Below are 144,179 nucleotides of genomic sequence, written 5' to 3' on the forward strand. Positions count from 1 at the left end.
CGCATTGAGGACATCTTCCACATTGGTGTTTCGGAACAGAGATTTGTCGGAACCAATGTTCGTTGTGATAGCACTTGAATCATCCTTCTCATCTGCTTCATCTTCTTCATCTGTCACATTAGCATACTGTGGCCAGGAGGGCAGCTTTTCTTTGCTTCTCCTCTTCTGATACCATCCTGGGCTTCACCACGATCTGTGCCTGCTTCTCAATTAGGGTGGCAATGGCTTGTATTTCATCTTCTTTTTTCACTTTGGTGACAACATTCTGAGTTTCTGACCATCGTTCCACAATCTCCCTGCAAATACTGAGGAGGGAATCTTCTTCCAGAAGAGCAGAGAGCATACCCTGCAGAGCGTCCAGCTTTTCTTCTTCCTCCTCCTCCTGCAGGACACCCAGGATGTAGGCGCCGTACACGGCTCGATCCACTCCTAGCGCCTCCAACCGTCCGTCCAACCACGATGCAAAGCCGCTGCCCCCGCCATCGCCTTCACCCGAGGCTGCCGCGGGGCGCCGCCATCTTGGGGTCGGGGTCCTGCCAGTCCCTGAGGCGCCACCCGCAGTGCCTGACAGGCCGCGCGGCGGGCCCACGGTGCTGTGGCCGCGAGTGGGACCCACGCCCCGGGGCGCGGGGCGAAGCGCTCCAGCAGGTCCAGCCGAACGGTAGTGACTGACTGGGAGTTCAGTATCTTCTAAATAAAGCCTGTCTACGCGGACGCTCGGTCACGTGATCTCACAGGAAGTCTGGCAGCCAAATATCTACAATTTCACTTTTATGTCTAGTTTATTTTTAGTGTTTTTATCATGACAGGGACTGGGTTTTGTCAAATCATTTTTCTGTATTTACTGAGGTAATTATGTGGGTTTTTCTAGTCCTTCATTCTAATTCATGTGGTATACTACATAGATTTTCAGATGCCAAATTAACCATGCATTCCTACGATAAATTCCACTTGACAATGGCAGATAATTATTCTCATATTTGGTGGAGTTGATTTAGTAGATATGTTGTCAAGGATTGTTTCAATTACGTTTATGTTATATTGGTTTATAGTTTTCTTTTTTGTGATCACTTTGGCTTTCATATCAGGATAATACTGGCTTCATAAATACATTTGGAATTGCTGTCTCCTCTTTTATTATATGCAAAAGTTTTTAAAGTTTGGAATTAATTCATTTAAAAATATTTGGTGGATTCATCAGTGAAGCCATCTGGGCTTTTTGTGCTGAAAACTTTAATAAGTAATTCAACTCTTGATTTGCTATACTTATTTTTTAATTAAAGCAAAAAAGGCATGTTCAAATCCTAAGCCCTAGTCTTGTGGATGTGATCTCATTTAAATAACATCTTTGAAAATATTATGAGTTAACATAAGGCCAGGGTGAATTTCAGTGGACTACAAACCATTATGGAGGGTATCCTCATATATTTGGACACCGTGAGTAGGAGACAGGCAAGGAGAGAGATGGCCATGTAATGGAGGCAGAAATTGAGTTATGGAATGCCAGCCTTCCACCACCAAATCACTCATGACTTCATAAAAAGCATGACTTTGCTGGCATCTTGATTTTGGATTTCTAGCCTCCACAACTCCACATTCCTTTAAGCTAAACATCGTAATATTCATTATAATGTTCCTGGCAAACTAAGACCAAGTTCAATTCATATTATCTACTTCTTCTTGAGTAGGTTTTGAGTAAGTTCTTACTCAAAGGAGTAATGTCCATTTCATCAAAATTATCTACTTATTTGCCATGAAGTTTTTTTTTCTTTTTTTAGCATGGGCAGGCTCTGGGAATCAAATCCAGGTCTCCTGGCATGGCAGGTGAGAATTCTGCCACTGAGCCACTGTTGCACTGACCATTTGTCATACGTTTTTCAAAGTATTTCCATATATTCCGTTTCCTTTTATGTAGGGTCTATAATGCTGCCCTTTATCTCATTTCTGATTTTAATAATATGTATCTTCTTTTTCTCTTGGGAAGTACAGCTAAAGGTTTATCAATTTTGTTGATGCTTTCAAAGAATCAATTTTACTTCCATTAATATGCTCAGTTATTTTTCTATTCTCTCATTTCTGCCTCAATATTTCTATTTGTCTTCCTTCTTCTTGCTTTGGATTTTTTAGTGCCTAACTGTGGAAGGGTAGATTATTGATTTGAGATTTCTCTTTTTCAGTGCAGATATTTAGTTATTAATATATCTCTAAGCAATTTTTAGATTTATTATATTATTTTAGTATGCTATGTTTTTGTTTTTATTCATGTTGAAGTATTTTCTTAATGTCCTTAGATATTTTCCTTGATTTTTGTTATCTATAAATTTGTGTGTGTGTGCGCACTTTAATTTCCATACATTTGTGAAATTTCCAAATTTCCTTCAATTATTGATTTGCTGTTTAATTTCATTATGGTCATAGAAGATACTTAGTTTGATTTAAATCATTTTAATTTTATTGAGGCTTGTTTTGTGGCCTCTTGCATGGTCTCTCAGAGAAAGTTTAACGTCCCATAAGGAAAAAAAAATTCTGCTTTTATTTGGTGTAGTGTACTATAGATGTCTGTTAGCTCTATCTGGTTTATAGCTTTTCTCAGCTCTTTATTTCCTTGTTGATCCTCTGCATAGTTCTTCTATCCATTTTTAAAGTGGAGTATTAAGACTTCCAAACTCTATTGTTGAACTGCTTTTTTTTCCATTTAATTTCATCAGTTTCATTTAAAATAATTTGGGCCTCTTTGAAAGGTGTATGTGTTTTTATAATTATTATATATTCTGGATGGATCTATCCTCATTTCATTCTAAAACATACATATTTGACTTCAGTAAGTATTTTTGTCTTAAAGTTATTTTGTTCAATATTACTATAGTCACTTCTAATAATAGTATGGCCACTTCAGCTCTCTTTTTATCACTGTTGATATATTATATCTTTTCCAGTTCTTTTACTTTTGACTTAGTTCATTTTTATATGTAAGGTGTGTCACTTGTAGACAGTTTAACATTAGGCCATTTTAATGTATTCTGCCAATCTCTGCATTTTGATTAAGTTTTCATCCATTTACACTTATGTAATTGTTGATATGGTAGTATTTAAAGCTGCCATTTTTATATTTGTTTTCTAACTGTCATGACTTTTTTGTCCCTCTTTTCAGCACTGCTTCCTTCTTTAATATTAAAAATTGTAAAATTTATATTTAATAGAATTCTTGGTTAAGAGTATTTTTCTTTCAACACTCTGAGGATGTCTTCTAACAACTGTCTTTGGAGTGTATGGTTTTGATGAAAAGTCAGCTGTCAGTCTTGCTGGGGTAAGATTCTTGTAAATGTAGAGTCATCTTTATCTGGTTGCTTTCAATATTCTAACTTTGCCTTCTTTAGACATTTTGACAATGATGTGTCTAGCTAATAATTTCTGTGCTTATCATACTTGGCATGTAATTAGCATCTTGGATGTGTAAATATTTTCATCAAATTATTCAAGAGTTCAGCCACTGTTTTACACATGGTTTTTCTGCTTCTTTCTGTTACCCTTTTCCTTCCGGGACACTTATTTTGTGCATGTTATTATGTTTGTGTCCCACTGGTTTCTAGGGCCCTGATCACTACTCTTCATTCATTTTTTCTTTACTCCTCAAACTGGATAATCTCAATTTACTTATCTTCAAGTTCATTGATTCTTCTACCTTTTAGGTGTGTGGTTAAGGACTTCTAGAAAGTTTTGTTTTATTGCAGTTTTACTTTTCAATACCAGAATATCTATTAGAAGTTTTTTTGTAAATTTATTTCTCTAATAAAGTATATTCTACTTGGTAAAACATGACTTGTCATACTTTCCATTAATTTTTTTGTTGTTACATTTTCCTGTGGAATTGTCCTTTTTACCAATATGTAATGACCATCTCTGTCTCTTGTAACTGCTTTAGACTTTGAGGTATATTTTATCTGACATTTGTATATCCATCCAAGCTCTCTTTGGGGTACTACTTGCATGGTATATATTTTTTCCATCCTTTCATCCTCACACATTTTGAATCTTTTACTTTAAGATGAGTCTCTTAGTTGTGTTATGCTTTTTTTTTTTTTTATCCATTCCACACATCTCTGCCTTTTGGTTGAGAGTTTAACCCATTTATATCTAAAGTCACTATGATAATGCAGGAGTATCTTCTGTCATTTTGCTATCTAGCATTTGTCAATTTTATACCTTTTTTATGCCTCACTTCCATTAATGCCTATTTTTATATTTATTTGATTTTTTATGTTGTACCACATAAAGTACCTTCTCATTTCTATCTGGATAGATTTTTCATCTATTTTCCTTGTGGTTGCCAAAGGGTTAAATTTTAACATCCTAAATAATAGCAACCATACTTGGTTTGACACTAACTTAACTTGAATGGCAGGCACATTTATTTTTTTTGACCCCTCTGTACCCCAAGCATTTTGTATTTGTAACCACTTATATCTTTGTACATTGTGTTACAAGAAACAAAAATTTAGCAAAGTTTGTAGGGTAGGCTTACTGATGATGATGTCCCTCAGGCTTTATTTCCTTGAGACTGTCTTAATCTCTCCTTCATTTCTGAAAGTGAATCATTTTGAAAGATATAAAATTCTTGGTGGGTGTTGTTTTCTTTCAGCAATTTAAATGTTTCAACCCACCACCTATTTGCTGATGTGGTTTCTCTTGAGAAATTGGCACTCAATCTAATTAGGACTACTTTGTACAGAACACATTGCTTTTCTCTCGCAGCTTTCAAAAATCACTCTTTATTCCTTTGTATTTGATATTTTTTTCATTTTATTCTAGTAGTTATTCTCTGGCTTCTTGGATGTACATATTCATGTCTTTGGCTAAGTCTGGGAAGTTCTCTGCCATTATTTCTTTGAATATTCCCTTCTGCCCCTTTCTCTCTTTCTTCTCCTTCTGAGACCTCCATAATGTATATATATAATGTGTTTATGGTGTCTAGTAGCAGCTTTAGGCTATTTTTACTTTTAATGTTTCCTTTCTTTCTGCATCTCAGCCTGACTCATTTAAAATATCTTGTCTTTAAGTCTACTGAATTTTTCTTTTGCCAGCTCCAATCTGTTCTTGATTAACTTTTTTAATTTCAGTTATTGTGGTCTTCAACTCCAGTAGTTCTATTTGGCTCCTTTAGTTTTGTTTGTTTGGTTCTTTTTTAAAATTTCTCTTTACTTAGACTTTCATATTGCTTGTTCATTGTTTTTCTGATATCCTTTAGGTCTTTCTCTGTACTTTCCTTCATCTCCTTGAGCATTTTTAAGATCATTTCTTTAAAGGTTTGTTCATATGGCCACATTCTCATCTTTTTTGTTGATGTTTCCTGTATTTTTATCCTATTCCTTTGCATGGACCATTATTTCCTGTTTTTTTTTTTTGTTGTTTGTCTTGTACTCTTTTTTTGTAAATTGTACATTTTATTATTTTAAAATATTAACTCTAGAATTTGCATCCTGGGATGCCTGTTTCTTGGTTTTGTAACCAGCTGGTGATAAGACAGAGATTTTCCTGAGTTTCAGTCCTCCTATCAGGAATATCTGATCCAGGCAAATGCACTGTCCACCATTTTGCTTATCTTTCTTCCTCTGTCTTGTCCTGGGTTTTTGCTTGTAAGTTATTTTGGAGTTCCCCTGTTTATAGAAGTTTGATTGCTACTTCTGTTTTCCAGGAGACAGGCCTTCCTCTCTGGGGTATATGATGTCAACTGGCCTTTGCCCCAGACTTCCCACCAGTTTTTTACACTCCTTTAATTATTTCATGCTATTTTTGCTGCAGGGTAAGTTCTCAGAGTAGGCTCATGCAGAGAGGACTTCCCATGTCAGGGCCAGGGACCCACAATAGGGGAGCTAATCAACTACAAAGTTCCCTGGGGAGGGGATCAGGAAAGGCTGCAAAATCCTCTCCAATGGCTCCCTGAAATTGAGCCTGCCCTGCAAATAAAGCCCTTCAGCTAACTGTCCCCCCACTCCTGAGGAAGTGCAGCATCTCTAAGTCTCCACTGCCTCTGCCCCTGTCCAGGTAGGGTTGAAACAATAGCTGCCCTCAGAACCAGGAACTGGTGATCTGAAATTCACTTATCAAAGCCATGATCAGTGATCAGACATGCCTATCCCTGTTTGGGGGCAAGAGGATTTTTATATCCTTTTCTGCCAGCAGCCACCTATTCAGAATCTGGATCCCAAGGCAGCCAGTTATAAATAACAGGAATGGGCCCTAGTAGCTAAGAGCAGAGAGAGCAATTTATTGTTCTTTATCATAGTTTATCGGCCACTTCCTCCCCTCTCTTCCCTGGAAGAGAAGTGTTCATTTGGCCTCTAGAGTACAGTGTTCATTTGGCCTCTAGAGTTCCACCAATTGTTTCAGACAGTTCGTACCAGTGTAATAATAGTCTTGGTGGAAGAACTGAGTCCTGGGGTTCCCTATTCCACAATCTTCTCTGAAAATCCTTTTGTTTGAACTTTTAATTACATTTTTTATTATTGTAATTCTGCAATAGTTTGAGATTGGTCTAAAGTTTTACTTGGTTCTGTTTCTGGGACTATTTACATTTTGTTTATTAGTTTTGTTAAGATAGGAAATATTACAGTATATGTTTATGCTGATGGGAATTATCAAGTAGAGTTAAAATAAGTAATGGTGAAGGAATGAGAAACGGTAACTGATTAATGACATCTTTCAGTAACTGAGACTGAGAGGAGGTGGGATCCCAAGACAAAGTGAAGGCTTGTCCTTAGAAAGGTGCACAGTGTGCCCAAAGAAACTAATAGAAGGTAAGGTGCAAAGGTATTGATATACATAGATTTGTAAAACTGATAGTGTATGGCTGAAACCTGCCTTTCCTTTTCCTCCAACTCTTGCTGATCTTAGAGAGTTTCCATGAAGTTATGTTTAACATCCCTTTCACATATTTTCTGGTAGACTTTGTCTTCTCTTGTGGTGATCTTCATGTTGGTCAGACTTTTAGGTTATTTCCCTTGAAATTTCTGAAAATGATGGCCACAATATTTCATGACCATTAATTGGGATATTCACATTTTATTCATAAAATTTTATAGCTTTTCTAGAAGGGTGACATTTAATTATATGCATTTAAGTAACTATTTTCAACCAAATATTTTACTATATTGATCATTCATCCATGGGGCTGAGTGAACCTGAGCTTTAGTGCAGCACAGCAGAAAACACTTTGTCCAAGGAGATATGGGACCAATGGTTACTTTATGTTGGGGGAAGTTTATAATATTCCATTGACTGTTTAACTTTGGTTATTGAATTTCATGTCTTTGAGTCTTGATTTCTCCATCAGTAAAATGTAAAGGTTTTACCAGATGATCTTTAAAATCTATACTAGACATCACACTCAGGCAGGTAATTCTAGAGCTGGAATTCAAACCTGGATATATTTATCTCTCTGCCATGCTGCCATTATTTACAGAATTTGGAAAATAAGCCAACTGCAATCAAGTGGAATTTGTCAATGAATGAAGCTGAATTGTTTGTCAAATGTCAGAAGATTGTAGATTAAACTATATTGTTAATTGATCAAATGTTCTCTAGTTTACCTCAAAATGAGACCATCTGCTTAATAAATGGAAAAGGACAACCATAATCCATTCACTCTCATTATTCCTCAAATCTTGAGAAAGACAATTAAGACTCACAATTTATAAATTTCTGTAGTCTTGTTTTAGTTTCTTTTTTCTCATTTTCTCTTCTAATGTTCATGTAGCTGAATTCCATGAGTAAAAGGGATGATTCCAATTCCAAAAATTTTTAGTCCTTAAAAACCATTGAAGAGTTGCACATTTCTTAAAACACTCCTGTAATTGAAAATTTCCAACATTTTTGAAAGAGTAAAGAAGTATTTTGTGATTTTTTATTATTCCCTATGACTTTAGGATGAGAGCAAGTTTCCTATCTTACTTGATATTAATAGCATTTTAATGTTTCTCCAACAAGGAATAATTTCACTTCCAACATTTACGATAAAATATTCATTAGTCACATATTTTAGTTTGCAAAATAGGTTAGGGAAGGGGTTCCCATTTACTTATTTCAGGCTTTATTTAAACACAGTTTTATGAACAGAACAGTACTACAGAAGTTCTGCCCTATGGTGGCAAATAATAGCAAATCAAAGGCAATGTAATGCAGAAATTGTACAAACCGCATTCAGGAGAGGTGGGTGCTTGACCTGGCCACTCAGGCCAAAAAAACAAAATTTTTCTTCTATTCAGAAATTGTCCCACTGTGCAAGCTACACCAGAGTTTATTTGCCTTTGTTTTCTTAAATTTCAAATGTTTAAATGCATCAGGAATACCTCTTAAGTTTAGTTTTCAATATAGGTAGTTTCTCACAGGTATAGAAATCCAGGTGGTTACATAGGGTGGGCTCATCTGCCAGAAGCCTCAGTGACAACAAACAATTTTTCATTTATCATGCAAGGATGTTTCATTGTATCCCATACTGATGTTTCTCTCAGTATTTACCTGAAGTAATGCTTAAACTAAGAGCACAATATTGGATGAGATTTATTGTTTCGTAAGCAGAGGGGTACTGATATATCACCTTCCTTGAACTTCCATTCCCACACCTACCATTGTGAAAAGAAAGTAAATCTTTTCTTTAAACAGAAAGGTGGAAAGAGACTGGAGGAGGAGGTGGGTGGTGAGGAGGGCAATGCAGTTTTCATTGCAAGATCCAATTTATCCTTAGCTCTAGGGGTAAAGTTAATGTTCTATGGCTATAACTGATGAGGTTGGCTTCTCTCATTATTTTTTTAATGCCCAATATAGACACAGAGGCAAATGGCATAATAATCCTTAGAAAGTATTCTCTGGCAATGAAAGGTGATTATGAATAGGCGTGGTTCTTACATCCTCTTATACTGGAAAATTTAGCATATGAAAATTTTATTCTATTTCCAAATAATAATAAATCAATAAGTGGTTCTTTATTTTCTCCTCTGGCTTTTATAACTACTTTTTCCTCTTCATAAGAATAATAGTTCTGAAAATGTGCATAAAAGGAGTTTTTTAAATATTATGATTCAATTATATTAGAAAAGTTTGTAATATAAAGGAGTCTCTCTTTCAAAAAAAAATTCATTTTGAACAATCATCTTCTGTGTGTGCCTTTATGCTAAGATAAACTTAGGTCATTATGGATTAATGTTAGTAAAATTTGAATACATCATAGATTTTTTTCATCATAGATTTTTAAACATTTATTTTTCAGATTCAGACTGTTAACAATGAACTTTGGCTATGTACCCTTGTGCTATGAACTATAATTTACTAAAGTAATATAATTGCATGAGAGCCTTATGTACTATTCTTTAATATGGTCATCTGATGATACAAAATAATCCCTTACTCTCACCCCCAGAAAGAGGAAAACATGAAAAAAGGAAGAACATTGAATATCATTATATTTCAATAGATGGCAAGTTTATCTATCACCCTTTCTCTCCATTGAGCCTCTCATTCTCAATAAATCCTGAAATTATGCTGCCAGTTTTAAAGTTTTTAACTTCCTAAGTCAGGAAGCTACATTTCAGTGTTTCATAAAAGTCAGCAGTATATCTCAAAGTAAAACTCAAAATAATGGTTAGACATATAATCATCATGTAAAAAATTTTTCTCATATCAATTACCAGAAAATTACAACTGTTAGAAATGTAATTTTCAAAAAGCAAAACCATGATTATATGCAACTATAGCATGAATCCCTGTTAAAGATTTTTTTCAACTTATTAATTACTGATAAAACCAATTAATTCATTATGTTTACTAATGAATTGCTATGTTAAAAATAAGACTGGTAAATGCCCACCATTCCCATAAACTGTACTCTTTGTGGTTTTCCATTCCGATGGATGAACTTAGCTGCATTTCTATTGGACAGAAGTCTACAAATTAATCTCTGTACCTAAAGAAATGTAAAATAGCCTAGAAAACAGAAAGTCAAGCTGTATTAGTCAGGGTTCTTCAGGGAAACAGAACCAACAAGCTGCATGTATGTGTGTATGTGCATGTGTGAATATATTATGAGATTTATTATAGGAATTGGCCTGTATGACTATGGGGATTAGCAAGTCCAAATTCCGTAGGCCAGGCTGCAAGTTGGGAATTCTGATAAAGGTTTCCATGAATTTTTCAAGAGAAGCTGGCTGGCTGAAATAGAGATGGAAATTCCTCTTTCTGACTACTGCAATCATCAGTTCTTCCTTTAAGGGCTCCAACTGATTGGATGAGATTTCTCTCACTGCTAAAGGCAGTAGCTTTTCTTGATTGTAGATGTGATCATCCATGGATGCAATCAACTTCACTTAAGTCCATGAAATATCCTCACAATATCAATCAGGCCAGTGCTTGCTTGACCAAACAACTGGACACCATAACCTAGCCAAGTTGGCATGTGTAGTCATTACACAAACCCAGACATACATTGAAAGAATGCAAGTAATCTCTTAAAGAATTTTTTTTTCTGGCAGAAATTTGCTCCATACAATTTCTAAGACCTTCTAAGCATTGGCTATCCAGAAGGGAGAAAATAGAATTAGCATACTCAAACCTTATGCAATTTACTGCCACCCCAGAACAAACAAGTATTTAAATAGCATCTCCCTCCCCATATCATTATAACTCCAAATATGGAATTCTGATGCAAAGTGACATCTGAAATCCTGAAGATTCAGAATCATATCCTGAGCCAAGATTTTACTGCTTCTTTACTGTGGCTTTGCTTTCTTTAAACTCTTAAGCCTTGGTTTGAGAAAAAGGTAAAATTTTTGAGGAATAATTGAGAAACTGCATATAAAAAGTTAGCTTGGATATGCTAAACATCCAATAATAAATATTGGCTCTTTAATCATCTGACAGATTTTAGTCAAGATTCATTTGTTTTTATACCCATACTTTCAAATAGTTTTTATATTTTTGATAATCACTCAGAAGAAATGCCAAATATGGCATTTTTTTTGCCATCTCCCTGTGATGGTCAAGTTCATTTGTCAACTTGGCCAGGTGAAGATGCCCAGTTGTCTGATCAAGCAAGCACTGGCTTTCTATTTCTACAAGGACATTTTGTGACTGGTTAATAAACCAGAAAGCTGGTTTATTAAATCATCAGTCAGTTGTTTGCATCCATGCCTGATTACATCTGCAGTTGGCCAAGGCGAGCATCTCCCACCGTTAGAGAAGAGCAATCTAATCAGTTGATGGGTTCAAATGAGATGTCTGATGAAAGAATCTCTTTCTTCACTATAGCCAGCCAGTGTTTCCTGGGGGATTCATGGAGGACCTTCATCGGAGCTGTCAGCTCATGGCCTGCCCTTTAGAATGTCGACTCGTGGAACCTCACAGTTGCATGAAACACTGGAATAAAATCTCAAATTTACAGATACCTATGTTGATCCTGTTTCCCCAGAGAGCCCTGATAAGTACGCTACCCAAACTTCAATGCATTTCTTTTTTGTGCTTTTGCACCTGTAATTACTTTATGAAAAATCTGAATAAAATGTGGTACTGTAAGTAGGGTAACATTGACGTTCAAGATTGTGAATGTAGACAAGAGGCTTGCAAATTGTTTGTTATTTATTTTTAATGGGTACCAGCAGAGCACTTAAAATAACATTTCAGAGTCATTTTCTTTGTAACATATTCTTTTATAGCAGCCAACGGAATAACAAAATTTTATATTTTATAGCAAATTATTGGCAATAGATGATTAACAAGGGCTATGTTACTTAAAAACCAAGGATCTGTAGATTAGCAGATGTTAACATACTTATGTATCTGTGTATTATTCCATAGGGAAAAGGTTAGTAGACAAGTGTATAAGAATCTTGAATGTATACATATTTTTAAAATATATTTCATTTCATTTGAATGAGGCAGTACATCTGTACAGAAAAAAATGGTAGTCACCCAAACAATTCTGCCTGAGTTCAAATGCTGTTCTGCAACGACTTGCTCTGCCACTCTGGGTAAGTACTTAACTTCTCTGTGTCTCAGTATGTCCATTTTTCAAGTTGTAGGTACCTACCTCATATATTTGCTGTGGGTTTAAACGAATTAACTCATATACTGAATTTAGAAGAATACTTAGTTGATTGTGCAGGGTTAGAACTTAACAGTTCTCACATAGCATTAGCATTCATCTTACTTATTTTCTTCACATGACATATCACAGGCAAACCCGATGAATGTCAAATATAAGTTAAAGAGGAAACATGTATTAGTTTTCTTTCACAATATATGAATATATATAATTTTCCTCTTTTTGAGATAGTATACCTCAGCTGTGAACAAACAGAATCTGTTAAATCATTTATCATCAAGTTGAACTGCATAGGATCTGATTTTCCAGGAGCGATGAGAGCAGAGACTTTGAATTCTGTTAACCTGCACTTGAACAGGCTCAATACTTCAACTCAATTCTTCAGTTTTGAAGTATATATCATATAGGATTTGGAAAAAAAAACATATATTTCCCTCCCTTATATAGTTAATATTGAAACTAATATATTACATTTATTACAACGGGTTACTTAGAGAAAAATTATTGAATTTGAGGGTTTTTTTTTTCTGATGGTGGGCTTGCTTCAGTGCATTGAATTTAATATTCAACATTTCATGTAGAAGACTGGCAGGACGGACTTTATATAACTGTGAAAAAGGCATAGTTGGCAACTACTACATAGCAAAATGCTGAATTGTGAGTTTAAAATATTCAGATAAAAAAAATGAAATGCAACTCCAAGGCGGCCGCTGCGCAGATCTGGCTTCACGCGCGCCTGGTTCGGCTTCCTCCACAACAACAAACCCGATTTGGCTGAAATGGAGAAATCTGTAAGCCGAAACGCAGAAAGGCAAGAGAAACCAACTGCCTTCAAAAGAAACAAGCGAACAGCAGAAGCAAGCAGGCGAGTCATAATGAGGTACGCACTGCCAGTATGCACTGTGTATTCCATAGGCATAACCGTCTTATTTTACTTCGTTTGGCTGTTATCCTAGGAAGATGCAAAGAGGTTGGTTCAAGTTTAAATAACGGTGCTGCCCCCTTTTCACATCAAAGAATCAAGAACTACTTACAAGGGAGGCCATGCCTGTTTCTCCCATCTGCTTCTCTTCTGGCTGGCAGGGAAGGAAAAGAACTTGACTGGTGTTGCAGAAATAAATAGTGAATCTAGAGTGAAAATGAACACAGGTCCAGGGTATCCTCCAACGGTAAAATGCAGTTTAATCAGAGTGCCGTTTGTTTGTTCAAATGATTTTCATTATTTTAATGCATAATTTGTTAAAGAAATACGCAAATAAGTTTTAAAACCTGAAAAAGAACAGATGTTAATCCTGAAGTAGATCATTTAAAATCAAATATTATAGGCAGAATGTCCATCTGTCTACTTGCTATGTGAAGTACAGTATTGTACAGTGGATAGCATGATGTATCAGAGATGCCTTCCCATCTCTAACCCTGGGAGTCTATGGAAATTGTACCGGTCCAGATGTCATAAATACTCATGATGCCACTTCAGCGCACTTGAATCCAAGGCACTTGATCTGGGTTGGTCTTCATCTCTATTATGGTATGAGGTGTACAGGGTTCTTTTTTTCTATTTGACCCTAAATTGTGATGACAGCTTCCCATTTTGCATCAAATGGCTATTCTCACTGCCACTGGAGTTCACTTGAAAGGAAGAAAACAACCCTGTATTTGTTATAAGGAGAATTCAATTCTTCTAGCACTTTACAATACTATGTTTGAGATAGTTTTCTTTTTGCACAAAAGCCACCTTGATAATTCATATCTAAGAGTGGATGAAAGATTGCTGATGATCCTGAGAAGGGGCAGAGCCATGTTTCCTAGTTCCAGCTTATGGCCTTGATGTGACAAGTAAAACTAAAAGATAAGATTTACTGGTAGAAAAGAATAGCCATGAAATTCATGGGCTAAGAGAATTTGACTTATTTATTTCACTGAGTTTGAAATGAAATATATAGTATAGTGCAAGTAAGGGTCAGGGAGAAATTAAATAAAAGATTGGGGAGTGGAAATATTACTTGAGTTTGACTGAATATCAACTAAACACAATATATATTTATCCAGTTCTCTTGGGATTACTTTATTAAAGCAGCTTTCCTCCTTTTGTATTTTAAAAATATTGTTATTTTCCACTGGGAGGAAAAAAACATTGGCAGGACATCTTTATTAAGGCCTGAAGACGTATTGAATTTGTACCAGCAAATAGGAATTGAATGGATCTTCCTATTCAATGCATTTTGCTAATTGATAGCATTGCTAGGTAGATTAGATTTAGCTAGGCGTTCATGTTTCTGATAATTTATAAAAAGTATATCTGTACAGACATTGTGTGTATATTTGAAAAGCAAGAGTCTAATGTTTATTTATGAGAAAGAAGACAAAATGAACTGTTGAAATTATTCACAAGTGTCAGGAATATAAACCTTATATTAAACTGCATGCAAAGCAGACACATCTCTGAGATAGAAATTTAAATATCATCTCTAATTTTTCTTGTAATAGGTATAAATAAAAAACTCTTAAATCATGAAAAGGCAAGTCTTAGTTGTACCTCCAAGTCAATAACTGAAGATAATATTTTGACTTCTGCAATTTTAGCCATATCTGTCCTTATTATTGTATTTGGTTAGGAGGGAAGGAGGCAAAGAAACAACAACAAAAAAAAAACAATGTCATTGTACAAAGCTTATACATCTCTTACAGTAGATAAATTATTTTACTGTTTTAATTTTAATATGTCAACTTGAATATTGCTTTATGAATGGAAGACATTCTGCTCTTACTATGCTCTAAATTCTATACTTAGAGAAACTTGGCATTGATGCTTTTTAGAGGTATCAATGACACGCCTTCATTTACACCAATTTCATACTAATGTAGAGGACTAAGAATAGCTGGTTGACAATGATTGGATCATAATCCCTACCTATTTATTCTTTTCCTGTAATAGAATTATACACACCTGCCCTTTGTCAGGTGACGTGAGCTTGCATCTGAGGGAACAAACATATACTCAACTCTGTTAATGCTGACTTTTGGTTAGGTTTGGTCATGAAAAATGCTTATTAACACTGAGTTATAAGAGAATGTGACATTAACTGTTAAAAAAAGTTCAAAAAGTGATTGGACTTTGACTAAAGATATGAATGAAGCTGATCTGAACAGGACTAAGGCATATCAGAATACAGGGTAAAGGATGACATGGTCCATGTTTTGAAACTTCAACTTCTGTTAAAGACCAAAGGGAAAGATGCTTACTTGGTGCAAAATTTATATTTGGGTAGCGCAGTACCTAATTTAACTTGTATAGTCAGTTTAGTTGAAGTACATGGAATCTTGAGAACAGCATGAGATCTATTTTGTTTGTACAGGTTAGTGTGATGCCCTGATACATCCCAGAGTAATTTGGGTAGTGAATAAAAAAGTATTTGCAAAGTCCCCTTGGGGGCCTGGGGAGAAATGAGAAAATTTTCAATTTCATCATTCATGGAATTCCTGATATTCTCACAAGCAGTGGGGACAACAAATTTCATAGGCTGAGCCCTCCATATTGGGGATTGCCCCTATAGAACTTATCCTGCAAAGGAGAAGCTAAGCCTACTTATAATTATGCCTAAGAGTCACCCCAGAGAACCTCTTTTGTTGCTCAGAGGTAGCCTCTCTCTGTAAGTCAACTTGACAGGTGAACTCACTGCTCTCTCCACTATATGCGATAGGACTCCCAAAGGGTGTAAATTTCCCTGGTAACTTGGGACAGAACTCCCAGGATATGCCAGAACCTGGCATGGAATCGAGAAAGGCTTTGTGACCAAAAAGGAGAAGGGAGAAACGAGGCACAATAGAGTTTCACTGGCTGAAAGATTTCAAAAAAGTCGAGAAGTTATCCTGGAGGTTATTCTTGTACATTTTATAGAAATGCCTTTTTAGTTTATGGTATAATGGAGTGGCTGGAGGGAAGTACCTGAGACTGTTGAGCTGTGTTCCAGTAGCCTTGATTCGTGAAGATGACTGTATAATGACATAGCTTTTACAATGTGACTGTGTGATTGTGAAAACCTTGTGTCAGATGCTCCTTTTATCCAGGGTATGGGCAGATGAGTGAAAAAATAAGCATAAAAAATAAGTAAATACTAGGGGGGATAAAGTGTGAAAATCAGGTAGATTGAAATACTAGTGGTCATTGAGGAGGGTAAGGTGCATGGGATGTATGAATTTTTCTTTTTTCTTTTTATTTCTTTTTCTGGAGTGATGCAAATGTTCTAAAAATGATCATGGGGTGAATACACAACTATGGGATGATATTGTGAACCACTGATTGCATACTATTGTGGACTATATGTGTGTGAAGATTTCTCAACAAAAATATTTTTTAAAAGTCAGGCAAGGATATAACAATAAAAAAAGAGAACGTGATTTTAGCTTTAAATGGTTTCTATGGTTGTCTTCATCTTTTCTATGTTTTCATCCTCCAAATGAGAACACTTTGCAGGTAGGGGCTGGCTCTTCATCTTGGGCCCCAGAATAAGAAAACAAGTGAAACAGACCTGAACATAAATTATAACTAAAGCAGAGTCAAAACATCCAACATGCAAATGCGCGTGTAACGAACATTTGTTGTAAACCACCAAAATCTTGAAAATATTCATAATGGGAAACAAGAGTTCTCAGACTAGACTCTGAACCAGCCACATCATCATTATTTGGAAGTTTGTTAAACTGTAGATTCCACTTCCGGATACACTGAATTTGAAACTCTGAGAGCAGACCCTAGCAAATCTGTGATTCTTAGTGGTTCTGATGCATGTTAAGTTTTTAGAACATTTGATATAGCATAATTTAATGAAAGATGACTGTAATTTGCTGGGTGACAGCCAACCCTTTCTTCATAAGAACTTGTTAATTTATTAATGATATGGTATTCTCAGAAATGTAAGTTTCTGCATAGCCTCTCCTTCATATTGCAGAGGATGTTTAATGATTGAGAAGTGAAAATTCAACAAAGATAGACCATCATCAAAAGAGCAGACAATCATCATAAGAGTAGCATACTCACGTGCTCCTACTTTAACTTTGGGCCCCGCAACTTCACCAAATTTCTCACACTGGTTCTGTGAAAGAGAGCCTTAAAGATGAATGCTTCTCACCTTAAGCAGTTGCTCTCCAGCGAGTAGCCTGGTGCTAGAGATTTTTGCCTGAGAAGATTTACACTTGTATATAAATCTCTCACAAGGATATGAATGTCTCTAGGTTATAAACATCGTCAAAAAATGTTACCTACATCTTTCTCCCATCTATAAATAATACTGTTTATTGAGAAAAAATTTAAATATCTCATCTTGTTTTATATAAAAGTTCTTAGATTTTCTGATAAGTATTTTGTATGTTCATGTATATCTATGTACCTGTGGGTATAAAAAATTGCTTTAAAAATTGAAGATTTGAATATCCTATTTTTTAAAGCTTTAGTGACACTTTAAATATTTGGTATATATTCATAGATTTTAATGTATCTTTAGGATTTAGTAAATTAATGTAGATTTTAGAAAAGTTTTCTTGTAAAATGATTCTGACAAGATGGTGTTTGGACCAATGCAGTAGGTAGTTCACATTTACTTAGGGTGTGAATGAATGAAAAAGATGTTGAAATATGATCCTTTTAAAACAATTTCTAGATATGTTCAACAAGTTTGCATTTTCAATTTCAAACTTGTTATCCATTATATTATTATTTTAATGGGAAAATAATATTCTGACATCATTTAGGGAGAAAGTGTGACAGGAGATGAAAAGATTACCCAGGATGACCTACAAAGTATAAGAATATTTATGTTTTATTCTCAAAAGTTCTAGCTATAAAAGGGACATAAAAGTGAGGCATGGAATTTATGCACTGATAACTGAGGTGAAACCAAAGACCTAATTGTCAAATCTAGGAGGTCAATATCAGATCCAAAGTGGAAGGCAATACGATTGTCTGTGAAGAGTCAACAATCAGACCAAGACAGCACACACCAACCCACAGAAAACTAAAATCTCCAGGGCCACAGGGTAAAAAAAAAAAAAAAAAAGTCATGATTATGAATTTAAATAATGGTTTAATGCTTATAAAATAGAGGATGAGGAAACCAAAGTACAAGTTATCAGGGACAAGAATGGGGATGGGGAATGGGGGAGACAATGCTTAATTGATACAGAGCTTCTGTTTATGGTGACAGAAAAATTTTTGTAATGGATGATGGAAAATTTTTGTAAAGCATGACATCATGAATGTAATTAATGCCGCTGAATTATATATTTGAATGTGGTTAAAAGGGGAAGTTTTAGCTGGTATTTATGTAACTACAGTAAAAATTAAAAACAAAACAAAGCATAGGATTATATAATAAAAACAGTGATCCCTAATGTAAACGATGGTCTAGCCAATAGTATAATTATAAGAATACTGTTTCATCAATTTAACAAAGCTGCCTCATTGATGCAAATTGTTAATAATACAGAAAGCTGTATATGTGTATGTGTGTGGGATATTTTATGACTTTTCTGTAAATCCACAACTTCTTAAAAAAATTCCAAACCCTAACCCCTCCCCTCGAAGAAATAGAGGACAAAAAGGAAAGAGCAGAAATTTCTAGGTCATAAACACTTGAATTAGAAAAAATAGTGGAAAACAAACAGAGATAACACAAAGTTAACCCTAATGTTTTAAGTCTGGCTATTTAAAAAATACATATAATGGTATTACCAGCGATAACAACAACAAAAGACAAGCTGTAGGAAGGAGCTTATTGAGGATAGAGAATGATGAAGTTTGTTTAATATGATAAACTCATAATAACAACATGTTACATAAATTAGCAGGAAATCAGAAATGTCTGAAGTTCTGTCATCTCTGAAGGTGAGGCAAAGGATGAGGACAGAGGATATAGTAAGTCAGAACCTAAAGGACTGCATTTATGTAAGAGTTCAGAAGATGATGATGAGAAACTGTTAATAACAAGTAAATGGTCAACAATAGCAGTGAAATCTTGGAATAGAACTAACAGCAAAGACAGAACAATGACAATTTTTTTCCAAAAGAAAGAATTTATAAATCCAAGAATGAAAAAAAATGAGTAAATCACTCCTGGAAGTAGAGGGGGAACTTGACAGAAAAAATAACATTTATTCAACACCAATACATAAATAAACTCAGTATTACAAGTTAAGAAACCAATGTTCATACATCTTCACGAGCTTTGCCAATGTTGGAATGTTGTTAGGTTTTAAAGACATTATTTGAGCCCAGGTCTATTTCTGTAATCCCATACTGTCTATTGAAATAAACTAAGGTATTAATTTCATGTGTGGGGAAGACAATTTATATGAGATATTTCAGTAGTTAGAAATTACTCTCAAGAAATAATCCCGATTTGTTTCCATGATGCCTGTCATTTTCTCCCTCCTTCCTCCTCTATCTTTTCCTTCCCATGTCCCATCAATTGCAGGGGTGTGCATACATGTGCTTAGGTGCATGCTTGTGTGAGGAAGATTTTGTTCACTAGATTGGTCAGGATTGGCTTCATATGTGTATCTCTTATATAGCTATAAGAGAAACTGTTATAGTTATATTTATATTTTAATACAAATGTTATCATTCAGTTTTCACAATTAGCATATATACAAAGATACTGCAAGTCCTATATTTTAGGATTTGTGTCAAATTAATTAACTAAAGTAAATATCCTTAGCATTCCTAAAATGCAATTAATTTTAAGTTTGCATTTTATGGAAAGTTGGGGGTTTTTTTGGCATTTTATGGAAAGTTTGAGAAATGGTAAATAAAAGTAACTTTTCTCAGATATTTTGGCATCACTTCTAAGCACTATTTTCTTTTAATATAGTGAGGATTTTGTTTCAAATGATCTGAAATGCAAAAATATTGTTCCAAATATAGACATTGAATTTGAAAATATATAGTCTAAGCTTTCCAGGCTTCTAAATAATTTGCTTTCTTATGAGACGTTCTTCAAAGGGGAAAAGCACATTTGAGAACAACTCAGGCTGAGTATCTTGCTTTTTATCTACCTTTAAGGAGTCTCCAGATTTACTGCTTACTATTTGAGAGACCCCTGGCTTTTACAACCACATAAAGGTGATTGCTGAGAAAACAAAAAGAGAAAATTGTGTAAATAAAGGAAAATTACTATCACCTCAGAATGTGGTATCGCTGGGGGCTTGACAAATAGGTAGGGTTTGCCAAAGTAAGATATCTGCGTGATGTTACATGCGTAAAGATAGGATTCTTAGGTGTTTATATATGTTCTTAGAAAATTTTATTGTATTTATATAGGTAATACAGTAACAGTTCAAACATGTAAATGTAAACATGTTTAGTTTATTTTATGATATGAAGAAATTACATGAAAAATAAATTTTAAAAAATGTACGTACATTTTTTTTCCAGGATTTTTACCAGGTTTGTGTTAAGACTTTTCATACATTCTTGAAGGGTGCTTTTGTGAATGTCTTTAGGTGTGTTCTGAGTTGGAATGGAATAGTTTATTGTGTTTTATATACTGCTTTTCATGTAAACCTTTAGCAGAAACATCTTACACAGTTTTTAAAACAAGATTTGCAATAACTTAATAGGCTATAATATTTTGTGAAACCATTCTTCTGTTATTGAACACTTAGTCCAATTTTTGCAAAGACAATTAGCTTCATCTTACTAATATATATTTATTTTTGTAGCCATATCTGATTATTTCTGTAGAATAAACTCTTAAAGTGGAATTTCTGGTTCATTTGTTTTAAATATTTTCAATTTTCTTTATGCATATTACCAGATATCCTTCTGGGAAAAATGTGTGCATGTTGCAATACCCACAGGCAGTATATAGAATTGTCCTATTCACAAGATGCTTGCTCATGGTGGGAATTTAATTTTGGGAGTTGTGGTTTGTAGAGGAGGTAAATGTGATGCTGCCTTGATTTTCAGGACTGTGATTAATAGCCAGGTTTCATATTATTTTCCTTAAAGTACTAGAAACATCGTGGCAGAACCTACATCTGTTCAAAATCTTAGCTGGGAAAAGGACCAACCATAAGAGAGACTTTATTTGTTGTCCTTTTTTTGCACTAGGTGTGGTAATGTGAATATGTTCACAGAAATTAGATGCCAGCAGAGATCTCAATAAAAACAACTGGCACATGCGTGGCCATTCTCCTCAGGCCCTTCTCTTTCCTGCTGACCAAATGTGGCTGGGACACCTAACTGCAGGGGCCTCACGACTAGGACCAGGGTTTACCCTGAGGAGGAATGTCATATAGTGGAGCAAAAGACGTCTGAGGATTATTTAAAAACAAAGCATCATGCCAATTCAGCACTGCTTTCATCTACAATCTCTTTTCATAAATAAAATAAACTATTATATTTAAGCCACAATTCTTCTGGGGTTCTGCTGTGCACGCTCACCCATAATCCTAAACAATAACACAATAGGGCTGTTTCTTTTATTAATTCACATTTATATACGTAGTCCACTTTCCAATGGTTCTCATGCTTTGCAGACGTGTCTTTCTGTACATTAAGAATGTTAGCATGTTGTCTGAGGCATGTATGGGGCAAGTTTTATTTGTGATTTTTTAAACGTTTATTCAAAATCTTTCATTATGTCTGATTATGCTTTCTTTTCCTGCTGGTAAAAACCTTTTTTGTTCATAAATAACTTTTATTTCTGTTAGCTTAAAAATAATTTTATTACTCATATTTTACTCTTCAAATTTGCCCAGAATTTTTAAGGATACATATTGTGAGAAAGAGCTCTATGATTTTTTTCATCTCTGTGTTACAACATTAATTACTTACTAATTGCTTCATTACTGATCTGGAATTCTACATTTTTACAGAATGTGCTCTCATACATCACAGAGTTTATTTCAGAATTTTCTATGGTTGCTTGTCAGTCTGATGGTCTGTTCTTACAACCAAAACAAATACTAGTTTTGACAGTATTTTGGTATATATTACTTTATCTTAGGAGGAAAAGAAAACCTCTGACCTCTTTACTGTCCTTAAAATATATAATTTGCTGTTCTTTCTTGTTTACTTCTGCAGATATATGTTTCCACATTTTAAACCAATCTATTTCTCTGCCCATTTTTTTCATTAAGCTTGGGGAAAAACCATGGCGCTATGTCTCATTTTATGTTCATGACAGGTAATCTCAACAGCCACCAGGCTACACATTCCCAATCCATTCACCCTTCCATTCTCCTAGAGCGAAAGCTCATACCTTTCCCAAGCTTCTCAAACCCTAACATTTCTTTCCCCTCCCTCCTCTTACCAGTTGCCAAGTCTCAGCCTCCTTTGCTAATATGCGGTCTCGGTGGTCCTCTACATTTCTCTGTATTTGCTCCCTTGGGACTTAGTCTCACGTTTTTTAAAACACAAGTGTGTACCACAACTTCACATTTGTCTCTCCAGCCCAGATCTCTTAACCTCTAGACTTATGTATCTGTCTATGCAACTCCTGCATTTGAAAGTTTAATAGAGATCACTAACATTCCAATCCTTGTTTTAAACCTATTCCACCTCTAATTTTCCTATCTCAGTTGACAGCAATTCCATCCTCTTAGTTCCCATGTTAAAAAAAGTCAATCATGTCTGACAGCTCTACTTCTCTCTATTTCAAATCTATCAGGAAGCCCTGCAGGTTCTCCTTCTGAAATATACCCCAAATCCAACCACTTCTCACCCTTTTTCTACTATTTTATCTTCCATCCTCTTTCTCCTGGATTTTTTTTTTTTTTTTTTTTTTTTTAGTTTTTCTTTATTTCAATCATACAGAGTATGGTATCCCTTATCATCCCTCCTCCTGGGTTCCTGGATTATTTTTTAAAACCTTCTAGTTGAGTTCTGTGCTTTGGCCATTATGCCTGTACAATTTGTTCCCAAAACATCATGGGCATCCTTTTAAAATTTTGTCAAATTATGCATTGCACCTCTTTGTTATAATGTCCCCTGCCACAGGTCTATCAGATTTACTCTTAAATCCCAAGCTCTTAACATGGCCCTCAATTAACTATTTGAATTTGTTTCCCGTTGTTCTCCCATTATTCTTGCAACATCAGCCACAGGGACCACCTTGTGTGCACCAGCACATGCCTGCCCTAGGTTCTACTTGTAGCTGTTTCCTCTATTTCAAATGCTCTTAACCACAAATACTTTCATGTCTATCTCTGTAGTGTTTCCTCAAATGCCACGGTCACAGTGAGACATAACCAGACCACTCTCTCCAATACTGCAATGCTTCACTCACACCAGCATTCCAAAATCTATTCATATGTCATCATTTTATCCATTACACTTATCATCTTTAAAATTCTATGTAATTCTGCAATTATATAACTTTATTAAAGTGTCTAATTTTACTTCAAACAGCTAAATTGATGTCTCCACTCTGGGTTGGCTGGTTATTTTATGTAATTACATCTTTTTTTACCATCACATTTTGTGCTCTCTATGCTTTGATTTCTGTATGATTATTTCTTATTTTTTTAATTTTCTTCCTTCTCTTTCTTTTATTGATTTAATATTGATACATTTTATTTGTATTCTTTTAGTATTAACAAATGTTAAAGTTTATCTATACCAAATCAATAAAGTGACCATAAATCTGGATGAAATCACTCCGTTTCCATCTTGCATGTTATTTGCCAATATTCCTAGTTTAATTTATTGACACCTCCAAGTTAACCATTTGCTATTGTTTGTTTAGATTTAAGCACATTTATATCAATGTCTCACCGTTTCTTCTGAAATCCCACACCTTCTTCCTTTCTCTCCTTCTCAAATGCATATTGTAAAAGGCCCTTTATTGTTATACTTTCAACATTTTGAAGATATTATTCTACTCTTTTCTAGTTTCAGTTATTGAAATAAGGAAGTATCTTATCAATCTAATCTTTATTTATTTGTGAGTTAATATGTAACATCTTTAAGAACTTTTTATTTGCCATTCTGTAGATTAAATTACTTCTAGTATGCACTTATTTATCTTAATATTCTGCTTTAGAATTTATCAGAATTCTTGAATCTGAATTGCCATATCTTTCTTCTTTTCTGGAAAATCTCAAACATTGCCTCTTTCACATTTTACTATTATTTCTTTTGGCTACTTAGGAATTAGAATATTTTACAATTTTTCAATCTATCCTCTATGTTTCTTAATATTTCTTTCATATTTCCTATCTCTTCTTTAATGTTGCATTCTGAATCATTCATTTCTATTTTATAGCTATTTCTATATATTTCACTTAATTTTCTCTTCAACTATGTTTAAACTTGTGCTCAACCCATTCTATTATGCACTTAATTATGCTTAACACACAAACGTGTGTGTAATTTTATTTTATATTGAGAGGACCTATTGTTATATTTAAAAATACATTGTATTTTTGGAGAGTATTTTTTTCCAAACACTTTGATTTGTTGGTGAAACATAATAAAAATCTTGGTCATTGCAGGAATTTCAATTTCTTCTCTTCACTTTGTGTTTATGTTCCATTCCCTATACGGACATTAAAACTGAAGGCTCTATGTTGGTACAACTGGCACATGCCCCAGAGGGTCTTCACTCCAGCATCTGCCTATTTGCTTTTTTTTTGGCACCTGGATTTTCCACCCTCTCTCTCATAAGTTGAATTCCTTATTTAAAAATCTGTTTATTTGTTTTTATCCAGGATTTCTAAATGTTTTGCATCAGGACATTTTCAAGTTAGCTAAGGGGTCACATTGCTAGAGAAAGAAGTCTACCCCACTATTAGCAGGTGACTTTATGTATTATAAGAATATACTATCAGTTAAAAACATATTTGCTTTTCTTCCAATATCCAGGTAAAGCTGTAAACCTACCTTCACCTGAAACCGTACTTTAAATTTTTAAAAGTAATTGCTTCCTCCCATCTTTTAGTTTCCTAGGTTGCTCAAGCAAATATCATGAAATGGGTTGGCTTAAGCAATGGGAATTTATTAGCTTACTGTTTTGAGGCTAAAAGAAAGTCCAAATGAAGGCATCATCAAATAGTGCTTTCTCTCCAAAAACTGTGACATTTGAGGGCTGGCTGTCAGCAGTCGTTGGCTCTCTGTCACGTGGGACGGCACATGGCACTGTCTCCTGGACTCTCCCTTCTCTACCAGCTTCCATGGATTTCCAGTCTCTTGCTTCTCTCTCTCTCTCTCTCTGTCTGAATTTCATTCTCTAATGAAGGGCTCCAGTAATAGGATTAAGTTCAATCCTGACTGAGGTGAGCCACACCTCCTCAACTGAAGTAACCACATCAAAAGCTCCTACCTACAGGAATGGTAAAAGAACAAGTTTTTGTGGGATATATGCAGCTTCAAACCACCACATCCCCTAAAATGTTAATCTTTTCATATGTACTTTGTATCTCACCTTCCTTTTACCTGCTCAGAAAACTAGCTGAATAGGTTTCCCTCTCTTTCCTTTGCATCTTTATCATCTACTACTTAGCAGTATCTTTAACATTAGCTTTCAATCATACTCAAGAACATCATATTAAAAATTCATATCTACCCATATTTCTCCAACCACTGTCCTAGTTTTTTTCAAATTCCCTAAAGTAGCTAAGGTTTTGAATATCTCATTCACTCTTTGACCCTCTCTAATCAATAATCTTCAGATGCTAAACCTAGTAAATTAATTTCACACCTCATCTTACTTGACCTCTACAGTCAATATTTTGTTCACCCTCTAATTATTAAAGCACACCCTTTAAAATGGTGTTGTAATGCCTTATTCTTTTGGAAAATCTCCCATTTCCCTGAATGTTCCTTCATATATTCAAGGATCTTCTCAGTTTTTCACTTTAGTTGTTGGGAATATGAAACAGTTGCCTAAAATGATATTGCACGTTTCATTCTGCTGGGCTCCATTACTTCTTTGCATTTATCCCTCTTTATAAACCAGACAATTTTTAATTAATCACTTTTTAAAATAGCCATGTCAATTTCAACTAACAAAAGTCAAATTTCCTCCTAATATTTGATTTTTAAAACTCTTCCCATGAATCTAGAAATTGATAGGGTATTTTATCTGCATTGCAACTTATAACAGACAGAAGTTTTATCAAAGTGCTTCCACTGCATATTATGGATTTTCATCCTTTCATTCTCCCATATCAATTTCCTTTCCTCCTGGATTCTAAAACAATATAAAATAATTGAACTTCTAAAATGTAGTAACACCCCACTTCTAGGTGCCAATTTCTGCCTCTATCATTGTAGGCCAACTTGCACTGATCTGACACAGAATCATCTAAGCTCCAATTTCTTTCCCAATGTCAATGACTTGAAGTCTTAGTTTGTATTTCTTATTCATGCAATACACCCAATGAACGCCAGTAGAGTCTGTGACATCATTCTTACAACTTGACCGGCACAGTCATTGACTACATTTTGCAAATCTTTTTGGCAGAGAGAAAGAATCCCAGAGGGTCTTGAACTGGTATCTGGTCTGGAAGTAACACACATTACTTCCATTAACAACCCTATTCACATACCCTACCAAAAAATAAAGGGGACAAGGAAATGCAAGCATACCATGTGCTTAGATAGCCAAAAATCAGGGATGTATTAAGTAGCTTTACTGATAACTATAGTAGGCAGTTAGTTTTCTAAATTAAATTAAATTAGCACCTTGCAAAGGAATTGTTCTAGTTTGCTAGCTGCCAGAACGCAGCATACCAGAAATGAATGACTTTGAAAAGGAGAATTTAATAGGTTGCTGGTTTACAGTTCTAAGGCTGAGAAATTGTCCCAATTAAATCAAGGGTATAGAAATGTCCAATCTAAGGCATCCATTCAGGGAAAGATACCTTGGTTCAAGAAGGTTGATGAAGTTCAGGGTTTCTCTCACAAGTGAGAAGGCACATGGCGAACACAGTTAGGGCTCCTCTCTCAGCTGGAAGGGCACATGGCGAACACGGTGTCATCTGCTAGCTTTCTCTCCGGGCTTCCAGTTTCATGAAGCTCCCCGGGAGGCGTTTTCTTTCTTCATCTTCAAAGGTCACTGGCTGGTGGACTCTCTGCTCCATGGTGCTGCAGCATTCTCTGCTTTCTCTGAATCTGTCATGCTCCAAAATGTTTCCTCTTTTATAGGACTCCAGTAAACCAATTAAGACCCACCCAAATGGGTGGACACATGTCGTCACCTAATCCAGTTTAACAACCACTTTTGACTAAATCACATCATCCAGGGAGACCATCTGATTACAGTTTCAAACATACAGTATTAAATAGGGATTATTCTGCCTTTATGAAATGGGATTTTGATTAAAACATGGCTTTCCGAGGGGTCATACAACCTTCAAACCAGCACAGGAATGTTACACAGCTAGTTTAAAAGATGCTTTATATCATTTTATTTTGTTAGAATAAACTCAATTGTGAAATTCATATAAAAACAATGTATATTTTATGATACCGGTATTTAAAATTGCATGTTCTGTATGTTTAAGTTAAGAAGGAGAGAAAGAGAGTGCAATTATTTTTGTAAGGACAGTAACAAATGCACTTAGAATGATTTTTTAATGGGGGTGTGAGAGACTCAATCTACAAATCCCTCTTTTTCCTACCTGAGTTATGAAACCACTGAAAATTAAGGAATAAGAAAATACATGATTTTACTTTTATTAAAAATGGAAAGCTTATATTGGGAAATGTGCTCATCTGAAAGGTTTATGTACCCTAGACATAAACCATGTAAACATTTTATTAAAAATGGAAAGCTTATATTGGGAAATGTGCTCATCTGAAAGGTTTATGTACCCTAGACATAAACCATGTAAACATGAGTTTATGTCCCCATGTTTTAATCTTGATTTGATCTTGTGGAGGTGCCTGTTTCTTTCAATCCTTATTCAGCACTGTAGGTTGGAAACTTGATTAGATTATCGCCATAGAGATGTAGCTTTGCCCAGGTGAAGTCTTGATTAGTTTATTGGAATGCTTTTAAGAAGGAACCATTTTGGAAAACATTTCAGAGCCACAAGAACCATGAGAGTCCATGCAGCCAAAAGCCTTTAGAGATAAAGAAGTCAAATTCCCCTAGGGGTACTTTACGAACCAAGAAGCTTGGAGAGAAATCTAGCAGACATCGCCATGTTTGCCATGTGCCTTTCCAGTTGAGAGAGAAACCCTGAACTATATCGGCCTTTCTTGAATGAAGGTAATCTCTTGTTGGTACCTTAATTTGAACATTTTTATAGACTTTCTTTATTTGGATATTTTCGTGTTCTTAGAACTATAAACTTGCAACTTAATAAATTCCCCCTTTTAAAAGCCATTCTGTGTAAGGTATATGGCATACTGGCAGCTAGCAAACTAGAAAAGGAATCATGTTTTATAGATGAGGGTAAATGTGCTTCCAATATTGAACCCCAGAGTCAGCATCACTCTATATAGGTAGAATCTGACCTAAATAGATCTCATTCTTATTCATGAGGCTTTTGCTTCTAAAACCCTTAATGTGTGGACAAGCCTTTCAGAGCAGGCTTTCTGTGATCAACCAGCTCTCAAGGCAAAGAGGGAGCGCAATTTTAGCTATAAATGTTTAATTTCCCCCTGAAATTTATAAATCAAATTAAAAAGTAGACATGAGGAGTGGTAAAAGAAGCAATATCATGCTAACTGTTCCCAACTATTAAACCTGTGGTCATCTCCAGTCTGTGTTCTTTCCCCACGTTTAGCCACATTGTGATGAGCAGATCATCGGGAGGAGATCTGAAATAAAGCTCAATTAGAAAATTAAACTCTTCCAATAATAAAATTTCAAAAGCATGTGTCAAAGCTTAATCAAATAACCTCTATTTTAATCAAATTCTCAAGAAGAATTTCAAGTCCAAAATTTAAATTCCTCAAAAAATAAATATTCAAAAAAAGTAAAACATCCCACAAAATTTCAAGTCTTAAATAAAACTATCTTTCACCATGAATTAAAGGGCCAAGGATATTAAAGATCAGAATTAACATGTTATCCTTCCCAACTTCTTACACTTCTCAGTTGCAGCTGGATGGGTTTTCAATGTCTGTATATATTTGAATACCTTCGACAGTAATATTTTGGGCACTCTGAGGAACACAAGTGGTTACTTCAGGTTATCTCATGTGCCTTAAATTTTAAAACTCTTTTGTGGTTAACATGGCAGAGGAATTATCACAGCACTGTCCTTACATCCGCCACATTTGACATATAAACTAATCTATGTTCTCAGAGCAGTTACGTGGTCAAGATTACATTCCCAGAACTTTATACAAATGATTCTAAAGAACATAAGAGAAACAAAATGGTATGTGGAAAGGTGAGGTTTAGATGAAGAACTTTGTTTCAGCTTCATAGAAATGCTGGCCAGTCTCTGCAGATACTCTGATCCTATGACTAGAAAACTTTATTTGGAGGTTCAGTTTGGAGTTTGGTCTTTGAAATTATATCTGGGAAGATTTGCAAGAGAATTGTATTGTTGCCTTCTTGTAAAGTAAAACTGTTTTCAGTAATGGTAGCCCCACATACCAGGAATATTATAGGTGTTTCTTTCCATGTATCCAAGATATTCAGACACTCAATTTATATTTTGTGAACCCAAATTTCTGGTAATATTTTTCTGCTTCAACTTCTAGAGACATAACACACAATACTGATTCTAAGTGCGCTCTTTCAGTGATTTCTTCCACTGCCTCTTACTAAGGCATTTCTAAGTTTTCTGGATGTTGAATCTGGATGACATCTTAATTTTTATGTCCCTCTAGTATCTGGCGTAAATACACACACACATGTACATGCACACTTATCTGTATGCATATATATGTATATATTCTAACACATTTCTATAATCTGCATTTCCTGGTGCCTTCTATAGTGAAAAAAATAAACACTTACTGTTTCTATTCATTGTTAAAGCAAAGCATTCACTGTTAAAAGCAAATACTATGCATCTTCACCTTTCTGAATTGAATAATCTATTCCCAGAGATAATTTCTCTAATGAACCAACATCTAATCTATGCTTGAACTTGATCTATTATTACCCTTTGTCCATAGTCCGTTTTGCTCCAAGTTTTACATATGGTGTAAAGGCCTAATTTGTTTTCATATTCAGATGTTCAATAATTTCTCTATCATTTGTTGAAAAGATTATCATTTCCTACATTGATTTGACTGGATATCTTTATTGAGTATCAATTGACCATATATGTTTGGGTCTCTTTTAAACTCTTCTTTGTGTTATATTGATCTATATAGTCAAAGTTACATAAAGAAATGAACTGGCAGAAGCTTACCTACACTGCCTACCTAGGCCTGACACTAACAACTAAAGCTATATACCTGTTGATGCTATTTAAATATATGGAACACAGATACCTTGCAGTTTAAGCACTGCAAGTATTATTTTATCCATCATTGCCTAAAACAATCTAATCCTGTCTCCTCCACAAGTCCAGGTTAAACTGTGTCTGTCTAGTTTGAAGGTCAAGTTGCAATAGCCTAAAACCTGAGATTTTTCTGATTCCTCAAGGATTGCTTCATTGCTTAGACTGTCATGAACTTTGTGAAATGATAGCTCAACTCCTCATCAAAAGGCATGAAAATAGCCACTCATTTTTAGCAGGAATGGAGTGACCCATTGAGATAAAAACTGCATTTTCGAGTATTAAAAACTTTCCCTCAGAGACCATCAGATAATAGGCATCTGTAAGACTGTAACCGAACAGTAACAAACACAAATTAATTTCCATCTTCACAGTGAAATAGAGAATGCTAGTATAAAACCACTAGGTCAAAACCCCATATGACCTAACCAGAATGGCTTCACTGCCTAAGTATTAATTTGCTTTTCGACTCCACTGCTCTGCTCTGGCAGGAACTGCTGGTGCATCGCTGTTTAAGTTGGAAGGACCCAATCAATGGCATTGTTGTTTTTTTTTTTTATTCACGTGACAATCAAGTGAATTGAAAGAGAAAAAATTAAATCATATGGAGGATAAAATGTTCACTTTTGTTTTAACAAGTTGGCATCTGGCCTTATATATGTGGGAATCTGAGACTTATAAAACTGAATTCCAAATTTAGATAGATTTTATCAACTAACAGTTAATGATCAGATTTCTTTAATCCTTTTTCAACCTACTTCTCAGCATCTTCCTTTCTGTACAGTAATTTGTGTAGATCCCAACTATTCTACCAATGTTTTATATGCATTCCCATTTATAAGACCCTCACCTTATTATCTATCAAATTGTTACTTATCTTGCAAGACTCAGTTCACATCATATACTCCCCATGAAGTACTCCCTCTTAGACCGGTTCACATTAAGCTACAATTTACCTGAAAACCAAAGAGTTATAGCATCTATTACATTAGTTACACAGTCCTGTGGGTAAATATATTTATATATATGTATATTATTATGTTTTATAAGTATGTTTACCATATATTTATATTTCTATATATACTTTTATATATTCAAATTGCAAATGTAGCATTGATATATGAATTTTACCTTCAATCATTGCAATTTTACAATTCATTCTGCAACCCATGAAATAAATTGAATTATCAGTTATGTGTATCAAAATGATCTTTGAAAACAAGTTGCCATATGATAGAAAAGCTCAATTATCATGAAATCATGCCCTATTACATCTCATAACATGTATTTTGCATCTAATGAAGTGATATTTCCCTGAAATATACCCACTATCTTAATTTCCTCTAAGACAATGAATTAGGACTTTAAATTTGGAAATCCAGATAAATAAGAAGTACAATTTAGTGCACAGCTGGAGGGGGATTTCATCTGATAAAGTTCATCTTTTATTTGGTTATTATGCTGGTTTGAAAAGGTTTATGTACCCAATAAAAGTTTTAATCCCAATCAACCTTGTAGGACCAATGGTTTCCTCTAATCCCTATTCAGTACTGTATGCTGGAAACTTTAATTAGCTTATCTCCATGGAGATGTGACTCAATCAAATGTGGGTATTAAACTTGATTAGGTGAAGATGTGTCTCCACCCATTCCAGGTGGGTCTTGATTGGTTTTACTGGAATCTTTTAAAAGAAGCAGCACTTTGAAAAAAGGTAGAGAACAAGAAAAAATCCATGAGATTCTGAGAGAGCTGAGAACACCACAGAACCACAAAGCACAAAGTCCACCAGTCAGCAACCTTTGGAGATTCTGAGAGACCAGAGAAGGATGACAGAACATTGTAGAATCGAGAAGCAGAAAGTCCACCAGCCAGCGACTTTTGGAGGCGAAGGAAAACACCTCCGGGGAACTTAATGAAACAAGAAGCTGGAAGAGAAAGCTAGCAGACTTTGCCATGTGCCCTTCCAACCAAGAGAGAAACCCTGAACGTCATGTGCCTTCTTGAACCAAAGTATCTTTCCCTGATATTGTACATATCTGTAGACTTGTTTTAATTGGGACATTTTCTAAGCCTTAGAACTGAAAACAAGCAACTTGTTCAATTCCCGTTTTTAAAAGCCATCCATTTCTGGTATTTTGTATTCCAGAAGCTAGCAAACTAGAGAAGTTATAAATTTCAAAAGCAAATCTATGAACTGAGTGCTAGGGTAAAGAAAAGGGGTGGCAAGAAATATGTGGCACTTAATAAGATTAAGTAATTTACAGCAGCATTCACAGATGGCAGTTTAAAGCATCAGTATCAATATGTATTTAGAATTATTTAAAAATCAAGACAAAAGTCGATATTCTGCTTTACTAGTTTCATCGTTAAAAAATACATAATATTTATTAGGATATTAGAGAATTTATTAAAATAATGTTAACTATTAGCTATTTAAATCCTTAGAGTACTTCAGCATTTGCATAAATAATAACAGATAATACTTTGGAAAAATTTTTCATGAAAATTAAAAGGACATTGTCTGTGGTAGTTAGATTCAGTTGTCAACTTGGCCAGGTGAAGGCACCTAGTTTTGTTGCTGTGGATATGAACCAGTTGTTCCTGAACCTCATCTGTTGCTAATTGCATCTGCAGTCAGCTAGGAGGCGTGCCTACTGCAATGAATGACCTTTGACTTAATTTGGCTGGTGCTTAAATGAGAGAGCGCAACGCAGCACAGCCCAAGCAGCTCAGCATACCTCATCTCAGCACTCGCAGCTCAGCCCAGGCCTTTGGAGAAGCAGAAAGGAATCACCCCAGGGAAAGTTGTTGGAACCCAGAGGCCTGGAGAGAAGGCCAGCAGAGATCACCCTGAGCCTTCCCAGGTAGGAAAGAACCTCAGTTGAAAGTTAGCTGCCTTTCCTCTGAAGAACTAATGAAATAAATCCCCTTTTATTAAAAGCCAGTCCATCTCTAGTGTGTTGCATTCCGGCAGCTAGCAAACTAGAACATCTTCTAAGAATTGAAATAAGCTTTGCAAGTTAAAATACAGCCTACTGATGATGTAAGGGGATGTTATTTCCTTTGATAAACACAACAACTGAGATGTAGTAGGTTAAGTACAATTTTTGCTTTTACAGTCTGATGAATAAATTCCTAAAATTCACAATTATATTTATTACACACCAAATCCAGAGGTAGAATTCAATCTCTCTGACTGGTAAGTAAGTAGATGCTCTTTTTTGTGAAAACACAAGGAATAAATAGATATACTCTTCACATTTTCCAATTTTTCTTGTCTTGTTTTGTTTTATCTTTCCAATTCAACCCATAAAAAATTATAGAGACATATCTATAAACTGGCATAAGAGTTTATTGAAATAATACAGACCACTTTTTAATTTCTGAGTAGCTACACTATCAGTGTCTTAGTTCTCTTCCTTTTCCAAGTTCCACATCTTTACTATTTCATACCTTAGGAGATCCAGGTCCCTTGTTTTGCTGATATATTTGGATTGCTACTCTTGGATTGATACTCTTATACCACTTTTAATTTTACCTTCTATAGTTGTTCTCTGGCACACGCACCATTATATATGTAAATAAATATTCCAGTTTTCTTGGACCACCCAGAGTGTCTCACACATAAGATAGTCACATTTTCTTTCTCATTTGAATTTTTGAAAGATACATGCACACACACGTGCAATTTGTTATAAAGATCGTGGGCATCTTAGTATGCCTATTTTATACCTTAATGCCTGAAAAATAATAATCATCTCTCTCCTTTATAGTTCCACAACATTATTTCATTCAATACTTAAGCATAATATTAAATGATAAAGGAAAAGATGAAAGAAAGGGAAAGAGTAATACTGAAAAGTTAAAACATTTAAAATTATGTATTTCATTTAAAAAATTTATTTATTAATTAAAAATAAAGAAACAAAATAAAACAATATACATAATCAGTAATTCACAATATCATCACTTAGTTGCATATTCATCATTTCTTAGAACATTTGCATTAATTCAGAAAAAAGAAATAAAAAGACAATAGAAAAAGAAATAAAACGAACACAGGAAAGAAAAAAAAAAAAGATTATACCTACCATACCCTTACCCCTTGCTTTCATTGATCACTAGCATTTCAAACTAAATTTATTTTAGCACTAGTCCCCCTATTATTTATTTTTATTCCATATGTTCTACTCCTTTGTTGACAAGGTAGATAAAAGGAACATCAGACACAAGATTTTCACAATCACACAGTCACATTGTGACAGCTGTATCATTATTCAATCATCCTCAAGAAACATGGCTACTGGAACACAGTGTATTTCATTTTTGATAATAATAAATTTTGTTTAGAATTATATTTGGAAACATTTTTAAGAAAAATCAGGTTTTCTGATTAACTCTTTTTTCCTAAATATTTAAAATTAAAATCACAAAGAACATCTACAAATAAAAATGAAAATATCTTATATTTATATGCTTAAATTCCCTTCATAACTATAACTTAATTAGCTTAAACTTAACTTCATAACTTAGCTTACCCTATGATTTCAGGTAGGCTTGTATTTTCTACACAAGCTATAAAAGAAGAAAATTGAGGTCCAGAGGAGTTGCATGCGTTTCCCAATTATTATTTTCTAATCAGGACCAAAAGCAAATATTTTGATTTCAATAAAACTATAGAAAACAAAAAATGAAAATAAGTCAATTTCTGAATTGTCATGACTTCCCTGATTATTAAGTAGGGTTATTAAATAATTTAGGGAGTTCTGTATATATTTGTCTGTATAAATGTCCCATGTCTTTCATCTAAAATAAGACAGATTGCCTTATTTTAAAAAATGAAGTATAAAATATATACATACAAATGCGCAATCATAAGAATACACAGCTGAATACATTCTCAAACATTCAGGTATTCTCCACTCCTATCAATAAACAAAAGATTTCCAGCAGTCAGAAAGATGCCTTATGCCTTCTTCTAGTTCCTACTTCTTCCTTTCTATTGAAGGCAGAACATCAAAATCATAGATTTCCTTTGGAGGTTTTTACATATTATATGAATAGAATTAGACAGTATGGATTATTTGGATATGGCTGCTTTCTCTCAAAATAAATCCTGTTGTGTGAAGCAATAATTTTCTCATTTTCACCACTGTGTAAAATTCAATTGCATAGGGCGGGCCACCGTGGCTCAGCAGGCAGAGTTCTCACCTGCCATGCCTGAGACCTGGGTTCAATTCCCATGCCTGCCCATGCCAAAAAAAAAAAAAAAAAGGAAAATTCAATTGCATATGAAACTTGTAACACTTTATCCGTTTTACTTGGTTAAAAGGAACTGGATAAGTGCAGTTTATTGTACCTGGTTTATTTTGCTCAACATCATGTCCATGTGATTAATTTATAATGTTGCATGTTGTTATGGGTTGTTAATTCTCATTGCTAATAATTTTTCGTTGTGTTTATTAATCTGCATTTATCTATTCCAAGGCTTCAATTTTGTGGTGAATGTGTGTTGTGCCTTCTTTAAAAAATCTTAGCCTAATTCAAGGTCTTGAATCTGTTATCCTATATTTTATCCCAGAAGCATTATTTTGTTTTAGTTTTCAGTTATACAGAATATGTTCTATTTAGTATGACTCATAAGCAATATCTAGTTGCTTCATCATGCAATCTGAAAATCTGAGACCATTACTTACAGTATTTACTCCATTTATATTAATGTAATTAGCAAAATATTTGGGTTTGTCATTGTCATGGTCAGGTTCATGTGTCAACTTGGCCACGTGGTGGAGTCTGTCTGATTGGGCAAGGGCTGGCCTGTCTGTTGTTATAAGGACATTTCATAGAATTAAGTCATGATCATGTCAACTACATGCACAGCTGATTGCATTTGTAATCAGCCAAGGGGAGTGTCTTCTGCAATGTGTGATGCTTAATCTAATCACTTGAAGGCTTTTAAGGAGGTTCCCATGGATACCTGAGACACTTTTACAAATTTTCTATCTACGGATATTTCCTGCTGATTCTGTTTCTGTAGAGAGCCCTAGCTAATACAGTTATCTTCCATGTTCCTGTATTGTTTTATCTTTGGTCCATCTGTTTTATGAGACTTTTTGCATTTTTCTTGCCATTTTGTGGATAAATCAATAAGATCTATTCTCATTTTTCCTTCTATTAACTTGTTTGCATACTTCTAACTATACGTTAAGAGGCTAACTTGGAGATTATAAAATAAATCCTCGACTATTATTGTATAATACAAATATACTTTTTAATACTTTCTTAATATTGCTAAAAAATTTTAAACTTTAAATTTCATTTACCCCATTCATCAATTTCTGAATTACTGTTTTCATATTTGTTATCAAACTGCATTTTAAATTCCATAGGATGTTAAAATTGTTATATACTTTCTATACTGTCAATGATAATTTATATTTACCCTCTTAGAAACCCCATTTACAAAGCTTTTTCTTGCTTCACTCCTTGTCATATTTCAATTTGGAATAACTTTCTTGATGTCTGAGGAAGTCCTTTTAGCAGTACTTTAAGAGTAGACACTATATGTAGTGATTCCCTCAGTTTTTGTTCACATTATGGGGTTCTTATTTTTATTTTAAAATTTTCATTGTGTGAAAAATTTTTGGTTGGAGTTATTTTCTTGAGCAAATTAAAGATGCCATTCCATTGTCTCCTGATTTCCATTATTTCTGTCAAAAAATTACTGCCATTTTTATTATTGTCTTTTGAAATCCATGTTCTTTATTTCTATGGTTGCTTTTATTAAATTGCAAAATTTCTACTATAAGTGCCTAAATATTGTTTTCTTAGGTTTTATCATGCTTTGTATCTGCTTGTTGTTTTCAAAATTTTCAGCAATTTTCTTATTAAATATTTCCTTATTCGTTATTATAAATAAGGGAATACCTTCTTGGGTACCAATGGTATGCATGTTAGTGCACATACACTCTTATATGTTTATGCTCTATTCTGTTTTTCTCTCTCTGATTTGATACTATACTTTCTACTGATTTGTTTCCTATTTCACTAACTCTGTGTTCTAATTTGGCTACTCCCCCTCATTACACCTTGAAAAACTATGGGAGGGTTATTTTGCCCTTCAGGGATTTTCAGCCATCTCTCTAGCTTTCCACTACACTTAGCTTTAAATATGGCAAATGTTTTGATTGGAGAACCAGCTCTATGTTGAGGCAAGGCCCCCTACATACAATAATCATTTTTACTCCTATTCTATATGATTATGAAAGATTCTACTATGGTTTGCATTAGTTTTAGCCTAGCTTTACAGCCTTTTTGCATCCTTGTGAGTTACCATGTGTCCTGACATAAAAACAGGCCTTTCTTTTGACTCCAACTTCAGGTTTCAGATTTGTTTCTTCTCCCTCATCATCAATAAAAGAATTCGTGGTCTATTCCTCCCTTTGCAAAAGATTATTTGCATCAGCCAAATATGATCCTTAGCCAACATCCAGAATTAGAAAATTCCCCAGAGAACTTAAGCTCCCTCAAAAAGGTTCTCTTTCTCAATTTTTTCTTCATTGCTCTCAGAACTCTCTGATCACTTAAAATTTTATTTGTAATTTTCATGGAATTTTTCTAACTGTTGCAAAGGAAGCTTTGGAATTTCATAAACTACTATATCTCTTTCAGATTAGAATTCACCTGCTTTTATTTAATTTCATTGAATTTCATTTCAATCTACTGGGTATAGATTTTGATGTTGGTAGTAAGTTTTATTCAGTGCTTTAAAGATGTTATTGCATTGCTTTCTGGCTTCCATAATTGCAATTGTAAAAGACAGCTATCAGTTCTAATGTTGTACCATTACAATAGTATCTCTTTTCTCTTTCTGCTTTTAAGTTTTACTCTCTGTCTTTGGATTCAGCAACTGTACTTTGATGCATATATGTGCTATTCTTTGTGTGTATCCTACTTGGGGTTTACAGTGCTTACTGATTTTGTGACTTTATGCCACTTATTAGTTTGGGGATATTCTTTTCCTTACCTCTTTAAATATTCCTTCTGCCTCATTTTCTGTATCCCCACATTTTATCACGTTAGCTCTGCATGTATGTTAAACTATTCTCAGTTTTCATCATTATTTTTCTCCCTATGCTCTTCTTTGTCAGTAATCTATTATCCTTTTATATCTTCACTAATTATATTCTCAACTGTTCTAATGTGCTTATTTTGGTTTGCTAAACTTGCCGTTATACAATATACCAGAAATGGAATGATTTTTGAAAAGGAAATGTATTAAATTGTAAATTTATAGTTCTAAGGCCATAAAAATGTCCAAACTAAGGCATCCAGATAAATCTTGACTCAAGGAAGGCTGATGTCTGTCACCTGAGAAGGCATGGGGCTGGCATCTGCTGGTCCTTGTTTCTGTTCTGCTGCTTCTGGTTTCTCATTCTGGTGGTTTCCTCTCTAAGTTCCTGTGGACTTGTACTTTGCTCCTCCAGGATGCAGCTCTGGGTTGGGGGTTGCTTAGCGTCTTGTTGGAAGGGACGTGGCAGTGTCTGATGGGCTCTGCATCTCCAAATGTGCCTGATCTCTCTGTTGGCATGCATAGCCTCTTCAAAAGCTTCAAAAAAAAGGACTCTGCCTCTCTCTCAACTCTGAAGCAATTGTCCTCCATGCTTTTGCATCTGAGGTTTCTCCAAAATCCTTTGAAGGGACACCAGTAAACTAATCAAGCCCCACCTTGCGTGGGAAGAGGAACATTCCCATCTAATCAAAAGAGACACCCACAACTGAGTGTGTCATATCTCCATGGAATTAATCTAACCAAAATGTCACACCTCTCCCCAATGAGTGGGTCAATTTCTATGGCAACAATCTAATTAAAGATTTCCATCCTAAACAATAGGTTTGGCCCCACAAGACTAGATCAGGATTAAAACATGGCTTTTCTGGGGTACATAATAGTTTCAAACTGGCACAGTGTTGTTTTATTCATCTATTATGTTCTTAATTGCAATGACTATACTTTTTTAATTATAGAATTTATATTTAATTGTTTTTATAGGTTTGAATTCTCTAAAAACTTACCTATATTTCCATTTATTTATTTGAACATATTTAACAAAGGATTTTTTTTAAGTTGTCTTATGCACATCTGTCTTTCTAGAGAGTATCTTTTTACCATCTGTTTGTTTGGTTTTACTTTTCAATTTGCTGTATGCTAAGTAATTTTTATTAAATACTGAACATTATTCATAAAAGCTGTGGTGGTAATGTTAAGTTCTAGATCAGGAGTCGACAAACTATGGCCTATAAGCTGTCACCTGATTCTGTAAATAAGCTTTTATTGAAATACAGCTAATTTGTTTACATGTATCTATGGATGCTGTTTTACTATATGAAAGAGTTAAATAGTTTCAACAAAGACTAGCCCACGGGCATAAAATCTTTATTTCCTGGCTCTCTACAGAAAGTTTGCTGACTCTTGTTCTAGATAAATATATATTCTTCCAACAATGATTTTACTTTTGCTTCTGTCAAGCCATTCTATTCCTTACTCCTACAGTGAGATGTAAGTTTCTGGAGTTCCAACTTTATTTTTGTGATAAAGCCCCTCTTCCTGGGAGGTCACTAAGCTCCAATTTTTGTTTCTCAACCCTGAAACTGTACCTGACTTGGTTTTTTTCCTACAAGGCTAAAGCTTTCTTCTTGGGATCTCTGTTGCTCAGAAATTGTAGTTTTTTATTTGTTTGTTCATTTAATATATATATATTTTCATTTTACTAATATATTGCATGATAAAATCATAAAGAACAAAACCTGGACTTATTTCTCTATGTCAAGATCCTGACAGTGTCTGTAGCACATAGCAGGTATTTAATAAATATACTTTAATGTACTATAAAACTAATTAACAAAAAGTTCTGGAAATTAATTATGTACATTGCAATATACCTTGTTCCCAGGCTGAAAAAAATCATATATCTATTCTGTTGCCTAAAAGATACGATAGATTTTGAAGCCTTAAAGGCTTGAGAATTTTAATTGTGTGCTCCTAAGGTAGCAAAATTTGTAGATGGCTGTAAATCATTTTGCTGTTGAAACTTAAGTCTTCAGCTGTGTAACTTTGGTTGATTACCATTTTTTCCAGATGAATGCTTTTAGAAGTTCTGATATTGATAAGGAGAAGAATATTGAATGTTTTTCAAACATTTCTAAGACAGTAAAAATCATGGTAAAGAAGTATCATATATATGGTTGTCTTCTCTGGTACTCACAGCATTGTGAGTTTGTTGAATAATCAAGTCTCATAGATGCTTAGTTCTATTTTTGGTCTACTGAATTTAATTTACCATTTATTCAACAATGCATTCACAATGTATGATATAAGAAAGTAGAAGAAGTAAGAAAAATTAAGGTGGAATAAGAAGCAGGAAGGAAATTGAGCGATTTAAGTATCTAAAAGTGAATACATTTCCCATTAATCTGGAAGCTAAATTGCACTGCAAGATAAATTAAAAAAAAAAATGGTCCCAATTAAGAAAATGCAAAGTACATTAAGCACAAATGCAATGATTATCCAACTCATGTTAAAAATATTTTAAATTAATATGGATGTGTACATACACCCCCCCCAAAAAAAAAACAAAAAACAAAACAGCCTCAAAATATGTTTTGAGCTAAGGGAAGAAAATAACACAGATTAGGGAGAAGAATGAAACAGATAATAAAAGAAATAGAGAAAATCAAAGAAAATAAAAGTTCAATAAAATAAATCAACAAACCTTTAGCTAGACTGAGAAAAAAGAGAAAAGACTAAAATAAGATCAGAAATACTACTGAACTCACAGGAATTAAAAAAAAGGATATTCAGAACATTGTATGCCAAAAAATTAGACAACTTAAATGAAATGGACAAATTCTTAGAAACATACAATCTACTTACACTGACTCAAGAAAAGCTGGAAGATCTCAAAAGACCAATAAAAAGTAAAGCTATTGAATCAATAATCAGAAACCTCCCAAGAGAGAAAAGTCCAGGGCCAGATAGCTTCACTGATAAATTTTATCAAATATTCTGAGAAGAATGAACACAAATCCTGCTTAAATTCCTACCAAAAAAAAATAATAATAATAATAAATAAAAAAATAGGGAATATCTCCTAACTAATTCTATGATGCCAACAACATCCAAATACCAAAACCAGATAAAGAAAAAGAAAGGAAAGTATAGGCCAATACCTCACATGAATATAGTTGCAAAAGTCAACAAAACATTAGCACACCTAATCTAACAGGACATTAAAAACTATATACATGATCTAGTGGGATTTATCCCTGGTATGTAAGGATGGTTCAAGAAAAGAAAATCAATTAATATAATGCTCCACATTAATAAAATGAAAGAAAAGAAACACATGATCATCTGAAGTGATGCAAAAAAGGCATTTGACAAAATTCAGCACTGTCTCTTGATAAAAATGTTCAGAAAACTAAGAATAGAAGGTAACTTCCTTAATATCATAAAGAGTTTGTAAGAAAAACTCACAGCTGACATTGTACTCAATGGTGAAAGGCAGAGAGCTCTCCCATTAAGATCACGAAGAAGGAAAGGGGGCAGGCCATGGTGGGTCAGCAGGCAGAGTTCTCGCCTGCCATGCTGGAGACCCAGGTTCGATTCCTGGTGCCTGCCCATGCAAAAAAAAAAAGAAAAAAAGAAAAGGATGCACAATGTCACCAGTTATTCGATGTTGTACTGAAAGCTCTAGCTAGAGCACACACAGAAGAGAAATAAATAAGAGACTTCCAAATCGAAAAGGAAGAAGTGAAAATTCTCCTATTTGCAAATAACATGATTTCATATACTGAAAATCCTCAAAATTCTACTGTGAAGCTACCAGAACTGATAAATGAATTCAGCAAAGTGGCAGGTAAAAGATCAATACCTCAAAATCAGTTCTTCCATTATACACAAGTAATGAACAAGTTGATATTCTATAAAGAAGATCTACAAATGGCCAAAAAACAAGTGAAAAGATACTCAACATCATGAGCCATTAGGTAAATGCAAATAACAACAACAACCAGTTAACATTTCACACCCTCTGGAATGGCTATTATTCAAAGGCAGAAAATAATTAAGTGCTAGAAAATATGTGAAGAAACAGGAACACTTGCTCATCATTGGTGGGCATATAAAGTGGTACAGCTTCTGTGGAAACAAGTATTGGATTGCCATATGTCCCAGCAATTCCACTTCTGCTATATACCCCTAAAATTTTAAAGCAGAGACTCAAACAGATATTTATTTGTACGCCAATGTTCTTAACACCATCGTTCACAATTGTCTAAAGAAGAAAGCAACCCAATTGTCCTCAACCGATGAATATTTAAACAAAACCTGGTGTAGATATACAACAGTATATTATTCAACTGTAAAAAGGAGTGAAGTTCTGATACATACAGCAATGTGAATGAGCCATGAAGGCATCCTGTTGAGTGAAATAGGCCAAGCACAAAAAGACAAATAGTTTGTGATATCACCTATTTGAAATAAACAAAATATGCAAATTCATAGAGTCAGAAACGGACAGGGAAGGGAAAAGGGAAAAAATGTTTAATCAGCACAGAATTTCTGTTTGGGATGCTTTAAAAATTTTAGTATTTAGCTGGTGGTGTTGGTAGCACAACATTGAATTTAATTAACATGACTGAATTGTGTCTTTGAATGTGATTAAAAGAAGTGTGTGTGTGTGTGTGTGTGTGTGTGTGTGTGTATATATATATATATATATAAAACCAGAAGGAAAAACTTAAAAAGAAAACAAAAAACACAGAACTGTATGATACAGTGAAACCTAATGCAAATTGCAGACTATAGTTGATACGTTTTTTTAACTTAAAAAAAACACTTTAAAGTAAGCACCTTAAACTAGGTTTTATATATTTAAGACTCAGCACTGAAGCCAAGATATTTTGCACTTGAAATCCTTAAGTGATTACTCTGTGAGGAAAATAATTAAGCAAAGCTGTATTAACTTTTAACACTGTTCTATGTTGTTATTAGTATGCATGCCTTCCATAAGCCTTCTACAGTCCTTTGGGATCTCGGCCACATTTACACTCTCTAAAAATATCCACGAGGAATATGCTATTTCCAATATTTTGGATGAACTGAGAAAACTAAGGTGTGAAGAAAGGAAAGAGATTTAGCTTCTTTCTTACATTTCTAAAACAAAAGACATACACTGTCCATAGGCATCTATGAAAGACTATTGTGATATCCTGAGAGTAGATCATTTTTCCTCTTCTTCCTGAGAGCTAATCCCTTAATCACCTACAGTCATAATGATAGAGACAATTTGTCACAATTTAGAATTTATTCACCCAGTATGTGAATCATAGGTGTCTTCTGCCTTCTTACTTTACTCTCACATCTGACATTGGGTAAGGAGAAGGAGGATATCCCTTTACCTACCGGTAAGAATTGTTACAAATAACCAATGCAATCGGGGTCATTTGGGATTCTGAATTTCCCTATCCATGTTATTAATTCTCCAACCATTATGCAAGGAATTTTTATGAAATATTTTGGTGCAGAACTTAACTTTTCTTCACCTTTTGGTGACCTCACTTGGATAATTATAGCATATGGCACCAGCGAATATGAAAAGTGAACATGAAAGTTAACTGTTTTAAAACACACCAAAAGCAAATATAATAAGATCTCTTCCCAGTGTTTTCTAATGAACAAAATGATAATTTACCAGATGTTTCAGAGTTGCAATATTTAGAACCATAAAATCTTTCTTTGAGCATGAATATAAATAATTACATTTCATGTATTTGAACTATGATTTCTGAGTCCAAGCTAATTTGTCAGATTCTTTGTCAAAATATACAAAACTACATATCTCTGATTTTGGTTCTGAAGTTTATTTTAAAGTTTCAATATTTAAAATCTATCAAAATCATACTGTTACAGCATTCATATCCTTCAGAAGTCAAAAGAGGAATAATTTATCATTTTAAGAGAGAGTAGCTATACTTAGTGAGTTACATAATTGTTTGAAGAGCCACATACTCAGAATTTTATATAAAGGCTATCAGAACATGACATATATTATTCATACATATTTAGCATGAGTTTACTTGATGCCAGATTTGCAATAGTAATACTGAGTTAATTCAATTAACTCATGTACCTATGTGCCGTTTAATATCTAACATACTTTTAAATTAATATTCTGGATGATTTCCAGTGAAGATTATCAGTTAAGAGTAAAATAAAATCTTATACTGCTCCTCTGTTAATATCACATTTTTGGAAAGCTAATTGTAAACTCAACATTATTTTTTAAATATCTTTCTGCTTGAAAAGAATAATGGCTATGCTTCAAACTTCTTACTAACTATAGAGATAAATTCCAGAACTAAATTTTGATCAAAAACAGAAGATCTCAGCAATAATAAAAAATTAAAATACAAAACCTGGATTTAAGATAGCCTAACAAAGTATAATCAGCATTAAGATAACGTAAATTTAAAGTGAAAAGGATTTTCATAAGGAATGAGAAAGGAAAGTGAAATGATAAAATATGAGAATTAGTTAATACAAATGGATGACTTGAAACCCTATACACTTTCTTATAAGTGGTCCATAAATTTGGCACTAATATGTTTAGTATTAAATCTATCTTGAATTTGTCCCATAACTTTCTTTAGTTTTATTTTATTGTAATTGAAAATATTATTTTTATTACTTTTTATAAAATACATTTTTATCAGGCTCATAATAATTTGTGTATTCGGGAGAAGTAAACTAATGAAAGAAAAAAGTGAACTGAGAGTTTGACACGGGACTGAAAGGAAGGCTCTTTATTCTTATCAAATCTTTCTTTCCTTGAAGCATGAACCATGGCCAAATTCAGAAGACTGGAGGGCTGGGTAGGTGCTTCTTTTGCAGAACTTTCATTGTAGGCTATCATATCTGTCCATCTTGGCCCATTAGTGTGTCCAAATAAATAGCTAGAAAAATAAAAAAGAGGAAGTGAATGTCATGGAATACTATTTTGGGCTCAAACAACCACAGAAAAACGAAAACATTATTATTAAAAGACACAATGAAATCTAGTAAGGCTAATCTTAGGGTTCAAAGTTTTAGTGATGAAATCTGTTTAATTTGGGATTAGGAGGAAAGGAAAACATAAGGAGGTACGTGTTAGGTCATGATGTGACCAATCCTTAACATATATTCCAAGAAGCTTCCCCTACCCATGATTTCCAGGAAACCCACTGAGCCTACTGAAGCCCATGTAACAATCACATGACTCCTCTTGCCCTCCAGCAATTACAGCTCCCATAGCTGTAATCTTGGGATAAGCCCCCCCTTACCCAATATCTGCCCTCTGGCAGTTACTACCCTGCATGTCTACAGCAGCACTTAAAATTTAAACCCTAACAACGAAGAGCTACCAACTCCCCACTTTGCCCCCTTTTCTAAACTGACCAGTGAAAACCCACCAGTTTCCTGTGCCCAAGCTAGAAAATGAAGATTCACCACCTCCCTTTCCCTACTTCCTGCCAACCATTCTATATAAGCTGTGCCCCTTCCCCTGCTAGGGCTGTTGGCCTCTTAGTCTTTAGCCTGCCTGCACATAGCCTCATAATAAAACTCCTTTGATCAAGTTTTGGTTTCTTCTCCTCTGTCCTGGTTGAAAAAACTTTTATTTTGTGCCAAAAACCAGGACCAGGAACAGAGATGAAACCTCCATAGGAAGAGAAAGGACCCACTTGTCTGACTCCAGCACCAACCCCTACAAATCATCTCAGGGTAAGGAGAAAATACCTTCCTGTTCTCTCTCCAGCACTCTCTTTCTCCATTGTCCAGGACAACACATCTCTAAATCCAAGCACTGAGGGAAACCTGTCTCTGCCAGGTCTAGGACCCTAGGAATGAGTGAGACAGTGGGACACCTCCATCCACTTCTCCACATACTCACTGGGGCTTAGAGACTCCTGAAGGGGGATGCCTTCTTGATTGCTTCTAAGTCATCTAAGAACAAGAGTTTCTCCTTGCCCTATCCACTATCATGGGACATAGACAGTTCCGAATTCCCTGTGATACCCCTTTGGATTGCTTGCTTCAAAATCTTAAATTCCTTGGTCTTGCTGCTGATTTAAGACCTAAGAGATTAATTATCTATTGCAATGCCACCTGGGCACATTACAAATTAGATCACAGGTCAGGTTTGGTCAAAAAATAGTACCCTTGACCCACAAATTCTTTTAAATCTTGACAATTACTGTCAGTGTCTCAGCAAATAGAGTGAAGTCAATATATTTAGGCCTTCTTTGGCTTGCACCTGATTTATTAGAATTTCAGTACCTTGCTGCATCCTACAATCTCTCCTGGTGAGATGTCTATGTTATTCTCTCTACCTGCCTCATGCCTGATGAAGCAATGAATATGACTAGCAGTTCAAACTCATGCAGATACGTTAAATAGACAGGACCCTACTAACAGCCCCATGGGAGCCACCACAGTGCCCCAACAGGAACCCAATTGGAGTTATCAGGATGGGAAACCTGGGCAACAGTCTCGCAACATTATGATAACTTGCCTCATTGCAGGACTACAGGCAACCACACATAAAGCAGTTAGTTGTGAAAAATTAAAAGAAATGTCTCAAAACATGAAAAAATCTGGCAGCCTTACTAGCTAGACTTAGAGTAGCCCTTAAATGTTATTTAATCTCAGCCCAGACTCCCCTGAAAGCACTTTACTTTTTCATAAGCATTTTATTTTCCAATCAGCCCCCAACATTCATCAGAAACTCCAAATGTCAGAAGCTGTGCGCCAAACTACCCAAAGCAACCTAGTTAATCTAGCCTTTTCAAAGTTCTTAATAATAGAGACCTGGAAAAACCCCAGCAGGATAAACTTAAGGAGGGAGCCAAAGGTAAATCCCTCACTGAGGCTTACCAACTCCTTGCTTCTACACTGAGAGAAACCTGAGGCTCTCCTAAACTAAGAGAAGTCCACAGAGAACTTGTTTCAAACACAGGCAGCCCAGACACTGGGCCAGACAATGCCCAAATCTCCTACCCCTTTCCCAAGGCTGTGCCTGCTCTGCAGTCAAGAAGGTCATTGGAAGTCTGAGTGTACCTGGGCCCCTCCAGGCGCATCAGCTACCCACTTGAGTAAGAACCCCGGCTTTGAGCTCCAAGAACTCTTGGGACTGGTGGCAGAGGACTGAAAGTTCCTGGGAACCCCACAAAGCCCCACATCAATCACTCATGTGGAATCTTGGGTACTCTCTCAGTATCGGATAAGCCAATTTCATTTCTTATAGATACAGGGGCCACTTAGTCTATTCTCCCTGAGGATGAAGAAGTAACTAACAAATCTTTGGTCTCAATAATTGGCGTTAATGGCATCATTCCACAGCCTTTAGCTACTCTTCTCCTACCCTGTTCACTCAATAACCACATATTTGCTCACTCATTCCTTATTCTCCCACACTGCCCTACACCAATCTTAGGAAGGGATATCTTAGGTGGATTAAAAGCCCAAATACTCATTCCTTCTCCTGAGACCACATCAGGTATCTTCCTTCTGTCTTCAGTCAGTACAACCTCTTCAATAGACCCTACCAAACCCTCTTCTCTCCCTCTCTTGTTGACCCTAAAGAATGGAACACCTAAGCTTCCATTGTCACAGCCCACCATGAACCAATTACTATTTGATGTAAGGGCCCCTCCTCTTTTCTTGCTTATCCCCCAAACCCCATTATTAAATGCTTTGTACAAGTGGGACTCTTAAACCAACTAATTCTCCTTATACCATCCCCATTTTAGCAGTTAAAAAGCCAAATGGGACATATCAGCTAGTTCAGGACTTAGGCATTGTTAATCAGGCCATCATGCCTCTCTACCCCATTGTCTCAAACCCCCATACACTCCTGTTGCTAATTCCACTTCTAACGTCCTTTCCCATAATTATACTACTCCTCATTTTTGGGCCCTGTCTCTCACAGCTCTTAACCAGCTTTATTTGCATAACTATCTAAGCAATGAGAAATCAGGCTGTCAGCGAAATGCTGCTCCTCCAGCAAAAACACCAGTACCAATCACTGCCCTGTTACAAAAAATAGGAACAGCTCTATGCCCTCCACTATTGGAAGCAGGTACAGAAAACAGGCCTTCGCCCTTCAGCATCCCAAGGAAACTACAGGAAAAGGCTGGAGTGGCAGGCAGAACCTTCCCCCATGATGTGGCCATACTCTAGCAAATATTCCAAGAAGCTCCCCCCACCCATGATTTCCAGGAAACCCACCGAGCCCACCCCAGCCCATGCAACAGTCACATGAGTCTTCTCGCCTTCCAGCAGTTACAACTATAATCTTGAGATAAGCTCCCCTTACCCAACATCCGCCCTCTGTCAATTACAAACCTGCATGACCTAAACTTTAAGCTCTGCCAATGAAGTGCTACCAACTCCCTGCTTAGTCCCCGGCCCCATGCTCCTAAAGCCACCAGTAACAACTTGCCAATTTCCTGCGCCCAAGCTAGACTATGAAAATCCACCATTTCCCTTTTCCTACTTCCCACCAACCATCCTATATAAGCTGTGCCCCTTCCCCTGCTCTGGGTTGACACCCTCTTTGTCTTCAGCCCACCTGCACAGAGACTCACAATAAAGCTCCTTTGATCGAGTTTCGGTTTCTTCTCCTCCCTCCTGGTCCAAAAACGTTATCAGTAGAGTGTGTGACAATGGAATGATTAATGACTATATTAATCATCTTGACTTGCTAGAATGTCTGCTTTATCAAGGGGACTATGAAGAAGAGAAGGAGGCTAGATGAGTTGACATACCAATGATCCTTTGGGGTGGCAACAGAGACTGTCCCTGTGAGAAAAACAAGTCAAATCTGGCGACTGAGAGTCTGCTGACATTCACCAGAAGGCCTGGATTTTGCCCAGATGTCCTGCTCCTGGGCTCTGTTAATTGACCAACTGTTTTGCCCAAAGACAATTCTGCCCCATATACCCATCCATCACCTCTTCTCTCTCTCTTGAGTCACAGTTATAAGTCATCCCCAAACTGCAAATTTCTGAGCAGGCCTCCTCTCTGAGATGTCTCCAAATGCACGCTGCTTTTGTTCAATAAAACCACTCTTTTGGGCGGTCAATGGTGGCTCAGTGGCAGAGTTCTCACCTGCCATGCTAGAGACCTGGGTTCGATTCCCAGAGCCTGCCCATGTCAAAAAAAAAAAAAAAAAGAAAAAAAGAAAAGCACATCTTTCTTGTCTTTACAACAAATTCCCTGGTTATTTCTTTCATCAACATCTACAGACACTGTACATTATTTTTCAAATTTTCTGCGGTTTTCAAAATTGCAATTGTCTTTGATGGATTATTTGTTTTTTAGTGTGTAGATTAATCTAGAGATATACCAAGTGAATTGAGAAAAGTGATAGTTTTCAATAGTTACTGTGCACACAGACCTCCTTAGTGTGGGTAGATTTATACATCTACTGCTCCCTGGCCGCTTTGTACTCCTTAAGTCTTTGAATCAACAAGCTACTCCTACAAAATGGAAGTATAGAGAATTATGTCAGGAATTCAGGAGATCCCTTAAGGCATTTCTTATTACTACCATGCCCTGTGATTGAAGGTAATGGAAAACCTCAACAACCCAATTCACACAGAGCTGCTAACAGCCTAGAGACCCAGGACCAACTCTGGTGTTTGTAAGGGCAAAGGGAAAATGGGATAGGTAATTGGAAGACAATAGTTATAAATACCAGCTAAGACCAAGTGACACTGTAGAAGCTAGTTCCTTATCATTTATACACATGCATAATTATTTTTGTTTTCTTCCCTCTCTCATTTGATTATCATATAACATAAGATGTATTCAAGTTACAGAATGTCTAAGAGTGAACATCACCAAAGGGCTTCCCATCCTTTTCTGGAGAAAGGGTATATAATCAGTTGTATGCCTGATTGTTGTATTCTTGCTGGGCTTGGGCATCTAAGGTTTTGATCATGCCAGAGAAAGAATTTAAGGGCACAGCACAGATTAAGCAAGCAGGTAGAAAATGTATTTAGTACACACATGAAAAGAATGTGCAGACACTTTCACAAGAGGAGAGAAGCAAGAGATGTGCAATACTGTGGGAAGGATTTGTCTTTATACTTTTTACTTTCCTTTTACTAATCACTTTTTTTTTTTTTCACTTTTCACTTCTTCCTTTGCTAAAGCCTGATCCTAGCTAACTCTCTGTGGTGCACAGTGCTGTTTATTGCTGCCAGGGGGTGTTTATAGCCATCAAGGGTTGTTTACTGCCATTTCCTCAGGAATATCTTTCTCTTTGCTTCCTTATGGCCTGACTGCTCTCTGGAATTTGCCCTTTGTTCATTAGCCAGCCATCACCCTAATTCTAACCCTGCCTTAGTATTATGTGAGGTCTGATTTTGTTATTGTCTTTGTTTAAGGAGATGTGTATAGGGGCCAAGTTGATAAGGGGTTAATTTTATGTGTCAATTTAGCTGAGATGTAGTACCCAGTTATTTAATGAAACATTCATTTAGATGTGAATGTGAAAGTATTAAGTAGCTGTGCTTAATATCTACGGGTTGAATTTGAATAAAGGGGGTTATCCTCGAAATGTGGGTAGGCCTTATCCAATAAGTTGAAAGCCTTACGAGAAAACCTGATGTTACCAGAGAAGAAGAAATTCTATCTCGAAATAGCATCTACTGCTGCCTGAGTTTCCAGCTTGCCAGTCCTCCCAACAGATTCCAGATTGCCAGCCTACCCCTCCTCCAACACTTAACCACTTGGGCCAATTTCCTAAAACAGAACTCTCTCTTTCTCTCTCTCAATATTTAGGATATATTTTGGCCATTTATAATAAATAATTCCCTATCGCTTCTATTTCTCTGAAGAGTTTTGACTGATACAAATGTCCACCTAATTCAGTTTATAGTGCACAGTTTTTTGAAGATTATGTAGATTGCATCAATAAGAATATATTCAACCTAGTTTTCTTATTTCTTTTATATGCAAATGAATTTTTATAATACATTCAACCCAATATTGCATGATATTAAATAACATTGAGTTTTTTGACATTTCAGAAGTATTTGAAGAATAGCAAATTAGAACTAAACTTTGTAAAGTTATAAAATCTACTTTTATTTCTAAGGTAATAACACTTTCTATTAAATCAAAGTTAAGTTCTGCATAGATGAGTGATTTTTATTTAAAAATGCTTTTCAAAATCTTCAATATTCAATCATATTTTTAAATTATTGGAATAATTTAAAAGCAAGTTTTCTAAAATTTTCACATTTTAGAATGCCTTTAAAAGAATGATCATGTGACTATATTTTGCCTAACATTTCATCTAAATACAGACAAAATTCAAGGAAACATTTTTTAGGCAATAATCCATCTCATGAGTTTCACATTTAACCAATCCAATATGTTTTTTTCTGAATGACTCAATAAATTACTCACCCAATCTCAGGAATTGGTCCTAAAGCTTTGACAATGGACCCTAAGAAACTCTGATATATATACATGCACTTGTTCATTTATTGATTTATTCAATTAGCAGAGATTTATTGTCTCTACTTTATACTATAGAATGTGATAGATACTAAATTTTAAAAGCTGAATAAGAAATGTAGGATCATTGGCCTGAGAGCTATAGCCATAAAATGGATTACAGACAATTATATAGGAATCATCTTAGAATGTGGTCAGTGCTCTACTAGATAGCACACAGGTCTCCCTAAACCAACCAAAAAGAGATTACTAACACAGGTCTATTGTTAATTTCATTGGTGTTTGACCTGGGCATTCAAACAAGGTCCTGCATTAGAAGGGGCCCATGTTTGGTGTAATGCTTTGTTTTCAGTGTCCTTAAAGTTTTAATGGTTTTTAAAGAAGCTTTTCCATATTTTCATTATCACACAAAGCATGTAGCTGATGCCACTTTTATTCAGTGATTTTCTTAAATGTGTACTTTTTATTGCACTCTGCAATTTTACTTTCTTGCAAGGAAAAATAAAATTAGGACAAGAAGATTAAAGAAGTTCTACTCTATTTCTTCATTTTCCTACACTTTTTCAATACTTTTCTGCTCAAAATGGAAATGTTCACATATTTTCACACCAAATACCTGGAACAATATTTTTGAAAGTTTGGAAAAATATTAATGAAAAAATATTGAAAGAGAGAGAAAATAATCTTACTTCAAAGTTATAAGAGCAGCCACATGAGTTTTAGGTACTCAAGCAAATAGCAGTCTCTGCATTATTACCCCAAATGTTTTTCTGGAAACAGAACTTTCAGGTCTCTATTTCCATAGGTTTAGAGCATAAATTTACACTATAAGTTTCACCATAGTCTGTCAAATGTTGGTTGAAAATTAAATAATTTTTAATGAATGAAAAACTAGGCATCTTCATTGTTCTGAAAATTCAATGACGGTGGTCTTACAAAGCTCAACAGATAATTTAAAGACACATATTTTTAAGGTAAAATTCATCTTCAAAATATAAGTAAAACAAACATTTCAAGCAAAAAGTGATTTTCACAGGCATATTTTAGGAAACAGTCATTAACGGCTAGAAATATCATTCAAAGCATGTTTGAAAGGGCAGAAGTTAAAACACACACACACAATTAACCAGATGTGTTTTGAATCAAATGACTCCACTTATAAATCATACAATTAGTATCTGAGCGTATTAAGTAGGTACATGAAGCTACATGCTGGTTGTTAAATTGCTTTGTTTGTCAAGTGGATATATTGCTTTTCTCTGAAATAAAATTTATAAAACTTTAGGAAAACGTGCAAAAGTACTTCAAAGACTTGTTACTCAGAGTCAAAGTATGCGACTAATTTAAAAAGGTATTCAAATGAATTTCAAGACCTACACGAAATGAAAAATTTCCTTAGAAAATAGTTTAAAAATTGATTACAGTATGGAGGTAAGGGTTTTAGGAAAAGAGATGAAGAAACGGAAACACACAGACACACACCTTGTCATAGAGATGATTCAAGACAAAAATGTCTTATTCCTGAAAAGCATAATTCTCCAAGTTGAAAGGGCCCACTCTGTGCCCAGCATGGTGGATTAAAAAAATCCACAGTAAGTCACCACTTCTGTTACATACACATATACACCACATACATAATAAACATATATGTATTTGTATATAATGGTGTGTGTATGATATATGTCATATATATAGATATAAAATGATATGATCAAGAATTGAGTAGCTGAATTAGAATGAAGGAAAGCATATTTTCCATGACGAACAGATTAAGTATAATGAGGGATCTATGGATTTTTTAAGTCACTGAAAATGGCATCAGGTCAGGGTAGTAGGTTGCATGGAGAGAAACCTATATTACTATTGCTAGTTTTCAAATTGAATTGAAAGAGATTGACAAAGAAGGCAGAATACCCTTGACATCAATAAATAGGAGAAGACTGTGGTATGCTGCAATTGACATCACATTGATACTTGAAATCAGCCATGGAAGGAGTATTTTCAATACAGAAATGGGCAGAAACTACAAATAAAGTCTTTTATTTTATTTTTTCCAGAGAGAAGACTATTACCCATTTAGCTGCTCACCTCTTATTAACAAATTGCCATGGAGTTACAAACAGAAATTTCTTCAAAAGCCTTAATGAAGTATATTGTGTTTTATCAACTTGTTTAAGGCTGGAAATTCGGTTTCCCAGAATCTCCTTCCCTGAATGGTTCTAGATTTATCAACCCAAAGAAGAACTTGCACAAGATTTGGAAGGCAGATGTGAAGCATGCAAACTTAACTCTTGAAAAGCCACTGTAGTCAGAGATCCTGAAGGCCATATTCAGAGGCACCCAATGAGTCAAATTGTCCTCATTCTTCTCCATTTGATATCCAGTTCATCTTCCTGACTCCTGTCTATGCTGACCAACAGTAGCCTCAGATCCATAGAGGTGGTAAGTGTAGAAAGATTAGAGTTTCCTATAGATGAGCTTTCCCTTTGCACTGAAAGTGTGGGGCTCTTCAGACTTTTCTACATGCTTTGACTTGTCCAAATGCATCACTGCTTCAGGTTAACTGACTAGGGATTTTCTCTGATCTTCTGATTGCTCCTTCTAGAAAGTTTCTTCTTCCACCATTCCCACATTTGTATAAGGTCTGATGCCTATAATAAATCTTAGCAATCATGATAGTTATGCCTCCCAGACTAAACTTTGACTGGTAGACAGTGGGTCATTTTCTAGAAATAGCATCAAGGAAAAAGGATGCTAACGTCACTTCTGATTCCTAAACTATGTGGGTTAGGAAATTTAGAACAACTTTGCAGCAGTGGTTATTGTAAATAGGCCTGCGAAAATAGATGAATTTAATTGTGATAGTCACATAAAGAAGTGCAGCATTTCTTTACAGTGTTGTGGTTCCTAGTGCTTTACTCAGCAGTAAGAGAACTTTCCAGAACCCCCAGCCTCTCTGATGTCAGTGGTGGCATGGCCTGCCATCATGATATATTTACTGCTTCTTCAGGATACATGTGGTAGCGTGAAGGACAATTAAGAGCATTGCTCACTCAGTCTATACGTGAGTGAATAAGATTGTATATCAGATTGGTTATAATTATCTGACACTGGCACAGAGTGAAGATGTAGCAACATATGCTATACTTTAACAGTCCTTACACTGTTACACTTACAGTATAAGGACTGTTAAAGTATAGCATATAAGCAGTGATGATAAGGATTGTGTTTGTGAAAGATTGCTATGACATATCATGTACTGGTCATGGAAGAAACTGGAGGGAGGGAGATGGGTTATTTTTGCATTATTCCAGAAAATATTTGATGATTACTTGACATATAGACAGTAGTCATGGAGATGGATGAGAGCAAATAGGATAAAAATAAAGATAGTTGGTAAGATATAATGATGGTGGTGAAAAATTGCCAGTGTTTCCTTAAGGAAATTTCATACCAAGCAATAACTTTTTTTCTGAGCTATACATTGAATAAAGTATAATGAGGTTCAAGGTCTGGACACTTCTGAACACTCTGTGATGTTCTTAAGTGATAATTGGTAACATTTGATCATTTGTGACCTTGGATTGGAGTATGTTTAATCTACAAATGTCTAGACACTTGAGTGATTGTAAAACATAAATTTCATGGACAGTCTATCTGAAAATTAATTTTACATTAATAAATTCATTATATTACTGGGTTTTTTGTTTTGTTTTGTATGAGCAGACACCGGGAATCGAACCCAGGTCTCCAGTATGGCAGGTAAGAATTCTGCCACTGAGCCACTGAGCCACTGTTGCACCACCCTTTATTGCTATTTTTTAAATTCAATTCAACAAGCAATAAATATGTGCATGGGACCAAGCTGAGCATTACAGATCCATTGTTAAGAAAATGACAACTTCTGGCCTCAATGAAAGCATAAAGTATTTATAGGAATACCTATAATTTACTGATCACATTTTTTGCAAAGACAGAGTAAATCCAAACTATGAGGGACCTGGAAGCCTTGGTCAGGACTTATTTAGTATACAACAAAGACTAATACTCCACAGACTTGGAGCAAACAAGGCAGATATGACCTAAATTGTTCATTTGGGATCTTGAAATTATGTCCATATATGAAACTAAATTGAGTAGAGAAGGAATAAGAGCAGAAGCATGAGTTAGGAAAATATGTGAATAGATGATTTAAAACACATAAGAAAAGGTAATAATTAGAATAGAATGGAAGGTATAGGTTTAAAATATTTCATTTATAAAATATTCAAGATTGGCAAATGGTTGGATATGGCAAGGGAGTGGGAGGTAAGAATTTAAAATGTGCAGGAAAGTGATGGGAAGAATGAGGCATTTGCATTGGGTCGTTCTTTTAGTCACAAACAGATTAATTAACCATGAAGCTAGTGAAGATTAAGCTTCAGAAGCCTCACTTGAAAGGTTCCTTTCAAAGCCTGAGGGGTGGGCCCAGAATTATGTCCATGAGGGAAAAATATATATTTTTTAATTCACAAAAATAAGCTATTTTAATCACTATTAGTAAAACTACCACGTCTTTTCACTCTGATTTCCATTTCCTCACATGCAGTACTGCCCTTTCTGTTAGATGGCTTGGAGTGGTTTCAGGCACTTTTATGATCCAACTAAGGGAAAATTCATTTGCTTATATATTTAGTTTAATTTTTGTAGAATATGCTCATTTACTTCAGAGTCAGTTTTCTGTACAATTAAGTTATTACTACTCGTCTTGGTATTAGGATAACTTCTAGGAATACAAGTACTCTTTTTTCTTTTTAATGAGGACTTGACCCATTGCTTTGGTTGTCCCCACTGCTGGTGAGAATATCAGGAATTCTCCCCATTCGGAAGTTGAATTTTGCCCCTTTCTCGCCATTCCCTCAAGGGGACTTTGCAAGTACTTTTGCCACAGTTTGCCAGGCTGCTATGCCAAACACCAGACACCAGATGGCTTAACTAATAGGAATGTGTTGGCTCAGGTTACAGAGGTTAGAAGCCCAAGATCAAGGTGGTGGCAAGACCATGCTTTCGAACCAGAATCTGCAGCGTTTGGGTGCTGGCTTGGTACAGTCCTTGGGGTACCTCAGCTTGCATCTCTGCTTCCCTTCACATGGCAATCTCGGAGTCTGCTCTTCTGGTTTTCATTGACTTCCAGCTTGTGGCTACTCTGTGTGGTTTTCTCTGACTGAATGTGTCTAAATTTATTCTGCTTATAAAATACTCCAGTAATATGGATCAAGGCTCACCCTTATTCAGTTGGGCAATACCTTAACTAAAAATAAGATCTTCAAAAGGCCCTACTTACACGCGAGTTCACGCCCACAGGAATGTGGGTTAAGATTAAACGTCTTTTGAGGAGGTTCAGAATTCATTCTACTATACCTCTCATTGTGCTGATTGAATCGGCATCAGAATGCACAGATATTCAGATGTTCTAAATGAGGAAAGTTGAATATAACAAGTGAGAAATTATTGATTCCTGGTTTGGAAGATGAAGAATTTTTTCGTACTTTCATTTATTGTGCAAAGTTATACATAGTAAATATTTATTAAGTAATTAGCTAAATAGAGAGAAAATTCAGGTAAATTAAATGGATTATGAAAAAAAGGATAAAGATGAGTTAATAAAACAATAGAAATATGTTGCTATCATGTTATAAATTTTTACCAAAATAACAGGTCATACATAATTCAGTAGCATGTAAAGAGAAAGAGATACATTTTGAATGGATGAATAAATTCTAGTATTGTTTGATATCCAATTAATTAACAGGATTAGAGCATATGGGCCATTTGGAAATATTTTCATTCTACTGATCATATGAAAAAAAAGAACACTGATTTTAGGCAAGACCTAAAACTAAAATATGCCAGTGCAATGAGAACACTGACAACCAACTGGTTAATGCATATCTACTACTAAATATTTAAGCAAATACATAAGACAACTGGAATATTCTAAAATCTTACAGTTTATACACAAGGCACACTCTATAGAATGTCCCCCAAATGACATTCTTGTATATGCAATTGATAATCTCAATAAGTTACAAAGAAAGAAGAAAAATCTCTATTAGTAAGCCACTAGTAATTAAAAAACAATCTAATCCACAATATTAGAGGTAAGAATTATCTTTATTTTTTTCCCACAACAAATATCACAATAGTTTTGGAAAAGTGTATACAGATGAAAATCTAGGAAAATATATATTATGGAGGTGTGTCAGGTAATTAATTAAAATTTTTTATTCAGATATGTGATGTTTTGGTATTTTTAATATTTTAAAATTTTATAATTTATTATAATCTCCCATCTCATTATAAATAAATATGGACTATAAATAATTGTGTTTTCATTAATGTATTCATTTTATTTTATTAACTTTATTAACTCCAACTCCCAAAATCTGGATTTGTCTCTGCATATAATAGATAGTCAATGAACATTTGAATATTAACCTAAATTATTACAAGGGCTCTTTTCCAAGTTGGATTAGAGTACCTTGCTCTCTGCTTCTGTGTGCAGCTGAGGTAAAGGAATGAAAGTGAGATAAATTGATGGGCATAATTTCCTTCAGCATGTTTTGATAGCAGGATCATTCTTGGGTATGCTTTCATTTTGAGATTTTAATGCACTATACCTAGCTCTTTCTATGTCAACTTTTTTTTTTTAAATGGCTTTACTACAATGATTTTCCATTAAAAGAAATGACAAAACATAATTTTCAAGAAAATCAAAGGGCTTAAGAGGAATGTGTAGGTTACCTGGATATTGGAAATTAATATGTGATAGCAAACCTACCCTGCGTATCTATTTTTTTAACTTTAAAATGTTACTTGAAAAATAGTTTACATACAGAAAGCACACGCGTCTTAAGTGGAAAACTTGAGGAATTTACACAGACAAACACACATTCAGACACCACCAAAGCAAAAATATCCCACACCTCCAACATTCAAAAGGCCTTATCTCCCTTCCTAGTCAGTTTTCACACAAATCCCTCAAACCCCAGAGGTAGCTGCTGTTCTAACTTCTATCATGGATCAGTTCTGAGTGTTACCCTAAATTAGCCCTTTGCTACTAAAGGATATTTCCATTATTCCCATGCTGGAATGCAAGTTCTTTCACGGACATATTTGCATGTCTCTTTCACTAGTTTTCCAGGACCCCCAAAACTACAACTACAAGTTGAATTAATTTATTAATGACATATTTTGCACATGCAACAGTTAATTATAGTTGTTTTTAAAACAAACGAAAAACAAAAACCTAACTTGTGTAATCAAGCAGGTTACTTCTCCCTAGCTGGTGTCTGAGGTGTGTGTGTGTGTGTGAGTCTGTATGCATGTACTGGTACCCAGGTATTCAAATTTCCTCAATTTGAGGGGCCTACTGAAAAGAGAAAGACTAAATATATACATCATATCTATTGGCCCAATTTATACATTTGGTGTAACCCTTCAGTAGAATAGGTATAAAAGTTATTAAACTTAATTCCTTCAGAACAATCCAGGAAGACTTTCTTGAAAAGGTAAGCTCCCAGTTATATATTGAGAAGAACAGGAGAGTTGGGGGGTTGTAAATAAGGGGAGTGAAGATTCGTACCTAAAAAAAGAAAATATTCAACAACCATGAAATGCAGTGAACAAATGATGTAAACTGAGCATGCATTTAATGTCCATGTGGGGGGGGGGGAATGTGAGGCAGGTGAGGAAAAAAGAGGACAAAGAGGATCAATAAAGGAGATAAAAGACAGAGATAAATTGAAGGCTAATTAAACATGATTTCAGTGAGAGCAACAAGCAGATAATGGAGGTCTTTCACTTTTAGGATAAGACATTTTCTTTCATCCAGTTGGTGAGAGAGAACATAAGCTTTTGATCTATATTTTCATTGCCAGGTGACTCTATTTTGTGGTGCTTCTTGTCATGCTTTAAATAAATACTTAATAAGTGCCTCCCTGTGGCAAACCTCCCCCTCTTTTTTTCTTTGTTTTTGCTTGTGTCAGATAAAGCTCTGAAGAATCTTTTATCTTTTATTCCTGGTACAGAATAGTCAACCTCTTATTTTGTGTTTTAACCTTGGGGGGTGGGTAGCTTAATGGTTAAGGTTAATCCATTAATTCAGACTCTAACTTTATAAATCGTTAATTCTGTTACTTGGACACATTACTTTACCACGTCAACAGCCACGTTTGTAAAATGGAGATAGTAGTGACATCTATTTCAGAACTGGAGTGATTCTTAATTGAGGCAGTAAAACTGTTGACAACTTAGCTTTCAGGTCATTTCTATCAGTTGTCCTGATTCCATTTAGTATCATAATGCTTTTCCTGTTCTGTTTCCTGAAAGTTTTCTCTTCATTTCCTTTTTTGAGCCATAGATTCTAAGATTACTTAAAACTGATTACAAGAATCCAGTCATTGCCCGGGTTCGACTCCTGGTGCCTGTCCATGAAAAAAAAAAAAAAAAAAGAATCCAGTCATTGGAAAATGTAGATATATCCATCCTACATCATGTAAGCAAAGCTCATAAATTTGTGCTCTGCTGTTGAGTTTTGCATTCACGCTGGCTTCCTAGACAAACCTTCACTTTCTTTAACTTTCTTGGTGCCCAGAAAAGTACTATAGTTTGTTTCAACTCAGAGATCTATGATTTCTTTGGTGTCAATTTGAATAAATTTGCGCCAATGCTGCCGAGGCTACTGTTCAGATCATTCACTAAAATGACTAGTTTATCACAGTTAACTTCAAGCAGCCTTAGAACTGGATGAATAATAGCAAAATTTAAGTTTTACTCTTCAGATATTTAGACCTTGGGCAGACATATTATCCACAAAGTTTATGGACTGTGCCTTGATGGAGAGGAGAGGCAATTGGTGTCATTATTGCGACTCCTGGGAAGGCTCCAGGAAAGCTCCAGAAATGTAATAAATCCACTCACTTCTTCAAATTATGCAAATATACTTTTTGTCTAGTCCAAGGGCATTCAAATTTTTGAAGATTTTTTTGAGAACTAATATTACTTTATTTACTTTTTATTAAGTGTATTTGCACAAACGGTAAACATATGGATTTACATAATATTATGTGTAATGACTTACTTCTTTCCACATCCACTGCCTCCTATTACAAGCTACCAGCATCTCTTGCCTACTCTGTGGGAAATGGCAAATGAAAGAATTGTAATTAAAGGGTTTACTATCCACTTAAAACTCTTCAATAATTTTTCACTGTTCTTATGAAAAGGCCAATATCCTTAAAAATTCCCCCAAGTCCCTGCAGAAATGGACCCAGCCTCCCTTTGAACACACACTCTCTCTCTAGCTTCAGACATGGAAGTTCATCCTTCTTTTACTTCCCCCACCACAGGACTTTTGCTCATGCTTTCTGTTGGGACAGAACCATCCCCACCTCCCTCACCACCATCACTTCACCTAGTTACTTACCAACATAGAGAGATCAGTTTGTCAGTTTCTTTCTTAGATTCTTCCTGGGAAAAACTAATGCTTTTCTTTGGAACACTTTTTTCAATCTCTATTTATATACTAATTTATTTGTTTACTGTCTTTCTTCTCTGACTAGGCTATAAACTTCATGAAAATGGGCACATTGTGTTTGCTCTTTATTGTATTCCCTGCTCTGGGGTCGGGCTTGGGATATAGATGTCAGGGTGACGTTGATGCCATACAGTTCAGTTGAGTCCTGCTAATGTAGTACGAGTGACCTGTTGGAGCTGATGATAGAATTAAGGATATCCAGGGATCTCTGACTTAGGGTGGGGGTGCAATGTACCTTTTAAATTAACTTCTCCTTATATAGTTCCATGTTAGATAATAAAAGTGTTAATTTTACTTGGTCTATTAATTATTTTGCATATTAATTCTTTACAAATGTGTGATTTAAGCAACTGATTTGAATTCCAATGTTGAAGATATTACTTAATCATTTGGATTCATAATCTCACATTTTAATTACCTTAGGCTTTTAAAAAACTTAATACAAGATTCCTGAGTATCTATTGGTGGTGGTTTTCTTATCTTTTTTTACTTATCAATTTCTGAAATAATGACAATGATAATAGCCAATTCTATATAAGGAAAACTTTTATTTGGTCACGGACCATCTTGCAGTAATTTACTGATACTTCATTTTATTTAACCCTTTGAAAGCATCTTATCGGTAGCATTCAACATACTATTAGCAGTAATTAGGTTTCTTAGGAGTATTCTTTGTATAATAAACGTGAAGATTAGCATTTTAATTCTAGCCCAGCTGTAACTTGTATGCTCACTCTCTTTTATAGATAGTATCATAAAAATTATACAACCATGAAAGTTATTCTCATCTTCAAAATGAAGGAGTTAGTCTGTAGACTTACTTTTTATTCTAAACTTCTAATCTAGTAACTATAAAATGTAGAGAAATCTGTTTGTGTGTAATCTTAAATTTTAAAAAAGTAAATTCTGATATGATGACAAATCTATTTCAGAAAGCTTTTTTTTTTTTCTATTTCTTCCCCTTGGAAATCGGCTGCTCTATTATTTATCATGTCACTCCACGTGTTTCCCACAATATCTAACATACTGAAAGCAATTAGTAATCATTCTCTCAATGAATCAGGTTTTGAATAACCAAATTCATGTCCAGGTTCAGTTCCTGCAAACATCTCGTGATAGCTTTTATGTCTCCCTCTTCTCCCCATAAATAATACCTCCCCTAGTTTAAATATATCTATTTACTTAATCATCCATATATTAAGTGAGATTTGGTATAATAGTCCCCGGAAAAAAATATTTTAACTTAGCAACTTACTGTATAACCTAGAGCAAATTATTAAACATTTCTCAAAGTATTAAGAGTGTTTATAAACTAGAAAGTTTTATAAAATGCATTAACAACATGCACACTTTACATCTGGTAATAAATTTACTCCTTATATTATTCTTGTTAATTGGTTATTGCTATTAATTTGCAATATTATGTTGCTAAGTTTCCAAATCCATCATTCTAAATGTGCATTTGACTTTACTTTTTTTCTATTGTAAATTTGGTGCTGAGACATGGATCTAAGGATTTAAGAATTTCTTTACATTGTAGAATATTGTGGGTTTATGTGAGAGTTACTTCTATTAATGAAGGCTCAGTGGATACACATTATCTATTAATTTGCCACATCTATCAGCCTAGGGATCAAAATAGAAATTGAGAATATAGTGGTATGATATTATTTCTAAACTAGATAAAAGAATCCCATTGATAACTTTCTTTTGTAATCAATCAAAACGTACTGTTATTTTATTTTTCTCCTCAGATTACACTGGGCATCAATATCAGGTTTATCAATCTATAATTATCAGTATCATATATACCCAATTCAAAAAACTGGGACATCTTTTGACTGCAGTATTTTCCGAACAATTCATACACCGCTGACAAATTTTATTACTGTCTGGAAATTTAATAGGTTGGCTTGCAAAAATTTGAATTAATTTAAGGGTGTAATTGATGTTTTATGACTTTGGGCTTCAGTTCTCTCATTCATGTTTTCCTTATGTCTTTACTACAATATTTTAAAAAAAGAAGTTATTATAGAGAAAAATTGATTTTTTGGTATTTCAGCTCTATGAATTTTAGTACACACATAGATTAACATAACTTCCACCACAATCAGAATTCAGAAAAGTTCCATCTTCCCACAAATCCCTAATGCTATATTTCCTTTTAATCAAACATGACCCTAACCCTTAAGCCTAGCAATCACTGATCAATAGTTGAATTCTGATCTTTTTCCTGAATCCACCTGATTCTTTTGTTTTTCCAGAGCCCTCAAATAGTCTCTCCATCTTACCTGGAATCAGAGCTCCACTTTAATTTGAACATTTTTCTCTTAAAAAATGATTCAGCTGAAAAATTAGAATACAACATTTTTATATAAATGAAGGTACTCTGTCCCTGAGAGAGTTTGATAGGAGATAATAAAGCAGAGAGAATGAGTACATGAGCAAAACAGTAAATCAGGAGTCTCAAAATGGGCCAGTAATATAATATAATGCAAAAAGCATGATGTTCTAGAAGTCACAAAGCCCACGTTCTCATCCTATAATTGAGGAGATTTTAACTTAATGATCTTTATGTTTTTGGTTAAAATTGCTATCCTCCCACTCTAGGTTATCTCGGTTCACTGGTTACTATTTGTATCTTTCACATGACTATTGATTACTACATAACAAGACTGCCTATATTCTCAGAACTAGATGACCATAATTAATTATTTGATAGATTATAGTAGGCATCAGAGATTAAAACACTTGTTCCAAATGGAGCTTGAATTAAAATATGAAAGAGATCATTTCATCTCGAAGGATTTTACTAACTGATTTCCCTCCCATTCAGCTTTGATTTAAAAAGTGCATTGAACAATGTTTTCTTTCTTCATCTTATATTTAGATTTAAAAATGTCATATAAATAGGTTTTGTTCTTGCAGCAAATTTAATTATTTCTATATGTATTTGTATATTAGCTATTTTAAAAATAAACCTCTTCTATAACTTAATTATCGCATTTGAAATGTCTAAAATAATAATGGTAATGCATAACTTGGCTCTTTGAGTAAAAAAGCCTTTTATTTTTGGTGTTGTTAAATTAATCTCTAACAAGCCCTGAGGATTTCCTCAAGCATTTTCTTAATATCAAAAGAGAGCCGCCAAAGTTTCCAGAACTGAAACAGTTGAGGTGAATGGGTTTTATTCTAGTGTAAGGAAGACAAATCATAGTAGAACCAAAATTATTGAAATTTGGTTGATAGCATTTCAATTTACACAAAGCTTTTAGCCTGCTGTTATCTTTGATTTTACCAATTTAAATGCATTAACTCCTGGGCTGGTTTTAAATTGAACATTTAAATTAATGCATTCTCAATTTGTTGTTATGGTGAAGGAAAATATTAAGTTAGAAACATGGAGGTGGAAAAATGATGACATACACTTGAGTTGCTTTTTAATCCAAATATACTCTTCCATTTTCCATGTTACCATTATCCATGTAAACCTAATGACATCCGAAAGCAGTATTGGCAAAGCCCATTTACAATATGTTCTTTTTCAAAGCTGGAGTAAATTGTTGTTCAAAAACAAATGACATTACTGTGTCTAACTAACTTGGTACGCACCAAGCACCTCTCAACACTTTAGCTAAAAGAAAAACGAAGGAAATATAATGATGCTAATTAGCATCAAGCCCACACTGAAGTGCTTTGCTTTTTGATATTCAACTTCAACTTAAATGAAATATGGTGTAAGTTGTTGACAAAGTATTTAAACATGAAATGAGCTGCAAATAAATTGGTTCCTCAAAGGACGTTTTTTTCTGCATAGCATTTAGATGATATATAAATAACATAGAGCAAGCCCAATTACTTCGTTCCTTGGGCTTAGATTTCCTTAGACAAGAGAATTGTGGTAGTTAGAGTCAGTTGTCAACTTGGCCAGGTGAAAGCACCTAGTTCTGTTGCTGTGGACATGAGCCAATTGTAGGTGAATCTCATCTGTTGCTAATTACATCCGCAGTCGGCTAGGAGGCGTGTCTGCTGCAATGAGTGACGTTTAACTTAATTGGCTTGTGCTTAAATGAGAGAATGCAATGTAGCACAGTCTAGCAGCTTGGCGTTCCTCATCTCAGCGCTTGCAGCTCCGCCCGGGCCCTTGGAGATGGAGAAAGAAATCACCCTGGGGAAAGTTGTTAGAACCCAGGGGCCTGGAGTGAAGACCAGCAGAGACCATCCTGTGCCTTCCACGTAGGAAAGAACCTCAGTGGAAAGTAAGCTGCCTTTCCTCTGAAGAACCAACAAAATAAATCCCCTTTTATTAAAAGCCAATCCGTCTCTGGTGTGTTGCATTCCGGCAGCTAGCAAACTAGAACAGGAATGAAAATAGTTTTTTTTTTTTTTTTCTTTTCTCCAATCCTGCCCCTGAATCTAAAGCTGGAGTTAGAAAAACACAGGGTCTTCTGGATAGCCTTGAAGTGCTGTGCATCACCTAATCTGAGATAGGTTTGTTTCTAAAAGTGTCTAAATGCATAGGCTGATATTTTTGAGTATTCAAATATTTCACTTGATGCCAGAGCAGCAGGGACAAGCACACCGGTGTTTGTGGCTAGTACTTTCTTCTCTTTCCTCTTTCAGTGCATTGAAATTGGCCTCTCTTTTTTATTGGATTTAAATCAGATGTCAAGACCTTTCGTGGATGCATGAATGTTTGTGAAAAAGGCTGAGACTAAGGCATCAATTCTATCACATTAAATGACATTTCAGAGAAGAGGATGATATTAAATCTCAGTGTTCCTATCAAAATCCCTACAGAATTCCTTTTTCTACAATTAGTCCTGTCCCCCATACATTATACTTCCTCTCTGTTTATAGAACAAGAGTCTTTCTCTTCATTTCTTTTTGACATGTTCACTTTTTAATTGATGTTAAAAAAAAAAAAGTGCGTCTAGGATGGATTCCTATTTATCCCCTTTGGAAAAAATCACTTACTGTTCTGAATTTTCTTCTTAAATCTGAACCACACTCTCAATACAGATTTTCTGTGTGCCTTATCTCTCTTTCTTTTATTTTAAAGACTACAAGGCAAGCCTCATGCTCTGTCATGTCTTATAACTTTGTTTTGTATACCACAACTCTCTTTATGCAGAGTGGTGCTTACCTAGATAGTCAGTACATATAATTTGAATAAATTTACCAGAAAAAATTTTCTATAAAGATGAGGCAGAGTAATTAAAATATGCAAAAATTCTTATTGCCCCATGAGGTAGTGCACACCATTTACTCCTAGATATCAAATACAGTGAAGAGATGCCCTGGAAGACAAGAACTGGGAAATGGGAGGGAATTTCATAAAGAACCTGCTTTGAGATTGACAAGGACTAGCCAGAGACTCTACATCCTTACTCTCTATAAAATCCGACCCTTTATCTCATGAATATTACTAAATGGTTTTCTTTCTGCTATTCTGACCTTTTTCTCTCCTAAAATATATCTTCCATATTACTCCCAGAGGAATTTTGTAAACCCCCACATGTGATATATTCACTCTTGCTTAACATTCTTCAGATTCCCCATAATATTTTAAATAATATTCAAACTCATTAACATTACATATAGTTCCCTTTAAGATATTTCTCATGCCTATTGCTGCACTTTTTTCCATGATAAATTCCACTCAATGAGTCCTGTGCTGGGAATTAACTTTTCCTTTAATTACTTAACTTCTTATCTTTCAAAACCCAAATTATATCATCTCTTTCAACAAACTTTCTTTTGCACCTTAGTTTGATTTGTGTTTCCATACCAACTCCTCAAGCCTCTCCACTGTTAGGCTGGCTGTAAGCTGCTTAAAGGTAATGACTGCTTCAAACACAGTACAAGAGAACATTATTTAACTATATATGCCTTACATATTCAGTAATCAAAAAGTAAGACTTGTTTTGGGACAGAGAATGGACACAACTGAGGCAGGTCAGCAAACCACAAGGTGAAGGAAAAAAATGATATAGGAAAAAAAAAAAAAGCAGAAAACAAACAAACAAAAAAGGCAGGCCACAGTGGCTCAGTGGCAGAGTTCTCCCAGATTTGACTCTTGGTGCACCTGCCCAAGCAAAAAACAAAAAACAAAAGCAAAACAACAACAACAAAAATTGATATGGTTTCCTTCCATCCCAGTTTTTAGTTAAATTTTCAGTCCATGCAGTTGGGCTGAATTCTAAGCTCAAAATGCTATAAATGGCCTATTTGCCCTCAGCTCAATCTTGCTTCTGTTTGCCATTTGAAATGGGTTGCTAGCAGGGAGTTGTATATTAATAACATTCATTATAGAATTAGATAACAAGCTATACTTGCAATACTAATGGGAAAGGGAATTCATGAGTGTGTGTGTGTGCAGAAACAGCAAACAAAAAATAATAGATTTTAACTAGGGGGCAATGTTTGATATGTGGAGGGTATTGTAGAAAATTGGGTATCTTGTTAGGCACTAAAATGAGCAAAAAAGATGACTAACTCCTTAACTTCACATCAAAGGTTAGTCCTGTCTTTATAATGAGAAACTAATGTGTACTGGGCATTCTGGAGAGCAGCTTAAATATCACATCTCAGCTGATACATCTGAATCAGAAATTACATTCTTCACTATCAACAGGCATCTCTGGAGTTACTGCACTCTTGGAAGAATGTATCGAACACATTCTGTAGTTTTTAAATGTAAATATGATTGTTTCCTTAGGAATGAGGAGGAGATAGTCTTTCCATATTTGGTATTTGTGCCATTTTGAAGCTATTATGTATCCCAGAAAAGCCATGTCCTTTAGTCCTCATTCAATACTGCTGGGTGGAATCCTTTTTATTGTTCCCATGAAGATGTGACCCATTCAGTTGTGGGTGGTGCTTTTGATGTGTCTCTGCCCATTCAAGGTAGGGTTGCTTACTGGAGCCCTTTGAGAGGGAACCACTTTGGAAAAAGCATTAAAACCAACAGAGACCACACAGCCAGAGACCTTTGGAAATGCATTAAGAAAACGCTCCTGGGGAAGCCTGGAGAGAAGGCTAGCAGACATTGTCATTTGCCTTTCCTGCCAAGAGAGAAATCCTGAATGTCATCAGCCTTCTTGAGTAAAGGTATCTTTCCCTAGATGCCTTAGTTTGAACATTTTTGTAGCTTTGTCTTAATTTGGACATTTTCATGGCCCTAAAACTGTGAACCTGCAACTTAATAAATTCTCCAGAAAAGCCATTCCATTTCTTGTATATCACGTTCTGGCAGCTTTTACAAGCTAAAATAATCTTTAATATATGTAAAAGAGATTCTATGCAATGCATGATATGCAGTCAATCAGCCATGTCCTCTGATGTTTATAGTGAATGGAAACCAGGATATCACAAAGCTCTTGTTTCTGAATTTGACCATTCTTGCAGAATATTATTGTGAATCAGTTGAGTAACATCAAATGGATAGTTAAGAGTATGATCTAAGGAAGTTTATAAAACAAAAAGTTACTCACATTAAAAGTGAAAAGTAGTTATTAGCAAAATATGTTTGGGCTTTAGCACTCTAATGTTGAGTATTCAATTTTCAACTTGTGTCTTTTTCTCAGCTTCTCTCCCATATAAACTGCTATATTATCAAACAGTTCTGACATTGAGACCCAAAGCAGTTATATGCCGCATGCTTTGAAATGACTCAACATGAAACTGCAAAACAACATAGATATTACTTAAACTTGTGAACTATGATACAATAATAATTTTCCTTTTAATACCTTATTGCTTCCTTTATACAGCTTAGTTTCTAGAGATTTTGTAGAAGCCAAGATTCATTCTTATCAATAGAGTGTAATTGGTTTTCAATTTATAATCCTACAGTATTATACTTAATAAGATTACAATAACTAAAATGACTTCAGAAACCACTATATCAGTATTGTTCAATGAACATTTCTTGATGATGATGATGATGAATTATTGCTTATCAAAACAGGGTGCCTGCACAATTTAACATGAAGTAAATTTAGAGAAACTGTAGATATTGCAAGAAGAAAAATCATAGCACTAGAGTAAAGCAATATTTTCATGATTTTTCTAAACTCAATTATCTGTAAAATTGAAATAGTAATTATTTGGCATAGTCAGGAAGCAACAGGAAATTTAGATGATGCTTTTTATAGGTCCATTTTATTAGCATCATTAACAATTTTAAAAGGTCTGCTCTTCAGACTCCTTGTCAAAATAATCGATCATCCATAAGTATAATGCAAATTAATAAACATTGATCTTCCTTTTCTTCTATTTGGGTGAAAGCAATGTGTGTATTCAGATGCAAAAGAGCATAGAACATTGCCAGCGATATATCTGGTCAAACTTTGCCATTTCAGAATTGCTCAGAAATTTTGACTGAAAGAATAAGTGAAAGGATGGATGACCAGGAACTCCACATATCTGTCACTCAGCACAGATTGTGGACCAACTAAAAACAATGTTTCTTGGTATAGGGTGGATTTTCAAATTCCTTCATTTCTCTTCCTAAATTATAATCTTATAAATGCAGGAAGTGAATGAAATTGGTGTGGTTAAACTGATGGAAGCATAGTAGCAAATTTGGAAAAAGAAGCTTGGCTATGGTGTCTGTAATTTCTAGGAAACAGTTTAGAGAGTATGCACTTACTGACGCAGAACTAATCTTTTCTCTGGAAATAATCTGGGAAGTTTATTGGGGAAAGAGTTTGCATCTATACTCTGTGAAGTCCTTTTCCTTACAAAAGAAAAAACATGGCACATTCAGAAATAGCGGGAGGCGGGATGAGGGGGGTGTCTTGAATTTCTCAAAACAATATTGTTAATCGTTTCAAATAAAGGAAAGAGGTAAGCTAGGCAAAAATCAATTTCCTTAATAAATGTGACAATTATTTTCTTAATATAAATAGTGGAGGATTACATATTCTATTAAAAATATTTGATAAATAGGGATCTGAATATTATTCACTATGCATTTTTAATTTTACATGAATTTCTTTTTTCTTTCACACTCCCCATGTATAGTTTGAAACAATTCCAAAAAAATACAAAAGTTACTGTTTTATGTGTCAAAGATGAATTAAAAAAAAACAATAACATATTGGTACTTGCGTTTCCAGAAGTAACTTATTTGGTTGACTGGATGCATGCTATTTTATTAGTCAGAAGATGATATGATATTTGAAACAGAAGAATAGCTGAAAATGGGCAAATGTGAGGCTGAGCAGGTAGGCCAGTATCAGCTTGGGTTCTATCTAAGTGCAATGAGATGCCACAAAATAATGTAAAGGAGAGATTTTTCATTATACCATTTGTGTCTTCAGAAAATTACCCTGGTAGACTTCATTGGTGGATGTAGGGGATGATTTATGAGGCTGTTGCCAGTAAGTAATTATGGTGGCTTAAATCAATAAAATATGTTTATAGGTTCAAAATATATCTCAGAATCAGAATTATTAAAATCTAATGGTTGTGTGTTTGAGTGTGTGTGTGTTCGTGTGTGTTAGTGTGTTGTGTCTGAAGAGGGTGGAGGAGACAAAGAGAGAAATGATGCCAACTGACTTTCTGGTGCACAAATGAATAGATTATCCTACTTTTAGGTAATGGCACTGAAGCGTGGAACACCAGGGAAAGATCAGGTATTTACTGGTGAGAAGAAAATCAATAGTTGCATTTTGAACATCTCAGACTTCAGACATCTGTGAGATTTCCAGGTGAAAGTGTTGAAAAGGCAATTATAGAATATGAATCAGATACTCGGAGGAGAGGTCTGGGTGGGAGATTTATAGGTGGGAGTCATCAACATATAGATTTTATTTTCCTAGGGGAAATCATACAGGGAGAATAAAAAGATGGCAAGACCTGCTGAAGTCCAATATTTAAAAGTTCAAATAGAGGGGAAAAAATAGTAAACTAGGCAAAGAGCTGACGTCCAACAACCTAGAATAATAAAAGAAAAAGTTTGTAGTAGTAAATGCAAGGAAAAAGTGTATGATTAGCAATAATAAACAAGGTAGGCATTCATTTCAGAAACAAAAATAGAATTTTACTAACATTGTAGATCTCTTTCAACAGTATATTTTTATTTCTGAGTACAAATAAATTTTAACCTTTAAGTAGAGTTTTTTTTTTTTTTTTAAGATTTCAATAGCGCAGCGCTGATCTACTAACCTCCTTTGGGGACTGGAATTGCCAAGTTCCTGACATTAACTGGCATTTTAAAAACCTCACTATTTTGAAGAATGATCCTTTATTCATACAATGGAGCATATCTTTATATCTTTATATATAACAAGAAACAAATATACATCAGGTGATCTAGGCTTAATTTGTGAAGAAACAACCAGAAAATATAACATAACTTGTCATGATCCCCAATATATTCAGCCACAAGGAAAATATTTGTCTATTTCTATAACAATAGAACTTTGGTTCAGTTACATAAATTTATTTTATACTTGCAAAATGGATAAAAGGGCCTAAGCATGAATTACCCAAAGCATTAGTTTAGAATTCTATCACATCCATGTGAGCTAATTTTCAACATCAATCTATAAAAGCTATTAAACATTGACAACACATAGTTGAATTTCTTATGTATTCCTTTATTTATCCTTTCTAAGACGGTACTCAAATTTTAAGGGGACTTAAATAACCTGAGGACCTTAATATCCAGATTTGGATTTGGTTCTTCTGGGATATCGTCACAGATTCTGCATTCCTAACAAGCTCCAAAGGGAACCAATGTTCTGGTTTATAAACCACACTGTGGGTAGAAAAGTTCTCAAGAACTGGCTAGAACTGAGCAGCTCATGGGGAGGAAGGCTGACATATTTTCTTATAAACAAAGGGGGAGGAGGAAGACTTGCCAAATTTCCACAGTGGAATATGCAGTTTACTTGACTTCAATAATCATAATACTCATAAGAAAGCTTAATTATGTCCTTGTTATCTACTTCCACATAAGAAATTATCCCAAACACCCATGGTTTAAAAATAAGAACTCATCATCTCATGGATTCTGTTATTCAGATATTCAGAAGTGGCATAATTGAGTAGTCCTGGCTTGAGGCATCTGTAGGTTGTAGTTAAAATGGCTAGGATGCAGAGTCATCCCAAGGCTTGACTGGGCTTGAACTATCTGCATGCAAGGGGCATCACTCCTATGAATAATTCTCATCGTGTGGATCTGCACACATAGCAATGTATCGTCACCACACAGCTAGCTTTCCTCAGAATGAGCAAGCCAAAGAGAAAAGACAGAAGCCACATTATCATCTATGATGTAGTGTCAGAAGTCATATACGTGATTCAGCTTGATTCAGATGCTGGTTTCACCACCTTTATCAGGTTCTGGCATAACTATGTGACATTCTAACCACTAGCTTTCCCAGTGATGATTTATTTAAATTATGAAAAATCAAGAGGGTGAGATAATTAATTACTCCTTCCTCCTCTGATGCTTGTTTGAATCCAAATAATGATTATTTTTCTAAAACATATATGATATCCTTGGTGTTCCTATACTCTACTCTTGTTCCACAATAATATGAGAACCGTCTTTTTGGATTGGGTTTTTTTTTTTTTTTTTTTTTGTACCAAATCAAGAAATGGATTTTCAGAACTATAAAAAAAGAAGTCATATACGATCAATTCTGCAATATCTATTGGTTGCAAATGCCATCCATATTCAATGTTGAAAGGGACATAGCACTTTCCAGTTTAAATGCCATTGATGTTTTGATACGGATAATTCTTTATTTCTGGAGACTGTCTTATCATCATTGGCCTCTACAAAGTGTTCCAGCCCCTCTCATAGGTGAAGCAAAAATGTTGCCAGACATTGCCAAATGCCCCCTGGGGGACAAAATCACCTCCAGTTGGGAATTCAACTTAGCTGAGTTTCAGTTTCTTTATCTAAATAATGATAATAAAATGAATTGTCCTACAGAGATGGCAAAAAGAAAATATGGATAAATATATGTAACATGCTTAAAAAATGTCCTCAAACATAGTCATCCTTCAATGAATATTAGATTTGGACACAAACACAGATAAGTTTTTTGTCAAAAAAACTTTTCAATGAAAATTATCCCAACTTTTTCTGTGTTCATAATTAAGCAATATAATAAAATAAAAGGATATTCCTATTTCTACCCAGAATCTCATATTAGAATACATTAATTTATTCTGTTAGTGGATCTATCAAACACATATAAAAAAGAAAGCATCCTAGAATGATATAGATCCACTCATTTTGTGAGTCCTTAGATAGCCTCACAAGCTTCTTTCAAGCAGGGATCATTTCACCGCTGAACTGAAGCCATTTCCAGGGCTGACAGCAGCGGCCAAGTAGACATTCTGCACAGAACATATAGTACAGCAGGAAGGAGAGAAATGATTTTGGAAAAAAAACAGAACAAGCCTTATTCTTGTGAAATATGCCTTTTACTCCTTTAAGACTTATTCATAACCAAAAGAACTTAAACACCCAGGCATACCTAGCCAGATCAATAAACAACACAGCTTGGAGTAGGGATGCAGCATTGATGAACACCAGCATCTTGTATTGAAATAATTGAAGGTCTCTGAAGGTTTTATAATTTCAAGATGGATTTATTCAAACAGGAGTCCTGTATGTTTACTTCCAGAAGTAGAGGAGGCTGGCTTCAAAGCCAGGCGAAGTCCTCCATATAATGTGAAGCAAAAAAATTATTTTCATTGGTCCCCATACAGTGTACTAAAATATTACTTGCCAGTGTGTGCATCTCATTGGTGCAAAATGACAAAAGAAAATATCTTTCAAATCATGTCAGGACATCAGTGTGGTAATGGTACAACTTGAAGGTAATTTCATTCAACTTGAAGGATATTATGCAGCGTACTATAGCACAGCACATTCTCATAGGAAAACTCATTTATTTTGAAGTGAATCAAGGTGGTTTTTTCTCCTCCCCATAAATTTATGTGTAGATGCGAATCAGTAATCTTGCTGGCATCCTCACTATGCATTTGTTATAGGAATTTTCAATGTCATGCATTATATGATTTGTATCTTCAAATAGTTTCAAATAAAAGTTGTCTGCTGCATTCTGGTGGAGTGCCAAGTGAATGAAAACTCATTTGATTTGCTATATGTACATATATTTTTACAACTTCTATAATTAACCTGTCAATCTAATATCTTCTGAAAAACTGCTGCCAGGTATTCTGGAGTGTATTAAAAGCTAAGAATTCAGGCAGTGATACTGGTATTTTTTTTCATTCCCATACCCTAGTTTTCCTTAATATTCTTAAACCAATTTAATTTTTAATGTTATGTGTCTTGTTTGATTTTCCAGCTGGGCTATCATCTCACATCCTAGAAAAGTAAAATAAAACCAATTCTATTGCACTGTTAAGAAAATTAAGCAATCAGACTTTACTAGATGAGGGGTGGAGGACAAAAGAGAGAGATGGTGGTAATATATTAAAATAAAATATGGTATAGATTTCTATTATCTCAGGCACCCAGAATTTATAAATTATTCTATTAAAAATGATAGGATCATTAAATTATCAAATATGATGTTTAGCTGAGGTTACTGTATCCATTTAAGATTTCTGTTATAAATTATGATATTCATCAAACGAAATTAATTCAAAGTTTGAGTTTCTTAGCAAAAGTAACATAAGTCACTAAAACCTTTATTATAATTGATTATTAGAAAATCTACTTTGAATAAGTTGCATGTGGAAGGACTGAGTTTGAGTGATTACTTTGTGACTTTGGTAAATGTAACTTCTCTGAGACTTAGTTTTTGGAGGAAAACAAACTTTTTCCTAATTATTAGTTGTGATAAATACTATATAGCTGGAGTTACAGAAGTGAAATCTAAAGGAAATAGGAGGGCGGGCCGCGGTGGCTCAGCGGGCAAAGTGCTTGCCTGCTATGCCGGAGGACCTCGGTTCGATTCCCGGCCCCAGCCCATGTAACGAAAACGGAGAAACAAAATACAATAAAACAAGAAAATCTTTAAAAGATGTTTCCCTTTCTTCCTCTCTTCCTTCCTTCTATCCTTCCTTCCTTCTCTCTGTCTTTCCTTTAAAAAAAAAAAAAAATAAATAAAGGAAATAGGAGACTAGAAACTTTGTCTGGCTCTTAAAATTTTATGTGTTTCTTAAATTTGGTAGGAAATGATGGACATGAGAAGGAAATTAAAAGCTCATTTACATCCTTAATAAAAATAAAGCAAAATTTGGCATCAGTGCTCATAGAGTTTTCGAAGGGTAAAACATAACCTATTATAAATCTAAAATAGTATGCATATGAGGACTGATACCTATCTGATTTTTCTGACTAAAGTTAATTTAAATGAATTTATGGATAAAAATATGCAGCACAAAGTTCGCCAAAAGTAGAATAGGCTGTAGAACATTCTCTATCCACTTTAGTTGCAGGAAATACTTAGAATAACCAGTTAGTTGATGCAAAAATTTCACATAATGTAACTTAAGAACTCACAAAACCCCACAAATAATAGTCATGTGAGATTCAAGTAAAGGTGAAGAATAAGTACAGTAAGAGAAAGAAAATGCAGGAAAGCACTTGGGGCCCGTAAGACCTCCAGGCACAGTTCCCAAGTCTCACAGGATGTGCTTTATTACTGGGTTATGAACTATGAAGACATGCGTGAAGATCTTTGCTCCAGGAGCGCTTCAGCAAAAATTTGCAGTGTTTTTAGTTTGTCTGATTGCTCATTTAATACACTGTTGATTGTGTAGTCAAGCCAGGTTGCAAGATGTAAGCTTTCTATCTATATGTCCAACCAATGGCCCTGGGTCCTGCCAGAGAAGATTCAAACTTTTAAAAAGCATTTTGTATATTATTATCTAGCCCATCTCATCTTTATCAAGGACAAGAGTCAGGACCAGATTTTCAAGGAAGGGCAGATACAATAATCAGAGAGCAGCCCCAGTTCAGCTGGGACTACCTTACACAGTTGATGAATGGGATTTTCCTGTTGGCTTTGTGGATATAGTCTAAAACTTCAGCTGTGCAATTCTTAGTCTAGGTAAAAAAAAAAAAAAAAAAAAAAAAAGAGCTTCATCTAATTGTGATTTTACTAGGGCAAAACTCATTGGTATTTACTTTAAAATTATAATTAAACCAGACCGAAAACTGGTATTTATAAAAGTTGCTTTTGTGATAATATGGTGCTTCAGAATCAAAATTATGTACTTTGGACATACGATCATGTTTAGCAAGTTATAGATAAGCAAATGTTTCATCTAAAATTTAAACAGATTCAGCTGTCAACGAATTTCAGTCCTAGAGTGGGTTATCCTCTAGCAGACTGTTACAGGAAGAAAATTATCATGTTTTCCCTCTCAGCTTGTCATCAAGGAATGATCATGAACTTTTAGGCTATTCATAGAATATAGAAAACTGTGCAGCCAGGTTGTATTCATTGGTTTTATCTCGTGCCCTTGAGCTTTTCTGGAATCCCCACAGGTAAATCCATACCAGAAGTCTTTAAAGACAACTGCCAGTTATTTGCAGAATTGTTTCAGTATCTTCTGAGATCAACAACTGTATTTGTTGATTTATTCTGTATAACAAGGCATACAGTGATCTCAAGTCTTTAATTTTTAGAGAGGTGACTTCAATTTTTTTATTATTACTATAAAGTCACAAATTTTGCACTTGCCAGCAAAGGATAGTAAGATTGTCCAAGAATATGTGACACTGAAGATAATAAAATTGTAGGAGATCAGTGGTTCTTTAATTGCTCCTGAAAATGAATTGCCTTTACCAAACGTTTAAGTTATAAGATATGACAACTATCATAATATGAAGTTTTGGTTAATATTACCTCTTTATATAGTGTTTTTATTTTCCAAACAAATTCCTATTTTAATTAAAAGGAAAACTTTAAAATGCACAAACAATATCAGCTGAGTTGCCAAAGGGTTACTTAGGAACATATTAGCATAATATAATCTCTATAAGCACCTCCAAAACTATTTACAATAAAAATATAACTAAAATAATGCAGCTTTAAGACAACACTTCTTCTCAACTAGGTTGTTGTTCCCAAGAAACTACAAATAGAAAGCCTGAAAACTCCACCGAGAGCTTGTTTTTCTTATTGAGGGTGAAAATGCTTCATTCAATAAATATTATTGAGTTTTTCCTAAATGTGAGGCTTTAAGTTGTGTTCTTGAAGAGATACAAGTGATAAGCAAAGCAGGGTGTCTAACTCTAAGAGGTAACAGTTTAGCAAGGAAGATAAGTTACAAAATAATAGATGTTAGAATGAGATAGCCGCTTTGTTGCAGGTTCTAATAAATTGTGGCAATGGCTCAAACTTGACAGACAGAACTCGACTTTTATCAGTCAAGTCATGAGAATGTGGCAATATGAACAGCCAACAGAAATGCATAAGGAGCCATTTTTACATTTAAAAATTAATATTTTACATTTGTCCTGTTTATATAATTAACAATAATGAAATCAGGCAAATGGATCCAGCAAAAATTTTTGCATGAGTTATCTTTCATTATAAAATAAAATCAGGTAGTCATTACCTCATTCAATTTTCTGAATTATATTTTACTTTTTTCTGAAAAAATAAGTTTCTATGCTCTTTTCTCATGAAATTATGAATTGACTATCCCTGGAACATAATACTGTTATGTCTTAAGGGAATCTTGTCTAGAATTTTTCTCATATTTAAATATATTCAGCTTTAAAGGAGAGGAGTTAATGAGGACTGTATGTACATAATGACATATGAATTCGAAGAATATTTGAAATCACAGCTACAGGAAAGTTCATTTCACTTTAAATTTTTGTATTAATGTATAATAGATACAAGATGATGCACATATTACAGTATTTCATCTCAATTAATTTTCACAAAGTAAACATTGCCCTGTAACCTGTCTCCAATCAAGATCTAAAACAATATCACCCTTTCAGAAACCCTTTTGCATCCCTTCCAATTGCTATTTCTTATACTCCAAAGATAAACACTATTCTGACATCTGTGACATTAATTTTCTAAACTTTATATGCATGGCATTATTCAGTATTCATTTTTTGCATTTAGTTTCCTTTCATTAATGCTTTATTTATAAAATTCAATAATATTTTCCCATGTATTTTAGTACATTCATTTTCATTTAGATGCTCAGTGCCCTTATGTGGGTATACCACAAATGTTTATATCTATTTTACAGTTAATGAGCATTTAAGAAGTTTCCAATTTTGGCTATTGCAAACAGAATTATTGTCCTTTAGTGAATGTATATGCAAATTTTTATTAGATAATCCTAGGACTAGCTAAGCCACATAGTTTGCATATTTTCAGTTTTAGTAGCTATTATAAACCATTTGAAATTGTTCATGTCAGCTCACACCCCCAGAGGAAGTCCTAGGAAGCTAATACAGGCAGTAATCTAGTAATCTATTTTTCCTTTGAATTTTCATAAAGCTTTTATGTCATTATGAAGAAAATACATGATTGAAACATTTTTGTGAAACAAAATGTTATAAAAAAATTCCACAGTCTCATTACTTATTCTAACTGTTGTGTGTTTCCTCATAGTTTTTCTGATATTTCATGCTTATAAAGAAAAGTTTTAAAAATTTCAGAAAATTATAAGAAGTAAATGTTAATGAAGTCATATTACTGACTTTTAATGACTTGGAATTTTATTATTCAGAAATATGAAGTAGAATTACCACTAAGGGTTTTATTGTTCTTATACAATATATTTTTAAATAACATGGATTATTAGAGTTATATTCATATTTATTCATGTTTAAATAGATTTTGGAAAGTGGATTTTTGTTAGAGACAGTGAAAGTGTGGGACATGAAATCAATCCTGTTGCCAAGTAGGCAATAAATTTGCTTTAGTCTATCAACTGAAATTTCAGTCAGTTTTTTTCTGTTATATAGTTAATTTTTTCAACTTTTTTACCATTTATATAATTTTCAATATCTTTATATTAACTTCTTTCCTCTTGTGCATATTCCTTATTGATCACCACCTCTTTTGAGGACTATTCTAAGTATTTGCCACCTTATTAGAGAAAACCTTTATTTGCTTTTTATATCCTTTATTATTTTGGCTTTTTGATTACTAGCTTGCACTTGTGAATTTTTTGTCTTAATCAAATATATATTGAGTTTCCTATCATACTGTGATTTACTTTGAACATATATAATTAGTATATAATCCTAAACTACAACATTGTATGGTTCTTTGACAATGTTAAATATTCACAAATATGAACTACATAAATGCAGATGACAAAAAATGTATTATTTGGGAGAGTTTATCTTTTTATAAAGCTATCTGAAGGTATAAAGTCTCACTTTACTGCTCTTTGATTTATTTTGAAAATTAAAAACATCTTTTATTAGAGAAGTTGTGGATTTACACAAGAGTCACACATAAAATACAGGAGTCCCAAACACCACTCCACAACCAACACATGCGTTGGGGTGGAAAGTTTATTACAATTGATTTTAAAAAAAAGTAAAATCGCAAAAAAGTATTAAAAGTAGTTACATTTGTTATAATTGATGAAAGATCAATAAAGTAGTACTATAACTATTATCCATAGTTCATGTAGGGATATTTCATCACCACCCTACCTATTACTTTTTTCATGTATATCTTTATTTTATTACTCATCTTTCCACACTCTGGATAAAGGGAGTATCAGTCACAAGGTTTTTACAATCACACAGTCACATGATAAAAGCTATATAGTTACACAATCATCATCAAAGATCAAGGTTACTGGATTACAGTCCAACAATTTCAGGTATTTCCTTCTGACTATTCTAATGCTCTAGAAACTAAAATGAAATATCTACATAATGAGTCAGTAGTCATAACCATTTGTTAAATCCTAATCTCTCAGTTACACTTTCTCCCTTTCACTTGATAACTCTCAGTCTTCAGGGATATCTGAGCAATGATCATTTTAACTTCTTTGTGCTGCAAAGGGGTGTAGACTTTATGGGTAGTGGAATGAAACTGGTTGATGTTCTTGGAGAGACTGGTACTTCTGTGTTTCAGGGCTCATCTGCATAGGATCAATCTGAGGGCCTTACATTCTGAAAAAAATAAACTTACTAGGTATTCTAGTTTTCTAGCTGCTGGAATAAAATATACCAGAAACAGAAGTGCTTTAAAAACGGGAATTAATAAATTGCTAGTTTACAGTTCTAAGGCCAAGAACATGTCTCAATTAAAGCAAGTCTACAGAAATGTCTAATCTAAGGCATCCAGGGAAAGAGACCTTGGTTCAAGAAGACCGATGAAGTTCAGGGTTTCTCTCCCAAGTGGAAAGGCACATGGTGAACATGGTCAGGATTTCTCTCTTGGCTGGAAGGGCACATGGTGAGCACAGCATCATCTGCTAGCTTTCTCTCTTGGCTTCCTGTTTCATGGAACTTCCCAGGAGGCATTTTTCATCTTCATCTCCAAAGGTCACTGGCTAATGGACTCTCTGCTTCTTGCGATATGTCATTCTCTCATAATCTCCTGCTTTCTCCAAAATGTTTCCTCTTTTATAGGATTCCAGTAAAGTAATCAAGACCCACCTAGAATGGGTGGAGTCATGTCACCGCCTAATCCAGTTTAACAACCAATCTTGATTGAGTCACATCTCTAGGGAGATGATCTAATTAAAATTTCAAACCATAGTACTGAATCCCTATTAGTAGATTAGAAGGATTAGAAGAAACAGTTGCCTTTAGAAAATGGGATTAGGATTAAAACATGGCTTTTCTAGGGTACATACATCTTTTCAAACTGGCACACTAGGTAAAACATTTATATATTCTTAGATAGACCCCAGGGTATGCAAAGAGTTCTCAGGTCTACTGTTGGTTGGGCATGACATACTGTGGCAATTTGCAATATCTGCTTGAAGCTTGCATAAAAATAACCTCCAGAATGACCTGTAGACTTTATTTATATCTCCTAGCAACTGAAACTTAATTTTGTTTAATTTCTCTTCCATTTCTGGTCAATAATGCATTCTTAAATTCACAAAGCCAGGGTCAGGCACATCCCTGAAAGTTGTGTTCCATTTTGCCAGGGAGACTTACAACCTTGTATGCCTTGTCCCACATAGGGTGAGGGATAATGAATTTATTTGCAGAGTTGGCTTAGAGAGAGAGACCACATCTGATCACCAAAAGAAGTTCTGTGGGGGTGACTCTTATGAATAATTATAAGGAGGCTTAACTTTGCCATTGCATAAACACGTTTCATAAGGGCAAGCCTCAAAATCAAGGGCTTGGCTTATTAGTTAAGGGGTCCCAAATTGCTTGAGAGAATATCAGAAAATTTTCAAGTTGAGAAGTTTAATAGTTCCACATTTCCCCCAAGTTCCTCAGGTGACTTTGCAATTCTTTTAATTTTATTTCCAAAAATACTCTGGAATGTATCAGGGTATTCCATTAACCTGTACAGAATAACAAAATCTAATTCCTGATTCTAGGTTCCATGAATTAGATTGTTTAAATGGAATAGAAGTATGCTACTGAAAATTAAAATTTTAGACCAAATAAACATCTCTTCCTTTGGTCGCACACAAAAGTTAAAGTTTTAAAATACAATCAATACCATTCTTAATCTTGTGTTCTGATTTATTTTAGTCCAAGTCATACAAATTATCCATATTTCCAATTGAATCTTATCTCTTTTTCAGCTTATTTAACAGTTGTTCTATGGAGTAATGCTGACTTTCAGAGCAGCAAAACTCCAATTCTGATTTTCAGGCATCAAACAGATACATAAAGCTCAAGAAAACTACCAAGTTATATACAATGAGCATAGCATCTCAGAGTTTAAGAAGAATAGTTAAAACACAGGAATAAATGTTCTAAGAGCTTACAATCTAGAAACCTTTACAGTGTGCTTTACTGAACATTTGTACTCCTTAATCATCAATTGCCCAATATCTGCCTACTTTCTACCCCTTGATAACATATGTTCTCAAGTGCAATTCTCAGAGTTTGGTCATTATAGTTTATATTAGTGAGACCATATAATATTTTCCCCCTAGCTTCTGGCTCATTTCACTGAACCTAATGTCCTCAAGGTTTATTCACCTAGTTGTATGCCTCATGCCTTCATTCCTTTCTGCAGCTATTCAATATTCTATCGTATGTATATACCACAGTTCACCCTTCATTTCATCAGCCAATGTACCCTTATGCCACCTCCATCCATTGGCAATCATGAATAATGCTGCCATAAATGTAAGTGTACAAATGACTATTTGTGTCCCTGCTTTCAATCTTCTGAGTATATTCCTAATAAGAGGGTTGTAGGCTCAAATAGCAACCCTATACTTAGCCTTCTCTGGAAGGCTACAGAGAGATTCCACCAGTCTACATTCCTGCCAATAGTGAATAGGCACATCTCTTACTCTACTCTTGTATCTTTCTATTTATCTATCTATTTATTTATTTATTTAATTTTTACATGGGCAGGCACCAGGAAATGAACTTGGGCTCTGGCATGCCAAGAAGAATTCTGCTACTGAGCCACCATTGCCCACCCTCTATTTATTTTTAAAACAGTTTTATTCACACATCTACAATCCAATTTAAGAGTACAATCAATGGCTCCTGATATAATCACATAGCTAGGCATTCATCCCCACAATCTATAAGAGAACATTTCAATTTCTTCTGCAAAGAAAGAAGAAGAGAAAAAAAAAAGAAAGAGAAAAGAAAAAAAAAAAAGGAGAAACAACAACAAAAAATCCCATAACCCTCCCTTATATCCACCTTTTATTGACATTTACCTTTGGTATATAGCCTTTGTTACAATTAATTAAAGAATATTACAATGTTACTGTTAACTATAGACCCTAGTTTGCATTAATTGTACTTTTTCCATATACCATCCCATTTTTAACACCTTGCATGGTAATATTCATTTGTTCTCCTTCATGTAAAAACTCTTATACATTCAATCACCATCCTTGTCCACTCTAGGTTCTGCTAATTTATAAAGCCCCAGTTTTTATCCCCTATCTTTCCTTCTAGTGTCATACATGTCCCTAGCTTTCCTCTTGTAACCATACTCATACTCAGCTTTGTTCATTATATTTACAATACTGTGCTATCTTCTCAAAGTGCTATCCATTTCTGAATATTTACAATCAATCCTGTTAAACATTCTGTAATACTTCAGCATCAAATGCTCAATCTCTACCCTCTTTCAATCTCCTGAAAACTTGTGCTCTTAACTTTAATTCTCACAGTCTGCTCATTAATGTTAGTTCTTATTAGTGAGACCATACAGTATTTGTCCTTCTATTTCTGGCTTTATTGTTCAATATAATGCTTCAGGATTCATCCACATTGTTGCATCTATCATGAATTTATTCCATCTTAAACTACATAATATTCCATCATATGTATATACCACAGCTTGTTTATCCACTCACCAATTGATGGATATTTAGGCTGTTCTCACATCTTGGCAATGGTGAATAATGCCACTGTAAGCACTGGTGGGCAAATGTGTGTTCATGCTTTCAGTTCTTTTGAGTACATACCTAGTAATGTGATTGCTGGATCATACAGCAATTCTATAATTACCTTCCTGAAGAACTCCTTGGTGGCTGTACCATTTTACATTCCCACCAACAGTAAATAAATGTACTTATTTAACCACATCCGTTCCAAAACTTGTACTTTTGTTTCTTTCTTGTAGTGACCATTCTTGTACTGTGAAATGATATCTCATTGTGGTTTTGATTCACAGTTACTTAAAAGTTAGTGAAGCTGAGCAGTTTTCATATGCTTTTGAGCTATTTGTATTTCCTCTTTGGAAAAGTGTCTATCTATTTTTAATTAGATTGTGTGTCTTTTTGTGGTTGAGTTGTAAGGTGTTTATATATTCTGCATATTAAACCCTTCTCTGATATATGGTTTCCAAATTGTCTTCTGTTGCATAGGTTACCTATTTAGTTTCCTGACAAAGTATTTTGATTTGCAAATGTATTCAATTTTGAGGTGATCCCATTTATCTGTTTCTTCTTTCATTGCTCATGCTTTGAGTATAAGTTCTAGGAAACTACCTCCTATCATAAAATCTTTAAGACATTCTGTTCTAAAATTTTTATGGTCTTACCTCTAATGTTTAGGTTTTTTATCCATTTTGAGTTCATTTATGTATAAGGTGTGAAATAGAGGTGCTCTTTCATTCTTTTGGACATGAATATCCAGTTCTTCAAGCTCCGTTTGCTGATAGAAGATGCTCTGTGCCAACTGAGGTGACTTGGCCAACTTCCCCAAAAATAAATTGTTTGTGGATGAGAGGTCTATATCTGAACACTCGATTTGATTCCATTGGTCAAAATATCTATTTTTAACGCTAGTATCATGCTTTTTTGATCACTGTAGCTTTGTAATATGCTATAAAGTTACGTAGTATGAGATCTCCCACTTCATTTTTCTTTCTCAGAATATTTTTATCTATTTGGGGCATGCTGCCCTTCCAAATAAATTTGATTATTGTTTTTTCTACTTCTGCAAAGTATGTTGTTGGGGTTTTAATTGGTATTGCATTGAATCTATAAATCAATTTGGGTAGAACTGACTTAACTATATTTAGTCTTTAAATCCATGAACATGGTATGTCTTTCCATTTACTCAGGTCTCCCTTAATTTATTTTAATGGTTTCTTATAGTTTTCTGTGTATAGGTCTTTTCAATACTTAGTTAATTCTATTCCTAAATATTTGATAATTTTGGTGGCTCTTGTAAGTGGACTTATTTTCTTAATTTCCTCCTCAGATTGCTCATTGCTAGTGTATAGCAACACAAGCAACTTTTGCATGTTGACCTTGTATCCTGCCATCTTGCTGATCTTGTTTATTAGCTCTAGTAGCTTTGTTGCAGATTTTTTCAGCAATTTCTACGTATATGATCATTTCATAAGTAAACAGTGAAAGTTTCATTTCTTTCTTTCCAATTTGGAAGTCTTTTATTTCTTGTTCTTGCCTAATTCCTCTAGCTAGAACTTCCAGCACAATGTTGAATAACAATGGTGACATGGGCGTCCTTCTAGAGGGAAAGCTTTCACTTCTTCCCCATTGAGTATGAGCTTAGCTGTCGGTCTTTAATAAATTCCCTTTATCGTGTTAAGGAATTTCCTTTCTATTCCTGTTTTTGAAGGGTTCTCATCAAGAAAGGATGCTGAATTTTGTCAAACACATTTTCTGCATCAATCAAGATGATCTTATAGTTTTCCCCTTTGATTTATTGATGTGGTGTATTACATCAATTGATTTTCTTATGTTGAATCACCCTTGCATGCCTGGAATAAAACTCACTTGTTCATGAGATATAATTCTTTTAATGTGCTACTGGATTTGATTTAAAAATATTGTGTTGAGGATTTTTGCTTCTATATTCATTAAAAAGATTGTTCTGTAATTTTCTTTTCTTGGAGTATCTTTGTCTGGCTTTGATATTAGAGTGATGTTGGCTTTATAGAAAGATCAGGTAGCTGATTTAGTTTGCTAAGTCTGCCAGAATGCAATATACCAAAAATGGAACAGCTTTAAAAAAAGGTATTTATTAAGCTGCAGGTATACAGTTCTAAGGCTATAAAAAAGTCCAAACTAAGGCATCCAGAGAAAGAAACCATTCTGGTTTGTTAACTGCCAGTATGCAATATACCAAAAACAGAACAGCTTTTAAAAAGTAGAATTTAATAAGTTGCAAGTTTACTGCCCTAAGCCAGTGAAATTGTCCCAATTAAAGCAAGTCTATTAAAATGTCCAAATTTAGGCACCAAGACGAGGTTATCTTTACTCAAGAAAGGCTGATGGCATTCAGTTTCCCTCTCTCAACTAGAAAGGCACATGGTGAACCTAACAAAGTCTGCTAGCTTTCTCTCCAGGCTTCTTGCTTCATGAAGCTCCCCTGGGCATGTATTTTTTCTTCTTCATCTCCCAAGATCTCTGGCTGCATGGGTTCTTGTGGTTCTCACGGCTCTAAACAGGAACTCTCTACAAAATGTTCCCTCTTTTAAAGGATTCCAATAAACTAAGCAATATCCCCCTGGAATGGGTAGAGTCATATTTTCCTCTGATGAAAGGTTAATACCCACAATTGGGTGAGTCACATCTCTGTGGAGGTAATCTAATCAAGTTTCCAACCTATGTAATTGAATAGGGATTAAAAAGAAATGTTGCTTCCACAAGATTGGATCAGGATTAAAAGTGGTTTTTCGAGGGTATATCATCCTTTCAAACTAGCAGATACTTTGGCTCAGGGAAGGCGATGTGTCTGGAATATCTCTGTCAGCTGGGAAGACACATGGCAAAGTCTGCTGTTTTCTCTTCAGGCCTCTCATTTCAAAAATCTTCCTCAGGGGGTGTTTTCTTTCTTCATCTCCAACAGTTTCTGGCTGTGTCAGCTGTAAAGCTTTTTCCAAAATGGTTCCTTCTTAAAGGACTCCATCCAGCTTGATTTGGCAGAGATACATCTCCATGGAAATAACCTAGTCAACATGTCTCACTCACAAGTGAGTGGGTCACATCTCCATGGAAACTACTTAATCAAAAGGATACTACCAAGCAATATTGAATAAGGATTAAATAACATGTTTTTTCTATGGTACAAAACTGTTTCAAACCAGCACAATCACTTTCCTTCCTTTTCAATTTTTAGAAAAATTTGAGTAGGGATTGGTACTAACTTTTTCTTGAATGCTTGGAGAACTCACTGGTGAAGCCATCTATTCCTGGGTTTTTCTTTTGGGGCTGATTCAATTGGTTTACTTGTGATTGGTTTGTTGAGGTCTTCTGTTTCTTCTCTAGTCAATGTTTGTTGTTCATGATTTTCTAGGATGTTGTCTATTTTATCTATTTTGGCTTGTTCATTAGCATATAGCTGCTCATAGTATCCTCTCATTATCTCCTTTATTCTGTGGGTTTGGTAATTATATCCTTCCTCCCATTTCTAATTTTATATATTTGCATCCTCTCTTTTTATTCTTTTTAAATCTAGCTAAGAGTCCAATGATTTCACTGATTTTCTCAAAGAACCAATATCTGGTTTTGTTGATTCTCTCTATTGTTTCCATGTTCTGAATTTCTTTTCTTCTGCCACTTTTATCTGCTGCTGCATGTCTCCATTGTGTTTTCTTTCTCTCTTCTACTGTGCCTTTCATTCCCATATGTTCTTCCATTTGTTTTTGCAATCTTTCAAGTTCTTTATGGTCATCTAGTTTCTTCTTTATAGCCTTCATCTCTTTTGTCTCATTTTCCTTCAACTCGTTGAATTGATTTAGATGATTTGTTTGAAAGCCTTTAATTAGTTGTTTCAATTCCTGTATCTCATATAAAGTGTCTTTTACTGGGCCATATCTTTGTCTTCCTAGTATGTCTCATGATTTTTTGCTAGTGTCCAGGCATCTGCTTTTTTTTATTTCTTTATTCTGGAAGATATTTACTCTCTATTACCTAGTGTATTCTTGTTCTTTGGCTTTGTTCTCTAACTGTTGTCTGATATTTGGTCCAATTTTTTCTAGACCTCTAGCATTACTTCTGTTTAGCGGATCAGAATTTTTCAAAGCACATGTTTTTCTTGTTCTTGCCCTGCATATATGGAAATATCTTGAGATTGCCCTTTATTGGGTGTACAGTTGTTTCACCCCAAGAAAATGCTCCTTCTTCCCTCTTCCTCCTAAGGGAATGTTGATTTGCTATTTGTTTTGTTGTGTTTGTCTCTCCATATTTTTAACATTCCTTTCACTACCTCTAGCAACTTTTACTATGAGGTGTGGCTCTCAGATGAGGGTCTCCCCAGATAAGACTGATGCTAGTCAGATTTTCCCAGACATGACAGGCCCAGGGTGTAATTGGTATCAGAGTTCCATAGGGATGTGACCCAGCAGGGTGCCTATCTTTCTGGTTAAGTTTCTTAATTCTGTGCTCTTCATGTCCTGCCAAGCACATGGCACTTGTCAGTCCACTACTCCCCACTGGCTTAAAGTAGGGTGCCTTTAATTCTCAGCAGACCCTGTCACTCCCAGGGGCTGAGGCTATAAGTGGGCTTAGACTGTTTCTGTTTTTCAGCCCCTGGGGTTTGAATTCTCTAAATAACTGTCACTGCAAGTGCTGGGCTGTGCCCCTATCTTTTTTTTTTTTTTTTTTCTGGTGGCGGGGGGAGGAATCACTCTTCATCCTTCTGCTCTCTTCAGGCTGGGAATGCTACAGACATCTCAAAGAGCCCCTATTCTCCCCACCTGCCAGAGCATGTTTGAGGCAGGTTGGTGCTTTTTATATATTGAAATTTTTGTATGTTTGAGATAGGATGGACTTTTGTATGCTGAAATTGCTTCCACTATCCCAGCTAATGGGGTCTAAATTATTTGAGTGAGAGCTGCCACTTGCACTGATCCCTGCCATCCCTATTCTTGGGGAAGATACACCCTTTAGGGAACTATCTACTTCACCAGATTAGTTACCGTGTTTCTGTCATTTCTTAATTCCACAGGGGGCAGGGCTGAAAAATGGGAATGACTGTTGTTTTCTTTAATGGGCTAGAAAGAAAAGAGAAAAAAACCCTTCTCAGACCCAGTCCTCAACCCCTGGATTCGCCAATCAGGAGCCAGAGTTGGTACCCAGCTTTATGTGTCCTTTTCTTTGGGGCACAGCACTTTTCCAGTATTCTGTGCTCAGCCAACTCCAGAAACCTCTGTTGTGTTTTTGTTTTGTTTTGTTTTGTTTTGTTTGTCATCGGTCCTACCACCTCTCTACTGGGGTTGGGGCTGCTACAGATACCCCAGTTTCTTTCTTTCTTGTGTTATAGACTTATCTGTTCTCTGAAATGGTATTCAGCAGTCCAGATGTGTTAAACAAATTTGCAATTTGAGCTTGGCTGTGCTCTCCTTCCCTTGCTCCTAGTAGAGAAGGATTCAGTTTCCCACCAATTAGAGATGCTGAGTCATCCTTTCATGCCAGTGGGGTAAGGACACCTACCAGCCTCCACAGGTGGAAGACTTGGCTTACAGTTTCTGTGCTATGATCTCGGCCCTTCCACATGTTCTAGGCTGGTGTACAAAGTGTGTCTGGTCACATAAGTCCCCAAACAGTGGTTCCAGACAGTTTCTGGCTATTTACTAGCTGCCCTAGAGGATGAACTAAATCTCACACCTCCTTACACTGCTGTCTGTTTGAATTTTATAACATTTCATTTTGAGAAAAATCCACCTCTATATGTCAAAATTACGATTATGAAGTTGCTAGAAATAAATTGCATAGTTAGGAGATATAAAGGATAGATAGATAGATGATAGAGATAGATTAGATAGAAAAGCAATGCCTGCTTGCCTAGATCATAAAAACAAATTACTTGAAAAATATCTAAAATGGGAATCGTTCAACAAAAAATTATATATATTCTCAATGATTCAGAGTAAACTATGTTTAAAGTATCCCCTCACCTCCTAAAAAGGATTTATTACCACTGCAGACATAAAAACATGAAAGTAAAACAAAGCAAAAAGTATGCCACACTTCTTCTTCTTCTATTATTTTGCAACCCCAAAAAAGGAAATTTCAAAAATCATTATGGGGTCACATTCTCAGGAGCCTACCATCTCCACTTAATGAACCACCTGATCAGATTTCAGGGCATGGAGAAGATAGAGAGAGTTTTAAATGAAAGCAAAGATTATGTAATATGAAAAAAAATAGTTTTCAAAGTTTGGGGTATTATTTCTGGAAGTAGTCTCTTCCATCAAATGTTTAATTTCAACATTTGTTTTTGGAGTTATATTTCTAAGAACAAAGTGATCAAGTATTAATCATTGATTAGGTTCATGTTTTATCATCATAAAAGATTAACATACTTATTGTATTTTAAGTTAGCAATCAATTGTTTTACAGATTTCACTATAATAAAATCAATCAAACAGTATTGAGTATTTTACTGTCTTATAGCAATGTCTAAAAGCCCATGGACTTATAAAATGTATAGAAGCATGGATAAGGAAATGCATGCTTTCCTCATCTGTACCAACTTCTTATCCTAAGCCAGCATGTTCTCATTTTTGTGTTTCTAGCTCAAATATAGTTTCTTCAGGGAGCCCTCTCTAGCCTGCTCTTAAGTCAAATTTATCTGTTAACAATTCATACTGTTTTATCTTTTCTTATAGTTTTCCACAATTACACATTTATAATCATATGTATAAATTACTGATTAATGTTTAATTTCCTCATCAAATGGTTAGTTCTATGATGAGATAGAAAGCTTATACTCTCTAGTATACCCTAAGTGCTGAACATAGCAAATGCATATAGAAAATAATCAATATGTATTTGTTGAATAAATATTTCCCTATTTATTTCTTACAATGAAAATATAAGACAGAGTTTATAAAATATATTATAAAATATCCAGGACTGGAAACTACACATCTGCAATACCTTTCATTTAAAGCAGCACCTTCACATTTCCCTTAGATGAGAGGACTCCTGAAAAGACTGGAGTGGGGACTCGATGCAATGAAAGCTTCTCAGATTAACTAAATCCTCAAATTCTTGGTCAAGATTGTGACACAAAGAAAATGTATTCATCAAATTCAGATTTGTAAGAGCAAAATTATCAGAACTTTGGCCATTAGAAAAAATTGAGGTCAAGTAATGTGGAATACTAGAGAAAACTGTACGAAAGATGAGTTCAGCCTTAAAACATAGATAAGGTTTATTCAAGGAAAGCTACATGTTTATATATCAATAAAAATGGGAGGGAGTCTATAGGCAGTGCATTTATTTTGACAAGATGGGCCTACTAATACAATTCTTGAGAAATAACAATGATCTGACAGAATTAGAGTTCATTCATTTTTTTCTCTTTCACACACTGTGTTTATACAAATAGTCTGGCAAGGAGATCATATATTGCTTTGGAAAATGTAAAAAGATAATATGCAGCAAAATAAACTATTTACAAATAATTGAAAGTTTTTATGTACTAGCATTCTGGTGAATATAATCTAAATGCTTTTAATAAAACCATAACAGTATAATCTAATTTACTATAATTCTGTAGTAACAGTTTTCAACGTATAATCTTCCCCATGACTACAAAAATCAGCATTTCTCTTTTATTTCTGGAAGAAACTTACAAAGCAACAGGAAATAGAAACACTTAATTTGTGATGAAAATAAAGAATAGCTAAACCCAAGGCATAAAAAATAGAAAAAAAGGCAAATATGTGCTGTGGAATCCAGCTCACACCCTGGCTGAAGTAAATTGTGATTGTAAACCTTTTGTTGAGGCCACAACAATACACACTTCTTTAAGATGAGGGCCACAGGTTTTTGTGCCCATCCTAAACAGTGAAAAGAAAGATATGAATGTAATATTAAAGAAGTGGGAATAAATAAGGAATCACATGCAAAATCACCATTTGCAGGAAACCTTCTGAATATGTGGCAGTGGAAGGAATTAAAATCATTTACATGTGAAAATAAAGGCCAAGTTTTGTTTCCTTATTTTCAAACTAGGAATGACTGCTAATCACACGCAGAAATCCTGGGGTCCTAGGAATAGTTCAAGCTTCTTGAAATAGTCCTCAGCAAATCCCTGAAAGAGCTTCTGGTGGTCTTGTAAACTATCACTGCCCACTATGGTAAATATTTATTAAAAAGAAGTAGCTCATAATCTAAACAATGAAGTCATTTGAATGAAAAATAAATAGTAAAAATGATAAGCAAGAACTAGGCTTGCCTGGGAGCAAACAGAACTGGAAAATGATGACAACATAAAAGTGAATTTCTGTGGCACAAATATATCTAGAGAAAAACGGGGCTGAGATGACAAATATTCTACCTCTGTATCCTTGAATCCATAGAAAGCTAAAAGTGAGAATCAGAGCAAATATTTGGAGATATAATTATTTTTAAAAATTCAAATAAAGAATATTTGAATGTACAAGGATCAAGAAGAGTTAACTCCAAGCCATGTACTAGGACCGTTAATTGGCTTCAAAGATGCGTTGTTGTTTTTTTTTTTTTTAAGCCACTGGGAAGCAGATCAAGAGATATTAGAAGAAAACATAAAAGTGCTAGTGCTGAGTAGTGAATCTTTTTGACTGATGGAGCAAGACAAAAACATGGTGAAATTGGATGCAGGAAAAAAAACTAGTAAGTTACATTTCTAGACAAAATCAAGATGCTATAATTCAGAAAATTGGGAGGGGAAAAGGGAATAATATTGGAGATAGAGAAAGAACTCTCATTTTCACATTCTCGCATTGGGTTCTCTGTTTTTCGGATCTGTGATTTATGGTACCTCATTAATTTGGGAAAGTCTCAATTATTAGTTCTTCAAACTTTTTACTTTTTTTGGTCTCATCTTTCTCTTCATCTTCTGGAGTTTGTATTACACATGTTAGTCAATTTGATATTTTACCTGGTGCCAATATTTTGGCAGGGGCTCATAATGTCTTGGTTCCCCTTTTCCAGACTGTCATAAGCAGGTCCTGTGTGCCCAGGTCTCAGGAGGAAGGCTGTCTCAGTGCTCCAGCTGTGACCCCTGCCTTGATCTCAGTGCAGTGTCTAAGGTAGAGTGAGTTCCCTGCCACAGCCCCTGTCCATGTAGTAGCTGAACTTGGCTTGTATGGGGAGGCGGTGGGGTTGGTCCTATATTGAACCAATTTCTGGCTCCCTCATGAGAGGCAGAATACCTGTTTTTTATTTGTGCAGGATCCTGGGCAGAAAAGGGTTTCTTGGCCCTCTGCTACCATTACTTGGCTTTTGCCAAGCTTCACTGCTGAGTGTGAAGGGTTGGGTTATCTATACATCTTCCAGTGGCAGTCATCCTTTGCGTTGGTATCATGTGAGGGATGGAATATGGATGGGTTTTCTTCCTCCCTCCAGTGGCAGTCAACATTCATGTCAAATGACAGCAGGGTCTGATCTAGGGCATAGCAATTTTTTAAGTTTTGAAAAAAAATTTTTTTTTACATGGGCAGGCAAAGGGAATTGAACTCAGGTCCTCTGTCATGGCAGGCAAGCATTGTTGCCTGATAAGCCACCATGGCCCACCCTAAGTTTTGAAAAATTTTTAACATACATTTCATATCTACCTAACATACAGTCCACCTCTATGGCAGGAGCAGAAGATGTCTTTCATTTCTTATAAAAGAAGGATTTAGCACAACAGCATTTTATGCCTTTCTTTCACTCTTGCAGGGTCCAGGACAGGCACAGTCTTCTATGGGAACGTGGGCTCTATACTCAGATCTTGATGAGCCCTGCAGCACCACTGAAGGTAGCTCTTTCAGGTCTTTGGACTTCTCTACAGTCTTTTTCATGAGCACCCTGAAGAGCCTGTGGCAAAAAGCTAGTGCAAACTCCCTTCATGCTTGAGGCTCTCAGGGATGCTAAACTGTCAACCCAGCCTACATGTGTATTTAAGAATTTATTAAAATTGTGTTTTATTCATTTTTAAAAATATCTGCACCAGAATACATCTGTTTTCTTTACTAATGTCTCTAATAAAATGAAAAACTAAATAATATTAGAGGCAACCTAGTGACCTACTGAATATTTAAAAATAGTTTTTCTTAAGCTTTTTATTTTGAAAATGTTTTAGAATTTCAAAAGAAGTGCAAATATAGTCCAAAGTGTTCTCAAATAACTTTAGCTACCTTCTTCTAATGTTGATTAATATCTTATATAACCATGACATGATCATCAAAGCAACAAAAAAATTAACATCAGAATACTATTCCATAAACTACAGATTTTATTCACATTTCCCCACTTTTTCCACTAATGCCTTTTTTTCATATCTGGGATTCAATCCAGGGTACAACAAAAATGTCCTCTAATCTGTGACAGTCATTTGATTTTTCCTTGCCATTCATGCCTTTTGTACTTCTGAGTATTGGTCAGGAATGTTTTATAATATCCCTCAATTTTTTTGATGTATTGCCATTATTAGGATGAAAGTATGGATTTAGGAAAAATGCAATGAAAGAAGAAATAGATAAATGGGATCTCCTCAAAATGGGGTATATTTTCATATCAAAATACTTTGTCAGGAAAGTAAAAAGGCAGCCTACGCAATGGAAAACGATATTTGGAAACCACATATTAGAGAAGGGTTTAATAGGCAGAATACATAGAGATCTTGCTACTCAACCACAAAAAGACAAACAACCCAATTAAAAATGGATAGACACTTTTCCAAAGAGGAAATACAGTTGACTCAAAAGTGTATGAAAACTGGGCGGGCCACGGTGGCTCAGCAGGCAAGAATGCTTGCCTGCCAGGCCAGAGGACCCGGGTTTGATTCCCGGTGCCTGCCCATGTTAAAAAAAAAAAAAAAAAAAAAAAGTATATGAAAACATGCTCCCCTTCACTAACTAACTAGGGAACTGATAATCAAAACCACGATGAGATATTGTCTCACAGTACTAGAATGGTCATTATAAAAAAAAAAAAAAGGAAAAAAATCCCCAAACTATAACTTCTGGAATGGATATGGATAAATCCACTGTTGGTGGAATGTAAAATGGTACAGCCACTGTGGAGTATGGTTTGGTAGTTCTTCAGGAAGGTAAGTATAGAATTACCATATGATCCAGCACTCCTCTTACTAGGTATACACTTGAAAGAACTGAAAGCATGAACAGATATTTGCCCACCAATGCTTATAGTGGCATTTTTCATGATTGCCAAGATGTGAGAACAGCACAAATATCTATCAATGGATGAGTGGATAAACAAACTGTGGTATGCACATACAATGGAATGTTATGCAGCTTAAGATGGAATAAAGTCATGATGCTTTATTCATGTAACAATGTGGATAAACCTTAAGGATGTTATATTGAGCAAAATAAGCCAGAAATGAAAGCACAAATACTGTATGGTCTCTCACTAATATGAACAAACATTAATTAGCAAACTCAGAGAATTAAATTTGAGAACATAGGTTTTCAGGAGATAGAAAGAGGGTAGAGATTGGGCCTTTGATGCTGAAGGATCATAGGATGATTACCAAGATTGATTGTATATAGTCAGAAATGGATAGCACAGTACTGTGTGAAGGTAGCACAATATTTTAAATATAATGAACAAAGCTGAATGTGAGTATAGTTACAAGGGGAAGGCTAAGGGCATGCATGACACTAGAAGGAAAGGTAGTGAATAAAAATTGTGACCATATAATTTAGCAAAACCTGGAGTGCACAATGATGATCCAAAATATGGTATATACATATAATGGCTATTATTCAGCAGTATGAAATAATGAAGTCCAGATGCATGTGACAACTTAGACGAACCTTGAGGACATTATGTTGAGTGGAATAAGCCAGACACAAAAGGAAAAAAATATTGTAGGATCTCACCAAAAATAACTATTGGTAATAAGCAAGCTCATAGAGTTAAAATCTAGACTATAGGTTGCCAGGAGATAGAATGGGGTTAGAGAATGGGGAGTTGATGCTTAAATTTCTACAGAATCTCTATTTAGCTTTATTGTAAACATTTTTTTGGAAATGGATAGAGGTGACAGTAGCATATTGCTATGAGTATAATGTACAGTGCTGAATTATGTGCATGAACAAGGATGAAAGGGTAAGTTTAAGGTTGGGTGTGTTACTAGAAGGAAAGCTAGAAGATAAAACATGGGACACCTCTTAGTGAATCCTGTGGAGAATGATGTCTGTGATGAGAAGTACAAACATAGGAATGCTCTTTCATGAACTAGAACAAATGTATGTCCCCATTAAAAGGTGTTAATAATAGGGTGGGATATGGGAAGATATACCTAATGCAAACTATGGACTATTGTTAGCAATATTTTAATATATTTTAAATATAAATAAATCTATAGAGACAGAATTGGATCAGAAGTTATGTAGGGCTGGGGATAGATAGAAGAATTGAGATCTGGCTGCTAAGTGTTGTGTGGTTTTCTTTGTGGAGCAACGAAAATTTTCTAAAATTGATTGTGATGATGGATGCACAATTCAGTTTTTATATTAAAAGCCATTGATTGTAAGCATTAGAAGGACTGTACGGTATCTGAATATATCTCAATAAAACTTCATACAGCCCAAAGAAAAACTAAACAAACAAAAAGTGAACTCATTTCAAATAGTAGGTTGAAAAGGAAAGGATGAAAATGGAATACCATGCTAGCATTATTTTTGTAAAGGAGGAACAGTTATATTCATATCAGATAAAGCAAACTATTAACAAAGAAAATTACTACAAAGATGTACATTACTCAATGATAAAGAAATCAATCCACCCGGAAAACATAACCACCCTAAATGTGGATACAATGAAAAACAAACAAAGCACAGTACCTCAAATACATGAAACAAAATTGATAGAGCTGAAAGGACAAATACACAAATCTATAAGTATAATTCAGCACTTCATGCTCAGCAATTGATAAAATAACTAAATGGAAAACTAGTAAATATACAGAAAAACCGATCAACACCTTCAGCTGATAGATATAATTAATATTTATAGAATACTCCATTCAACAACAAGGTTGTTGCAATTGTCCATAGAATACTCATCCAGATCAACCAGACTCTGGATCCTGAAGCCTACACATTTTAAAAAATTTAAATCATGAAACATATATTCTACAACCATAATGGATTCAAACTAGAAAAGAGCAACCAAAGAGAAAAAAAAATCCTCCAACATTTGGAACTTAAAGAGCATGCTTCTAAAAAGTCTGTCATCTAAATGGAAGTCTCAAAAATTAAAAAAAAATACATAGAACTGAATGAAAATGAAAATATAACATATGAAAATTTATGAGACACATAATGTGCCCAGAGAGAAATTTATAGCTGTAATGCTTGTATGATAGAGGAAGAAAGGTCTCAAATCAGCAATCTACATTCCTACTTCAAGCAGCTAGAAAAGGTTAAATAAATAAAAAATAATAAAAAATAAATAAATAATAAATAAATAAATAAATAAATAAATAAATAAATAAATAAATTCAAAGCAAAGAGAATGAACTAAACAATAAATATTAGAGCAGAATGAAATTGAAAATTTTCTGGAAACCAAAATTAATTGCTCAATACCTCAATACCATTTTTTATCAATCCTTCTTTTTCTTTAAACAAATAACCTAGGTCTAAACTTAGTAAAATATATAAAAAATCTGTTATGTTCAGGATTACAAAATCCTGATAAAAGAATTTTTTAAAAAACTAAATAAATGGAGAAATATTGTGTCTGATTAATTCTCAATAATGTGTCTGATTAATTCTCTCAAAATTGATGTACAGGTTTGTGGTCAATAGAATAATCACCCTTACAATTCATAGAGTCATAAACCCTGGAAATTGCCATTATGTTATGTTATAGGGCAAGGGGGCAATTAAGTTCTCATAATTAAGGTTGCTAATCAGGTGATCTGAGATGAAAGATTATCCTGGATAATCCAGTTGGGCCCAGTGTAAGCTTCCTCCTCAGTGTAAAAGAGAAGCAGAAGAAAGGGTCAGAGTTATGCAATGAAAAACTAAGCTGATCATTGCTGACTAATAAAAACGACAGGGAATCATGATTCCAGAAATGCAAGCACACTCTAAAACCTGGTAAAGTCAAGAGAATGGTTTCTACACTACAGCTTCCAGCAAAGAACACAGCCCTGCCAACATCTTGATTTTAGTCTATTAAGACCCATTTCAAAGTTCTGATCTTGATAACTGTAAGAAAGTAAATGTGACTTGTTTTAAGCCATTAAGTTTGTGGTTGTTACAGCAGCCATACAAAACTAATGAAAAGTTCAATATAATATCTATGAAAATGACAGTAATGTTTTTTATAGACATACATATGCTTATTCTAAAATGTATATGAAATGGCACAAACCCTAGAATTCCTATAGTTCTGAAAAAGAAAAAGCAGTAGAAATCACTCTACTTGTCATTAACACTATATACCATAGAGAAAGTAGCATTAAATCTTTCTGTATAGATAAAAAGAAGAAACTAGGATAGTAGATGTACACATTTAGAGTTCAACTGAATTTTGATAAAGATGCAAAAACCATTCAGTGAATGAAGAATATTCTTTTCCGCAAGTGGTGCTGGAGCATTTAGAAAAAACAAAAACTGAATCTCAATCTAAACCTCCTGTTTTATAAAATTTTAACTCAACATAGATCATAGACTTAAATGCAAAGTATAACACTATAAAGCTACACATATTGGAGAAAAGGTTCAACATCAGAGTCAGGCAAAGAATTCTATACATGACACCAAAAGAATGATCCTTAAAAAGAAAGGTTGATGAACTTGAAATCAATTTTTTTTATTTTAAATTTTTGAATTATATATTAAGGGCATAAATAAACTATAGACTGAGATAAAAAATATTTCCAAACTACATATATGACAAAATACTAATATCTAGGATATACAAATAACTTTCAAAAATACAAAAATAAAATATATATATATATCCAGTTAGGAAATGGGTAAAAGACCTAACAGACATTTCACCAAAATGGATATGCACATCGCAAATAAACATGAAAAGATATATTCAACTTTATTAGTCATTAGAGAAATGCAAATTTAAACCACAATGTAATATCACTACACACAGATCACATGGCTAAAATAAAATACAGTGACAGCATTAAATGCTGGTGAGTCTGCAAAGAACTCAGATCACTGAAACTCTTGAGGATTTATACCAAGAAAACGAAAATTAAGGTTTACAAAAAAACATGTACTTGTTCCCGGGACCAGGTGGTGGCGCCACCATAAGAGTGCGGCAGGCATGGGGCCACAACCTGCAGCTGGGGCCAGCACTGTTGCTACGCATCATGGCCATGCCAGGCTTGGCCACTGGCTGGGGGCAAGTGTACACAGGCTGGAGAGAGGCTGGGCGGGCTCCGGTTCTCAGACGGCTTCCTTTTCTTCTGCCACTGGATGGTCCGGCAGGCATTGATGTGGCTCCAGAGGCAGCTCGTGGTGCATGCCCTTGGGGGTATCTTCCTGCCCTGTGGGTGAGCTGGGCTCATCTAGGAGAAGCAGGCAGAGGGGCAAGCTTGGCCTATCAGGATATCCAGGAAATGTTTACCCAGACAAACAAGTTGCTGCCTGACCCATTAGACACTATGGCTGGCAGGGATTCCAGTTAGAGGAGGACCTAATTAGGCAGTCCACTGACAAGTACCACCATCCTGTGTATGAAACTGCCATGCCCTCAGTGCCCCAGAAACCAGAGGTGGCAAAGAGCATCTGGCTCCTTACAAGGAGAGGCCCAGGTTGTATTCCACAGGAGGAAAACAAGGAGAGAGCTCCACTGGCCCCTACCTCTCCCATCAAGATGTTGTGGAACATCTTGGCAAGCTCTTCCAGGGAAGCCATGTTTAGTATGGTGATCCGGGAGCTAGTTCTAGCTACCTGCCTGGCCTTGGTAGTGAGGCATGGATCAATCACTTATAAAAAATCCAAGGGAGATCACAAGCAACTCGCCGTTCAAATCAACATCATCCTGGGAACAAAGCCAGTCCCAAACAGTTGCACACTGCTTGATTCCGTAAATATAAAATTCTTGAAATGACGAATTATGGAAGAGAAGAGAGCAGTCATTGCCAAGGATGGGGTGGGAGAGTATGGGAGGAAACTGAGGCAACATGAGGGATCTTTGTGGTCATGGAACTGTTCTGTGCCTTGACTGTGGTGGTGGATACATAAAACTACACTTGTGATCAAACTGTGGAGAATGAAACAGACACACAAATGAGTAGAAGATAAACCAGAGAAATCTGAACAAGATGAGTGGATTGTATTAATGTCAATATCTTGGTTGTGATATTACACTACAGAGTTGCACAATGTTATTATTAAAGGAAACTAGGTAAAGGGTCCATTGGATTTCTAGTATTACTTTCAATTATGTGTGAATTTAAAATAATCACAAAATGATTTTTAAAAGAAGGAAAAAGTGTTGTTTTCTTGACCGATACTATTGAATTTCATTATGTGAGACATTCTATCTGTGAAAGGGAAACCAAAAAAAATATTGGGCAAAAATGTTGACCAAAATAAATCCACCTAGACATATGTTTTTTTCTCAAGTGATTTGACAATTATTATAGAAGTATTGATTTATTGTGTGTGCTGTAATGATGGGGTCACATTTCATTATTTTTCCATGTGAGTATTCTGTTACTGCAGCACCGTTTGTTGAATTTTTGTTCTTTTGGTTGTTTTCTGTTTGTTTTGCTTGTTTGTTTGTTTTGGGGAAACTGCATGGAAGAACTAACGAATTTTAAATTTTCTAATCATGCACCACTTAACTTGACCTCTATATTTTTTGTTCAGTGGTTTCCTGAAAACTGAGTATTATTTCACAGTTTCCTCTAGGGTGAAAGATTGTTAATGCTCTATGTGGTGGTTTTAAACTATGTCCATAAAATTCTTAGTACTCCTCCATATAGAAAGATGAACCCAATACCCCCTTCTCTTGAGGGTGAGCTGGATTTGGTGATTTGCTTTTACTGAATGGAAAAAAGATGATGATAATGCACGACTTTGGAGATGAGGTGACAGAAGGCACTGTTCTTTCCTCATTGCTCATTTTCCCATGGACAACTCTTAGGGAGAAAGTTAGCTGTCATAAGCTTAAGCAGCCAGTGGAGAGGCCCATGTGGGAAGGACCTAAGGCCTCATGCCAACAAAAACCAAGAAACTGAAGCCTCCTCCCCACAGTCATGTAATTCAGCCATCTTCTAAGTTGATCATCCAGCTTTCAAATGACTGCAACATTGGCTGACACCCTGGATTCTACCACGTGAGAGACTCTAAGCTACCTTATTAATATGCTGCTCTAGAATTCCTGATCCATAGAAACTGTGAGATAATAAGTCTGTGTCTTATGAATATATGTATTCTTTATTGTGGGTTTACAGAACAATCATGCGTAAAATGCAGATGCTCATATAGCATCCTAATATTAACACCTTGCATTGTGTGGAAAATTTGTTACAACTGATAGAAGCACATTTTTATAATTGCATTATTAACTAGTCTGTATTTTACCTTAAGTTTCACTATTTGTGTAGGAATGTTCTATGGGTTTTTAAAAACTTTTATTCTGTTACCATATACACAACCTAACATTCACCCTTTAACCCATTCAAATATATATTTCAGTGCAGTTAATTGTGTTCACAATGTTGTGCTACCGTCACCACTATCCATTATGAAACACATTTTAATTGTTCCAAATAGGGATGCTCTGCATTTTAAACCATGACTTCTCATTCCCTATACTGTCCCCTGGTAACATGTATTCTTGATTCTAACTCTATGAGTTTGCTTATTCTAATTGTTTCAAGTCAGTGAGATCATACAATATTATACAATATTTGTCCTTTGCATTGGGCTTATTTCACCCAACAAAATTTCATCCATGATCCATGTCATTTCATGTATCAGGACTTCATTGCTTTTTTTTTTTTTTTTTTACATGGGCAGACACTGGGAATCAAACCCGGGTCCTCTGGCATTGCAGGCGAACATTCTTGCCTTCTGAGTCACCGTGGCCCACCCAGGACTTCACTGCTTTTTACGGCTGAATAATATTCCATTTTACGTATATACCACATATTATTTATTCATTCATCAGTTGACGGACACTTGGGTTGCTTCCATTTTTTTAAAATTTTGAATAATGCCATCATGAACATTGGTGTGAAAATATGTGTTCAAGTCCTTGCTTTCAATTCTTTTGGATATATGTTTAGTAGTGGAATTGTCAAGTCATCCGGTAATTCGACTCTTAACTTTCTGAGCAACCACCAAACTGTCCTCCAGAGAGTACACCTTTTTCCACTGTCATCAGCAATACATGAATGTTCCTATTTCTCCACATCTTCTCCAAGACTTAAAATGTGTGTCATTTTAAACCACTAACTTTTGGATTCATTTGTTACAGAAAAAAATAGACAACTAATACTGTTTTCGGCATCTGAACAAAGGGAACTTCATAGTGAATACTTCAAAATGTGGGGTTAGCTTTGGAACTGGGAAGTGGGCAGACACTGGAAGGATTTGAGGGCAGTGACAGTGAAAGTCTAACTTGTTCTGAGTAGATTGTTAATTGAGATGGGACTTCGAAGAGGCTGCTAGTGAAGGGAAATGAGAAATATGTTATTGAAAACTGAACAAAGTGGATCCTCAGCCTGTCATAGCAGAAAGTTTAGCTCCAGTGTCATCTGAAGTTATCCATAAAGTAGAAAATCTGTGCATGATCTGTACACTAATGAATTGGGTGATCAAGGCAAAATCATAAACACACACACACACAGACCAGCCAGAGGGCTGAAAGTACTTCCTAGTTCTTCTTGTTGTTTATAGTAGAATGTGAGAGAAAACAGATAAAATAAAGAAGAATTATTAAAGAAAAGTGAGTCATGTCTTTCTGCTTTCAAGTTTCCCAGATTTCTAGCTATGAAGATTTCATAAAAATCATTAAATAGCTTATGAGCCAATAACAAATTCTGGGCAGTGCCACAGCATCAACATGAAATTCACTGTGTGGCTATAAAATCATTTACTGATGCCTCAATAAAAATCTAAAGCTGTGCCTAGATTTTTAGAGCTCACAGAGTCTCTGAGTAAAACAATATGTTTCTAAAAGGTTAAAGAACATTGTCCCTCAGACACCTCAGCAAAGCTCAGAATATACAAAGGTATATTTAAAGATATTTGTGGGTATACATTGTATCTAATAGAAGAAACCCAAATAAGATTCATAGAGGATACACTAAGATTTTAAGAAAATTACATGACAGAAGTACCACTCATTTGGACTGAAAAGGGCTGAGATGATACAAATGAAGTTAATTTGACACTAAAATTCCCCTGGCAGGAAGCTGTCTGAGAAAACTATGTAACTGTAAACACAGGCTACTACTTGGGGAACAGAAGGGTGACTCTTATGGCAAAACAAAGCTCCATAGGGAAGAAAAAAGAGTCCAAAGAACAGAGTTAAAAAGCATTGAGAATTATTTTCAGGCATAAAAAGACTGAATCCTAATGAAGAAACTTCCAAAGTTTTTCTGGCTGGATTTCAGAATTGCTTTGGACTAGTGACTCCTTTGTTCCTCCAATCTTCTCACTCTTTTTTTTTTTTTTTTTTTAACAAGAATGCATACAGCAGCTGGCTTATGCATATCCTAACACTGTATGTTGGGAAAGATAATTTGCTTTTTAGTCCTCAGGTCTTCATATGTAAAGGAATTCTAGTAAAAGAACTGTTCGTAAAACCTGAAGATTAAAGAACAAATTATCTCCCCAGCATCCTCATCCATACTTGGACCTGGTATAAAAGATGAGATTTCTGTAATTGGATGAGACTTTAGGAAGTCATGGGAGGGGGAATGTGCTGGTTTCAAACAGTATGTACCCCCAGTAAAGCATGTTCTTTAATCCTAATGCAATCTTGTGGGGGCAAACCTATTGTTTAGGATGGGACATTTTGATGAGATTATTTCCATGGAGTTGTGACACCTTCCATACAAGGTGGGTCTTCATTAGTTTACTGGACTCCTTAAAAGAGGTCACAGAGAGAGAAAGCGTTCAGAACGAATATGGAGAGCAGAGAAATGAAACCAACACACAGATGTTCGGAGATGCTAAGCTAAGAGTTGAAATGCAGAGTTTGCCCTGGAGAAACTAAGCGAGGGGCCAAAGAAGCTCAGAGAGGAGGCGACTTGAACTGGGAGCTGAAAGCAATGAAATTTGGAAACAAAGGACCAGTAGATATCATCATGTGCCTTCCCACGTGAAAGAGAAACCCCAGAAAGGATCAGCCTTTCTAGAGTGAAAGAAAGAAGGCCTTTTTGATGCCTTAATTTGGATATTTTCATGGCCGTAGAACTGTAAATTTGTAACCTCATAAGTCCCCTTTGTAAAAGCCAATCCATTTCTGGTATATTGCATTCTGTTAGGATTAGAAAATCAAAACAGAGAGGTTTATTATGAATAGTATGTGAGAAGAATATATGTCATTTGCGGTCAAGTGGCAAATGTGGTGATTTTAAAATGTGCCCAAGTTTCTTTGATACTCCTTCTTTCAATAGTTAAAGCTTGATGTTCCACTCCTTGAGTGTGGGCTGAACGTAGTGACTCCATTCTAATAAACAGAATGAAGCAGAAGCCATGGTATATGACTTCAGAGACTAGGTCATAAAAGGTACTTGACATTCTCCACACTTAGTTGTTCTTGGAAGACTTTCTCTAGCAGAAGTTATCTGGAATCATGAAGACATTTAAGCAGCCTATGGAAGACTCCACAAGACAAGGAACCAAGATCTCCCCACCATAATCCAGGAAAGAACTGAGGCCTCCTGCCAACCCCCATATAAGTGTGTGATCTTGCAAGCAGATTCTCCCCATTTCAGTCAAGCCTTCATGTGGACAAAGTGATTGGAAACACTTGAGAAACTTCAAGCCAAAACCATTTAACTAAGCTGCTCTCAAATATCTGATCTCTAGAAAACTGTGTGATAATAAATGTTGGCTGTTTTAAGCCATTAAGCTTAGGGATAATTTGTTACACAGCAACAGTTAACTAATTTTCCACATTAATCCATTTTATAGTCATCAAATATTGGAATTCTTTAGAAGGGTGAGAGTGTGGCTATATGCACATATAGCTAAAATAAACATCAACCAAATTGCACCGTTTTATTTGTGAATGCAAAATAGACATATAATATGCAAGTATTCCTTTCAGAAACACAGTAATCCTGACTGAAATCTATTATACTATGTATTTCTCTCAAGAAATTAAAGTTTGTTCTTAAGATGTAAATATTAATTGAAATAGGTAACAAAGTAACTAATTATACTATAATGAGGATTTTATAATATGATTAATCAATCTGGCAATATCTTGAAGAGTGAGGATGTTGTCAGAAAATCATTTATGAATAGGTGAAAAGGTATAGTCAGAAATGTAGAGATAGTGGTTGTAAAATTGAGGAATTCTATGAATGCATGCTCTCCCCCAAAAGAGTTTATTATAAAATATACTGAGAGAAGATGGATTGGAATTGATAATATTGTGCTTGTGATGATAGTTTGGGAGGCACTTTTGTTCATGGTCTAAGGTAATTATGATTGCAGTATATACTGGATGTTCAAGTAAAGAGGGGGACAAGTAAATGGCTTTGAGAGCTGTTTCTCAGGTGGAATTCTCAGAATTTGGTCAGTGCCAAATAGTAATCAATTAATCTAAATTAGAGATCTTAATAAAGTGATTATGAGACAAGGCAAAGGAATTAGTGGGCTGGAATTGTAATGATGTGAATGTATGATGGGAAAAGGGGTACAAAAATGATTTGAAAATATAGGCATCTCTGGTCAGAGAGTGAGATGATTAGAACAGTGATTTTAGAGATTCATCCTCTTCTAGGGAAGAAAATAGCCAAAGCATGATTTATGAGTAGATGGCTGACATGCAGTAGAGAATGTAAATGGAGGTAAGGAAGTTAAGAAAATAAGATATCAGGGTGTTAGGTGAGCAATAGATATTGCTATTGAAGTCACCAGGTAGGATGGCACAAATTGAATTGGGGCAAAAAAAAAAATCTGCTATGGAGATTCTTTAGTGAATGAATGTGAGCAAAAACTGGTATGTCAAAAAAAGAAGTAGAGGGCATAATCTGCTGGCAGAATTCTCAATGGGTCAGCACTTTTGACAAGTTGATGGTTTTTAAAAGAATGGGATTAGCAACATGAAACACAAAGGGCAAAATTTGTATCTGATATACACATTTCTTGAGATAGTAATCAAAATCACTTGGAAAGGTTAGAGGAGAATGGGTGTTCTCATTAAAGTTTTCAGGATGCTTCCACTTAATCTTTAATGGAAACAAAAATATAATGCCTGTTTCTGTGTTTTATGATAGAGGTAGAAGGCTTATTAATCTAATGTCACATGTTTTTAACTTAAAATTGTTATCTTATCATAATTAATAGTATAATAATTGCTATATAGTTTTTACTTCAGGCTAATCTTTCTTCAGTGTAATAGCCTTTAAGATGGCACTCAATGATTCATCCTCGTATTTACATACTTGTATAGTTCTCTCCTGCATTGTACCAGGGCTGGCTTGTGTGACAAATAGCATTAGAAAAAGTGATATTTCACTTCTCAGATTAGGTTATAAAAGATTACAGTTTCTTTCTGGGGTGCTCCCTCTCTAATTCTCAAATCATTTGCTCTGAGTGAAGCTAGCTGTCATATCATGATCAGGAGGCCTATGGAGAAGCCCATGCGGGGAGTAATGAAGCCTCTTCCAACAATAAGTAAGTGATCTTGGAGGTGGATTCTCCATCCCCATTTAGCTTCGAGAAACATGTGGCCCTGGTCTGGACTGCAAACCCATGAGAAATCCTGAGTCAGAATCTCTTGCCTACTCTTCTGAATTCATAATCCCCCAAGCCTATATGAGAAAAACAAATGTTTGCTGTTTTAAATTGCTAAGCTTGGTATAATTTGTTACACGGAAACAGCTAATACCCTCAGTTTGTTTGTATCACAATTGAACATTGTTATCAAATGCTTTCTTATTATATTTGTTTAAATTGATTTAGTGTGAAAAGACATGGTTGTAAGCAGAATTCTAAGACGGCGATCCACCTACTTATATAATCTCTTCACCTTGAGTCTGGGTGGGGCACGTGAATGTCATGGGGTGGCATGCTCATGATTCCGTTATGTAAAACAGAAAAGGTTAAGGGATTTGTCAGGTAAAATCAGGCCCCTAAATATTTTCTTGAATTAATCAGGTGAGTCAATTCAAGAGAACTGAGGTTGCCAGGGATACCTTCTGTTGGCGTTGAGGAAGCAAACTGCTCCATTGCCGAGAGGGTAATGTGACAGGGAGCAATGCAATGCCTCTAGGAGCTGAGTTTCCCAGCCCTACAACCACAAGGAACAGAAAAATTCTGCCAACTATCTGTATATGCTTGGAAATGAGTCTTCCCTAATCAAGCCTCCAGCTGAGAATGCAGCCCAGCTGATAAATAGATTTTAGCCTTTTAAAACCTTGAGCAGAGAACTCAAGATTTTAAAACTGCTAAGTTTGAGTAATTTTTTTACTCAACTCCTATGAATACAAGCATATTCATATGCACAAAACAAATTTTTTGAAAATTTGAAAACTATCATTCCTTTAGCAATTAATATGCCAAAATTACTAAATAAAAGCAGAAGAATTTTGGCATCCTATTTCTTTTTCTATTCTTTGACTCTTGCCTCTTCTAAATTGGTTAACTGACAAAGTAGATTCATACATTTTGTTGTGGGGTGCACCGAAAGAGAGACCACATAATTCAAAACTGCAAGCCAATTTGGAGTCTTTATTAGCCAGCCGGTGGCTACCTCAGAAACCTCCAAGAAAGAGGATTCAGAGAGCAGCCCCCAGAGGTTTTCAAGGTGTGCTTATAAAGGCTAAAATCATGCTGTGGTTTTTTTTTTTTTTTTTTTTTTTTTTTTTTTGCAGTTGCTAGCAAGCAAGCGGTTCATAGAAGCAGAAGAATGCCGTTAGCCGTTGCCAAAACATATCCCAGTCCCACCGTTTCTTAACACTGGTTATTGTTTAACTCTCGGGGACATTCCGCCCCAATGGTGTGGCGACTCTCCCTGCTTGGGCCTGATTAATTGCTCCTGGCCCTCCACAATTTATTTGGCATTTTAAGTCATTCTATTTATAGTAAATATTTGATATTTATTATCAGATGAGGCCTTCTGCCATTTTAATTTGATGGGTTGTAACTTTAAAATTTGCCTACAAATTATGTGACTGAGTACGCCTTCTTTATATCTCTTAATTACTTCCTATCACATCAACATACACTATATGTTTTTTGGTGATTGGTTTTCAAACACAACTTTTCACAGCTTTTCCAGGGAATCCTGACTCCCATTTCTCATTGTCATTTCTCAAATCACTAAATTCATATTAGTTGGACAATTTACATCCAACTTTACCTATAATGATATGTGAGGGTCAGCAGTTTCCAGGTTTGCCAATACTCCTGTTTCATTGTTCTTTATAAAGCTGTGGTCCTCCTGTGGAAGACAAATCAACATAGTTTCCTTCTAATTATACTTGAACTCCTGTTATAGGAAGAAACGATCTTATCTTAGATTTAGGCATTTACTCTTAATCACAGATATCCTTGAATTTAGCACTAGCATACTTGAGCCATTTCAGCAGGTTAATGATATTTGGGTGCCTATTGTCACATATCCTCATAAATTCAGGGAATTCACTTATAAAACTAAAACTAACACAATATCCCTGCTTTTGCAAAATCAGCCCATAAAAGCCAAGTACAAAATACAGCAATTACACTGTGTTTAACTGAAGATCCTCTCATATAATACTTTGTGCTTTGTTTCCTGCTGTGCACATTTACTTGAATCAGCTTTTGGGATTTGTTTGATTTCCTTGCAATGGCCTTGGCTTTCTTTCCTTTGCTTTCCCATCTGTTAGTCTTTCTTCATTCTTTGAATTTTCTTTCTTCATTGTTCTTGCTTTTCTTTAAAGTCTTCTATTTTATGCTAGATTAACCACTGCTTTTTTCACCAGGTGGTTTCTATCCTTCAGCCATGCTTGCCATGTGGCTCTTTCATTGTTTCCAGGATGTGACTTTTCTTAAACATTCGTCCCGTTATGTTTACTTATCCCCAATGTTCTGCTTTTTTTTGTTGTTGTTCTCATTATTGGCATTGATCTGCTATAAATAACTAGCTATCTCATCATTCCTGCTCCTGCATATCACTGAGAGGTGAGAAGTGCTCTTGCTGATGAACCTTTCAAAGAAAAGTTAGTGAGTAACTGTAGTGAAACACAATTGACTGTCCACATCTCCCAGTCACTGGGAGGCTGAAAGCTCATTGCACTTTCTCTGATATATGCTTGCATCTTTAGTTTCACCTGAAGGGAGTAGATAAACAAGCACGTCCTGGATAGCAACAGCAACTCTTAATAGGGAACACTTTTGCAATTGAAGATGATTTTTTTGTGAAGTGAATATTAATGGCGTTCTGCAGACCTATTATTGTAAATGACTGCTACTCCATACCATTTCCATTACATTTAGTGGAACTGATTGCAATTGATAGATTAGCTAGATTGCTGACATTATAGAAAGAAAATTCCTCTTAGAAGTAGAAAGCAGCATAGTGTGTTAAACAAGTTGGATTTTGTTGTTTAATTTAAATAGTTCTAAATTATGAATCATTGCCAACAATCTATTAAAGAAGAGAAGTCAGCCGAGAAGCCTCTAGAGGATTTTCGCAGCCCTATGCCTTTGCATCTGGCATACCTTCCCCTTTTGTTTGGAAGAACAGCTGTCTACATATATTATTATGATTTTGATTGCCAAAGTAATTGAGGGATTGAAACATATACAACACAGAGATGATCAATTTCAACAAAAACAAATGCATTGTGGCAGATAAGTGGGGCTTTTTGATGTAACTATTATTGCTTCTCTTACATTCAGATGTCATCACTGGAAATACATATGTAATTGAAAGTTTTATGTGAGGAGTCATATTCTAAATTCACAAAGCAGCAATAATATTATTTTAGGAGAAATTGTTCTAATTTTAATGAGTACTGGAATTAATTATGTTAGTATAAAATAAATATATCAAAATAAGAGTAACTGTGAAGACATATGAGGGATAGTAAATGAGTTCTGCTAGGATTTCAAAGGCTGAACAGGTCTATGGTGGATGATCTCTGTCATTTAGAAGTGGTTGATATTGGCACCATGATGTAAGGGCTATATTCTCTGTGAACCTGCTGATAGGTATAAAGTCACAACTGGTTTTCCAACTCTGTCCAACTTTCTTAAGAATTCCTATCACTATAAATGGCTAGGAAAAAATCCACCTTATAGGAAATGTATTTTTGAATTTACCATGATGATATTGGTACAACAAATATATTTATTTTAGATGGTTTACTTTACCAAATATTCAGCATTGCGTGATAATTGAACCTGACATCCAAAATCTTGGTGAAAGTGCAAGCTTATCCACTTCCTATCTCTCTGGGAAGTGACCAATTCACTTAAAACATTGCATTTCAGATTTTTGGAAAGTAAAGATTGTGAGAGCTGAGCCAGAGCAACGAGCAAGAATTGAAAGTGCCACCAGAGAAAATCAACATCTTGAGGCTCTTTGGCCCCCCTAGAAGTTGCATTCTAGTGATACCCCCTTGCATAAACATCCACCCTCTGGCAGCTACAACTTCACAGGGAGCAATAAATCCCCTTGCCCAAATCCCTCCCCCGGACAGTTACAGCCTTGCAGAACCAAAGCAGTATTTTAACTTCTAACCTCACCAATGGAGAGTTGCCAACTCCCAAAAAACCACCTATGAGAAACTCACCTAAATCTACCCCTCCCCCCTTTAAAAACCCCTACCCAGATCCGCGGGGATGAGAGATGATTTCTTAAGTCATCTCTCCTGGTGCTCCTCCACTAATAAACCTTCTTTTTCCATTGCCTGTGCCCCATGTCTCTGCCTCTATTTCTCGACTTTGACCTCCGCCCAAGTCCGGGACTTTCATTTCTGGTGCAGAAACCCAGGAAGGGGTCCCTCCCTTTCCCCCTACCCTTCTAATGGGGGAACTGGGTTCCTCCTTCCACTTATCCTGGCGAGGGAACTATTCGCAAATTCATGGGCTTCCCTGTCGCTTGCAGTATCTTAACTTGTGCATTTTTCCTTTTAATATTTCTTTTCCTTCATCACCTTCTCCCTCCTTGAATCAGTTCGCCCCCATCTCTGCCCTGTTTGCAACTTTTTTATCTGTTGGCACGTCCAGTTTTAAGCATTGTGGAGAGAGGCCCTCCCTATCCCCTGATCCTCAATCTCAGGAATTGCCACACACCCCCACACCCCCACCCCCAATTTCCCGATGCAGGTGACAAAGCACAGAAACCCTGCCACGACACCACTGGATTTAGGACATCTCAACCCTGCTGTTGATTAATCTCTCAAACAACACGGGCCACCTCCAGTTTCTCTGGTGAGTGTCAATTCTCTCGGGGGACTCTGCCCTCGGCCTGTACCTGTCGGAGCCGGGCGGCCCTATACTGTCTCGGAAATCCTAGCTCTAGATCAGAGCCCCCTCCTGGCACATGGAGAACTGTTTCCCGTCGAGACGGACCTCAAGTGGGGACGTCCGACTCCTGCTTCGCTCTTCCTCTCTGTTTTGGAGACTGGGGTAGGGGATTCGGGGACACGTGGCTGGCCCTCTCAGCCCTCCCGTGTCCATTTGGACTTGGTTTGATTCTCACCTTCCTTCTCAGAATGGGTTCAGGACAATCACATCCACTTAAAGACACTCCTCTCGGATGTCTACTGAAAAATATAAAAGCACTTAAACTAGCAAATGCAATCAAACAAAAACAAAAACAAAAAAAATAATTTTCCTCTCCACTAAGGTGTGGCCATGATATCAGCTAGATAATTATAGCGAGTGGCCTGAACATGGAACATTCGATTCTAGGGTCCTTTTAGATCTCGACAATCTTCTTAAATGCAATGGCAAATGGACTGAGATGCCCTATGCCCAAACTCTTTGGGCTTTATGAAGACAACCTTCTCTTTGCCAATCCTGCATTACTTTCCAAATCCTTCTTCTCAATGAAAAACCTTCTCGCTCCCTTTCTACCTGACGCCATCTTTTCCCCCAGCCCCCTCCTCACTTTCTCCTCCCACTGCCGCTCCACTGCCATCTTCTCCTTCAGCCGCTTCCCTGCTCTCTGCTCCCACTTCTGCTCTCCCACCCCTCTCTCCCTCCAAGGATTTCGATCCAATCAACAACCCCCCTCCCTCTGTTCTCCAAGCGGTGTTAGACTCCCCTGAAACGCTCCTGCAACCCCTCCTCCAGCAGAATCTCCTCCTCCGCCTCCTTCAGCCCCGACCTTACACCATCTTCCTCTTCCTCCTCCCCTCCTCCCTCGACCCCAGACTCCTCCCCACCTACCCCCCTAATTTCACCACCACATACGCATTCAAGAACTCAAATTTCTTCCCAGCCTATTCTATCCCTAAGGGAAGTAGCAAGACTGGAAGGTGCCATGTGGTTGCATGTACCTTTCTCTCTCTCAGGCAAATTGAACAAATGCCTCAGGTCCTTTTCAGCCAATCCTACCAAATTTGCTAAAGAATTTCAATACCTGACTCAAATTTGTAATCTAATTTATCAAGACATTCACGTAATCCTTACCCCATCCACCACTCTTGAAGAGAAGGGCCGAATCCTGGCCACAGCCATAGCCTATGCTGAAAGTCACCACATTGAAAACCCCGCTAATCCAGCTGGCTCCGTAGTGATCCTCCCATTCCTCCAGACTGGAGCTAACGACCCCACTCTCCAGATTTAGCAAACATGGCCCATTTTCTTACCTGCATAGTAGAGGGTATGAAAGAGGCCACCTTTGAAGTGGGTAACTATGATAAAATTCAGGAAATGACCCAGGAATCCAATGAAAACTTGGCGGCTTTCATGAGTTGCCTTACAGACATGGTACTCAAATAACCTAGTCTAGATCCCAATTTAGAAGTATAGGTAGTTGGTTTCTACACACTCACTTCGTATCTCAATCAGCCCCTGGTATTAGAAGAAAACTTTAAAAATTAGAGGACGGTCCTCACACTTTACAGCGGGACCTAATTAAAGCAGTTTTCTGGGCATTCAACAATTTAGAGGAGGAACATAACCAGGAAAAAGAAAAGAATGTGCAGGCATGAGAGAAAAGAGACCAGGCTACATTCTTAGTGCTAGCCACAGTCCTCCAGAAGGGTCAGCCGCAAGAAGACGGCTAACAATGCCGGGTCCTGCCCAAGGCCTTGTTTTAAGTGTGCCAAAGGAGGACACTGGGCCAAAGCCTGTCCTAATCCCTGACCTCTGCCAGGTCCCTGCCCTCTGTGCAAGCAGAATGGGCATTGGAAGGTGGATTGTCTGTCGGTCTCTAACCAGGCGATAAGACGCCTCCCCAGATGCACACCCCAGCCGCAGACTCGGAGCGGGATTTTGCTGTCACTGACCTCCTCTGACTCGCCACTGATGAATGATGAGGCCCGGGCTCAGAGGCCCCAGTATTTCCCACCACTGTGCCTGAACCCAGGGTAACAGTGGCAGTAGCAGGTAAGCCAATCTCTTTTCTATTAGATACTGAGGCCACCTACTCCATATTGCCAAAATTTGCTGGACCTGCCTGTCTCTCTTTCCTCCATCTCTATTGTTGGGGCAAGTGGAAAACATTCTGTTCTAGTTTGCTGGCTGCTGGAATGCAACACACTAGGGACAGATTGGCTTTTAATAAAAGAAGATTTATTTCATTAGTTCTTCAGAGGAAAGGTAGCTAACTTTCAAATGAGATTCTTTCTTATGTGGGAAGGCACAGGGTGATCTCTGCTGACATTCTCTCCAGGTATCTGGGTTCCAACAACTTTCCCTGGGGTGATTTCTTTCTGCATCTCCAAAGACCTGGGCTGAGCTGCGAGTGCTGAGGTGAGGTATGCTGAGCTTCTTGGGCTGTATTACATTGAGCTCTCTCATTTAAGCACCAGCCAATTAAATCAAACATTATGCATTACACCAGACATGACTCTTAGCTGACTGCAGATGAAATGAGCAACAGATGGGGTTCACGTACCATTGGCTCATGTCCACATCAACAGTGCTAGGCACCTACTACTGCTACTACTCTGGCCCATTTATCAAGTAACCAGAAAAGCTGCTTATTTTGTGTGGGGACCTGAACAAGAGGAGGCTCTGCAACAGGTCCAGGCTGCTGTACAAGCTGCTCTGCCATTTGGACGGTATGATCCAGCAGATCCAATGGTGCTGGAAGTATCAGTGGCAAATAGAGGTGCTGTTTGGAGCCTTTTGCTCCAAAAGCCCTTAGTATTTTGGAGCAAAGCCTTACCATCTACTGCAGATAACTACTCTCCTTTAGAGAAACAGCTTTTGGCCTGCTACTGGGCCTTAGTAGAGACTGAACTCTTAACCATGGGCTACCAAGTTTTACCATGAGACCTGAGTTGCCAATCATGAGCTGGGTGTTGTCTGACCCACAAAGCCATAAAGTTGGGTGTGTGCAGTAGCACTCTATTGTAAAATGGAAATAGTATATACGAAATAGAGCCAGAGCAGGTCCTGAAGGCACAAGTAAGTTACATGAGGAAGTGGCCCAAATGCCCATGGTCTCCACTCCTGCCACATTACCTTCTCTTTCCCAGACCAGAGATATGGCCTCTTGGGGAGTTCCTTACATTGAATTGACTGAGGAAGAGAAGCCTCGGGCCTGGTTTACAGATGGTTCAGCACAATATGCAGGTATCACCCGAAAGTGGATAGCTACAGCACTACAACCCCTTTCTGGAGTGTCCTTGATGGACAGTGGTGAGGGAAAATCCTCCCAGTGGGCAGAACTTCGAGCAGTGCACCTGGTTGTTCATTTTGCTTGGAAGGAGAACTTGCCAGAGGTGCATTTGTATACTGACTCATGGGCTTTTGCTAATGGTTTGGCTGGATGGTCAGGGACTTGGAAAGACTGTAGTTGGAAAATTGTTGACAAAGAGGTCTGGGAAAGAAGTATGTGGATAGACCTTTCTGAGTGGGCTAAAAACATAAAGATATTTGTGTCCCATGTGAATGCACACCAGAGGGTGACTTCAGTAGGAAAAGGTTTTAATAATCAAGTGGATAAGATGCCCTATTCTGTGGATACCAGTCAGCCTCTTTCCCCAGCAACTCCTGTCATTACCCAATGGGCTCATAAACAAAGTAGTCATGGTGGTAGGGATGGAGGTTATGCATAGGCTCAGCAACATGGACTTCCACTCACAAAGGTTGACTTAGCTACAGCCACGGCTGAATGCCCAATCTGCCAGCGGCAGACACCCACACTCAGCCCCTGATATGGCACCATTCCCTGAGATGACCAGTCAACTACATAGTGGCAGGTTTATTACATTGGACCACTCCCTTCATGGAAGGGGCAGCGATTTGTTCTAACTGGAATAGACACATACTCTGGATATGGGTTTGCTTTCCCTGCATGCAGTGCTTCTGCCAAAACTAGTGGGGTTACAGAATGCCTTATCTATCATCATGGTATTCCACACAGCATTGCTTCTGATCAAGGAACACAGTTCACAGCAAATGGGCACATGCTCATGGAATTCTCTGGTCTTACCTTGTTCCCCATCAAAGAGAAGCAGCTGGATTGATACAATGGTGGAATGGCTTTTTGAAAACTCAATTACGGTGCCAACTAGGTGGCAATACCTTGAAAGGCTGGGGTAATGTTCTCCAGGAAGCTGTATATGCTCTGAATCAGTGTCCGCTGTATAGTGCTGTTTCTCCCATAACCAGGATCCATGGGTCCAGGAACCAAGGGGTGGAAATGGGTGCGGTACAACTCACTATTAGCCCTAGTGATCCACTAGGAAAATGCCTGCTTCCTGTTCCTGTGACTCTGAGCTCTGCTGGTCTACAGGTTTTAGTTCCAAAGGGGGAGTGCTTCCACTGGGAGAAACAGCAATGATTTCATTGAACTGGAATCTAAGATTGCCACCTGGTCTCTTTGGGCTACTCATGCCCCTGGATCAACAAACCAAGAAGGGGATTACATTATTGGCTGGGGTGGCTGACCCTGACTATCAGGGGGAAATAGGACTGCAACTGCACAATGGAGATAAAGAAGAGTTTTCTTGGAATATAGGAGATCCCCTAGTGTGTCTTTAATACTACCATGCCCTGTGATTAAAATCAATGGAAATCTGCACCAATCCAATCCAGGCAGGACTACCAATGGATCTGAAACTTCAGTAATGAAGATCTGGGTCACCCACCAGGCAAAGAACCATGGCCAGCTGAAGTGCTTGCTGAGGGTAAAGGGAACATGGAATGGGTAGTGGAAGAAGGCAGTGACAAATATGAACTACGACCACGTGATCAATTACAGAAACAAGGACTGTAATGCTGTTTTGTTCATGTTATACTATTTCAGTTGTAAGATATCAAGTTTTAAAATGAATATTACCTAAGGATTTGCACCCTATTCTGGAGAGATTTAATGTGTTTCTGGTTATATGTAGGACAGTTGAGTATTATTAGGTGAAAGGAAAAATGTGTGTTTTAATATTTTTTATTTAGAAATTAGGTATGGTTTAAGATGATATGCATGGCTGCCACATTGACAAGGGGTGGACTGTCATGGTCAGGTTCATGTGTCACATTGGCCAAGTGTGTCTGGTTGGGCAAGTGCTGGCCTGTCTGTGCAATGAGGACATTTCATAGAATTAAATCATTATCATGTCAGCTGCATCCACATCTGCTTCTATTAGTAATCTGCCATGGGGAGTGTCTTCTGCAATGAATGATGCTTAATCTAATCACTTGAAGCCTTTTAAGGAAGATTCAGAAGAGATGGGCTCTCTTCCTGCTTCCACTGATGTGCCTCTCCTGGGGAGTTCATCCAGACCCTCCATCAGAATCGTTGGATTCACAGCCTTCCCTGTGGGTTTTGGACTCTGCATTCCCATGGTTACATGAGACACTTATAAATTTTATGTTTGTGAGTGTTTCCTGTTGATTCTTTTTCTCTAGAAAACCCTAACTAATACACATTCCAAGCCCAAAACCACCCCTCCTCTAACTTGCACTTTAGAGCAGCATACCTTTGCTCACTCTTTTCTAATAATACCCTCCTGCCCTACTCCTCTACTCAATACGAATACACTAAGTTACATGCAGTCCTGCACCTTCCAGCCATAACCCTACCACAACCAAATTTGCGGCCAAACATGGTCCTACTGCTCTCCTTGAAAACCTCTGATCCTTCTCCTTCCCCAAACCTTCTCCCTCTGCTTTTCACAGCTCACATAAATTCTGTCATATGGGCCACTGAGCAGCCTTCCATGGCCAAATGCCACACTCCAATTCAGGTTACCGTAAAATACCCTAATGCTTACCCTGATAAATCACAATACTCCCTAACTCAACAAGCAATTCTGGGTCTTAAGTCAATTATAGATAGGCTCTTTACGGCAAGACTTCTAAAGGTCACTATTTCTCCTGCCAACACTCCCATCCTAGCGGTCATAAAATATAATGGCTCCTATCGGCTAGTTCAAGATCTAAAAGGAGTTAAGAGGCTACCATACATATCATCCCTATTGTCCCTAACCCATACACTCTCCTATCTCAAATCCCATCAACAACCACGCATTTCACAGTCTTAGGTCTTAAGGATGCTTTCTTTACTATACCTCTCTCACCTAACTCTCAAAATCTCTTCACTTTTATGTGGACTGACCTGATAATTCAATGAACTCAACAGCTATCTGGGACAGTCCTCCCCGAAGGATTTAGATAGACCACATCTCTTTGGACAAGCCCTAGCCACAGATCTCTCTAGTTTAAATTTAGCCCCCAGAAGTATTCTACAATATGTAGATGATCTCTTGCTGTGTAGTCCCTATCTAGAGCTCTATCAACAACATACCATCATTTTGTTCAATTTCCTTGCAGAAAAAGGGTATTGAGTATCTAAGGAAAAGGGACAAGTCTTCCAAACGCAAGTCACTTATCTAGGCTTAATACTCACACTCACTCATAAAGTTATCACCACCAAATGACAAGAACTCATTAAAAACACTTTATTACCCAAATCTAAATTAGAACTTTTTTCCTTTCTGGGATTAGCCAATTTCTTCCAAGCCTGGATTTTGGTCTCCCAACAAAGAAATTATACCAAGCCACTGTAAGAGACCTTCATGAACCTTAAGAAATACCACAGACCTTAGCCTTCTCTTTTAACAAACTCAACGAGGCCCTCTGTATAGCTCCTGCCATCACCTTTCCTAATCCTCTAAAACTCTTCCTTCTTTATAAAGATAGTAGGGATGGATGTGAACTTGTACTCTTAACCCAAAACAATGGGCCCCCCCAAAAGAATAATAGCTTACTTCTCTAAACCTCTAGATCCCCCTTTCCTTGGATGGCCTGTGTCTAAGAGCTGTTGTTGCAGCAGACATTTTGATACAGGAAACTTTAAAACCAGTCCTATATGCAACCATTTGGGTCCACTCTTCACATGTCATCTCATCCCTCATAGCCCATCAGGCCATAAATGACTCAGCAACCTCATGCATTTAGTTCTTACATGCATTTCTCCTTCAAAATCCTCAGGCAACTCTTCACCAACTGTCTCTCCCTCTCAATCTAGCTTCACTCTTACCTCTCCTCTTACTTCAGCATAACTGCTGTGACATCGTAGACCATTTTCTGCATCCATTTCCTAATATACCAGATCAACCCTTAGACCCCCAGCACCCAGTGGGTCATAGATGGCAGCTCCACAAAGGGCCCTTACCCTACAGCTGGATATGCCAATATGGCATCATCACACTAGAGAATACCCTTGAAGCAGGACCCCTACCACCAGGAACAACATCCCAACAAGCAGAACTCACAGCGCTAACTAGAGCCTTAGTTCATGCCAAAGGACTAGACGTCAACATATACACTGACTCAAAGTACACTTATCACGTTATTCCTTCCCACACCCTAATTTGGAGAGAGAGAGGATATCTTCCCTCCAAACAGTCTCCAATGACTAACAAAATCTCATCCTCAAACTTTTGCAAGCCACCCAATTACCAAAAAACAGAGGTCATCATTCACTGTAAAGGATACCAGATAACTAAAGACTGCATAACTCAGGGAAATAATCAAGCTGACTAGGAAGCAAAGAGGTAAGCTCAGAGTTCACACATACAGCTCCTGGCTTTACCTACCATCACCCCCAAATACACTGAAGAAGAACATGACAATCTAGCCAAACAAGAGACTGCCTTCTCTGAAGGCTGGTACCATCGAAACAACAAAATAATTCTTCCACAAATCCAGGCCATGCAAATTTTACATACCCTCCATAGTTAATTTCACATTGGAGCCAGACCCCTCACCACCTTGCTTTCTCAGACTCTTTTTCACCCTAGCTTATACTCAACTCTCTTTCACATAACAAAAAATTGCCAGGTCTGTCAGCAGAGTACTCCTCAGGGTAAAATAAAACCACCCCCTTCCCTATTCACCAGGCTAGAGGTCAGATTTCAAGACCTTGGTAAGACAAAACCACCATCCATCCTCTCACAAAGGCAAGAAATTTTTTCAAATTGTAGTCACAGAATTAAGGTCAGTTCACGTACCCACAAGCCTCACTGACTTCCTCTATTTCATCTAGGGAATCTGGTTACAAGGTGTTCTAGTTTGCTAGCTGCCAGAATGCAATATACGAGAAGCAGAATGGCTTTTAAAATGGGGAATTTAATAAGTTGCTAGTTTACAGTTCCAAAGCTGAGAAAATCCCAATTAAAACAAGTCTATAGAAATGTCCAATTTAAGGCATCCAGGGAAAGATACCTTGGTTCAAGAAGGCTGCACTGTTACATGTGTGACTGAGAAGTAGGTTTATTCTCTTTTATCAGTATGTTCAGTTTGGTACACATTGGTAATACTTGTGTTAAGTTGTGTTTTTTAGTCTTCCATAGCCTATGAAAGATTTTAATTTCACTGGGCAAAATTCTCATGTATATGGCTTTTCCATGGGTACCTTTTGCATTTGGCCTAAAGTGAGACTGTGGATTGAAGCAAAAATCCACAGTGTTTGGAGCATGAATCCTAGGTGATCAAAACAGCTTGCTATGAGAAATAAAATCATAGAAAATTTAACTATAGAAGGGAGAATTCTAATTTGAATATTAACTTTCCTCAATGTATTGGGTGACCTCTGAACTGTGCATATGTGGGAAAAATGCCAAGTGTCCCACCAAAAACAACAGGAAGGCTGAAAAATACAGTTTTACTTGCTGCTCAATGAAGGAGAAGCAGGGTTTTAATTTTTAGTCTCACAAAGATAACTTCAATGTAGAACAAAATCAAAATTCTCTAGGAGAAGATAACAAAACAAGTCTTGCCAACATAGCATGTACAATGCCCAGTATATGATAAAAAATACTAAGCTTGTTGGTGAACTATATAATTTCTTTATGTACACAGGATATCAAGCCTTTATCTGATATGTGGCTTCCAAATATTTTCTCCCATAGAGTCGGTTGCCTCTTCAGAGTCCTTTGAGGCACAGAAGCTCTTGATCTTAAGGAGTTCCCTATCGGTGTATTTTCTCTTTCAAAGCTTGTGCTTTAGATGCAATGTTTAAGAAGCTCCCTCCTATTACTAAGTCTTGAAAATGTTTCCCTTCATTTGTTTCAAGTAGTTTTCAGATATTTGTAAAAACTTTCTACTTGATATTTTGAGGATAGTCACAGTTTTGACAATGATCAAATGCTATCTAAGTTAGTGTTTAATACTTAGAATTTAAAAACTTTGCTATCTGAATATGTAGATTTTTTCCTCATTGCCTTAATTTTAAATTGATTTATGAAACTTATTGTGCAAACACAGGCTTTACAGATTATATGGTTACTTTAAGTATGATCATGGTTTAGCTAACTAAGATATCCATTGTTGGTGGTTCTAAGTGCATTGTTGGTTTTTTTAAATAAAAAAATGCAAAACAAAAAATACTAAGCTGCAAAGAATCATAAAAACGTCCGTCACCAATTTCTGTTGGTGAAGATCCAATAGAAAGCTATATTAACATAACTCAGATGTAGGAACTTGCAGGTAATAACTTTAAAGAAGCCATTAAAAATGTGTTTGGGGGCGGGCCATGGTGGCTCAGCAGGCAAGAATGCTCGCCTGCAATGCCAGAGGGCCTGGGTTCGATTCCTGGTGCCTGCCCATGTTAAAAAAAAAAAAAAAGTGTTTAGGCTCCTGTTTAAGGTGTCTTGCCTCCCTCACCTCTGTCTTTGTGGCAGTGCCCTCATGTCCTCTTACAAGCATACGTAATGCATTTTCTGCCTGCTTAACTTGAATTCCTTCTCACGGCATGAATAAGAACCTGGAAACTGAAATCCAGTAACATATTTTGCTGAGCCAGCAAGGAGGAAATTCTCTCTGACCATCCGAATTGGTGAGTACCTGGAGGCTGGACATATGCTACTACTTTTTCTTCTCCCTTTGCTAATTGCTAACCTTGCCTATACTCGCATTTTCACTGTTCTATTTAGGAATCTCGGGACTCAAATGTGGCTCCCCCAGGACATATGCTCAGTTCGCCCTGAGCCATTGGCTCCCTTCTTGGAGGTGGCAGGAGCCCTATCTCCATGCCGAGGAGAAACAAGGAAGCTCAGGGAAGCAGGTGATACCATTGTTTGAACTTGACTGGAGGCTTCTTCCCATGTTGAGCAGGAGTCCAGTGGGAGCCAAATCAAGTCTCCATCTCTCTCTACCCCCCATCCTTTGGCTCTCCCCATATGCTTTCTTTTCCTCCCCTCTGAGAACCCAGGGAACCCAGTGGAACAAACCACAGGCTGGGGGGAACAGGCTGTTGGATATACGTTCACTTTCTTAATGAAAATCTGTGCTTTAAGGGACAGTGGAGACTCACTCCTGTCCCTGACCTACCATATGCCCATACCTAGACCTCTCTGATAGCCTAAAAAGCATACAAAGTGATGTTCTTAAAGGAACCCAAGTCCCTTATTACATGTTCTTTGCTCTCAAGCTCAATCATGCAACACCCGGGACTGGCACTCAGGAGATCCTCTCCCTAAAGTTTTGTTTGTTTGTTTGTGGCAAATCTTGTTTATTCACTTAAGCAATAATCTAAGCAGTAAGTGAAGAGCACAGACATCCAGAAAGATGAATGGGTCAGCTCAGTAGCTTTGGACTGTTACTGGGCCATCAACTGTAAGTCAAAAGGCCAATGGCAAAGAGGATGCCAGAAACCTCGAGACAACCCTCAACCTTGGGCCCCTTCAGGGCCTTGTCCCAGGTGCCACCAACAAGGGGGGCAGAATAGCCCCTTGAGCCCTGCTTACGACAAGTGAAGAAGACTGAGGGTACACGAGGGAAGGTATGGCTCTGCTGACTTCACATCTGACCAACTTAAAGGAGTCCCAGGTGCCACTCAATGGGACAGGTAAGATTATTGATTTCTTAATTAACACTGGAACCACTCTGTCCTAAACTACCACTCTGGGCCTGCCTCCACTCAGACTTGCCTAGTTACGGGAGTTGACAGTAAAGCCAACACTAAAATCTTCCCTACTCCTCTTCTTTGTAGGTTCAAGGACGTTCTAGTATCCCATTCATTTCTCATTGTACCTGAATTGACCCACCCCTTTCTAGGGAGGGATCTTCTTCACTCCCTGGGTGCCACCTTAAGACTAGTAAAAGGTAAAAACCCAGCTAGTTTTTACCTCTTGTTTGCCCCAAGGCCCCTGCTATATCCAGACCTCTTCCCATCCCAAAGGAGATCCCTAATCAATAAGCCTGTCTTACGGAGTGAAGGCATGTCAGGGTGAGCCCTGTGAATAGCTCCTTGTCTGCATTCAAATTTCCAGTACTGTATCCCTCTTCCTCTCATGCACAATACCTATTTGCTTGTGAATGGCAGGAATTTAAGGATAGGTTTCCCACCCTGCTCACTTAGACAGTCCTGCCCTAAAAGTTTTGAAATAATCCCCATATCTTTAAAAATGTTTTAACAGCAGACTTTACTGACCTCGAGCTGCCTGAGAGCAGTCTTAGTGTTAATTTTGTAAACTAACATATTTCTAGTATGAACGTGAATTTTGTTTGTTGTAGTCATTGCTAACTGGATATAAAAAGTTGTAGAACAGTTTTAAAAGTTAATGTTGTTAAAATAATTATTAGTCTACACTAAATGAAAGGTTATAGTTTTTCTTAAGCACTTGAGTACTGGCTAAAGATAAAAATGTTATATATTATCAGAATAACACCCTTGTTAATGTTTATGTTGACCTCATCATCCTTTATTTCAGAAGACAAGTCCTCTCCCTCTTAAAGGAAAACTGTTACAAAGGATTTGTTCTCTCAGCTTGTAAAAGTGAGATGCTAAAATAATTTAATATATTACCTAAAAATAGTATTTAAGATGTATTACAATAATTAAGAAATTTTCTATCCTTCTGTTATAGGGGAAACAAGGCAAGTATAAAAATTATGTTCTACCTATTAATTAACATAACCTTGATAAATGTGTAAAAATAAAACATGGCAAAACTTCTGCTACAGTTTTTAGTTGATGACCCCAATATTGAACAACTGTCAAATGTTTTTATTTCTAAAAGTAAATTATTTTAAAAAATGCTTGTAAAAAATAAAGCTTTAAGTGTAAGCTCTTACAGCAATCAGATTTCTCCTAAGCTTTAAGTGTTGTTTCTAAATTCTGAGATGCTATATGTCCTTTGTATAATTTAGTAATTCCCTACAACTTTAAGTATCTGTGCAACACCTAAGGCTCAAAGTTAAAGTTGTCCAGCTCTGAAACTCAGCATTACCCCATACAGCAACATGAAAAAGATAATATAGTCAAGACTAAAGTAAATATTATATTGCCTATATTCTGAAACTTTAACTTCTGTGAGACCAAAAAAAAAAGACTATTTTAAGCACATGTTTGTGTGTGTGTATTTGCAAAGTACCTTAAACAAAACAAAACAAAAATCCATAAAACTATTAATCATCCCCACCTGGGGAATTCCTTCTATTCTCTTAAGCAAATGATGGCTCCCAATTTAATAATCTTGCCCCCAGGGACTTTAGCTCAGAAAACAAAACTAATTGCCCTTACCTGAACTCTCATCTAGGAAAAGAAAAAGGCAGTGTCTTTCTAGTTCTGCAAGTGCATGAAGCAGTGCAAAGCTTTCTCCCAATTAAATGCCACCAAAAGATTCTCAAGGTCTTAAATACCATGCTCTTAGCAACAAAAAGTAGCCACACTTGATTGTCCTCATCATCAGAAAAATAATACTAAATAAAAAAAAACATCTCTTGAGGGAATAGCCAGGCAGACATGGCAACCAAAACTGCAGCACAATAAATCAAGCCCCTTCTAAGCCCCATTCCTGTGCCCTTGAACGTAGCACATGTACCCTTTCATTCTCCTGCTAAGCAGGAATGAGCCACCCAGCTAAGATTCACTCTTGGACATGAAGGACAATCATTTCCTTTCCTCTTCCCTAGGCTAACTTAGCTAATGCATCTCCTAAGCCCACACACTTCTATCCTCCTGTTGCTATGAATTGGCCCTTGGATGTTTAAGCTTTTCACCAAGTTTATTTCTTCCAGATAGAATTCTTTTACACCAAACCAAAGCTGATGTGAGGCTTTTCAGCCATTCCAACCTCCCCTCTCGACTCCTCCCCTCTCAATTTAAGTGAGATTGCCAGTGTGCTCTACACCCCATCAGGTTGACCCTCCTTACATGCTGCCAAGCAAGAAGCAGCTACAGAAGATGACCCTCATCCCTCAGCACTCCTTACGATTAAGTGGGGAGAACACTCTGAGGGGGGGTTGAGGCATGCTAGAACAGGAAGGGAGGGAAGAGAAAAAAAAATCTGTGAAGATGCTCTCAAGCAAAGACGACTAATCAAAGTTGGAAGGGTGCATGTCCTGAACAGACAATCTGCCCGGGGCTACCCATTTATGGGAAACGCATGGCAACAGCTGATCCATCTGAAGCCAAATAACCCCACCTGAGTGAGTCATCTGAGACGGGTAGAGCCAGTTGACCCATCCAAATGCATTATCTACCACCCTGAAGAGAAGGGAGGGTGAAAGAAAAAGCCCTGACCAAGGAACAGGGGTGATGTAAGTAAAGTTAAACTATAAAAACAAAGGTCATCACAGTACCCATTACATATCATCTCCCTCACCTCACATGTCCTCTTAAATGTGTCCTAATAGATTTTCTGCTGCTTAAAATAAGTCTGTTTAAGGGTTTAAAGGCAACTATAGTTAGAATGACTGTAAAGCAGGCTGATAATAGCAAAGAAATGGCAACTATAAAAACGAACAATTGGAAATTCTAGAACTAAGAAATTATTAAAATGAAAAAATATGCAGAAGGGGCAATAGCAGATTGATGACAGAAAATAAATGGTTGGTAGATTTTAAAAATGCATGAGTATAAATTATATAATAATAAAAAAAAAACAGACAAAGGAATCAAAAAGATAAAGAGCATCTCAGTGACCTGTGGGACAAATCAAATGTTCTAACAAACATGTAAGTGGAGACTCAGAATCTGAGAAGAGAGAGAATGGAGAAAAAAATAAATAATGGATAAAAATTTCTCAAACTTAATGAGGAAACTAAACTTAAAAATATAAAGGCCTCAGATAATCATGATAAATACAATGAAAACCTAAGCTAGGAAATTCAACCACACAACTGAAAATCTTTAAAGCCATGAAAGAAAATCATTACATTACAAGATGACAGCTGAGTGTATATAGAAACAAACAAACAAACAAAAACAAAAGCAACAAAGTAATAGGAACAGCGACTTTAGAATGTTAAAAGGGGAAATATTTGAACCCATAATTCTATATCCAGACAAAATATCCTTTGAAAAAAGAGATGAAAGAGTTTTTCGGATGAAAGCTTAAAGATTTGCAGCCAGCAGAACTATACAAGAAAATCTAAAGCAACTTCTTCATGCAGAAATAAAAGTCTAGATGGAAATTTATTCTATAGAAAAGAATAGGAAGCACTGAAAGTGTTGAAGGACACAGGAATTTATATAAAATATAGCATTATATTGTGGATATTGTATAACATTAGAAGTAGAATATTTGCTTGCAATTGCAGAAAGATCGGCATGCAAACAGATCTAAAGTGTTAAAAATTTCTTATATTTGACATCAAGCAATATATATTAATGCTAATATTAATTCTAATTCAGCCTTGAGCAGGCACTAAAAATACAATGTGTATATTAATAGCTAAAAAGTTAACATAGGAATTAAAATGGAAAGCTAAAAAGCATAGAATTAGACAAAAAGATGGCATAAAAGGTTGAAATATAATATTACTTTACTGCATATTAGGGATATCATGTTTATATAATTTGACAAACTGGGGAGTTTATTGTAGCCAGCAAAAAAATGCCATAAATAGGTGCAAGTAAAGTTAAGGTAGGAGAAACAATGGACTATGGAAAATATACAATAATATAAAAGAAACTAGGAAAGAAGAAAATGAGAAACAAAAACAAATGGAATAAATACAAAATAAAGATGAAAACATGAGACATGAACACAGACATATTAATACTTAGCATGAAATATAAATAGGAGAGCTTGTCACATTAAGAAAAAGTGAGATTCAATTGTATGCTGTTTATAAGAAATAAATTGTAAATAAAAAGATACAGATACCTTGAAAGAAAATGGTAGAAAAAATATAAAACATGAAACAAGACATATAAGCAATCTGGGGTACCTATATTAATATCAGACAAAGTAGACTTTAATACAGAGTATTACTAAGATTGAAAAGTTATGTTGTAAAGGTAAAGGAATCAATGCATCAAAAAGATATAAACATCATTATATCAATGTACCTATCCACCAAGTAAAATAAATGAAATGAAATTTGATAAACTTAAGGAAAGTTTGCAATAATAAAATCTCTCAACTAAAAAGAAATGTAGACAAAAATTTGTATTGATACAGATAATTTGAATAACACAACCAAAAGCTTATTCTAATATATATATATAAAACAGTACCCCCAAAACTGGAGAATATACATTCATATCAAGAGCACACTGAACATTCACTTTTCACCAAGATAGAACCTATAGTGAATTATAAAGAAGGTGTCAATAAAATTCACCTAGTTTTAGTCATAAAGCATATGCTAAGAAATCATTACAATAATATATCTGGAAAATGCCACAAAAATCCTTAAAGATTAGAAAATAGTGTGAACTGAATGATAAAGGCAAAATATATAACGTCTTATATTTATGTAGTTAAAGCAAGGCTTGGAGGGAAACTTCTGGCCCTCAGTGCTAGAAAGGTTAAATTGAAATCATTGAAGCTCCAAATTTAGAGCTTGAATAGTAACCCCAAATAGAACAAATATATCAATAAAAATAAGTTTTGAAAGCAGGAAATTGATAATAGAGATGGTGAGGAAACTGCTAAAAAGATTCATAAAATTACACAATAGATATATAAAGAAGGAGAGAAAATATAATTTATCAATAACAGGATTAAAAAAGGATATTACTACATGTTTTCTAGGTTTTAAAATTATACAGAAATATTGTAAACAACTTTAGGCCAACATATTTGACAACTTCAATGAAATGGAAATGTCCTTGAAAAAATCTAATTACCAAAAGTGATATAAAATTGAAAAATAAACTCTAAGTAGACCTAAATCTATTTTAAATTATTGTATTTGTAATTTACAAAAATTCTAAAGCGAAAACTCCAGACCCAGATACCTTCACTTACCAAAAACTTAAGAATGAAATAGCACCAATGTATTGCAGATGTATTCAGAAGACAACAAAGGAAGGCTACAGAATGACATTGGCATAAAAATATCACCAAAATACTACCAAAAAGGGAAGTAAATACTAGTAACTCTCACGAAAATAAATATGAAAGTTTGTGACAAAATACTGATAAGTCAAATTTGTCAAATAAAGTCATTACCAAATGAGATTTATCTCAAGAAAGCAAAGGCAAGTAAATGCTATTGAAATGTTGAAATATCAATATAATACATGATATTGATGCATTAAAAAATTAGGATCTCTTTAATAGATGCAGAAAAAGTATTTGAAAAATATCAACAGTTATTCTTAGTAAAACAGTCTGCAAACTAACAGTGCAAGGAAACTTCTTTCCTCTTAAATGGGCATTTAGGAAGTAATAGGAACTCACATTATACTTAAAATTTTCTCTTTTTTTTGCATGGGCAGGCACCGGGAATTGAACCCAGGTCTCTGGCATGGGCATGGCAAGCGAGAACTCTGCTTGCTGAGCCATGGTGGCCTGCCCTATACTTAAAATTTGATTGGTAGCACAACAGGTTGTCTGCTTCACTGCTTCTATCTTATTGTACAAGGGGGCCTTAGCCAGTGCAGTAGGTCAAGAAAAGAATTAGACCATAATAGTTTAAAAGTAAGGTATTATCAGATATCATGTTTAAAAAGAAAGCACAAAGTAATCTAAAGAACAACCAGGAGAACTAAAGACAAATTTAGCAAAGTCGTAGAATATGAGGCCAATATGAAACAATCAATAGAAACTGGCAAGCCAATTGTAAAAAGTACATCCAACTGCAAAGGATTAAAATAGTCAAAATGTCTTGTCAAAGTAGAACAATGTTGGAAGATTTTATCTACTTGATTTTAAGTCTTTCTATATTGCTACAGTAACAATTCAATTGAACATTGGCAGAATGATAGACAACATATCAATGGAATCAGATTGAGAGTCCAGAAATAGATTTACATTTATATGGTCAATTGACTTTTTATTTCACCCAAGCAATTCAATGATATAAAGAAAGATTTTTCAATATATTGTACTGAAAAATCTGGAGTTCCATAGAGGAGCAAAAGAACCTCAATCCTTTGCTCATGCCATACATGGAAATTAACTCGAAGTGGATCATAGCACTAATATCAAGAACTTAAACCACAAGGCTTCTGGAAGAAAGCATAGGGGAATTATTTTTGATCTGGATGTAATCTAAGATTTCTTAAAATACATAGACCAGTAACCGTAATCAAGAGACAAATGTTTAATCAACATAAAAAAATGTACCTAAAGTTCAAGAAGATGAATATAAAGTCACCAGCTCGTGAAAAATATTCACTAGACAGAAATCTAGAAAGCATCTATACCTAGTATTTATGAAGAAATAAGAATAAAAAAATAAAGACTAACCAAACAGAAAAAGGCAAAAGATCTGAGAAAAGCACTTTACATAGATAATGTGTTACTAAAGAAATTTTAAAAATGTACTCATTATCAGGGACCTCCGAACCAAAAGCTCAATCAGCTACTTCTTCATAGCCATTAAAAAAGGTTAAGACTGGCAACACCCAGTGTTGGCAAAGATATGGAGCAATTAGAGCTTTCATACATTAGTGATGGAAGTGTAACATGATACAACTATTTTGGAAAAACTTTTGGCAATTTCTTATAAAAATAAGAATACACCTACTCTATGAACCATAAATTTCAAATATAGATACATACATACATACACACTCACACAGTAGGTCCTTGCTTTATACAAATTCAACACATTCTAATTCAGGTATATGCTATTGGCAATTGAAAATAAAAAGGCAGAGGGAATTAAAATTTTTAAAAATTATATCTATGATTAATTTTCTTGTTTATTGGTCTTATTTATAAAAACATGTGTGATAAGTAGGTTCACGTAAGAAATACTTGTTAAATAATGGGGTTCACTGTTATGACTTATTTTCAATTTCCGTGAAGAATCTTGGAATGTATTGCTCATGCAAAACAATATTCAACTGTATAAATATATATATATACTTTATATATAATATGTACTATGTACATTTATAATATATAATTTACATATAAATTGAAAATATTTGAATATTGTAACAATATGTTGTAATTATCACAACTTTTTGTGTGCTGCCTCAGCATCCATCTCCCTTCAGTTTAGTCACTTGCCTCAACACTGACTTTTGATATACTTGCTAAGGATTTTTGTAGCTGTGGGACCTAAACTCTTCCAGAGCCCACAGCCACATCTTCACACTGCCCACACCATTCCAAGACTCACTGCTGGTCCCAAATGATAAGGTAACCATCCCCCCCACCCTGGGCCCAGTCCCTTTCCCTTTTTGCGCACATTTACTTTAAACTAACCAATCCTTGGTGCCTGCGGGCAATCTACTAACCTCCACCTCCTGGGCCACATAAAAAGCACAAGTCCACAGGTCCTCTCCCTCTGCCTGTGTGTTCCTTGCCTGCTGGTTGAGCCACCAAGCCTATCGTGCTCCCTGTCTACCCCTCTAAGTAAACCTCTCTCTCTGGAACCAGAAACTATCCTTTCTCATGCGATGTGGTCACAGTTTCCCATTGTGCCACACTTGACCTCCACCTAGACCCTAAAGTAAAACACTACTTAACTGAATACAAAAGACCCATGTGCGTCGACAGAAATGTTCTATATCTTGATAGTTATGTGGACATACTGAATTCTACATTATGGTTTGTGCTGTTTACAGTTTATAAATTTTACTTCCAACTAATGGAAGTAAAATTTATAAACTGTAAACAAATACTGAATTGGCGCTAGTAGGTTTGCTCTTTAATGAAGTATGGGTTACAAATCTGAAATTACTCTGTATATATTTTAGCCATGGGTAAATGAATAAATACATCAGAGATAATGGGAGCCAGGCTTCTGACTGTTGGGAAAAAGGTTACAAATATGTATAATGGGAAACTAATGTACCTCGTGGTGTTGGATTGGAATTGGAGATATCAGTATAAATACTTATTTTAATATATAGAATTAAATAGATATAAAAATGAATATAGATATCTATACCTCATTAAATACATACAGATAAGAATATTCACATATAGAGAGGTCTATTTATTAATTTCCTAGCTTTGTCCTAGCTCTTTCTGTTGAGAAAACTGAGGTGACCCAACCAAAAAAAGTAATAGGATTAAGACCCGCCCTGATTGAAGGGAGACACACTTTAACTGACGTCACCTCATCAAAAAGTCCTAGTTACAAGGGGCCTACACACACAGGGCTGGACTAAATTTAAGAACATGTTTTTCTGGGATACATATAGCTTCAAACCATCACAGATGCCAAGGTATATTTGAATTTAATATATTCATGAAATATATTGAAATACCATTAAAAATGATATTTCAATGGACCAAGAAATTATGGTTTATTTTGTATATAATGAAACAAATATAGTTTCTTGGATCTCATAGACAAAAGTATTTTCCATATAGATTAAATTTCAAATATTTTAAAGTGGGAGGGCCACAGTGGCTCAGCAGGCAAGAATGCTTGCCTGCTATGCCAGAGGACCTGGGTTCTATTCCCCGTGCCTGCCCATGTGAAAAAAAAAATACAAAACGGACAACTATTTTAAAGTTATGTTTACAAAAAACAGGATAGGTTTGATTTGTAGAAAATTGTCAAGACAATAGGAAGCACTCAGAAGTGATGAAGTTAAAATATTTCATTAAAAGTGTTTTAAATTAATACAAAACACCCTGAAATTTGAAAACAAAGTAAAAACAACAATTAGCAGGTGAGGGGAATTCACATGACAGACAAAATATTAAAGCCCTGCTTTATAAAGAGCTAATGAACATAAACAGAAAAACACAAACACCCCACAAGAAGATGGTCAAATGACATGCATGGGAAATTTCCAAATGAGAAACTACCAGTGCACATGATCAATAAGCCTGTGATTATTTTGGCTAAATATAAAGTGGTGAAATCCAATCAGAATCTGTGGAAGTGGGCACTGGTAAAGATGCAAGAAAAGTTCCATTTGTGTGAAATTATACAGACACACATTTGTTTCCATATGTTTGCACGTGCGCTAATGGAAAGTGAGATCTAGGAAAATAGTTACCATGTGATCAATGGGGCTAGTTACAAATGATTGGATTTAAGGACATTTTCATTTTATTTCTTATACTTCATCTAACAAGGAATTTAAGTAAAGAAAATAAGAAAGCACACAAGGTACTTTGTAATGTTGATGAGCTACAATGAAATGTTCTGATAGAGCTTTCTTAGACAATAATTTAGTGATTTTACAGAAACATTACTGGTTATCGGTAGCTATAGTTATACAACGTGGAAATCTAGAGACCCTTTATTATTGGAATTGATTCATATCATTTATTTATTCACACATTTTGTTCTAAAACATTTGACAGTATTTTTCTTTTCAGGAATATTTTTGATGTGTCTAATGATAAATTCTCAAAATAAAAGCAAATGAACATCTATGATAAATTAGAGACATGAACTAATTTTGGTGCCCATTGATCTAAACTTGATGACAAATTTATATTTTTGTCCATGTTGCCTGTAGCTTTTTCTCCTATCATGAATATGACTTATAGCAGGAGCTGCATTTAAGCAGGTAATAGCTTAAATTAATTTAATTTAATTAATTTTCAGGCATCTAATAGCCTGAAACCTTAGCAACATACCACTATTTATGTGATGTTTAACTCTTATCCCACTATCTTCCATCTTACTTCTCCCATTAATGCATTTCTGTGTCATGTTCTTCCATGCTGTCAAGACCTTATTGATTAGTCATATTTGGGACTTCTATTCCTAGGTCATTTTTGTCTTCTTTGCATTTTCAATTATTCTCTTTACTTAAGGTTCTTCAATCTATTCTTAGGTTATTTCCATCTCTCACTGCATTTTCTCTTCCCTCCAATATTTAAATTTAATTTATTTTATAATATCTCACTCTTAACACTCATGGTTATAGATCCATTCAAGATCATCAACCTTTAATCTTTTGATTAATTAAACCTAGACTTTGACTAAACACAAGTATTTATAATTCTGATAACTCTTCATTCAATTTATTGGTTTAAATGAATGACATACATTTAATGAATCCTATTGTTTAAAATGACCAAGCATTATTTTTAAAGAATTATATGTCAATTCTCAGGAATAAAAATACTTTTATGCATAATAACTAACTTCATGTTACTGTTGTGTCAACCTCAAAGCTATCGAAAATGGCTTTCATTTGATCACTGCATCTATGTTTATTATCTGGCTGGGTGATTACTTGAAAATCACTCCCAGCTTAAACCTATAAGGAAACACACCTGATATTTTACAGAGAGATGTAACTTCAGATATTCCTTTTCATGCCTTATTATACAATCGTAAATACAGAACTATCTATCACTGTTAAGATCAGAGATTCTGAAGCTAGAATTCATAGTTCCTTCATCTATAAAACAAGGCTAATGATAAACCTCAATCTTTGGGTTGTTATGAAGATTAAATGGTTTATGAAAAAATCCTTTTATATCCGTTTGCACTGGTCATTTCTAGGCTCTGATGTTCCAGTTATTTTAACACAAAGACTAAGCAATTCCTTTTAATTATTTAATCAGAGAGAATAAAATGAAAAAGAACAGAATTATGAGAATAAACGTATCAGGCCCTCACTTTAAGAGCCTTGAAAAATTACTTAACTTTCTGAGCCTCAAAGTCTTAATCTGTTTTATTAGAACTACATGGTTTATTTCATCAGAGGAATACTGTGAGAGTCAAATAAGATAATGCACAGGAAAAGTTCTAGAAACTGTAAGGTGCTGTGCAAATATTAATTGTTACTACTATTGATGTTATATTTTTCTTTCTTTGATCAGTCTAAAATCAGTTCTTTTTTATTCTAAAGGAGCTATGTAAATATTTTAAACAAACTTCAAGAAATATTGAAAAATATAGCTTTATTTTTGTCTTTATAATACGTTATAGATACATATGGAGATGTAAGAAAATTTCCCTTTTTAGATACAAAACAAAATGTTATTCTAAAATTTGATTACAATTAGCCATATGACTCACTTCCACTTGGTCGATTTTAAGAGGCCTGCATTTTAGATTTAACACAACTAGTTTTTGAGAGCCTCATTTAGTTTAGCAGACCCTCGAAAGATTAAAACAGTATTCTTTCTCTGTAAGCTTTAAGGTTTCATGCCAATATGTTTTCCAGGAAAGAGCTGCAGTACATACATATGAAGATATTTAAAGTGAAGGTTATTCAGTAGTACCAAAAGCGTTGAAAGTTAAAAAGCAAGCCTAAGAACTGAGAAGAGCTATATTCACAAAATTGGAAATTTTCAAGAGATCCTGTTCTGGTAGCTTGCAAAAATCAAATAGGATTAAAATTAATTCAAGTTCTCTCTTACCTCCTGGAGTTGATAATACATTCTTCAAGCAATTTATATGCAAATGTTTATTTGAAAAAGGCACAGGATTATTGGGACAAACACCTAACTCTAGGTACATCAGTTCTATTTTTAAAACTAAAGTAAGAATCATTCAGTCTGTATAATAGGTGTTGCTTTGTGTTTGATGATTGTTTATTTGGGTCTATAAGGTGGCACCAACCGTATTTATGAATTCCCATTAGAGTTGACTTGTTCAGAACAAATCGGGCCTCAGCGTTGATTATATTGAAAGGATACCTAATGTTGCCTCTCTGGTAGTTGAGCAGAGAGAGGGTCATAAAATGTTCACTGCCTTGTACAAAGTGTTCAACGGATATTATTAAAATGAGAAAAATTATAGTGGTTATATCTTGCTGCCAGTTTCCTTTATTCTGATTAAATGATTCTGGTGAAGGTTAAATTAACAATGATTAATTTCCTCTCAATTCATTATATAATCTAGGGAACACAGTAGATTAGTAAGGCAAAATGTACATTTGTCATATTTCTGTCGTGTGTATCCTTCCTCATTTCCTACAAATTTTCTTCTTAGGAATTATCTCTCCCTCATAATGAATAATCTTAGTGGAAGATTAAATTCTCCAGCTAAAAAAGCTGAAGATACCATGCTGGTCAGTTGGAAGTATACTAAATATAAAAGGAGGATTTGAGATTCGTTGTCCTTGACTATTTCAAAACCCCACTAACTAATATCCCATCACTCTATTCTTCATAAGCCATCTTTATTCCTTGTCTCATGAATTATGACAACCTGACATTTTATTAGGCTGTATATTTAATTGTTCATTGTAGTCAGCCTCACTAGCATAAAATTTCCATTACTATGTGGGCATTGCCTTGTTCGTTGCTGTATATCCAAGACCTAAAATAATCTTTTATACATAGTGCTTCTTCAACGGATATATGTTAAATAGATAAATGAATTACTGGAAGTGGAATTAGTAAAAATAGCAGCATTCTTACCTGCCTTCATTGCTCTATGTTTGGGCTTCCAGTTTCTTGGCTTCTTGTTTGCCTTCATTTCTGCTTTTTCACTTCTTCAAAATTTGTCTTTTAGTTAAAGTTTCTGGAGTCACATTCTATTTCTTGCAGAAGAATGAAGAATGAAGCCAAAAATTTTCCCTTGTTCTCCTGGAAAATATGGGATTCTGTAAAAGAGAGAGTACAAGCTACAAAGAATTGTTTTACTAGTAGTCACACGTGCCCATTTATGCTTTTTGATGCCACACCGTGTAAAATCAGTAGGACAGATTTTCATCATATCTGGAGGGAATGTTTCAAATCTATGGCCTTTAATTTAAGCTGCATGGTACTTTACACTTATACCTTGTGAGCCTGTGGGAGTAACAAGAGATAAACTGTCACAGTCCAGAGCAACTGCTGGTATTAATCTAATGGGACTGTTCTTGCTTGAGCAAATCTATATAAAATAAGCTTGAGTAATTAATTTTACATTTTAATGGCTAATTAATATCCCACACTAAAGAGGAAAGACCACTGTCATCTTATATAGTAAACTAATTTACTTATAATTCATACATTTGATCCACAAAATGATCTTATAAAGTAAGTAGGTGTACAGGTAAAAATATGATCATTATATTAACATTGAGAAAAAGAGGAAGCGTGGAAGGTAAATTGCAAAATTTCAAACATCTATAGAGTTGGTCTAGAAATGAAATCTTGGTATCTCGGCTCTATTTTCATATTTTTTCTATTTATTCATAATGCATAAGGAACTTCAACTGACCTCTGGGCTCTAATCTAATGTCTTCTCTGCTTTCAGTCCTCACTTTATCAACTTTGGTTTCATTCTGGCCTTTCTATATGTCAAGGTATATTTCTGTTTTTTTTTTTTTTTTTTTTTTTTTTTTTAAAGGAAAGACAGAGAGAAGGAAGGAAGGATAGAAGGAAGGAAGGAAGGAAGAAAGGGAAACATTTTTAAACATTTTCTTGTTTTATTGTATTCTGTTTCTCCGTTTTTGTTACATGGGCTGGGGCCGGGAATCGAACCGAGGTCCTCCGGCATAGCAGGCAAGCACTTTGCCCGCTGAGCCACCGCGGCCCACCCTATATTTCTGTTTTTAACATCACTTCTATCAGAAACATTTCCTGGGAATTTGTTATTTTACTATTAGAACATAGAATACAACTTTCACGTGAATGTACTTTTCCTTTGTGATTAAGTACCATTTTTTTTGGTATCGTATTATGGTATATTGAAAATTAAAATAAAATATCATCAAAGCAAAAATTTTTCCTCATGAAGCCAGAGAAGTCAGTTACATATAAAATTTTATGGTTATTTAAGAAGGGGAATGTTATTCAGTGGCAAAAATAACTTCTGATGCCAATACTTTTGTTTTAAGGAGCTGTCAGTAGCTATAATGGAAGTAATGCATGTTTTGCAGAGGGACAGATTTAGATTCAAATTCTGTTTCAACCTCTTACTAGCTTTATGAACTTGAATAAGTTGCATGTTTTTTCTGAAACTCTGTGAACATTTATATCTACCTCATGGAGTTATTATGAAGGTTACAGAAAATCATGTATAAAACCTGCCTTGCATGTTATAGTTACTTGGAAAATACAAGTATTCACACATGCTTCTAGTCCCCTAAAAATTTGCCACTGGGAAAAAAAACTTGCATCATTTACAATAGTTCCCCACATGACAAAAACTTATTGTTCTCTTTTTGTTTGCAAAATACATACTAATATAATTAATCTCCTTAGACAAAAGATACAGAAGGATTTCCTTTCCTGAGTGCAAATAGTAATTCGCAAGGTGGATTCTATCTAAAAAATTGTTTTAAAGCAGATTATTTCAATTATTTTCACCTCTGGCATATTTCTAAGTAGTGAAAATAATGAAAAAAAAATGCTCACTCTTCACCTGCCTCTTGGCCTACTTGACTTCTCATCTGAAAAATTCTGAAATATTTTAAAAGTTTCATTCAGTGTATAAGTATTAAATTTAAAATTACATTGTAAATAAATTTTAAAAGGAAAAACTTCTGTTGGCTCAGCAAATCACTAACTGTGGTTTATTTTCAATAAATGAAACCCTAAATAGTCTACCTTTTAATTCTGGACTGGATGAAAAAAACTTAGAAACCGAGTTCTTTTATTTTAAGGCATTTAAGAAATTTGTGGTCTTTATTGAAGTTAAATACATATTCAGAAATGTGCATGTATCATAAGAATGACAATGTATTAATTTTCACGAGATGAACATATCCATATAACTATCCCCCATGTAAGGAAACATTACTAAAACTTCAGAAGTCCCCGAAACACTTAACAATTTCATCCAGCTCCCTCATTCTCATGGGTGACTATTTTAGTGAAAATACTATGACTTATTTATTTACTTTTATGATTTATTTATTTGTTTTCCATTTGCATAGCGCTAACCGAGGTATCTTCTGTGCTCTGTCAGCATTCAAGGAATGTAGCAGGCTGGCTTCACTTATGTAGTCAGTTCAGTGAAAGTTCTGCCTCAAACTCTCCACTGTTCTATCATATGTTCTTTGGACCGAATTCCTACAAGATCTAATCAGCATGATGTCATCTACTTAGTGGACCAATCTAATGTTCTCTGGAAGAGATGACCAAAAAACCTTGTGCCCTGTATAATGACAGAGAGCAGATGATTTAACATAGAAGGCAATAAATAAAGATGTAGTGACTTTCTTTGTCATGAGAGGGTGACTACTTTTGATTTTTCCTCTGTATTGGTAAAAAGAAATTATTTGCTGCATACGAAATGTGAGAGGGTATGCTGATCTCCTAAAGAGTTGCCACACATAGCACACAAGCAATCATTGTGGCTGCCCTTTTAATACATTGATGGCAGTGAACCCTTAGCAGCCAAGTCCATCAGACTTCTGGGGACAGCAGACAGATGAATTGAATGAGAATTGTATGGGGGCCACTAGATCTTCATTCTTCTTATATTTAATGATGATTAAAACTGCTGCAATTATTAGAGTTATAATTTGGGAAAAGGAAGGGCAGGCAGTTTCAGAGACTTTCAGTTGGCCCTTAATCTATAGGTAAGGAAGAAATATAAGAATTCTGTCAGTATTCTAGACTCGTTTTTCTTGAGCCTACACTTTTATTCTACACAGAGCTTCTGTAAGTCCCCCTATAACTAAGGATCATGATTGTGTTTTAGATTCTGTGATATTAGTGTCAGCTTTGATGCAGTATTTTATGAGAGACTTGTGAAAAGCCTCCCCTTTTACCTTTTTCAGTTGTGTTCAGTGAATTGAATGCTCTAAAGATAGGAAGAGACTTTTATTCCTTTCTCATTTTTGGCAAAGTAGAAGAAGCTACTTCTCCTTTTCAGAACATCTCAGGAGAACCTGGGAATGTGCAATTTGCAGACTTGTGTCCCATAGCTCCAGTATAGGTCCAGACTCTTGACATTCGCTGTCACAGGTTTAAGTTGGTCATCAGCTTTCCAGAGTCATAATACATTTTGTGAGTCTTCTAATACTATTAAAAGTGGCTATCTCACTACAGAATTCTCGTAATTACCATATTGTTCATACTAATCTGGTACAGCAGCCACTTGACTGTCCAAATCTTTGCCCTCACTGCATGTCTTATCAATTAACCAGACAAAATCTGTTGTGATTCTGACACCACTGTGTGTCAGTGTTTATTACCACCTAATTTGCCACCAGAAAGTGTTCCTATACTTTCCGACAGTATGGGAACCTTCTTACTTCGCTTTCTAAGATGCTCCTAATACGAATGGTCCTAGTTCAGTTTTTCTGCAAAACAGAGTTTGAGGTAAAAATTATGTGCTTGCTCATTATTGCCTATGGGATGGTATGTTAATAGTTTAGCAATGATATACAAAAAAAACATCACTACATGTTTGGCCATATGGGGCATCTATTGAGAGGCCATGTGGAAACACTGCATTGGGTAATTCTCCATACAAATAAAAAAAAAAAAAGTAATTTATTTTCTATAGCTATAAGATAAATTTCTTATTGGTCAAAATGTATCACACTGACATAAAATTCCTTGCACAGACAGAATGTGTTTAAAATGCCATCTCTTTAGCTGCTGGGGAAGCTACAGCTTCCATGGGTTTTGCTGGTACCAATACTGAATGCTGAAATTGCTGTAGTTCCAAACACAGCAGGAATGATGAAGGTCATTTTCAGACCTAATCCTCACTTCCAAATATCTTCAATGAAACGATCAGAATCACAATCAAGACTTATGATACAAGGTCAGCCTGAGCCATTGCTGAGGCTGATCCAAATTGGAAGACAGGTAGAGACAACCAAAGCCCAGGAGAAAGGTGGAACCAAGTAGATATAGAGAAATAAATATACTCAATTTAGGTGCTGCCAACAGTTTTCCTTAGTGGCCATTCTAATATATCCTCTTACCAGTACTAGATAGAGTTTCCTATCCTCCATGTACTTACCAAGGCTTAATATTACCAACCTTATTAATGTTAGACAATCAGATGTATATAGTACTATATTTTCGTTGATTTTTTTTTTTTTTTTTTTTTTTTTTTTGCCTATCCTTGACTACATTTTTACAAGTTCTGCTCAGGTCTCTTTGCCATTTTTCTATAGATATTTTCTTATGTATTTTTAAAACTATATTCTGCAAGAATTATAAACTGCCTGCTGGAGCACAGAAAGTATGATTTGTCACACATACAGAGTCCTGCAAAGGCTGGTATATTTAATAATTTAAAACATTTAGGTAAATTTCTGTTCAATTATTAGCTGATGACCTAGCAGCCAAACAGAGATTTCAATTTCCTCAAAGGAAAAAGAAGATAAACATTTGAGATTGGTCCAGAGGACATATTTTATTTAAAAAACCCAATATTCAGTTAACAGATGCTTAAGACATGCAAAGTAACAGGAAAGTATGGCTAACGTATAGGAAAAAAACATCAATAAAAGCTGAAATTACAGAAGTCCATCCATTGAATTTACTGGAATAAACATTAAATCAGCTATTTATATGCTCAGGAATTAGAAGAAATCACATCTAAATAATTAAAGAAAAATATTTGAAAGATGTTTCACCAAATATAGAATGTGAATAGAGATGGAAATTATGAAAACAATCAAATAGAAATTCTGACACTGAATAGTATATTAAGTGAAATGAAAAAAATAAGAGGTTTAAAAGAACTGGCAGAGGAAAGAATCAGCATACATCACAATCAAGATTATTCAGTCTGAGGAACAAAGGGAAATATAATGAAAAAATAATAGAACAGAGAATAAAATGCATGTGGGACACCATAAGACATACCAACATGCATGTAACAGGGACACCAGAAGGGCCTCTGTTATATCAATATCAATATCTTTTATGAATAAGGATGCAAAAATGTTCAACAAAAATATTATCAAATAAAATAAGCAATGTATCTAAGGATCATACCCATGGCCAAATGGAATTTATCACAGTAATGCAAGGTTGGATTAATATACTAAAGTCAATCAGAATAATATACTATATTAATAAACAAAAGACAAATCCAAGTTATCACCTCAATAGATACAGAGAAAGTATTTGAAGAACCCAACACGCTTTAATGATAAAAACATTAAACGAAATAGGAATAGAAGGGAACTACTTCAACTACATAAGGGTCATCTATACAAACTTACAGTTGACATCATGCTTAATTGTACAGTGTTGAAGCTTTTCCTCTTAAGGGCACTAACAATAAAATGATCTATGATCTTGCCACTTCTGTTAAATACTTTATTGCAGGTTCTAGACAGGCAAGAAAAAGAAAAACTATCTGGATTGGAAAAAAGAAAGGAAAAAACTCTGTATATGCAAATGACGTGATCATTTAAATAGAGAAGCCAATGAATAAAAAAAATTAGAACTAGTAAATGAGTTCAGCTAAATTCCAGGATACAAGACCAATATACAAAAATTAATTGAATTTCTATACACTAGGGGTGAAAAATCCAAACATGAAATTTTTAAAATAATTCACTTATATTAGCATTAAAACAATAAAATGCCCTTGAATAAATATGACAAAAATGTACAAGAGCCTATACAAGAAAAATACGAAGTAACAAGGAAAGAAAGTTTAAAACATCTTACTAAATAGCAAAACATTCCGTATGTATGACTTAATATTGGTAAAATGGGATTACTCCCTCTCTTAATTTCCTGTTTGCTATAACTGTACCACTTAACGGGTTGACTTAACGGGAATTTCTTGGCTCATGGTTTCAGGAACTAGAAGGCTTGCTTACTCCTATGGTCAAAAGCTCTCTCCTGGCCAGCAAACTTTGGTTGCCTTGGCTTTCCCATCACCTCTCATTTCTTTTCTGGGTTCTGTTGACTTTCCAATTTCTGCTCCTCCACATGTTTTTTTTTGTCTTGTGTGTGTGTATGTGTGTGTGTGTTTGTGTATAAGGTCTTCAGCAAAAGGATTAAGACCCATTCTGAATTAGTCATACCTTCACTAAAAATAACATCTTCCTTAGGTCCTATTTACAGTGGGTTCACATCCACAGTAAAGGATTAAGAACGTGTTTTCTGTGGTATGTAAATCAATCTGCCACGATCTCCAGATTAAATACAATTCCTGTATAAAAAATCCAAAAAAACACTTTTTTTTCTGCCAAATTGACAAAATGATTCTGAAATTTGTATGGTAATATAAGGGGCCTAGAATTGCCAGAACAATCCTGAAATGAAAACTAAATTGGAGGATTCATGCTACCCAATTTTGAAACTTACTACAAAACTACAAAAATCAAAACAGAGTGGTACTGGTATTATGATAGACATGTAGACAAATGAAATATAATTGAGGCTTAAGAATTAAACCTTTACATTTGTAGTTAGTAGATGTACAAGTTTGCCAAGACAATTCAATAGGGAAAGAAGCAATACACCATGCTGGGATAACTGCATAGCCACATGGGGAATAATAAAGTTAGAAACCTACCTCAAAGTGTATGCAAAAATGGACTCAACATGCATCCTAGAACTAAATTTAAGTGTTAAAAACTTCATCATAATTAAAAATGCTTGTACTTACAAAGGAACTATCAAGAAACTGAAAAACCTGTACAAACATAGAAAAAATATTTACAAATCACATATCTGGTTCAGATATATGACACATAAAAAAACTCTTGAAAATCAAAAGTAAAAAGGTGAATAACCCAATTTAAGAATTGACAAAAGACATGAATATGCATTTCTTCAAAGACACAGAATTGACCAGTTAGTACATGAAGAGGGGTCAACACCACTAGTTATTAGGGAAATGCAAATCAAAACCACAATGTGATATCAGTTCCCACTGGGATAGCTATTAAATGAACACCAACCAACCAAACAAAAATGGGAAATAAGAAGTAGCAGTGTGGATGTGGATAAATTGTAACTCCCATATATTGCTGTTGAGAATGTAAAATGGTTCAGCCATTGATGAAAAAAAAAAAATTCGCCATTTCTCATGGTGTTAAACATATAGTCACTATCTCACATTAATTCCATTCCTAACTATAAAACCAAGAGGATTGAAAACACTGCGTACACAAAAACTTGTACAGGAATATTTTAGCAGCATTACTCATCACGGTCATGAAACAAAAATATTCCAGATATCCATCAACTGATTAAATTACCGTTTATCCGTGCAATGGGATATTTGACCATAAAAGGGAATGAAGTATCAATGCCTGCTACAATATGTATGAACCTTGAAAACATTATGGTAAGTGAAAGAAGCAAGACTTGAGAGGCTGCAATTATATGAAATGGTGCGATTCTGTTTATAGAAGTATTTGGACTAGGCAGATCCAGAGAGACACAAAGTAGATTAACGATTGCTAGTGGCTGTGGGAATGCCTACGGACGGACACAGAGATTTTTGTTTGTTTCATTTCGGGGGCAGTGATGAAAATGTTCTTGAATTAGATACTGGTAATGGGTGCACAACTCAGTGAATATTCTAAAATCTATGAACTATGCTATTTAAAGAGGTAAACTTAATGGTATATGAAAGTATAACAATAAAGTTCTTATATTGTAATAAAAAATTACAATATATGTTTTCTCTATTGAATCAATAGGAGGTCATGAGCACTGATGAAAATTAAAGTGATGTTTGCAGGCATCTTTGTTCTGTTTTCTATACCAAAACATATGTTTGCAATTCTGCTTTTTTAAGATTTTTTTTCACCAGATAAAGAAAAATCACACTTTTCTTGATTTTCTATGAGTTTTCAAAAAATATTGAATGCATACATTTTATCAATGTGGTTTCTTTGCATCTATTGAAGTTATTATAAATGATTTTTCTTCTTAAATTCTTAGTATGGTGAGCTGAATTATTGTTTATACCTTTAGTCAAACTTTTTCTAGAGACATAACAGAACAATGAATATAGTATCATTTTAATACTGCTGGACTCAAT

The 144,179-nt window shown here is 35.5% G+C and overlaps 1 protein-coding gene and 1 long non-coding RNA gene across 2 annotated transcripts in view; one reads left to right on the forward strand and one right to left on the reverse strand.

Moving 5' to 3' along the window:
• The window catches only part of LOC143645072 (uncharacterized), a 2,248-nt gene extending 634 nt beyond the window's left edge, over positions 1 to 1,614 (reverse strand). Inside the window, 3 exon segments of the mRNA XM_077114703.1 lie at positions 1 to 129; positions 131 to 672; positions 1,404 to 1,614. The exon segment at positions 1 to 129 is cut by the window's left edge and continues 634 nt beyond it. Of these exon segments, the coding sequence (XP_076970818.1) occupies positions 1 to 129; positions 131 to 672; positions 1,404 to 1,614 (882 nt within the window).
• Positions 1,615 to 12,838: 11,224 nt separating this feature from the next.
• Positions 12,839 to 94,101, forward strand: LOC143643366 (uncharacterized). Its single transcript, XR_013156237.1, has 3 exons — positions 12,839 to 12,968; positions 93,169 to 93,266; positions 93,898 to 94,101. It is a non-coding gene; the product is annotated as an uncharacterized LOC143643366 (long non-coding RNA).
• The last annotated feature ends 50,078 nt before the right edge of the window (positions 94,102 to 144,179 follow it).

Source organism: Tamandua tetradactyla, chromosome 8 (genome assembly GCF_023851605.1).
Source record: "Tamandua tetradactyla isolate mTamTet1 chromosome 8, mTamTet1.pri, whole genome shotgun sequence".
Lineage (NCBI taxonomy): Eukaryota > Metazoa > Chordata > Mammalia > Pilosa > Myrmecophagidae > Tamandua > Tamandua tetradactyla.